Here is a 144,179-nt window from a genome sequence, read left to right on the forward strand (position 1 = left end):
CATAAACCTTGACATGTAGCTTCTCGGTAAACATCTTACCCAGGCCACCAAGATTTCTGTTGTTTGTCACTTAAAGCACATGACTTCCGGCAAGGTTGTTTTTAAACAATATCTCAGTGTCCTTTTAAAGAACTGTCAACAACAAAGTCCAGCTTCTATGAAATCTTTACCCTTCCAATGAATCCATCTCCACAATTTAAATAGAAGTCCTCAAAAACATATTTTTTAAAAATAGAAGCACTCTTGTAACATGCTGCTACTGCCCCTTTATTCCATGGGCTCTAACTTTGCTGACAAGCCTGTTATGTGGCAATGTATCAAATTCCCCTTGGAAGTCCATGTAGACCACATCAATTGCATTGCCCTCACCAACCTTCTGTTACCACATCAAAAATCTCAAACAAGTAGTTAAATACAATTTCCCCTTAACAAATCTGTTCTGGCATTCCTTAATTAAGCCACACTATTTTTTATTCTTTCATGGGATGTGAGCATCGTTGGCAAAGCCAACATTTGTTGTCAATCCCTAATTGTCTTTGAGAAGGTGGTGGTGAACCGCTGCAGTCCATGTGGTACAGGTACATCCACAGTGCTGATAGGAAAGGAGCTCCAAATGTTTTGTCTCTGATCATTTTTAAAAGCTTCCCCATCACTGAAGTTGAACTGGCCTGTAGTTGTTGGGTTTATCCTTATACCCTTTTTTGAACATACGAACATATAAATTAGGAGCAGAAGTAGACCATTCGGCCCCTCTAGCCTGCTCCGCCATTCAATAAGATCATGGCTGATCTATTTGTGTCTCGAATTCCACACTCCCATCTACCCTGATAACCCCTGAACAAGGGTGTAACATTTTCAATTCTCCAGTCCTCTAACACCATCCCTATATCTCAGCATAATCAGAATACTATGGCCAGTGCCTTCACAATTTCCACCCTTACTTCCCTTGGATATATCTGATCCAGTCCTGGTGACTTATCAACTTTAAGTCTAGCCAGCCTATCCAATACCTCCTCTTTATCATTTTTTTTTAGCATATCCAGTGTCTCAACTACCTTCTCTTTCACTGTGACTTGGGCAGCATATTCTTCCTTGGTAGAGACATGTACCTCAGTCATTCCCTTTGCCTCCATGTGTAAATGCTCCTTTTATGTCCCTAAGCGGCCCCACTCCTCCTTTTACCAGTTATCAACCTACAGAAGGCTGCAACCTCCTTTATTAAAATAGCAGAATTGCACCTTGAAGTCTCCTCCTTTACAAACATGGCGGCGCAGGGGCGGCGGGTTCCCCCGGGCAGGAAAGAAAATGCCATTACAAATATGGCGGCTGGCACTGTGCGCATGTGCGCGACTTTCAAGATGGCGGACGCGCTTTGGGGCGAATGCCCCTTTGCTCCGACGGCGCCGACCTTTCACACTGCGCATGTCCTCCTCTACAAAATTGGCGCATGCGCAACAGTCTGAGTTGATGCTAGAGCTCCTTTACTAAGATTGCGCGAGCGCCCATTACAAAGATGGCGCGTGCTATTCGTTTTAAATAGCTGATGCTGTGGCTCCTTTACCAAGATGGCGGCGTCCGTGTTGTGAACCCGCTCGGGTCACTATGGCCGCCCCGGCTGAGCTGCACGTCTGCAGCCGCTTCCCGCCCGAACTCCACCCGCTGCAGGTTCTCATTTCCCGTGCGGCCTTCCCGGCCTTGAGCTCGGGCCCTAGGCCTGCCTGCGTTCTGTGCCTGCGAACTGGTCAAGCCTCGGCCTCGGGTCGCGGGCTCTTCATCTCCGCCACCGTAACAGAGGACGAGCCGCCAGAGCAAGCGGCAGGGCCCAGGCCTGAGCGTCGGGAGCAGGGTGCTGGGGTGACGGGACCCCGGGAGCAGGGTGCTGGGGTGACGGGACCCCGGGAGCAGGGTGCTGGGGTGACGGGACCCCGGGAGCAGGGTGCTGGGGTGACGGGACCCCGGGAGCAGGGTGCTGGGGTGACGGGACCCCGGGAGCAGGGTGCTGGAGTGACGGGACCCCGGGAGCAGGGTGCTGGAGTGACGGGACCCCGGGAGCAGGGTGCTGGGGTGACGGGGCCCCGGGAGCAGGGTGCTGGGGTGACGGGACCCCGGGAGCAGGGTGCTGGGGTGACGGGACCCCGGGAGCAGGGTGCTGGGGTGACGGGACCCCGGGAGCAGGTTGCTGGGGTGACGGGACCCCGGGAGCAGGGTGCTGGGGTGACTGGACCCCGGGAGCAGGGTGCTGGGGTGACGGGACCCCGGGAGCAGGTTGCTGGGGTGACGGGACCCCGGGAGCAGGGTGCTGGGGGCCCCCTCCGGATCTACACTAGCAAACTCTTCCTCAAATACTATGGACTGTGGGCAGAAGAGGAGGAGGTTCCGGGCCTGACCGATGCCCGGTCTGGTGCCCTGGCCTGCCTACGAGTCTCCCTGGTACAGTCGGTGCCCACTCTGACCAAGGTGGTGCTGGGCGCCCGCAGCAGAGCCAGCCTGAGCTGGGCTGGCTCCCAAAACTTTGCAAGTGGGCTTCTGATGCTGACATGCCAGCGCCTGCAGGTCCTGATGCGGCAAGGAGATGCCCCCACAGTGCCTTACCACCCGTTGTTTGGGGAGGACAGAGGCCAGGTCTTCGGTTACCTCATGGAGCTGGTCGTCCTGGAGTGCCAGCCTGTCCTGCAAGGAGTCCTCGCCGTCAACACCAGCCTGGTACTCACCGACTTCAGGGAGCCCAACCAGCTGCACCCCAGTGAGGTTCCATCGCTCAGGCTGCACCAGTCGCTTTGTGTTTCCGATTTCGCCCATTACCCGAGTGGACTTTGGGGGACGGGCTTCGGCCTAGAGCCTGACAAACAGCTCGACTCCGATATCATGACTTTGCTGCAGGCCTTGGAGTGCAGGCTGGAGGTGAGGGTGGCTGACCTGCCCGGTCTGGCTGAGAGCGGGAAACTTAAACCCAGAGTGGTTGGTCCAGACCGTAGCCTGGATGCTGACAACTGGCTGCTCCTGACCCAGCAGGCTGTACAGCGACTGGGGCTCTTCAACCGTGAGTGGGTCATCATCTCCTTGCTGGAGCCAACTGTGGAGAAGGAGTGGGCCGTGCGTGCTGAAACCGAGCCAGCACATCCCAGTCGGCGCGTGGACCCCGGCACCTGCAGCAGCCCCGGGGCGTTGAGAAGCAGCGCCAGTCGATGGCCGGATGGACGGCTCGCATCTGTGATGGTGGCAGAAGTGGCTGGCGGCAGTGCCCAGGTGGAGCTGGCAGAGAACGTGGCGGCAATCTCGCATGCACTGTGGTTCAACATTTCCAATGGGTCCCCGCTGCCAACCTCCAGCAGGACACTGAAAGTCAAGGTATAGAGCTGGAACTCAAAGGGAGGAAGACTGGTCTCGGCTCAATAGGTTTGGAAATTTGGGGACTGGTGACTGAGAAGTGACCCCGAAAGACTTCGGGGCTCACCAGTGTCCTTGAGGGAAGGGAAGTTGCTAGCCCGATCTAGTCCAGCCTACCTGTGACTCCACCCAACACTTACACAGAGAAAGAAGAAGGCCATTCAGCCCCTCGAACCTGTTATACAGGTAAAGAGGAGGCCATTCAGCCCCTCGATCCTGTTACACAGGAACAGGAGGAGGCCATTCAGCCCCTTGATCCTGTTATACAGGGACAGGAGGAGGCCTCGATCCTATAAATATATAAAAAAAGAGAGTAGCTGAAGTAAATGTTGGTCCCTTGGAGGATGAGACTGGGGAGCTAATAACTGGAAACAAGGAAATGGCAGAGCTTTTGAACAAATATTTTGTATCTGTCTTCATGGAAATATCCCAGGAATAGAAGAATATTATGGGTAAAGGGGAGGGTGGAACTTAAAACAGTCACGATCACTAGGGGACAAAATAGTAGGAAAACTAATGGGACTAAAGGCTGACAAACCCCATGGACCTGAAGGCCTGTATCCTGGGGGCTTAAAAGAAATGGCTGCAGAGATAGTGGATGCATTGGTTGTAATCTTCCAAAATTCCCTAGATTCTGAAAAGATCCCAGTTGATTGGAAAACTGCAAATGTAACACCTCTGTTCAAGGAAGGAGGGAGACAGAAAGCAGGAAACTTACAGGCCAGTTTGCCTAACATCTGTCATTGGGAAAATGCTACAGTCCATTATGAAGGAAGGAGTAGCTGGATCTCGAGAAAATTACAATGCAATCAGGCAGAGTCAACATGGTTTTATAAAAGGGAAATCGTGGTTGACAAATTTATTAGAGTTCTTTGAGGATGTAACAAGCAGGGTGGATAAAGGGGAACCAGTAGATGTCGTGTATTTAGATTTCCAAAAGGCATTCGATAAGGTGCCACATAAAAGGTTATTACACAAGATAAGAGCTCATGGTGTTGGGGGTTATATATTAGCATGGATGAGCATTGGCTAACAAACAGGAAACAGTCAGGATAAATGAGGCATTTTCAGGTTGGCAAACTGTAACTAGTGGAATGCCACAGGAATCAGAAAAACAAATTATTATTTAAATGGAGAGAGACTGCAGAATGCTGCGGTACAGAGGGATCTGAGTGTCCTTGTACATGAATCACAAAAAGGTAGCATGCAGGTAGAGCAAGTAATTAGGAAGGCAAATGAAATGTTGGCCTTTATTGCAAAGGATTATTAAAGTAGGGAAGTCTTGTTCCAACTGTACAGGGTGTTGGTGAGACCACACCTAGAGTACTGTGTACAGTTTTAGTCTCCTTATTTAAGGAGGGATGTACTTGAATTGGAAGCAGTTCAGAGAAGGTTCAATGGGCTGATTCCTGGGATGAAGGGTTTGTTTTATGAGGAAAGGTTGAGCAGGTTGGGCCTTTACTCATTGGAGTTTAGAAGAATGAGAGGTGATCTTATTGAAACATATAAGATATGTTCCTTTAATGCACAAAAGCCCCACAAGGAAAGTGTTCAACTGTGGCTAACGAAAGAAATCAAGGATATTATTAGAGCAAAGGAAAGGCGTATAAAGTTGCCAAAAAAAAGCTAAGCCTGAGGATTGGGAGCATTTCAGAATTCTACAAAGGAGGACCAAGAAAAAGGTTAAGAAAGGGAAAATAGACTATGAGAGAAATCTGACGAGAAATATAAAAACAGACTTTTAAATTTTCTATAGGTATGTAAAAAGGAAAAGATTAGCAAAGACAAATGTGGGTCCATTACAGGCAGAGACAGGAGAATTTATAATGAGGAATAAGGAAATGGCAGAGAAACTAAACAAATACTTTGTGTCTGTCTTCACGGAGGAAGATACAAAAAACCTCCCAGAAATAATGGAGAATCAAGGGATTAGTGTAAACAGAGAACTGCAAGATATTAATATTAGTAAAAAAAAATTACAAAAATTAATGGGATTTAAAGTAGATAAATCCCCTGGATCTGATGATCTACACCCCAGACAGTTGAAAGAGGTGGCTGTAGAGATAGTAGATGCATTGGTCATCTTTCAAAATTCTATAGACTCTGGAATGGTTCCTGCAGATTGCAAGACGGCAATTGTATCCCCGCTATTTAAGAAAGGAGAGAGAGAGAAAACAGGGAACTATAGACCTGTTACTCTAACATCAGTCGTAGGGAAAATGCTAGAATCTATTATAAAGGATGTGATAACAGGGCACTTAGAAAATAATAGCTGGATTGGGCAGAGTCAACATGGATTTATTAAAGGGAATTCATGTTTAAGAAAACGGATGGCGTTTTTTGAGGATGTAACTAGCAGAATAGATAAGGGGGAACCAGTGGATGTGGTATATTTAGATTTTCAGAAAGCTTTTGATAAGGTCCCACACAAAATTAGAGCACATGGGATTGGGGGGAATATACTGGCTAGGACTGAGAACTGGTTAATGGACAGAAAACAGAGAGTAGGAATAAACGGGTCATTCTCACGTTGGCAGGCTGTGAATAGTGGGGTACCGCAAGAATCAGTGCTTGGGCCCCAGCTGTTCACAATCTATATCAATGATTTGGATGTGGGGACCAAATGTAATATTTCCAAATTTGCTGATGACACAAAACTAGGTGGGAATGTGAGTAGTGAGGAAGATGTATGGAGGCTTCAAGGGGATTTGGAGAGGCTAAGTGAATGGGCAAATGGAATACAATGCGGAGAAATGTGAGGTTATCCACTTTGGTAGGAAAAACAGAAATACAGAGTATTTCTTAAATGGTGAGAGGTTGAGAAGTGTTGAACTTCAAAGGGACCTGGGTGTCCTTGTTCATGAATCACTGAAAGCTAACATGCAGGTACAACAAGCAATTAAGAAGACAAATGGTATGTTGGCCTTTATTAAAAGAAGATTTGAGTGTAGAAGTAAAGATGTCTTGCTGCAATTATATAGAGCCTTGGTGAGACTGCATTGGAGTATTGTGTACAGTTTTGGTCTCTTTACCTAATATCCTTGCCATAGAGGGAATACAATGATGGTTCACCAGACTAATTCCTGGGATGGGGGGGATTGTCCTATGAGGAAAGATTAAATAGACTGGGCCTTTATTTGTTGGAGTTTAGAAGATTGCGAGGCGACACTGGAGCAGGAGGAGGCCATTCAGCCGCTTCTTCCTGTTGCACCATTCAATCAGATCATGGCTGTTCTGCACCTCCAAATCTTTTACCTGCCTTTTTCCCATATCCCTTTAGCCCAACGTGCCAGATACCGCCAGCCCTGGCCCCGCCCCCGCAGCCCTGGCCCCGTCCAACTCAGGATTCGGAGTAAGCTTATTCACGGACTCTCTGTTGCCTGTCCTCGCCCACCCTCAATCCCTCCTCGCCCACCCTCAAACTCTTGTCACCTAGAGTGGATTGCCCCCTCCCCCCAGCTCAGCGCTGCCCCCTCCCCTGCCACCAGGTCAATGCTGCCCCCTCTTTCTCCCCCCCCCCCCCCCCCCCCCCAAAATCAGTGCTGGAGTGAATGGACCCTGAGGTTGTTTTGTCCTATTGCAGCGTTTTTACCAGCCCTGCCGCCTGAGGAAGCAGGCGAAGGATAGCCGTTCAGCTCTATCTGTCCCTCCATTGGCTAAGGAGCTGCATGTGGAAGTGATCGTCTCTCCAACATACAATGCCAGGGCTGTTTATGATGCTGTGCTGTTCGAGCATTTTAAAACCCAGAGGTTAGTGCTCAGTGTGCAAGAGTGTGCACATGGATGTGTGTGAGTGGTGGCCACTATTCCTGAGATTACACAGAACCTGGTATTACAGTAGTTGCAGGGGGTCCCAGAATTCCTGCTGTTAACAGGGCGAGCTGCCGGTATTCCCGCGGTGAAACAGGGTTACAGGAATTATTCCCGCAGTTACTTGGGTTCGCTGTGCCGGTATTCCCGCGGTTAAACAGGGTTACAGGAATTATTCCCGCAGTTACACAGGGCCACAGGAATTATTCCCTTGGTAATATGGGGTCACGGTGCCAGTATTCCCGCGGTTTCATGGGGTAGTGGTGCCGGTATTCCTGCAGTTACAGGGGGTCAAGGTGCCGGTATTCCCGTGGTTACGTGGGGTCATTGGAATTATTCCTGCGGTTACATGGGGTCCTGGCATTCCTGTGGTTATACACGGCCCCGGTATTTCCATGGCGACACAGGGTCCTGGGCTCTGTGCATCTGCTTAAATGCTGTGCTTTGTGCTCATGGTGCAGGCTTGTCCATTTGGGAGACGTGTTGTGTGTTCGGACCCGGGGCAAGGCAGCGTTTGTTGCGAACTATACTGAGAGATCTGTGAGGTGAGTGATGTAGGAGAAGCACCGAGGGAGTGTGTGTCTCACTCTGCGTGAGGGTGTGCATTTGCCTATTGTACGCGCTCTTTTTTAAAATCGGATGCTGTATCTGGGTGTGTCTCTCTCACTGCCTCTTTGTGTAAGCCTGTAACCTTGAGGTCATCCCAAACTCTGCTGCCTTTGTCCTAATTCGCACTAAGTCCCGTTCCCCTATCTCCCCTGTGCTCGCTGCCCCACATTAACACACACCAAGTCCCATTCCCCTATCACCCCTGTACTCACTGCCCCACATTAACACACACCAAGTCCCGTTCCCCTATCACCCCTGTGCTCGCTGACCTACATTAACACACACCAAGTCCCGTTCCCCTATCACCCCTGTACTCACTGACCTACATTAACACACACCAAGTCCCGTTCCCCTATCACCCCTGTACTCACTGACCTACATTAACACACACCAAGTCCCGTTCCCCTATCACCCCTGTACTCACTGACCTACATTAACACACACCAAGTCCCGTTCCCCCATCACCCCTGTACTCACTGACCTACATTAACACACACCAAGTCCCATTCCCCTATCACCCCTGTGCTCGCTGACCTACATTAACACACACCAAGTCCCGTTCCCCTATCACCCCTGTACTCACTGACCTACATTAACACACACCAAGTCCCGTTCCCCCATCACCCCTGTACTCACTGACCTACATTAACACACACCAAGTCCCGTTCCCCCATCACCCCTGTACTCACTGCCCCACATTAACACACTAAGTCCCGTTCCCCTATCACCCCTGTACTCACTGCCCCACATTAACACACACCAAGTCCCGTTCCCCTATCACCCCTGTACTCACTGACCGACATACATTAACACACACCAAGTCCCGTTCCCCTATCTCCCCTGTGCTCGCTGCCCCACATTAACACACACCAAGTCCCGTTCCCCTATCACCCCTGTACTCACTGCCCCACATTAACACACTAAGTCCCGTTCCCCTATCACCCCTGTGCTCGCTGACCTACATTAACACACACCAAGTCCCGTTCCCCTATCTCCCCTGTGCTCGCTGCCCCACATTAACACACACCAAGTCCCGTTCCCCTATCACCCCTGTGCTCGCTGACCTACATTAACACACACCAAGTCCCGTTCCCCTATCACCCCTGTACTCACTGCCCCACATTAACACACACCAAGTCCCGTTCCCCCATCACCCCTGTACTCACTGACCTACATTAACACACACCAAGTCCCGTTCCCCCATCACCCCTGTACTCACTGACCTACATTAACACACACCAAGTCCCGTTCCCCCATCACCCCTGTACTCACTGACCTACATTAACACACACCAAGTCCCATTCCCCTATCTCCCCTGTGCTCGCTGCCCCACATTAACACACACCAAGTCCCGTTCCCCTATCACCCCTGTACTCACTGCCCCACATTAACACACCAAGTCCCATTCCCCTATCACCCCTGTACTCACTGACCTACATTAGCTCCTGGTTAAGCAACGTCTTGATTTTAAAATTCTCATCCATGGCCCCGCCCCTCCCTATCTCTGTATTCTCCTCCAGCCCCACAACCCTCAGATATCTGCACTCCTCTAATTTTGGCCTCTTGCCCAATTTTAATCGCTCCACCATTGGCTGCCCGGGCGCTAAGCTCTGGAATTTCCTCCCTAAACCTCTCCGCCTCTCTACCTTTTGGGACATTACATAAAACCTACCTCTTTTACATAAGAATAGAGGACCTCTATTCAAGAAAGGAGGGAGACAGAAAGTAGGAAATTATAGGCCAGTTAGCCTAATATCTGTTATAGGGAAAATGCTAGAATCCATTATCAAGGAAGAAATGGCAGGACATCTAGAAAATCATAATACAATCAGGCAGAGTCCACATGGTTTTGTGAAAGGGAAATCGTGTTTGACTAATTTATTAGAGTTCTTTGAGGAAGTAGCAAGCAACGTGGATAAATACATTGAATGCTTTGATTGAGCCTGCCTCCACCACCTTCTTAGGCAGTGCATTCCTGATCCTACTTGGATCTGCAAAAGGCAGTTGATAAGGTGCCACATCTAAGGTTACTACACAAAATAAGAGTTCATGGTGTACAGGCTATCATATTGGCATGGGTAGAGAATTGGTTAGCTAACAAGCAGCAGAGAGTAGGGATAAAGTTATCATCTTCAGGTTGGCAAGCTGTAACTAGTAGAGTGCCACAGGGATCAGTGCTGGGGCCTCAACTATTTACAGTTTATATTAATGACTTGGATGAAGGGACTGAATGTATGGTAGCTAAATTTTCTGATGACAGAAATATAGGGAGGAAAGTGAGTTGTCAAGAGGACATAAAGAGCCTGCAATGGGATATAGATAGGATAAGTGAGTGGGCAAAAATTTGGCAGGTAGAGTACAATGTGGGAGAGTGTGAACTTGTCCACTTTGGCTGGAAGAAGAGAAAAGCAGATTATTATTTAAATGGCGAGAGATTGCAGAACTCTACTGTACAGAGGGATCTGGCTGTCCTGGTACAGGAATCGCAAAAAGTTAGTATGCAAGTACAGCAAGTGAATAGGAAGGCAAATGGAATATTGGCATTCATTGCAAGGGGAACCGAATATAAACGTATAGAGGTTTTGCTACAGCTGTACAGAGCATTGGTGAGACCACATCTGAAGTATTGTGTACAGGTTTGGTCTCCTTCGTTAAGGAGGGATATACTTGCATTGGAAGCAGTTCAGAGAAGGTTCACTGGGCTGATTTCTGGGATGAAAGGGTTTGTTTTATGAGGAAAGGTTGAGCAGGTTGGGCCTTTACTCATTGGAGTTTAGAAGAATGAGAGGTGATCTTATTGAAACATGTAAGATGCTGAGCGGGCTTGACAGGGTAAATACTGGAAGGATGTTTTCACTTATGGGTGAGACTAGAACTGAGGTAACACTGTTTAAAAATAAGGGGTCTCCCATTTAAGATGGAGATGGGGAGAATTTTTTTTCTTTGAGTCGTTAGTCTGTGGAATTTGCTTTCTCAGAGAGCAGTAGAGGCTGGGTCATTGAATAGATTCAAGGCTGAGTTAGATCACAAAAACACAAGTAATAGGAGCAGGAGTAGACCATATGACCCTTCGAGCCTGCTCTGCCGTTCAATACGATCATGGATGATCTTTGGTTTCAACTCCACTTTCCCGCCCCCATAAGGTTAAGTCACTTGAGGTGAGAGTGACTGCCCTTGACATCAAGGCAGCATTTGACCGAGTATGGCATCAAGGAGCCCTAACAAAACTGAGGTCAATGGGAATCAGGGGGAAAACTCACCGCTGGTTGGAGTCAGACCTAGCACAAAGGAAGATGGTTGTGGTTGTTGGAGATCAATCGTCTGAGCTCCAGGAAATCACTGCAGGAGTTCCTCAGGGTAGTGTCCTCGGCCCAACCATCTTCAGCTACTTCATCAATGACCTTCCTTCAATCATAAGGTCAGAAGTGGGGATGTTCGCTGATGATTGCACTATGTTCAGCACCATTCGTGACTCCTCAGATACTGAAGCAGTCCGTGTAGAAATGCAGCAAGACCTGGACAATATCCAGGCTTGGGCTGATAAGTGGCAAGTAACATTCGCACCACACAAGTGCCAGGCAATGGCCATCTCCAACAAGAGAGAATCTAACCATCTCCCCTTGACATTCAGTGGCATTACCATCGCTGAATCCCCCACTATCAACATCCTGGGGGCTACCATTGACCAGAAACTGAACTGGAGTAGTCATATAAACACCATGGCTACAAGAGCCAGTTAAAGGCTGGGGATCCTGAGGCGCGTAACTCACCACCTGACTCCCCAAAGTCTGTCCACCATCTACAAGGCACAAGTCAGGAGTGTGATGGAATACTCTCCACTTGCCTGGATGGGTGCAACTCCAACAACACAAAAGAAGCTCGACACCATCCAGGACAAAGCAGCCCAGTTGATTGTCACCCCATCCACAAACATTCCTCCCTCCACCACCGACGCACAGTGGCAGCAGTGTGTACCATCTACAATGATCGGCCCCTTATCCTGAGACTGTGTCCCCGTGTTCTAGATTCCCTGACCAGTGGGAACAATCTCTCAGCTTCTACCCTATCAAGCCCTTTCACAATCTTCTATGTCTCAATTAGATCACCTCTCATTCTTCTAAACCCCAGAGAATATAGACCCAATTTACTCAGCCTCTCATCATAGGACAACCCCCTCATCCCAGGTAAATCTTCACTGCACCATCTCCAGTGCAAGTATATTCTTTCTTAAATGTAGAGACCAAAACTACACACAGTATTCCAGGTGCGGTCTCACCAAAGCCCTGTACAATTTTAGTGAAACTTCTTTATTCCTGTACTCCAATCCCCTTGCAATAAAGGCCAACATGTCATTTACTTTCCGAATTGCTTGCTGTACCTGCATGTTAACTTTGTGTTCTTTGTATGAATACCCCCAAGACTCTCTGAACATCAACATTTGCAAGTTTCACACCTTTAAAAAATATTCTGCTTTTCTATCCTTACGACCAAAGTGAATAATTTCACACTTCCCTACATTAGACTCCATTTGCCACCTTGTTGCCCACTCACTTAACCTGTCTATATCTCTTTGCAGCCTCTCTACGTCCTCCCTGCAGATTACATTCCCACCAAGCTTTGTATCATCAGCAAAATTAGATACATTACTCTCTGTCTCGTCATCCAAGTCATTAATATAGAGTGTAAATAGCTGAGGCCCCAGCACTGATCCTTGCGGAACCCCACTATCCACTGCCTGCCAACTTGAAAATGCCCCATTTATGCCCACTCTCTGCTTCCTGTCTGTTAACTAATCCTCTATCCACGCTAATATATTACCCCCAACACCATGAGCCCTTATCTTGCCTATTAATCTTTTATGTGGCACCTTATTGAATGCCTTTTGAAAATCCAGGTATACTACATCTACTGGTTCCCCTTTATCCACCCTACTAGTTACATCCTCAAAAAAACTCTCTGCTTTTTGAACTGCATTAAGACTTCCTTAATAATAGATTCCAGCACATTCCCAACATCTGATGTCAGGTTACATGGCCTGTAGTTCCCTGTTTTCTCCCTCCCTGCTTTCTTGAATAGCAGTGTTACATTTGCTATCTTCCAGTCTGCTGGGACTATTCTAGAATCTAGGGAATTTTAGAAAATCATAGCCAGCACATTCACTGTGTCTGCAGCTACCTCTTTTACAATTCGAGGGTGTAGGCCATCTGGTCCTGGGGATTTGTCGGACTTTGGTCCCTGAAGTTACTCCAATACTTTTTCTCTACTGATATTAATAACCTTAAGTTCCTCACTCTTATTAGCCCCTTGGTTACCCTCTATTTCTGGTTTGTAACTCGTGTCTTCTACTGTGAAGACTGACACAATATATTTGTTCAAAGCCTCTACCATTTCCTCATTCCCCATGATCATTTCTCCTATCTCTGCTTCTACAGGACCAATGTTTACTTTAGCTACTCTTTCCTTTTTACATACTTATAAAAGCTCTTACATTGTTTTTATATTCATAGGAACAGGAGTAGGCCATTCAGCCCATCGAGCCTGCCCCGCCATTCAGTATGATCATGGCTGATCATCCACTTCAATGCCTTTTTCCCACACTATCCACATATCCCCTTCATGTCATTTGTATTTAGAAATCTGTCAATCTCTGCTTTAAACATACTCAATGACTGAGCTTCCACAGCCCTCTGGGGTAGAGAATTCCAAAGATTCACAACCCTCTGAGTAAAGACATTTCTACTCATCTCTGTCCTCAGTGACTTCCCCCTTAGCTGGCTAGTTTACTCTCATATTCATTTTCTTCCCCTTTTTATCAACATTTTGTTTTACCCTTTGCTGGATACGATGTTAAAGACACTATATAGAAATACATGTTGCTGTTTCTGTCATTGTTTAATCTAGGATGGCAGGTACTGGTGCAAGGATTTGTTCCCATTCTCGCTACCGAGGTCTCTCCTGATCTTCTGCCTTTGCCGATTCTTGTTCTGTCAGACTGTGTACTCCTCTAAACTGTTCTTCCTTGTAGGTGGCCTGTGCTGTACCTGAAAGTGAAGTCTGTGTCTGGGGAGGCGGATTCAGACATGGTTCCTGGGTTCCTGGCTGACACTGAGCACACGTCTCTCTACATGGTAAGTAGCCTGGTTGGACCACACTTGGAGCACTGTGCACTGTTCCAATCTCTATATCCCTGGGTTAGACCACACTTGGAGCACTGTGCACTGTTCCAATCTCTATATCCCGTGGTTAGACCACACTTGGAGCACTGTGCACAGTTCCAATTTCCATATCCCTGGGTTAGACCACACTTGAAGCACTGTGCACAGTTCCAATCTCTATATCCCTGGGTTAGACCACACTTGGAACACTGTGCACAGTTCCAATCTCTATATCCCTGGGTTAGACCACACTTGGAACACTGTGCACAGTTCCAATTTCCATATCCCTGGGTTAGACCACACTTGGAGCACTGTGCACAGTTCCAATCTCTATATCCCTGGGTTAGACCACACTTGGAGCACTGTGCACAGTTCCAATCTCTATATCCCTGGGTTAGACCACACTTGGAACACTGTGCACAGTTCCAATTTCCATATCCCCTGGTTAGACCACACTTGGAACACTGTGCACCGTTGCAATCTCCATATCCTGTGGTTAGACCACACTTGGAACACTGTGCACAGTTCCAATTTCCATATCCCTGGGTTAGACCACACTTGGAGCACTGTGCACCGTTCCAATCTCCATATCCCGTGGTTAGACCACACTTGGAGCACTGTGCACAGTTCCAATCTCCATATCCTGTGGTTAGACCACACTTGGAGCACTGTGCACAGTTCCAATCTCCATATCCTGTGGTTAGACCACACTTGGAGCACTGTGCACAGTTCCAATCTCTATATCCCTGGGTTAGACCACACTTGGAGCACTGTGCACAGTTCCAATTTCCATATCCCTGGGTTAGACCACACTTGGAGCACTGTGCACAGTTCCAATCTCCATATCCTGTGGTTAGACCACACTTGGAGCACTGTGCACAGTTCCAATCTCCATATCCTGTGGTGAGACCACACTTGGAGCACTGTGCACCGTTCCAATCTCCATATCCTGTGGTTAGACCACACTTGGAGCACTGTGCACAGTTCCAATCTCCATATCCCGTGGTTAGACCACAATTGGAGCACTGTGTACAGTTCCAATCTCTATATCCCGTGGTTAGACCACACTTGGAGCACTGTGTACAGTTCCAATCTCCATATCCCGTGGTTAGACCACACTTGGAGCACTGTACACAGTTCCAATCTTCATATCCCGTGGTTAGACCACACTTGGAGCACTGTGCACAGTTCCAATCTCCATATCCCTGGGTTAGACCACACTTGGAGCACTGTACACAGTTCCATTCTCCATATCCCTGGGTTAGACCACACTTGGAGCACTGTGCACCGTTCCAATCTCCATATCCTGTGGTTAGACCACACTTGGAACACTGTACACAGTTCCAATCTCCATATCCCGTGGTTAGACCACACTTGGAGCACTGTGCACAGTTCCAATCTCTATATCCCGTGGTTAGACCACACTTGGAGCACTGTGCACAGTTCCAATCTCTATATCCCGTGGTTAGACCACACTTGGAACACTGTGCACAGTTCCAATCTCTATATCCCTGGGTTAGACCACACTTGGAACACTGTGCACAGTTCCAATCTCTATATCCCTGGGTTAGACCACACGTGGAACACTGTGCACAGTTCCAATTTCCATATCCCTGGGTTAGACCACACTTGGAACACTGTGCACCGTTCCAATCTCTATATCCCGTGGTTAGACCACACTTGGAGCACTGTGCACAGTTCCAATTTCCATATCCCTGGGTTAGACCACACTTGGAGCACTGTGCACCGTTCCAATCTCCATATCCTGTGGTTAGACCACACTTGGAGCACTGTGCACAGTTCCAATTTCCATATCCCTGGGTTAGACCACACTTGGAGCACTGTGCACAGTTCCAATCTCCATATCCCGTGGTTAGACCACAATTGGAGCACTGTGCACAGTTCCAATCTCCATATCCCTGGGTTAGACCACACTTGGAGCACTGTACACAGTTCCAATCTCCATATCCCTGGGTTAGACCACACTTGGAGCACTGTACACAGTTCCAATCTTCATATCCCGTGGTTAGACCACACTTGGAGCACTGTGCACAGTTCCAATCTCCATATCCCTGGGTTAGACCACACTTGGAGCACTGTACACAGTTCCATTCTCCATATCCCTGGGTTAGACCACACTTGGAGCACTGTACACAGTTCCATTCTCCATATCCCTGGGTTAGACCACACTTGGAGCACTGTACACAGTTCCAATCTCTATATCCCTGGGTTAGACCACACTTGGAGCACTGTACACAGTTCCATTCTCCATATCCCTGGGTTAGACCACACTTGGAGCACTGTACACAGTTCCAATCTCCATATCCCTGGGTTAGACCACACTTGGAGCACTGTACACAGTTCCAATCTCCATATCCCTGGGTTAGACCACACTTGGAGCACTGTGCACAGTTCCAATCTCCATATCCCGTGGTTAGACCACACTTGAAGCACTGTACACAGTTCCAATCTCCATATCCCCTGGTTAGACCACACTTGGAGCACTGTGCAGTTCTAATCTCCATATCCCTGGGTTAGACCACACTTGGAGCACTGTGCACAGTTCCAATCTCCATATCCCGTGGTTAGACCACACTTGGAGCACTGTGCACTGTTCCAATCTCCATATCCCGTGGTTAGACCACACTTGGAGCACTGTGCACAGTTCCAATCTCCATATCCCTGGGTTAGACCACACTTGGAGCACTGTGCACAGTTCCAATCTCCATATCCCGTGGTTAGACCACACTTGAAGCACTGTACACAGTTCCAATCTCCATATCCCCTGGTTAGACCACACTTGGAGCACTGTGCAGTTCTAATCTCCATATCCCTGGGTTAGACCACACTTGGAGCACTGTGCACAGTTCCAATCTCCATATCCCGTGGTTAGACCACACTTGGAGCACTGTGCACTGTTCCAATCTCCATATCCCGTGGTTAGACCACACTTGGAGCACTGTGCACAGTTCCAATCTCCATATCCCTGGGTTAGACCACACTTGGAGCACTGTGCACAGTTCCATTCTCCATATCCCTGGGTTAGACCACACTTGGAGCACTGTACACAGTTCCATTCTCCATATCCCTGGGTTAGACCACACTTGGAGCACTGTACACAGTTCCATTCTCCATATCCCTGGGTTAGACCACACTTGGAGCACTGTGCACAGTTCCAATCTCCATATCCCGTGGTTAGACCGCACTTGGAGCACTGTACACAGTTCCATTCTCCATATCCCTGTGTTCGACCACACTTGGAGCACTGTGCACAGTTCCAATCTCCATATCCCCTGGTTAGACCACACTTGGAGCACTGTACACAGTTCCAATCTCCATATCCCCTGGTTAGACCACACTTGGAGCACAGTACACAGTTCCAATCTCCATATCCCCTGGTTAGACCACACTTGGAGCACAGTACACAGTTCCAATCTCCATATCCCTGGGTTAGACCACACTTGGAGCACAGTACACAGTTCCAATCTCCATATCCCCTGGTTAGACCACACTTGGAGCACTGTGCACAGTTCCAATCTCCATATCCCCTGGTTAGACCACACTTGGAGCACAGTACACAGTTCCAATCGCCATATCCCCTGGTTAGACCACACTTGGAGCACTGTGCACAGTTCCAATCTCCATATCCCCTGGTTAGACCACACTTGGAGCACTGTACACAGTTCCAATCTCCATATCCCCTGGTTAGACCACACTTGGAGCACAGTACACAGTTCCAATCTCCATATCCCCTGGTTAGACCACACTTGGAGCACTGTGCACAGTTCCAATCTTCATATCCCGTGGTTAGACCACACTTGGAGCACAGTACACAGTTCCAATCTCCATATCCCTGGGTTAGACCACACTTGGAGCACTGTACACAGTTCCAATCTCCATATCCCTGGGTTAGACCACACTTGGAGCACTGTACACAGTTCCAATCTCCATATCCCTGGGTTAGACCACACTTGGAGCACTGTACACAGTTCCAATCTTCATATCCCGTGGTTAGACCACACTTGGAGCACTGTACACAGTTCCAATCTCCATATCCCTGGGTTAGACCACACTTGGAACACTGTACACAGTTCCAATCTCCATATCCCTGGGTTAGACCACACTTGGAGCACTGTGCACAGTTCCAATCTCCATATCCCGTGGTTAGACCACACTTGGAGCACTGTGCACAGTTCCAATCTCCATATCCCGTGGTTAGACCACACTTGGAGCACTGTGCACAGTTCCAATCTCCATATCCCTGGGTTAGACCGCACTTGGAGCACTGTACACAGTTCCATTCTCCATATCCCTGGGTTAGACCACACTTGGAGCACTGTACACAGTTCCATTCTCCATATCCCTGGGTTAGACCACACTTGGAGCACTGTGCACAGTTCCAATCTCTATATCCCGTGGTTAGACCACACTTGGAGCACTGTGCACAGTTCCAATCTCTATATCCCGTGGTTAGACCACACTTGGAACACTGTGCACAGTTCCAATCTCTATATCCCTGGGTTAGACCACACTTGGAACACTGTGCACAGTTCCAATCTCTATATCCCTGGGTTAGACCACACGTGGAACACTGTGCACAGTTCCAATTTCCATATCCCTGGGTTAGACCACACTTGGAACACTGTGCACCGTTCCAATCTCTATATCCCGTGGTTAGACCACACTTGGAGCACTGTGCACAGTTCCAATTTCCATATCCCTGGGTTAGACCACACTTGGAGCACTGTGCACCGTTCCAATCTCCATATCCTGTGGTTAGACCACACTTGGAGCACTGTGCACAGTTCCAATTTCCATATCCCTGGGTTAGACCACACTTGGAGCACTGTGCACAGTTCCAATCTCCATATCCCGTGGTTAGACCACAATTGGAGCACTGTGCACAGTTCCAATCTCCATATCCCTGGGTTAGACCACACTTGGAGCACTGTACACAGTTCCAATCTCCATATCCCTGGGTTAGACCACACTTGGAGCACTGTACACAGTTCCAATCTTCATATCCCGTGGTTAGACCACACTTGGAGCACTGTGCACAGTTCCAATCTCCATATCCCTGGGTTAGACCACACTTGGAGCACTGTACACAGTTCCATTCTCCATATCCCTGGGTTAGACCACACTTGGAGCACTGTACACAGTTCCATTCTCCATATCCCTGGGTTAGACCACACTTGGAGCACTGTACACAGTTCCAATCTCTATATCCCTGGGTTAGACCACACTTGGAGCACTGTACACAGTTCCATTCTCCATATCCCTGGGTTAGACCACACTTGGAGCACTGTACACAGTTCCAATCTCCATATCCCTGGGTTAGACCACACTTGGAGCACTGTACACAGTTCCAATCTCCATATCCCTGGGTTAGACCACACTTGGAGCACTGTGCACAGTTCCAATCTCCATATCCCGTGGTTAGACCACACTTGAAGCACTGTACACAGTTCCAATCTCCATATCCCCTGGTTAGACCACACTTGGAGCACTGTGCAGTTCTAATCTCCATATCCCTGGGTTAGACCACACTTGGAGCACTGTGCACAGTTCCAATCTCCATATCCCGTGGTTAGACCACACTTGGAGCACTGTGCACTGTTCCAATCTTCATATCCCGTGGTTAGACCACACTTGGAGCACTGTGCACAGTTCCAATCTCCATATCCCCTGGTTAGACCACACTTGGAGCACTGTGCACTGTTCCAATCTCCATATCCCGTGGTTAGACCACACTTGGAGCACTGTGCACAGTTCCAATCTCCATATCCCTGGGTTAGACCACACTTGGAGCACTGTGCACAGTTCCATTCTCCATATCCCTGGGTTAGACCACACTTGGAGCACTGTACACAGTTCCATTCTCCATATCCCTGGGTTAGACCACACTTGGAGCACTGTACACAGTTCCATTCTCCATATCCCTGGGTTAGACCACACTTGGAGCACTGTGCACAGTTCCAATCTCCATATCCCGTGGTTAGACCGCACTTGGAGCACTGTACACAGTTCCATTCTCCATATCCCTGTGTTCGACCACACTTGGAGCACTGTGCACAGTTCCAATCTCCATATCCCCTGGTTAGACCACACTTGGAGCACTGTACACAGTTCCAATCTCCATATCCCCTGGTTAGACCACACTTGGAGCACAGTACACAGTTCCAATCTCCATATCCCCTGGTTAGACCACACTTGGAGCACAGTACACAGTTCCAATCTCCATATCCCTGGGTTAGACCACACTTGGAGCACAGTACACAGTTCCAATCTCCATATCCCCTGGTTAGACCACACTTGGAGCACTGTGCACAGTTCCAATCTCCATATCCCCTGGTTAGACCACACTTGGAGCACAGTACACAGTTCCAATCGCCATATCCCCTGGTTAGACCACACTTGGAGCACTGTGCACAGTTCCAATCTCCATATCCCCTGGTTAGACCACACTTGGAGCACTGTACACAGTTCCAATCTCCATATCCCCTGGTTAGACCACACTTGGAGCACAGTACACAGTTCCAATCTCCATATCCCCTGGTTAGACCACACTTGGAGCACTGTGCACAGTTCCAATCTTCATATCCCGTGGTTAGACCACACTTGGAGCACAGTACACAGTTCCAATCTCCATATCCCTGGGTTAGACCACACTTGGAGCACTGTACACAGTTCCAATCTCCATATCCCTGGGTTAGACCACACTTGGAGCACTGTACACAGTTCCAATCTCCATATCCCTGGGTTAGACCACACTTGGAGCACTGTACACAGTTCCAATCTTCATATCCCGTGGTTAGACCACACTTGGAGCACTGTACACAGTTCCAATCTCCATATCCCTGGGTTAGACCACACTTGGAACACTGTACACAGTTCCAATCTCCATATCCCTGGGTTAGACCACACTTGGAGCACTGTGCACAGTTCCAATCTCCATATCCCGTGGTTAGACCACACTTGGAGCACTGTGCACAGTTCCAATCTCCATATCCCGTGGTTAGACCACACTTGGAGCACTGTGCACAGTTCCAATCTCCATATCCCTGGGTTAGACCGCACTTGGAGCACTGTACACAGTTCCATTCTCCATATCCCTGGGTTAGACCACACTTGGAGCACTGTACACAGTTCCATTCTCCATATCCCTGGGTTAGACCACACTTGGAGCACTGTGCACAGTTCCAATCTCCATATCCCGTGGTTAGACCACACTTGGAGCACTGTACACAGTTCCATTCTCCATATCCCTGGGTTAGACCACACTTGGAGCACTGTACACAGTTCCAATCTCCATATCCCTGGGTTAGACCACACTTGGAGCACTGTGCACAGTTCCAATCTCCATATCCCTGGGTTAGACCACACTTGGAGCACTGTGCACAGTTCCAATCTCCATATCCCGTGGTTAGACCACACTTGAAGCACTGTACACAGTTCCAATCTCCATATCCCCTGGTTAGACCACACTTGGAGCACTGTGCAGTTCTAATCTCCATATCCCCTGGTTAGACCACACTTGGAGCACTGTGCACTGTTCCAATCTCTATATCCCGTGGTTAGACCACACTTGGAGCACTGCACAGTTCCAATTTCCATATCCCTGGGTTAGACCACACTTGGAACACTGTGCACAGTTCCAATTTCCGTATCCCTGGGTTAGACCACACTTGGAGCACTGTACACAGTTCCAATCTCCATATCCCCTGGTTAGACCACACTTGGAGCACTGTGCAGTTCTAATCTCCATATCCCCTGGTTAGACCACACTTGGAGCACTGTGCACTGTTCCAATCTCTATATCCCGTGGTTAGACCACACTTGGAGCACTGCACAGTTCCAATTTCCATATCCCTGGGTTAGACCACACTTGGAACACTGTGCACAGTTCCAATTTCCGTATCCCTGGGTTAGACCACACTTGGAGCACTGTACACAGTTCCAATCTCCATATCCTGTGGTTAGACCACACTTGGAACACTGTACACAGTTCCAATCTCCATATCCCGTGGTTAGACCACACTTGGAGCACTGTACACAGTTCCAATCTCCATATCCCCTGGTTAGACCACACTTGGAGCACTGTGCACAGTTCCAATCTCTATATCCCGTGGTTAGACCACACTTGGAGCACTGTGCACAGTTCCAATCTCTATATCCCGTGGTTAGACCACACTTGGAACACTGTGCACAGTTCCAATCTCTATATCCCTGGGTTAGACCACACTTGGAACACTGTGCACAGTTCCAATCTCTATATCCCTGGGTTAGACCACACGTGGAACACTGTGCACAGTTCCAATTTCCATAACCCTGGGTTAGACCACACTTGGAACACTGTGCACCGTTCCAATCTCTATATCCCGTGGTTAGACCACACTTGGAGCACTGTGCACAGTTCCAATTTCCATATCCCTGGGTTAGACCACACTTGGCGCACTGTGCACCGTTCCAATCTCCATATCCTGTGGTTAGACCACACTTGGAGCACTGTGCACAGTTCCAATCTCCATATCCCTGGGTTAGACCACACTTGGAGCACTGTACACAGTTCCATTCTCCATATCCCTGGGTTAGACCACACTTGGAGCACTGTACACAGTTCCATTCTCCATATCCCTGGGTTAGACCACACTTGGAGCACTGTACACAGTTCCAATCTCCATATCCCTGGGTTAGACCACACTTGGAGCACTGTACACAGTTCCAATCTTCATATCCCGTGGTTAGACCACACTTGGAGCACTGTGCACAGTTCCAATCTCCATATCCCTGGGTTAGACCACACTTGGAGCACTGTACACAGTTCCATTCTCCATATCCCTGGGTTAGACCACACTTGGAGCACTGTACACAGTTCCATTCTCCATATCCCTGGGTTAGACCACACTTGGAGCACTGTACACAGTTCCAATCTCTATATCCCTGGGTTAGACCACACTTGGAGCACTGTACACAGTTCCATTCTCCATATCCCTGGGTTAGACCACACTTGGAGCACTGTACACAGTTCCAATCTCCATATCCCTGGGTTAGACCACACTTGGAGCACTGTACACAGTTCCAATCTCCATATCCCTGGGTTAGACCACACTTGGAGCACTGTGCACAGTTCCAATCTCCATATCCCGTGGTTAGACCACACTTGAAGCACTGTACACAGTTCCAATCTCCATATCCCCTGGTTAGACCACACTTGGAGCACTGTGCAGTTCTAATCTCCATATCCCTGGGTTAGACCACACTTGGAGCACTGTGCACAGTTCCAATCTCCATATCCCGTGGTTAGACCACACTTGGAGCACTGTGCACTGTTCCAATCTCCATATCCCGTGGTTAGACCACACTTGGAGCACTGTGCACAGTTCCAATCTCCATATCCCTGGGTTAGACCACACTTGGAGCACTGTGCACAGTTCCATTCTCCATATCCCTGGGTTAGACCACACTTGGAGCACTGTACACAGTTCCATTCTCCATATCCCTGGGTTAGACCACACTTGGAGCACTGTACACAGTTCCATTCTCCATATCCCTGGGTTAGACCACACTTGGAGCACTGTGCACAGTTCCAATCTCCATATCCCGTGGTTAGACCGCACTTGGAGCACTGTACACAGTTCCATTCTCCATATCCCTGTGTTCGACCACACTTGGAGCACTGTGCACAGTTCCAATCTCCATATCCCCTGGTTAGACCACACTTGGAGCACTGTGCACAGTTCCAATCTCCATATCCCCTGGTTAGACCACACTTGGAGCACAGTACACAGTTCCAATCTCCATATCCCCTGGTTAGACCACATTTGGAGCACAGTACACAGTTCCAATCTCCATATCCCCTGGTTAGACCACACTTGGAGCACTGTACACAGTTCCAATCTCCATATCCCTGGGTTAGACCACACTTGGAGCACTGTACACAGTTCCAATCTTCATATCCCGTGGTTAGACCACACTTGGAGCACTGTACACAGTTCCAATCTCCATATCCCTGGGTTAGACCACACTTGGAGCACTGTACACAGTTCCAATCTCCATATCCCTGGGTTAGACCACACTTGGAGCACTGTGCACAGTTCCAATCTCCATATCCCTGGGTTAGACCACACTTGGAGCACTGTGCACAGTTCCAATCTTCATATCCCTGGGTTAGAGCACACTTGGAGCACTGTGCACAGTTCCAATCTCCATATCCCTGTGTTAGACCACACTTGGAGCACTGTACACAGTTCCATTCTCCATATCCCTGTGTTAGACCACACTTGGAGCACTGTACACAGTTCCAATCTCCATATCCCTGGGTTAGACCACACTTGGAGCACTGTGCACAGTTCCAATCTCCATATCCCTGGGTTAGACCACACTTGGAGCACTGTACACAGTTCCATTCTCCATATCCCTGTGTTAGACCACACTTGGAGCACTGTACACAGTTCCAATCTCCATATCCCCTGGTTAGACCACACTTGGAGCACTGTGCACAGTTCCAATCTCCATATCCCTGGGTTAGACCACACTTGGAGCACTGTACACAGTTCCATTCTCCATATCCCTGGGTTAGACCACACTTGGAGCACTGTACACAGTTCCAATCTCCATATCCCCTGGTTAGACCACACTTGGAGCACTGTACACAGTTCCAATCTCCATATCCCCTGGTTAGACCACACTTGGAGCACTGTACACAGTTCCAATCTCCATATCCCTGGGTTAGACCACACTTGGAGCACTGTACACAGTTCCAATCTCCATATCCCCTGGTTAGACCACACTTGGAGCACTGTACACAGTTCCAATCTCCATATCCCGTGGTTAGACCACACTTGGAGCACTGTACACAGTTCCAATCTCCATATCCCTGGGTTAGACCACACTTGGAGCACTGTACACAGTTCCAATCTCCATATCCCGTGGTTAGACCACACTTGGAGCACTGTACACAGTTCCAATCTCCATATCCCTGGGTTAGACCACACTTGGAGCACTGTACACAGTTCCAATCTCCATATCCCTGGGTTAGACCACACTTGGAGCACTGTACACAGTTCCAATCTCCATATCCCTGGGTTAGACCACACTTGGAGCACTGTACACAGTTCCAATCTCCATATCCCTGGGTTAGACCACACTTGGAGCACTGTACACAGTTCCATTCTCCATATCCCTGGGTTAGACCACACTTGGAGCACAGTACACAGTTCCAATCTCCATATCCCCTGGTTAGACCACACTTGGAGCACTGTACACAGTTCCAATCTCCATATCCCCTGGTTAGACCACACTTGGAGCACTGTACACAGTTCCAATCTCCATATCCCCTGGTTAGACCACACTTGGAGCACTGTACACAGTTCCAATCTCCATATCCCTGGGTTAGACCACACTTGGAGCACTGTACACAGTTCCAATCTCCATATCCCCTGGTTAGACCACACTTGGAGCACTGTACACAGTTCCAATCTCCATATCCCTCGGTTAGATCACACTTGGAGCACTGTACACAGTTCCAATCTCCATATCCCGTGGTTAGACCACACTTGGAGCACTGTACACAGTTCCAATCTCCATATCCCTGGGTTAGACCACACTTGGAGCACTGTACACAGTTCCAATCTCCATATCCCTGGGTTAGACCACACTTGGAGCACTGTACACAGTTCCAATCTCCATATCCCCTGGTTAGACCACACTTGGAGCACTGTACACAGTTCCAATCTCCATATCCCTGGGTTAGACCACACTTGGAGCACTGTACACAGTTCCAATCTCCATATCCCTGGGTTAGACCACACTTGGAGCACTGTACACAGTTCCAATCTCCATATCCCTGGGTTAGACCACACTTGGAGCACTGTACACAGTTCCAATCTCCATATCCCTGGGTTAGACCACACTTGGAGCACTGTACACAGTTCCAATCTCCATATCCCTGGGTTAGACCACACTTGGAGCACTGTACACAGTTCCAATCTCCATATCCCTGGGTTAGACCACACTTGGAGCACTGTACACAGTTCCAATCTCCATATCCCCTGGTTAGACCACACTTGGAGCACTGTACACAGTTCCAATCTCCATATCCCTGGGTTAGACCACACTTGGAGCACTGTACACAGTTCCAATCTTCATATCCCGTGGTTAGACCACACTTGGAGCACTGTACACAGTTCCAATCTCCATATCCCCTGGTTAGACCACACTTGGAGCACTGTACACAGTTCCAATCTTCATATCCCGTGGTTAGACCACACTTGGAGCACTGGACACAGTTCCAATCTCCATATCCCTGGGTTAGACCACACTTGGAGCACTGTGCACAGTTCCAATCTCCATATCCCCTGGTTAGACCACACTTGGAGCACTGTACACAGTTCCAATCTCCATATCCCTGGGTTAGACCACACTTGGAGCACTGTGCACAGTTCCAATCTCCATATCCCCTGGTTAGACCACACTTGGAGCACTGTACACAGTTCCAATCTCCATATCCCTGGGTTAGACCACACTTGGAGCACTGTACACAGTTCCAATCTCCATATCCCCTGGTTAGACCACACTTGGAGCACTGTGCACAGTTCCAATCTCCATATCCCTGGGTTAGACCACACTTGGAGCACTGTACACAGTTGTGGTCCCGATGTTATGAAAGGATATAGAGGCTTTGGAGAAGGTGCAAAAAAGATTGACTAAGATGGTACTAGAATTGAGAGTTGAGAGATGTGAGAAAAGTCTGCCCAGACTGGGTCTTTTTATGTGGAAAAGAGAAGGCTGAGCTCTGATCTGATATAGATCTTTAAAATTCTAAAGGGTTTTGATCGGATACATGTCGGGAAAATGTTTCTACTTGGGAAAGTAGTGCCCATTGCCAAAACTATGGGCCATTGATATAAAATAGTCACGAATAAATCCAATAGACAATTCAGGAGAAATTTCTTAACCGAGCACAAAGGAAGATGGTTGTGGTTGTTGGAGGTCAATCATAAGGTCAGAAGATCATAAGAAGAACTAGGAGCAGGAGTAGGCCGTCCGGCCCCTCAAGCCTGCTCCGCCATTCAATAAGATCGTGGCTGATCTTTTCGTGGACTCAGCTCCACTTACCCGCGCTCCCACCGTATCCCTTACTTCTTTTATTGTTCAAAAAGATATCTACCTTAGCTTTCAAGACGTTTACTGAAGAAGCGTCAACTACTTCACTGGGCAAGGAATTCCATAGATTAACAACCCTCTGGGTGAAGAAGTTCCTTCTTAATTCAGTCCTAAATCTGCTCCCTCTAATCTTGAGGCTATGCCCTCTTGTCCTAGCTTCACCTGCCAGTGGAAACATCCTCTCTACTTGTATCTTATCTATTCCCTACATGATTTTATATGTTTCTATAAGATCCCCCCTCATTCTTCTGAATTCCAATGAATATAATCCCAATCTACTCAGTCTCTCCTCATAAGCCAACCCTCTCAACTCCGGAATCAACCTAGTGAACCTCCTCTGCACCCTCTCCAGTGCCAGTATATCCTTTCTCAAGTAAAGAGACCAAAACTGCACACACTACTCCAGGTGCGGCCTCACCAGTACCTTATACAGCTGCAACATAACCTCTCTGCTTTTAAACTCAATCCCTTTAGCAATGAAGGACAAAATTCCATTTGCCTTCCTAATTACTTGCTGTACCTGCAGACCAACCTTCTGCGATTCATGCACAAGGACACCCAGGTCCCTCTGCATAGCAGCATGCTGCAACTTTTTACCATTCAAGTAATAATCCTTTTTACTGTTACTCCTACCGAAATGAATGACTTCACATTTATTAACATTGTATTCCATCTGCCAGACCTTTGCCCACTCACTCAATGTATCTATGTTCCTCTGCAAAGTTTCACAGTCATCTGCACACTTTGCTCTGCCACTCATCTTAGTGTCATCTGCAAACTTTGACACCCTACACGTGGTCCCCAACTCCAAATCATCTATATAAATTGTAAATAGTTGCGGTCCCAACACCGATCCCTGAGGCACACCACTAGTGACTGACTGCCAACCAGAATAGCACTCATTTATCCCCACTCTCTGCTTCCTGTTAGTCAACCAATCCTCTATCCATGCTAATACTTTACCCCTGACGCCATGCATCCTTATCTTATGCAGCAGCCTCTTGTGCGGCACCTTGTCGAAGGCCTTTTGGAAATCTAGGTACACCACATCCACTGGGTCCCCATTGTCCACCTTGCTCGTAATGTCATCATAGAATTCCAAAAGATTTGTCAAGCATGACCTGCCCTTCATGAACCCATGCTGCGTCTGCCCAACGGGACAATTTCTATCGAAATGCCCTGCTATTTCTTCCTTGATGATAGACTCAAGCATCTTCCCCACTACAGAGGTTAAGCTAACCGGTCTATAATTCCCCATCTTTTGTCTACCTCCCTTTTTAAACAGTGGCGTCACATCTGCTGTTTTCCAATCTGCTGGGACTACCCCAGAGTCCAGCGAATTTTGGAAAATTACCGTCAGTGCACCTGCTATTTCTCCCGCCACCTCTTTTAGTACCCTGGGATGCATTCCATCAGGGCCAGGAGACTTATCAATCCTTAGCTCCGTTAGCTTGTCCAACACTACCTCTTCCGTAATAATGATTGTTTCCAGGTCCTCACCTACGTTCGTCTCTTTGTCAATTACTGGCATGTTATTAATGTCCTCCACTGTGAAGACCGAGACAAAATACCTGTTCAATGCCTCGGCCATTTCATCATATCCCATAACTAAATTCCCCTTCTCATCCTCTAAAGGACCAACGTTTACTTTAGCCACTCTTTTTCGTTTTATGTATTTATAGAAACTTTTGCTATCTGTCTTTATATTCTGTGCTAGTTTTTTCTCATGTTCCATCTTACTTTTCTTTATAGCTCTTTTTGTAGCTTTCTGTTGACCTTTAAAGTTTTCCCAATCTTCTAGTTTCATGCTGTTTTTGGCCACTTTGTATGCCTTCTTTTTCAATTTGATAGCCTCCCTTATTTCCTTAGACACCCATGGCAGATTACCCCTTTTCTTCCAGTCCTTCCTTTTCACTGGAATATACTTTTGCTGAACACTTTGAAAAATTGCTTTGAAAGTCCTCCACTGCTCGTCAACTGTCCCACCGTAAAATCTTTGTTTCCAGTCTACTTTAGCCAAGTCCCCCCTCATTCTATTGTAGTCCCCCTTGTTCAAGCACAGGACCCTGGTATTGGATTTTATCTTCACACACTCCATCTGTATTCTAAATTCAACCATACTGTGATCACTCCTTCCAAGAGGATCCCGAACCGTGAGGTCATTAATTATTCCTGTCTCATTACACAGTACTAGATCTAGGATAGCTTGCTCCCTTGTCGGTTCCATTACATACTGTTCAAGAAAACTATCACGGATGCACTCAACGAATTCCTCCTCAAGGCTACCCTGACTGAGCTGGTTCGACCAATCTACATGTAGATTAAAATCCCCCATGATAATTGCCGTACCATTTTTACAGGCATTAGTTATTTCTTTGTTTGTTGGGGATGTTCGCTGATGATTGCACAATGTTCAGCATCATTCACGACTCCTCAGATACTGAAGCAGTCCGTGTAGAAATGCAGCAAGACCTGGACAATATCCAGGCTTGGGCTGATAAGTGGCAAGTAACATTCACGCCACACAAGTGCCAGGCAATGACCATCTCCAACAAGAGAGAATCTAACCATCTCCCCTTGACATTCAGTGGCATTACCATCGCTGAATCCCCCACTATCAACATCCTGGGGGTTACCATTGACCAGAAACTGAACTGGAGTAGCCATATAAATACCATGGCTACAAGAGCAGGTCAGAGGCTGCGAATTCTGTGGTGGGTAACCCAACTCCTGTCTTCCCAAAGCCTGTCCACCATCTACAAGGCACAAGTCAGGAGTGTGATGGAATACTCTCCACTTGTCTGGATGGGTGCAGCTCCAACAACATTCAAGAAGCTCGACACCATCCAGGACAAAGCAGCCCGCTTGATTGGCACCCCATCCACAAACATTCACTCCCTCCACCACCGACACACAGTGACAGCAGTGTGTACCATCTACAAGATGCACTGCAGCAATACACCAAGGCTCCTTCGACAGCAAGTGCTGCTTGATGGCATTGTCGACGACCCCTTCCATGACTTTGCTGATGGTTGAAAGTGGACTGATGCAGTAATCGGCCGCGTTAGGAGCCCTGCCGTGTGTGTGTGCTAATATTTTTGGTCTCTCTTTCAGGACGGTTGTGGTAACAGCTTCATTCCCTGTGCTGTTACATCTGATGGTCATCAGTTCTGGGGCAGCACATCCCCACCTGGACTGACCAGCACTGTGGACACACTCAGCAGCATCATCCAACCCTATCTGAACACTGGGTTAGTATCTGGAAAGCAATGTACATAGAGCTCTCTGTATCTAACCCTGTTTTTTTTTTTTTTCTTTTTTTTTCTTTTAAGGTGGCCTTTATACCCCAGGCCCCTTTTATATTTTTCACATCGAGGGGGCCTTTATCCCTCAGGCCCCCTTTATGTACATATTTACAGTTTTAAAATAACTTTATTAAAACAGATAAATAAACAAAAAACTCAAATTAAAATGCCATTCTCGGCGTCGACGATGCACTCCAGTCCCTGCGGTGCCCACCGGTCGCGGAAGGCCTCAAGCGTACCGGCTGACACCGCATGCTCCTTTTCCAGGGACACCCGGGCGCGAACGTAACCGCGGAAGAGGGGCAGGCAATCGGGGAGGACGGACCCCCCGACGGCCCGCAACCTGGACCTGTGAATTGCCACCTTGGCCAGGCCCAGGAGCAGACCGACGAGGAGATCCTCCTCCCGGCCCGAGCCCCTCCGCACCGGGTGCCCAAAGATCAGGAGCGTGGGACTGAAGTGCAGCCAGAATTTGAGGAGCAGCCCCTTCAGATACTCAAATAGTGGCTGCAACCTCGCACACTCCATATAAATGTGGAACACGGACTCGTCCAGGCCGCAGAAAGTACAGGTGGCCTGGGAGTCCGTGAACCTACTTAAAAGCCTATTGCACGGGACTGCTCTGTGCAGCACCCTCCACCCCAGGTCCCCGATGTAAAGGGGGAAGACTCCCGCGTAGAGAGACCTCCATCGGGGTTTCCCCTCGCCGCCAGATGGCAACGCGGACCGCCAGGGCGTGTCCGGCCGGCTGACGAGGGCGAGGAAGTGGAGAGTGTGCAGGAACAGCCCGTACAGGAAACCCCTCCGCGCCGATTGGAATGGCACGGAGGGCATTTCCGAGAGGCGGCTCGGGTTGTGCGGGACCGGCTCCCGAGGAGGGTTTCGGGGCCTGGGTCCGATGAGCAGTTCCGGCCGAGCGGGGGTCGGCTCGGCCGGGATCGCTCCGCACTCCCGAGCCCCCTCGCCACCCGCAGTGAGGGGCGTCCCGGGGGTTTCGGCTACTCCTCCGCCCGCCGGACCGTCCCCGGAGTCGGCCGCCCGGACAGCCGAGGCGCTCTCCTCCGCCGGCGGGGGAGCGCCCTGACTGGAGGCGACCATGTTCCAGACTCGGAAAAGATCCCGGTAAAAGACAGGCAACTCCCTCAGAGAGGCGCGGCTAACGGACTCCACCGGGAGCTGCGTGTCGTCTTGAAGGCAGTGACACTGGCGGAAAAAATACGTCGCCAGCGCACACCATCTGGGAGGACGCTCGACGTACAGGTATCTCTGCAGGGTCCGAAGGCGGAGAGTCGCAGCCTGGGTGCGGACGCACACCAGCGACTGACCGCCCTCCTCGATCGGGAGACTCAGGACCGCGGCAGAGACCCAGTGTTTCCTCTTGCCCCAGAAGAAATCGACGAGTTTCTTCTGGATCTTGGTGGCAAATACAGGGGGCGGGGCCGGGGCCAAAGTGACCAACCGGTACCACAGCATGGAGGCCACCAGTTGGTTTATGACCAACGCTCGGCCCCTGTAGGAAAGCACTCGGAGCAGTCCTGTCCAGCGCCCCAGCCGAGCGGTGACTTTCGCCTCCAACTCCTGCCAGTTTGCCGGCCAGGCTTCCTCAGCGGGGCTAAGGTGGACTCCCAGATAGAGGAGGTGCGTGGTGCTCCACGCAAAAGGTGTCATCTCCTCCGGCAGGGAGTCCACCCGCCACTGACCAACCAGGAGTCCGGAACATTTCTCCCAATTGATCCTCGCGGAGGACGCGGCAGAAAAGGTCTGCTGGCAGTCGCGCATCCTCCGCAAGTCAACGGGATCTGTGATTGCGAGGAGCACGTCGTCGGCGTAAGCCGAGAGGACGACCCGCATGGCCGGCTCGCGCAGAGCCAATCCCGTCAACCTCCTGCGAAGCAGGCACAGGAAGGGCTCCACGCAGATGGTATACAATTGGCCGGACATGGGGCACCCCTGACGCACTCCTCTCCCAAATCGAAGGGGCGCCGTCAAGGACCCGTTAACTTTGACTAGACACTCTGCGGCGGCGTATAAAAGTCGGACCCGGGCCACAAAATGCGGCCCGAGTCCGAAAGCGCGCAGAGTCCCGAAAAGGTAATCGTGATCCACCCTGTCGAACGCCTTCTCCTGATCGAGGGAGAGAAAGGCGACCGACTGACCAGTCCTCTGGGAAAGATGGATCAGGTCCCGGACCAGGTGGATGTTGTCCTGGATGGACCGGCCCGGGACCGTGTAGGACTGGTCGGGGTGGATCATGTGGGCCAGCACGGAGCCCAGGCGGGTAGACATAGCCCGGGCAAAGATCTTATAATCCGTGCTGAGGAGGGAGACCGGACGCCAGTTTTTAAGCAGGCGGAGATCGCCCCTCTTCGGCAGCAGGACGATGACCGCCCTGCGCCACGAGAGGGGCATCTCCCCGGTCGCCAGGCTTTCCCCCAGGACCCGCGCGTAATCGTCCCCCAGGACGTCCCAGAACGCCCTGAGGAACTCCACGGTCAACCCATCCAGCCCTGGGGATTTGCCCCTCGAGAGCTGGTGGAGGGCGCCAGTCAGCTCCGCCAACGTGAGCGGAGCCTCCAATCCTTCGGCGCCCTCCGGGCTGACCTGCGGCAGGTCCTCCCACAAAACTCTGCGCGCATCCTCGCTGGACGGATCCGGAGAGAACAACGCACTGTAATACGTCCGGACCAGGAGGCCCATTCCCTCCGGATCCGTGATGGAGGATCCGTCGTCGGCCAGCAGCTCGACGAGCTGCTTACGGACCCCCCGCCATTTTTCCAGCGAGTAGAAGAAGGGTGAGGCGCGGTCCAAATCTTCCAGGATCTGGATCCGCGACCTCACGTACGCGCCTCGGGACCCTATGAGCTGCAGGTTCCTCAGCGCGCCCTTCTTCTCTTTGTACGCCTGCCACAGGGCCGGGTCCGCGACGGCATGACCGAGGCGGGATTCCAAGTCGAGCACCTCCCTCTCAAGGCGCCCGATCTCGGCTTCCCGCCTCTTGGTCGACCCCTTCGCGTACTCCTGACAGAAGACGCGGATGTGAGTCTTGCCCACATCCCACCATAGCCTCAAGGAGGGGAAGCCCCCCTGCTTCCTTCTCCAGTCGGCCCAGAATCGACAGAACGAGTCCCGAAATCGCACGTCCTCCAGCAGCCGGTTGTTAAAGTGCCAGTACGCGGACCCCGCCCGCGTGCGGAGCGGAGTGAACTCCGCCCACACCAGGCGGTGGTCCGAGCACGGCACCAGCCGCATGGAGGCCGCCGAAACGCGGGAGACGTACGCCTGCGAAATGTAGAGGCGGTCGATTCGCGACCCCCCTCCTCCAGACCTCCATGTGAAGGCGCTGGAGTCGGGATGGAGATTCCGCCAGACGTCCACCAAGTTAAGGGAGCTGATCAGTCCCCTCAACTTCTCCACCGACGCTTGGCCGCGCTGGGGACCGGAGCGATCCCCCACCTCGAGGGTGCAGTTAAAATCCCCCCCGAGGATGATGCACTCGCCGCTATCGATGGAGCTCAAGAGAGCGGACACTTCTTCAAAGAAGCGCGCTTGCAAAGCGCCGGGCCTGGGCGCGTACACGTTCACAAAGTGGAGCGGCACGCTACCCAGGCGAACGGCGAGGTGGAGCAAGCGGCCCGGCACTAGCTCCTTGACCCCCAAGATCTCCGGCTGAAAAGTCGGGGCCAACAAGATAGCCACCCCACTAGAAATAGGGGTGAGGTGACTCATGTAGACCCCACCCTGCCACTCCAGGAGCCAGGTGGCTTCGTCTCCCGGAACGGTGTGGGTTTCCTGCAGAAAGCTCACCGCGTATCTCCCTTCCCTAAGGACTGAGAGATTGTGAAATCTGCGGTGAGCCCCTCTGCTGCCGTTGATGTTGAGGCTGGCTATGGTTATCTTCATGTCAAAGGTACTTAAAACCCGTCACCAACAGCTGACTGTGAGGAGGGAGTGGAAGTGCACCTGGCCCTCCACTCCCCCAGCAACCCATTGAGGAACACATTAAAACGGCGCCTCTCAACCAGTTTCACGTCCGCGCGCTTGCCCGCTATCTTAAGGGCGGCACGGACGGACTGGATGATCAGCGCCAGATTCGACCAACGGTCGAGGGCCAGCTGAACTTTATTGCGGCAACCCCTGCAAGCCGCGAGGAAATCCCGGAGTTCCGCCGTGGGGATGAGGGGAGATTCGGTGGGAGGCACGAGGGACTCCACCACCTCACTGGCGATGGAATCAAGATCATCCTCCGTGCCCCGCACCGAATCCCCATCCTCCTCCGGGTCGTCACCGCCAGCGGCCGACACATCCACCACACACTGTGGGGCGGACGTCCCGGCCGCGCCAGCTGGTCCCGCCTCCGTCACGATCCCACCCCCAGGATCGATGGCGGAGGAGTCCTCTCTGGGTTCTATTGTGAAACTGGAGCCTGTAGGCACCAGCGGTTCAGGACCCCCCTCCACCTCCATCCCCAGGCCAATGACTGGTCCAGGGGAGACAGAAGTTCCGGACTCCGGGAAACCAGCCGGAGCCGAGACTGGAGGCGGCGAGAGGAGGCCATCTCCCGCTCCGCCAGCACCCACAGGCCCAGCAGATGGGGCAGCATTCTCAGTTATAACTGGGTCGGGTGTCTCCTGGTTGGTGGTGGACTCCGGCTGGGAGGCCCGACCCTCTGGGGCCTCGCCCTCCCCTTCATTCAGGACACCCGACCCAGTCGCAGTGGCGGAATGGGCGGTTTCCCCAGGCTCCCCCACCACAAGCAGGGCCCCACTTACTCCTTCAGGAGGGGCCTCACGTACCGGGGCCATCCCCTCCCCTCCATCCTGAGGAATAGGGAGCACCTGCCCGGACTTTGCAGCCTTGGTGGTGGCGGTAGGGGGCACCTGAGGACCAGAAACAGGAGGCAGCTCCCCTCCAACAGATGGGCCCTGCACCTCAGGGCCCTGTGTTATTTCTGTGGAGGGGTGCCTTCTCCTCTTTTTCGCACTTGGGCGCGGAGACTCAGAGACCTCCATGTCATCAGAGGCCTCCGCCTCCGCACCCTTTTTTCCTTTTTTAGTCACCCTGGGCCTGAGCCCAGCCCTGGGACAGGTGGATTCCATGGGAATGGGCTTTGGGCTGAGCTCAGGCTCGGGTTGAGTCAAAGTGTCCAGGGGACGCGCCTCACGATGTTTCTTTTTTCCCCGCGTCTTCCTTCCGCTCGGACGGACGCTCCCCTCCCCGCCAGAGGCTGTGAAAACCACAGCCTCCGGAACCGACTGAGCGGTGTCTGTTGGATGTGCGGGGGGAGTGGGAGGAGGTGCTGTGGAACCACTCTGGGCCGCCGAGGTGAAGCTGGCGGCCGGGAGGTTGGGGCAGTTCTTCCGAACATGCCCCACCCCCTTGCAGACGTGGCACCGCGCCCCGTCCGAGGTCCAAAAGACGCGGTAGGCCGTCCCCTGGAACTCCACATTAAATTGGCCCTCCGTGTCCTCCTCCCGCGCCAGCTGCATAAATAACTGGCGGCGGAAGGAGTAGACATGTTGGAGGCTGTGCTCCCGAAGACCAAGCCGGACTGGGGTGATCCCCGACCTCACCTCCCCCAGATGGTGCAGGTGGGGGAGGAGGAGCTCACTGGGAATGAAGGGTGGGACGTTGGACAACATTATCCGATGCGCAGTGGCCCCCAGAGGGTCCACTGGCAGGAAGGTCCCCCCCACAGTGAGCCCTTTACTCAGGGCCAGGGACACCGCCCGCTCGGTCTTCAAAAAGAACACAGCCTTCCCATACATCTTTGAGGCCGCAACAATGGCCGAGGGGCCGACAACCACGGCCATTGCCTTAACGCAGGCCTCAATAGACATGTTGGGGTGGGGATAGCTCTTCACCCCATGGCTGCATGTCAATAATTTAAAGGGTGACGGGGCCACGTGGGCAGCCACAGAAGCTGCAGCTGCGTAGGTAGTAGAGGGCCCCGCCACCGGTGATGAAGGGCTTGCCATGGGTCCAAGAGCTAAACCCACCCCAAATTGTGGACTTGCACACTAAATAACAGATTCACAGAAAAATTTGAAAAGACAAACAAACAAACAACAGGTTAGTGGAGAGGCTGAGGTAAGAGAGGAGAGGTAAAGACAGGCTGGAAGGGATGACTTGCTTTCTGGAGGTGGTGCTCACAGTACACTTAAAACAGTCTTTGAAGTTGGTCTTCCGGTCTTCTGGTTGGGGGAGTCGTCTTCACCTGGGTCAGCTGAAGCTGCCCAGGCACTATCTATCCCCTTCCGTCTGTTTAGCTGGGCAGCTTCAGCTGACCCAGGCTTGGCAATTGGGGTGGGGAGGGAGCTTTCCTGTGTGCTTTTGCAGCAGCACAGATTCCTGTTGAATTGGCAGCCCCACCCCTTGTTGTTCCAGCCACTTGTTCCTCCCCCAACAGTCCAAAGTAAATTACTGGTGTTCAGCACCCACCTCCAGACAAAGCCTTGTTTCCACAAAATGTCCCTTTCTTCTCTTTAATGGAGACTGTTGTTGGAGTTTTCCACTGCTTGTTGGTAGCTGCTCTCCCTTGCTCAGTGCAGCTCCTCTCTCCACCTCTGCAACCTCCAACTGCCACCAGCACTCTCAGCTGCACCTCGTTGAGGCTCTCAACACTCAGGCTCCCAAATCAGAGAGCAGCCAATCCCAGTGCTGTACCTGTCCTGGGAGTGTTTGATGGGGACAGTGCAAAGGAACCTTTACTCTGTATCTAACCCCTTACTGAACCTGTCCTGGGAGTGTTTGATGGGGACAGTGTAGAGGGAGCTTTACTCTGTATCTAACCCCTTACTGTACCTGTCCTGGGAGTGTTTGATGGGGACAGTGTAGAGGGAGCTTTACTCTGTATCTAACCCCTTACTGTACCTGTCCTGGGAGTGTTTGATGGGGACAGTGTAGAGGGAGCTTTACTCTGTATCTAACCCCTTACTGTACCTGTCCTGGGAGTGTTTGATGGGGACAGTGTAGAGGGAGCTTTACTCTGTATCTAACCCCTTACTGTACCTGTCCTGGGAGTGTTTGATGGGGACAGTGTAGAGGGAGCTTTACTCTGTATCTAACCCCATTTTTTTTTTTTTATTCCTCAGGCCCCCTTTATATACACACTTATATTTTTAAAATAACTTTATTAAAACCAGATAAATAAACAAAAACTCAAATTAAAATGCCATTCTCGGCGTTGACAATGCACTCCAGTCCCTGCGGTGCCCACCGGTCGCGGAAGGCCTCAAGCGTACCGGCGGACACCGCATGCTCCTTTTCCAGGGACACCCGGGCGCGAACGTAACCGCGGAAGAGGGGCAGGCAATCGGGGAGGACAGACCCCCCGACGGCCCGCAACCTGGATCTTTGAATTGCCACCTTGGCCAGGCCCAGGAGCAGACCGACGAGGAGATCCTCCTCCCGGCCCAAGCCCCTCCGCACCGGGTGCCCAAAGATCAGGAGCGTGGGACTGAAGTGCAGCCAGAATTTGAGGAGCAGCCCCTTCAGATACTCAAATAGGGGCTGCAACCTCGCACACTCCGTATAAATGTGGAACACGGACTCGTCCAGGCCGCAGAAAGTACAGGTGGCCTGGGAGTCCGTGAACCTACTTAAAAGCCTATTGCACGGGACTGCCCTGTGCAACACCCTCCACCCCAGGTCCCCGATGTAAAGGGGGAAGGCTCCCGCGTAGAGAGACCTCCATCGGGGTTTCCCCTCGCCGCCAGATGGCAACGCGGACCGCCAGGGCGTGTCCGGCCGGCTGACGAGGGCGAGGAAGTGGAGAGTGTGCAGGAGCAGCCCGTACAGGAAACCCCTCCGCGCCGATTGGAATGGCACGGAGGGCATTTCCGAGAGGCGGCTCGGGTTGTGCGGGACCGGCTCCCGAGGAGGGGTTCGGGGCCTGGGTCCGATGAGCAGTTCCGGCCGAGCGGGGGTCAGCTCGGCCGGGATCGCTCCGCACTCCCGAGCCCCCTCGCCACCCGCAGTGAGGGGCGTCCCGGGGGTTTCGGCTACTCCTCCGCCCGCCGGACCGTCCCCGGAGTCGGCCACCCGGACAGCCGAAGCGCTCTCCTCCGCCGGCGGGGGAGCGCCCTGACTGGAGGCGACCATGTTCCAGACTCGGAAAAGATCCCGGTAAAAGACAGGCAACTCCCTCAGAGAGGCGCGGCTAACGGACTCCACCGGGAGCTGCGTGTCGTCTTGAAGGCAGTGACACTGGCGGAAAAAATACGTCGCCAGCGCACACCATCTGGGAGGACGCTCGACGTACAGGTATCTCTGCAGGGTCCGAAGGCGGAGAGTCACAGCCTGGGCGCGGACGCAGACCAGCGACTGACCGCCCTCCTCGATCGGGAGACTCAGGACCGCGGCAGAGACCCAGTGTTTCCTCTTGCCCCAGAAGAAATCGACGAGTTTCTTCTGGATCTTGGTGGCAAATACAGGGGGCGGGGCCGGGGCCAAAGTGACCAACCGGTACCACAGCATGGAGGCCACCAGTTGGTTTATGACCAACGCTCAGCCCCTGTAGGAAAGCACTCGGAGCAGTCCTGTCCAGCGCCCCAGCCGAGCGGTGACTTTCGCCTCCAACTCCTGCCAGTTTGCCGGCCAGGCTTCCTCAGCGGGGCTAAGGTGGACTCCCAGATAGAGGAGGTGCGTGGTGCTCCACGCAAAAGGTGTCATCTCCTCCGGCAGGGAGTCCACCCGCCACTGACCAACCAGGAGTCCGGAACATTTCTCCCAATTGATCCTCGTGGAGGACGCGGCAGAAAAGGTCTGCTGGCAGTCGCGCATCCTCCGCAAGTCAACGGGATCTGTGATTGCGAGGAGCACGTCGTCGGCGTAAGCCGAGAGGACGACCCGCATGGCCGGCTCATGCAGAGCCAATCCCGTCAACCTCCTGCGAAGCAGGCACAGGAAGGGCTCCACGCAGATGGTATACAATTGGCCGGACATGGGGCACCCCTGACACACTCCTCTCCCAAAGCGAAGGGGCGCCGTCAAGGACCCGTTAACTTTGACTAGACACTCTGCGGCGGCGTATAAAAGTCGGACCCGGGCCACAAAATGCGGCCCGAGTCCGAAAGCGCGCAGGGTCCCGAAAAGGTAATCGTGATCCACCCTGTCGAATGCCTTCTCCTGATCGAGGGAGAGAAAGGCGACCGACTGACCAGTCCTCTGGGAAAGATGGATCAGGTCCCGGACCAGGTGGATGTTGTCCTGGATGGACCGGCCCGGGACTGGTCGGGGTGGATCATGTGGGCCAGCATGGAGCACAGGCGGGTAGACATAGCCCGGGCAAAGATCTTATAATCCGTGCTGAGGAGGGAGACCGGACGCCAGTTTTTAAGCAGGCGGAGATCGCCCCTCTTCGGCAGCAGGACGATGACCGCCCTGCGCCACGAGAGGGGCATCTCCCCGGTCGCCAGACTTTCCCCCAGGACCCGCGTGTAATCGTCCCCCAGGACGTCCCAGAACGCCCTGAGGAACTCCACGGTCAACCCATCCAGTCCTGGGGATTTGCCCCTCGAGAGCTGGTGGAGGGCGCCAGTCAGCTCCGCCAACGTGAGCGGAGCCTCTAATCCTTCGGCGCCCTCCGGGCTGACCTGCGGCAGGTCCTCCCACAAAACTCTGCGCGCATCCTCGCTGGACGGATCCGGAGAGAACAACGCACTGTAATAAGTCCGGACCAGGAGGCCCATTCCCTCCGGATCCGTGATGGAGGATCCGTCGTCGGCCAACAGCTCGACGAGCTGCTTACGGACCCCCCGCCATTTTCCAGCGAGTAGAAGAAGGGAGAGGCGCGGTCCAAATCTTCCAGGATCTGGATCCGCGACCTCACGTACGCGCCTCGGGACCCTATGAGCTGCAGGTCCCTCAGCGCGCCCTTCTTCTCTTTGTACGCCTGCCACAGGGCCGGGTCCAGGACGGCATGACCGAGGCGGGACTCCAAGTCGAGCACCTCCCTCTCAAGGCGCCCGATCTCGGCTTCCCGCCTCTTGGTCGACCCCTTCGCGTACTCCTGACAGAAGACGCGGATGTGAGTCTTGCCCACATCCCACCATAGCCTCAAGGAGGGGAAGCCCCCCTGCTTCCTTCTCCAGTCGGCCCAGAATCGACAGAACGAGTCCCGAAATCGCACGTCCTCCAGCAGCCGGTTGTTAAAGTGCCAGTACGCGGACCCCGCCCGCGTGCGGAGCGGAGTAAACTCCGCCCACACCAGGCGGTGGTCCGAGCACGGCACCAGCCGCATGGAGGCCGCCGAAACGCGGGAGACGTACGCCTGCGAAATGTAGAAGCGGTCGATTCGCGACCCCCCTCCTCCAGACCTCCACGTGAAGGCGCTGGAGTCGGGATGGAGATTCTGCCAGACGTCCACCAAGTTAAGGGAGCTGATCAGTCCCCTCAACTTCTCCACCGACGCTTGGCCGCGTTGGGGACCGGAGTGATCCCCCACCTCGAGGGTGCAGTTAAAATCCCCCCCCGAGGATGATGCACTCGCCGCTATCGATGGAGCTCAAGAGAGCGGACACTTCTTCAAAGAAGCGCGCTTGCAACGCGCCGGGCCTGGGCGCGTACACGTTCACAAAGTGGAGCGGCACGCTACCCAGGCGAACGGCGAGGTGGAGCAAGCGGCCCGGCACTAGCTCCTTGACCCCCAAGATCTCCGGCTGAAAAGTCGGGGCCAACAAGATAGCCACCCCACTAGAAATAGGGGTGAGGTGACTCATGTAGACCCCACCCTGCCACTCCAGGAGCCAGGTGGCTTCGTCTCCCGGAACGGTGTAGGTTTCCTGCAGAAAGCTCACCGCGTATCTCCCTTCCCTGAGGACTGAGAGATTGTGAAATCTGCGGTGAGCCCCTCTGCTGCCGTTGATGTTGAGGCTGGCTATGGTTATCTTCATGTCAAAGGTACTTAAAACCCGTCACAAACACCTCACTGTGAGGAGGGAGTGGAAGTGCACCTGGCCCTCCACTCCCCCAGCAACCCATTGAGGAACACATTAAAACGGCGCCTCTCAACCAGTTTCACGTCCGCGCGCTTGCCCGCTATCTTAAGGGCGGCACGGACGGACTGTATGATCAGCGCCAGATTCGACCAACGGTCGGGGGCCAGCTGAACTTTATTGCGGCAACCCCTGCAAGCCGCGAGGAAATCCTGGAGTTCCGCCGTGGGGATGAGAGGAGATTCGGTGGGAGGCACGAGGGACTCCACCACCTCACTGGCGATGGAATCAAGATCATCCTCCGTGCCCCGCACCGAATCCCCATCCTCCTCCGGGTCGTCACCGCCAGCGGCCGACACATCTACCACACACTGTGGGGCGGACGTCCCGGCCGCGCCAGCTGGTCCCGCCTCCGTCACGATCCCACCCCCAGGATCGAAGGCGGAGGAGTCCTCTCTGGGTTCTATTGTGAAACTGGAGCCTGTAGGCACCAGCGGTTCAGGACCCCCCTCCACCTCCGTCCCCAGGCCAATGAGTGGTCCAGGGGAGATAGAAGTTCCGGACTCCGGGAAACCAGCCGGAGCCGAGACTGGAGGCGGCGAGAGGAGGCCATCTCCCGCTCCGCCAGCACCCACAGGCCCAGCAGATGGGGCAGAATGGGCGGCGTCCCCAGGCTCCCCCACCACAAGCAGGGCCCCACTTACTCCTTCAGGAGGGGCCTCAAGTACCGGGGCCTTCCCCTCCCCTCCATCCTGAGGAATAGAGTGCTCCTGCCCGGACTTTGCAGCCTTGGTGGTGGCGGTAGGGGAAACCTGGGGACCCGAAACAGGAGACAGCTCCCCTCCAACAGATGGGCCCTGCGCCTCAGGGCCCCTTGTTACGTCTGTGGAGGGGTGCCTTCTCCTCTTTTTCCCAGTTGTGTGTGGAGGCTCAGAGACCTCCATATCATCAGAGGCCTCCACCTCCACACTCTCCTTTTTTTTTTATTCACCCTGGGCCTGAGCCCAGCCCTGGGGCAAGTTGACTTCCCGAGATCGGGCCTTGGGCTGAGCTCAGGCTCGGGTAGTGTCACGGTGTCCAGGGGACGCGCCTCTCGATATTTATTTCTCCTCCGCGCCTTCCTTCCACTTGGACGGTCACCCCCCTCCCTGCCGGAGGCCGTGAAAACCACAGCCTCCGGTACCGACTGAATGGTATCTGGTGGTGGTGTAGGGGGGGTGGGAGGAGGTGCAGCGTCGCCACCCTGGGCCGCCGAGTTGGAATTGTCAGCCGGGAGGTTGGGGCAGTTCTTACGAACATGCTCCACCCCCTTACAGACATGGCACCGCACCCCGTCCAAGGTCCAGAAGACGCGGTAGGCCGTCCCCTGGAATTCTACATAAAAGTGGCCGTCTGTCACCTCCTCCCGCGCCAGCTGCATGAATAACTGGCGGCGGAAGGAGTAGACGTGTCGGAGGCTGTTCTCCCGAAGACCGAGCGGGACTGGGGTGAGCCCCGTCTTTACCTCCCCCAGATGGTGCAGGTGGGGAAGGAGGAGCTCACCAGGAATGAAGGGCGGGACATTGGATAGAATGAGCCTTTGCGCAGTGGCCTCCAGGGGGTCCACTGGCAGAAAGGTCCCACCCACGGTGAGCCCCTTGCTCAGAGCCAGGGACACCGCCCGCTCGGTCTTCAGGAAAAACACTGCCTTCCCGTACATTTTAGAGGCTGCAACAATGGCCAAAGGGCCGACAACCTCAGCCATTGCTTTCACGCATGCCTCGATAGTCATGTTTGGGTGGACGTAGCTCTTGACCCTATGCTTCGATGTTAATAAAGCAAACGGTGACGGGGCAACAGGTGCAGCAGCCGCAGCAGTATATGAACGGGAAGGCCCCGCCACCGGCGAAGGAGGGCTTGCCATGGGGTCGCAGAGCTACGCCCACCCCCAAGAAACAAAGCACATGACAGTTTTCTTTAACACAAGCAAGATGATGGGGGAGGGGGAGATGGGAATAGAGGAGGATAGGGCTGAAAAGGACAAGGAGAGGAGAGGACAGGTGGCCGAGTGATGGAAGAGAGAGAACAGCTGCAAGGATATTACATTCCAATTGGTGGTTGGAGCACCTTCCTGCAGAGTCGACAGTCCACTCTTCCAGTTAGGGGAGGGTTCTTCGCCCGGGTCGATTAGAGCCGCCCGGTTCTCTCCCTTTTCTGTTGTTGTATAAGGATTTTCTTCAGCCGGGCAGCTCCAGCCGTCCCGAGCCACACAGTTGGGGGTGGGGAGGGAGCCCCTTTTGTGCAGGATGGCAGATAAACACAAGAGCTAGTACAGGGGCTCCCTATAGAATTTGGCAGCCCCACCCCTGGATCTTCCGGTGCTTTCTCTCTCCCCCAACAGTCCAAACAACCAACAGTTCTCTGGTGCTCCAACACCCACCTCTCCAAAATGACTTGCAGGTCTTCTCAATCGTTGAAAAAGTGCAACAGTTCCTCAGCAAATGCAGCTGTCTCCACTCTATAGTCACCTCTTTGCAGTTAGTTATTCCACTCTCCTCTCTGCAATTGCTGCAACACAGGTGCAGCTGCTCCCCCTGATTGCTGGCAGGAAGTGCTCCAAATTGCCCAGCCAATCCCAGTGCTGCACCTGCCCTGGGAGTGTTTGATGGGACAGTGTGGAGGGAGCTTTACTCTGTATCTAACCCCGTGCTGCACCTGTTCTGGGTGTGTTTGATGGGACAGCTATTACAAGGTACTCTCACTGTTCTCCCCTTGTCCACCCAGGCCTCCAGTCCTCGATGGTCCATGCAGTGTCCTGTTGTGGGGTCCGAATGGCAGCGGTAAGACCACAGTGCTCCGAGCCACCTGCTCCAGACTCAACCTGCATCTGGTAAAGGTCAGTGAAAGGAGCCAGGTGAAGTGAGTGAAAGCTGTGTGTGCAAAAGGTGTGGTGTAAATGTGTGTAATGGAGTGTGTCTCTATACTAACACTGGATTTCCCTGAGGACTGTGTGTGTCTCTATACTAACACTGGATTTCCCTGAGGACTGTGTGTCTCTATATACTAACACTGGATTTCCCTGAGGACTGTGTGTGTCTCTATACCAACACTGGATTTCCCTCCAGGTGGACTGTGTGTGTCTCTATACTAACACTGGATTTCCCAGAGGACTGTGTGTGTCTCTATACCAACACTGGATTTCCCTCCAGGTGGACTGTGTGTGTCTCTATACTAACACTGGATTTCCCTGAGGACTGTGTGTGTCTCTATACTAACACTGGATTTCCCTGAGAACTGTGTGTGTCTCTATACTAACACTGGATTTCCCTGAGAACTGTGTGTGTCTCTATACTAACACTGGATTTCCCTGAGAACTGTGTGTGTCTCTATACTAACACTGGATTTCCCTGAGAACTGTGTGTGTCTCTATACTAACACTGGATTTCCCTGAGGACTGTGTGTGTCTCTATACTAACACTGGATTTCCCTGAGAACTGTGTGTCTCTCTATACTAACACTGGATTTCCCTCCAGGTGGACTGTGTCTCTCTGTACTAACACTGTGTTTCTCTCCAGGTGGACTGTGTGTCTCTCTGTACTGACTCTGGATTTCCCTCCAGGTGGACTGTGTCTCTCTGTACTGACTCTGAATTTCCCTCCAGGTGGACTGTCTGTCTCTCTGTACTGACTCTGGATTTCCCTCCAGGTGGACTGTGTCTCTCTGTACTGACTCTGGATTTCCCTCCAGGTGGACTGTGTCTCTCTCTGTACTGACTCTGGATTTCCCTCCAGGTGGACTGTCTGTCTCTCTGTACTGACTCTGAATTTCCCTCCAGGTGGACTGTGTGTCTCTCTCTGTACTGACTCTGGATTTCCCTCCAGGTGGACTGTGTCTCTCTCTGTACTGACTCTGGATTTCCCTCCAGGTGGACTGTGTGTCTCTGTACTGACTCTGGATTTCCCTCCAGGTGGACTGTGTCTCTCTGTACTGACTCTGGATTTCCCTCCAGGTGGACTGTGTGTCTCTCTGTACTGACTCTGGATTTCCCTCCAGGTGGACTGTGTCTCTCTCTGTACTGACTCTGGATTTCCCTCTAGGTGGACTGTGTGTCTCTGTACTGACTCTGGATTTCCCTCCAGGTGGACTGTGTCTCTCTGTACTGACTCTGGATTTCCCTCCAGGTGGACTGTGTGTCTCTCTGTACTGACTCTGGATTTCCCTCCAGGTGGACTGTGTGTCTCTCTCTACTGACTCTGGATTTCCCTCCAGGTGGACTGTGTCTCTCTGTACTGACTCTGGATTTCCCTCCAGGTGGACTGTGTGTCTCTCTGTACTGACTCTGGATTTCCCTCCAGGTGGACTGTGTGTCTCTCTGTACTGACTCTGGATTTCCCTCCAGGTGGACTGTGTGTCTCTCTGTACTGATTCTGGATTTCCCTCCAGGTGGACTGTGTCTCTCTCTGCTGACTCTGGATTTCCCTCCAGGTGGACTGTGTCTCTCTGTACTGACTCTGGATTTCCCTCCAGGTGGACTGTGTCTCTCTGTACTGACTCTGAATTTCCCTCCAGGTGGACTGTGTGTCTCTCTCTGCTGACTCTGGATTTCCCTCCAGGTGGACTGTGTGTCTCTCTGTACTGACTCTGGATTTCCCTCCAGGTGGACTGTGTCTCTCTGTACTGACTCTGGATTTCCCTCCAGGTGGACTGTCTGTCTCTCTCTGCTGACTCTGGATTTCCCTCCAGGTGGACTGTGTCTCTCTGTACTGATTCTGGATTTCCCTCCAGGTGGACTGTGTCTCTCTCTGTACTGATTCTGGATTTCCCTCCAGGTGGACTGTGTCTCTCTCTGTACTGACTCTGGATTTCCCTCCAGGTGGACTGTGTGTCTCTCTGTACTGACTCTGGATTTCCCTCCAGGTGGACTGTGTCTCTCTCTGTACTGACTCTGGATTTCCCTCCAGGTGGACTGTGTCTCTCTGTACTGACTCTGGATTTCCCTCCAGGTGGACTGTGTGTCTCTCTGTACTGACTCTGAATTTCCCTCCAGGTGGACTGTCTGTCTCTCTGTACTGACTCTGGATTTCCCTCCAGGTGGACTGTGTGTCTCTCTGTACTGACTCTGGATTTCCCTCCAGGTGGACTGTGTCTCTCTCTGTACTGACTCTGGATTTCCCTCCAGGTGGACTGTGTCTCTCTGTACTGACTCTGGATTTCCCTCCAGGTGGACTGTGTCTCTCTGTACTGACTCTGAATTTCCCTCCAGGTGGACTGTCTGTCTCTCTGTACTGACTCTGGATTTCCCTCCAGGTGGACTGTGTCTCTCTGTACTGACTCTGGATTTCCCTCCAGGTGGACTGTGTGTCTCTCTGTACTGATTCTGGATTTCCCTCCAGGTGGACTGTGTCTCTCTCTGTACTGACTCTGGATTTCCCTCCAGGTGGACTGTGTCTCTCTCTGTACTGACTCTGGATTTCCCTCCAGGTGGACTGTCTGTCTCTCTGTACTGACTCTGGATTTCCCTCCAGGTGGACTGTGTCTCTCTGTACTGACTCTGGATTTCCCTCCAGGTGGACTGTGTGTCTCTCTGTACTGACTCTGGATTTCCCTCCAGGTGGACTGTGTCTCTCTGTACTGACTCTGAATTTCCCTCCAGGTGGACTGTCTGTCTCTCTGTACTGACTCTGGATTTCCCTCCAGGTGGACTGTGTCTCTCTCTGTACTGACTCTGGATTTCCCTCCAGGTGGACTGTGTCTCTCTGTACTGACTCTGGATTTCCCTCCAGGTGGACTGTGTGTCTCTCTGTACTGATTCTGGATTTCCCTCCAGGTGGACTGTCTGTCTCTCTGTACTGACTCTGGATTTCCCTCCAGGTGGACTGTGTCTCTCTCTGTACTGATTCTGGATTTCCCTCCAGGTGGACTGTGTCTCTCTCTGTACTGACTCTGGATTTCCCTCCAGGTGGACTGTGTCTCTCTCTGTACTGATTCTGGATTTCCCTCCAGGTGGACTGTGTGTCTCTCTCTGTACTGACTCTGGATTTCCCTCCAGGTGGACTGTGTGTCTCTCTCTACTGACTCTGGATTTCCCTCCAGGTGGACTGTGTGTCTCTCTGTACTGACTCTGGATTTCCCTCCAGGTGGACTGTGTCTCTCTGTACTGATTCTGGATTTCCCTCCAGGTGGACTGTGTCTCTCTGTACTGACTCTGGATTTCCCTCCAGGTGGACTGTGTCTCTCTCTGTACTGATTCTGGATTTCCCTCCAGGTGGACTGTGTGTCTCTCTCTGTACTGACTCTGGATTTCCCTCCAGGTGGACTGTGTGTCTCTCTCTACTGACTCTGGATTTCCCTCCAGGTGGACTGTGTGTCTCTCTGTACTGACTCTGGATTTCCCTCCAGGTGGACTGTGTGTCTCTCTGTACTGACTCTGGATTTCCCTCCAGGTGGACTGTGTCTCTCTGTACTGATTCTGGATTTCCCTCCAGGTGGACTGTGTCTCTCTGTACTGACTCTGGATTTCCCTCCAGGTGGACTGTGTCTCTCTGTACTGACTCTGGTTTTCTCTCCAGGTGGACTGTGTCTCTCTGTACTGACTCTGGATTTCCCTCCAGGTGGACTGTGTCTCTCTGTACTGACTCTGGATTTCCCTCCAGGTGGACTGTGTGTCTCTCTGTACTGATTCTGGATTTCCCTCCAGGTGGACTGTGTGTCTCTCTGTACTGACTCTGGATTTCCCTCCAGGTGGACTGTGTCTCTCTCTGTACTGACTCTGGATTTCCCTCCAGGTGGACTGTGTGTCTCTCTGTACTGACTCTGGATTTCCCTCCAGGTGGACTGTGTGTCTCTCTGTACTGATTCTGGATTTCCCTCCAGGTGGACTGTGTGTCTCTCTGTACTGACTCTGAATTTCCCTCCAGGTGGACTGTGTGTCTCTCTGTACTGACTCTGGATTTCCCTCCAGGTGGACTGTGTGTCTCTCTGTACTGACTCTGGATTTCCCTCCAGGTGGACTGTGTCTCTCTCTGTACTGACTCTGGATTTCCCTCCAGGTGGACTGTGTCTCTCTGTACTGACTCTGGATTTCCCTCCAGGTGGACTGTGTGTCTCTCTGTACTGATTCTGGATTTCCCTCCAGGTGGACTGTGTGTCTCTCTGTACTGACTCTGGATTTCCCTCCAGGTGGACTGTGTCTCTCTCTGTACTGACTCTGGATTTCCCTCCAGGTGGACTGTGTCTCTCTGTACTGACTCTGGATTTCCCTCCAGGTGGACTGTGTGTCTCTCTGTACTGATTCTGGATTTCCCTCCAGGTGGACTGTGTGTCTCTCTGTACTGACTCTGGATTTCCCTCCAGGTGGACTGTGTGTCTCTCTGTACTGACTCTGGATTTCCCTCCAGGTGGACTGTGTGTCTCTCTCTGTACTGACTCTGGATTTCCCTCCAGGTGGACTGTGTGTCTCTCTCTGCTGACTCTGGATTTCCCTCCAGGTGGACTGTGTGTCTCTCTGTACTGATTCTGGATTTCCCTCCAGGTGGACTGTGTCTCTCTGTACTGACTCTGGATTTCCCTCCAGGTGGACTGTGTCTCTCTCTGTACTGACTCTGGATTTCCCTCCAGGTGGACTGTGTCTCTCTCTGTACTGACTCTGGATTTCCCTCCAGGTGGACTGTGTGCCTCTCTGTACTGATTCTGGATTTCCCTCCAGGTGGACTGTGTGTCTCTCTGTACTGACTCTGGATTTCCCTCCAGGTGGACTGTGTGTCTCTCTGTACTGACTCTGGATTTCCCTCCAGGTGGACTGTGTCTCTCTCTGTACTGACTCTGGATTTCCCTCCAGGTGGACTGTGTCTCTCTCTGTACTGACTCTGGATTTCCCTCCAGGTGGACTGTCTGTCTCTCTGTACTGACTCTGGATTTCCCTCCAGGTGGACTGTGTGTCTCTCTGTACTGACTCTGGATTTCCCTCCAGGTGGACTGTCTGTCTCTCTGTACTGACTCTGGATTTCTCTCCAGGTGGACTGTGTGTCTCTCTGTACTGACTCTGGATTTCCCTCCAGGTGGACTGTGTGTCTCTCTGTACTGACTCTGGATTTCCCTCCAGGTGGACTGTGTCTCTCTCTGTACTGACTCTGGATTTCCCTCCAGGTGGACTGTGTCTCTCTCTGTACTGATTCTGGATTTCCCTCCAGGTGGACTGTGTGTCTCTCTGTACTGACTCTGGATTTCCCTCCAGGTGGACTGTGTGTCTCTCTGTACTGATTCTGGATTTCCCTCCAGGTGGACTGTCTGTCTCTCTGTACTGACTCTGGATTTCCCTCCAGGTGGACTGTGTGTCTCTCTGTACTGACTCTGGATTTCCCTCCAGGTGGACTGTGTGTCTCTCTGTACTGACTCTGGATTTCCCTCCAGGTGGACTGTGTGTCTCTCTGTACTGACTCTGGTTTTCCCTCCAGGTGGACTGTGTGTCTCTCTGTACTGACTCTGGTTTTCCCTCCAGGTGGACTGTGTGTCTCTCTGTACTGACTCTGGATTTCCCTCCAGGTGGACTGTGTGTCTCTCTGTACTGATTCTGGATTTCCCTCCAGGTGGACTGTGTGTCTCTCTGTACTGACTCTGGATTTCCCTCCAGGTGGACTGTGTGTCTCTCTGTACTGACTCTGGATTTCCCTCCAGGTGGACTGTGTCTCTCTCTGTACTGACTCTGGATTTCCCTCCAGGTGGACTGTGTGTCTCTCTGTACTGACTCTGGATTTCCCTCCAGGTGGACTGTGTGTCTCTCTGTACTGACTCTGGATTTCCCTCCAGGTGGACTGTGTGTCTCTCTGTACTGACTCTGGATTTCCCTCCAGGTGGACTGTCTGTCTCTCTGTACTGACTCTGGATTTCCCTCCAGGTGGACTGTGTGTCTCTCTGTACTGACTCTGGATTTCCCTCCAGGTGGACTGTGTGTCTCTCTGTACTGACTCTGGATTTCCCTCCAGGTGGACTGTGTCTCTCTCTGTACTGACTCTGGATTTCCCTCCAGGTGGACTGTGTGTCTCTCTGTACTGATTCTGGATTTCCCTCCAGGTGGACTGTGTCTCTCTCTGTGCGGACTCCACAGGTGCCTCTGAAGCGAAGCTCCAAGCTGCTTTTTCTGAAGCCGGCTTTTACCGTCCGTGTGTTTTCCTGCTGCGCGATATTGCGATGATTGGAAGGGAACGTGATGGAGTCGGCGAGGATTCACGCCTGGTTTCTGCACTGCACCGATTCATGAAGGATCTCACAGTGACACCTCAGTACGGCCTTAAAATTCATTCATTGTGTGTTTGTGCATTTCACCAGTGTCTGATTGCCCCCTCTGATTTGTTTTCCCCAGTGTCAGAGCTCTCCCTGCTCTGTATCTGATTGGTCGACCCCAGTGTCAGAGCTCTCCCTGATCGGAAATGCACTGCCTGAGTGTGTGGTTGAAGCAGGTTCATCGAGGCTTTCAAAAGGAAATTAGATAGTTCTGCTGAAAAGGCAGAATGTGCAGGGTTATGGGAAGAAGGCAGGGGAATGGCATTGTGAATTGCTCATTCAGAGAGCCAGTGCACACACGATGGGCTGAATGGCCTCTTTCTGTGCTGTAACAATTCTGTAATTCTGGTAAAAAGCAGGACATATTCAACCCAGTCAATTGCTTTAAATTTCCACCCTTCTCTCTCCTTTACATGGTCCATCTCCGACACTTCCCTTCCTTTCCTCGACTTCTCTGTCTCCATCTCTGGGGATAGGTTGTCTACCAATATCCATTATAAGCCCACCGACTCCCACAGCTACCTCGACTACACTTCTTCACACCCTGCCTCCTGTAAGGACTCCATTCCATTGTCCCAGTTTCTCCGTCTCCGACACATCTGCTCTGATGATGCAATCTTCCATGACGGTGCTTCTGATATGTCTTCCTTTTTTCTCAACCGAGGATTCCCCCCCTCTGTGGTTGACAGGGCCCTCAACTGTGTCCGACCCATTCCTCGCACCTCTACCCTCACCCCTTCCCCTCCCTCCCAGAACCGTGACAGGGTTCTCCTTGTCCTCACTTTCTACCTCACCAGCCTCCATATCCAAAGGATCATCCTCCGCCATTTCCGCCATCTCCAGCGTGATGCCACTACCAGTCGCATCTTCCCCTGTCAGCATTCCGAAGGGATCGTTCCCTCTGCGACACTCTGGTCCACTCCTCCATTACCCCCACCACCTCGTCCCCTTCCCATGGCACCTTCCCCTGCAATCGCAGGAGGTGTAATACCTGCCTATTTACCTCCTCTCTCCTCACTATCCCAGGCCCCAAACACTCCTTTCAGGTGAAGCAGCGATTTACTTGTACTTCTTTCAATGTAGTATACTGTATTCGCTGCTCACAGTGTGGTCTCCTCTACATTGGGGAGACCAAGCGCAGACTGGGTGACCGCTTTGCTGAACACCTCCGCTCAGTCCGCAAGCAGGACCCCGAGCTTCCGGTTGCTTGCCATTTCAACACTCCCCCCTGCTCTCATGCTCATATCTCTGTCCTGGGATTGCTGCAATGTTCCAGTGAACATCAACGCAAGCTCGAGGAACAGCATCTTATTTACCGATTAGGCACACTACAGCCTGCCGGACTGAACATTGAGTTCAATAATTTCAGAGCATGACGGGCCCCCCATTTTACTTTTATTTTTAGTTATTTTTTACATTTTTTACAAATTTTTTTTTAAAGTTTATTTCATTTCATCGTTGTTTGTTCAGTTTGCTTACCCACTGTTTTTTTCATGTTTGTACTTGCTGCTGTTCAATCTTCAGTCCGTTAACACCCTATCTGTACTAATGCTTTGTCTTTCAACACACCATTAACACATTGTTTGCCTTTGCTCCATGACCTTTTGGTCAGCTATGTGGCCTTGTCCAATCTACACCTTCTCCTTTGTTATCTCTTGCCCCACCCCCGGCTCACTTGCTTGTAGCCTGTGACGTTTCTAATATTTGTCAGTTCCGAAGAAGGGTCACTGACCCGAAACGTTAACTCTGCTTCTCTTTCCACAGATGCTGCCAGACCTGCTGAGTGAATCCAGCATTTCTTGTTTTTACCTAAGTTTGAAACTAGAGTGCTGAACTTAACTACAGCCAGTTACATAGGTATGAGGGATGAGTTAGCTGAGGGAGTTTTGAGAAATAAAAAACGCCATGAGAAAAGTGATTCATCCATGGCTGACTAAAGAGATTAAGCATAGTATTAGATTAATAGAAAAAGTTCATAATGTTGCCAAGAAGGGTAGTAAGTCTCATGATTGAGAGATTTAAAAACCAGCAAAGGATGACCCAAAAAATGATAGAGGGAAAAACTGTAATATGAGGTAGTAAACTGACCAGGAGTATAAAAACAGATTGTAAAAGCTTCTACAAGTATATAAAAAAGAGGAAAGTAGCTAAAGTAAACATGGGTTCTTTAGGAGCAGAGACAGAGGAAATTATAATGGGAATAAGGAAATGGCAGAGACATGAAACAGATATATTGCATCAGTCTTCACAGATATTAGTTAAACGAGTAAAACCCATCTGGTTCACTAATGTCCTTTTAGGGAAGGAAATCTGCTGTCCTTACTGGGTCTGGCCTACATGTGACTCCAGACCCACAGCAATGTGGTTGACTCTAAACTGTCCTCTGAAATGGCCGAGCAAGACATTCCATTGTTAAAGGGCAATTAGGGATGGGCGACAAATGCTGGCCTTGCCAGTGATGTCCACATCCCATAAAAAAGAATTAAAAAACAAGTAGAAGACGCAATAAACATTCTGGACGTAATGGGGAATATAGGGTCTCCTGAGAGGAACGCAAAGTAATTAATATTAGTAAACAAAAAGTACTGACAAAATTAGTGAGACTAAAAGGCAACAAATTCCCAGGTCCTGATGGTCTACATCCTCGGGTTTGAACAGAAGAAGCAGCAGATATAGTGGATGCACTTGTTGAAATCTTCCAAAATTCCCTGGATTCTGGAATGATCCCAGTGGATCAGTGGAAAGATAGAAAATGTAACACTGTTATTCAAGAAAGGCGGGAGAGAGAAAGTCATGGGGAAAATGCTGGAATCTATTAAGAGGGAAGTTGTAACAGGTCACTACGACAGGAAGAATAGAAAACCAGAAAATGTACACTATCTGGAGTTTAAAAGAATGAGAGGTGATCTTATTGGAAAATATTCAATAGTTAAGGGGCTTCCCAGGGTAGATGCTGGGAGGATGTCTCCCCTGTCTAGAGAGTCAGGTCAAAGTCTAAGAATGAGGGCCTGATCATACAGACCCTTAGAAAATAGGCGACAGGTTTAGATAGAGGATTTGGATCAGCGTAGGCTTGGAGGGCCGAAGGGCCTGTTCCTGTGCTGTAATTTTCTTTGTTCTCTTTGTTCTTTGACTGAGATGAGGAGAAATTTCTTCACTCAAAGGCTTGTGAAATTTTGGAATTCTCTACCCCAGAGGGTTGTGGATGTTCCATTGTTAAATAGATTTAAGGCTGAGATAGACAGATTCTTGGTGTCTCAGCGAATCGAGGGATATGGGGAGTGAACGGAGTTGAGGTTGAAGACGAGCCATGATTGTATTGAAGGGTAGAAAAGGCTTGAGGGGCCGAATGGCCTACTCCTGCAGCTATTTGTTATGTTCTTCTGATTGGCCGATGTATTGTCTGAGCAACCCTCCTCCACCAATCCCCTGCCTGCTCAGATCTGATTGGACTGCGCAGTGTCTAAGCCCCCCTCTGATTGGTTTCAGTGATTACCCTGTCATGGTGGTTGGGACAGTGAGACGGCTGCAGGACCTGTTTGCTGATGTACAGACAGTGTTTCTCCATGAGGTAGCAATGGAGAGCCTCTCGGAAGAACAGAGAAAACTCATGGTGGCAGCACTCAGCACCGAGCACCCCCTGGGCAAAGATGTCAACCTGGCAAAGATTGCCAAGCTAACGGCGGTGAGTATCCAGAAGCTAATCACCACCAGTCATGTCAAGCACAGCTACTGAGAGTGTGATCGGTACAGGGGGAGGGAGGGTCAGCGAATCGGTACAGGGGGAGGGAGGGTCAGCGAATCGGTACAGGGGGGAGGGAGGGTCAGTGAATGGGAACAGATATTTTTAGTCTAAACCTGTCATAATCTTATACACTTCTGTTAAATCTCCCCTCAATCTCCTTTTATTCCACAGAGATTACCCTCACCTTGTTACTGAAGTCCCCCATCCCTGGAACCATTCTGATAAATCTCCTCTGCATCCTCTCAATGACCCTCACATCCTTCCTGAAGTGTGGTGACCAGAACTGGACACAGCACTCCAGTTGGGGCCTAACCAGAGCTTTAGAAATGTTCAGCATAACCTCCCTGCTTTTGTACTCAATGCTTCTGTTTATGAAGCCCAAGATCCCATTTGCTTTACTATCCACTCTCTCAATATGTCCTGCCACCTTCAAAGATCGATGCACATGACCCCCCACCCCCAGGTCCCTCGGTTCCTGCACACTCTTTAGAACTGTGCCATTAAGTCTATATTGTCTCACATTATTGGCAGAAGGGATAGGGTATCACATCACACTTGTCAGTATTAAACACCATCTGCCACCTCTCTGCCCATTCTGCTAGCCTATCTATGTCCCTGTTGCAGGCAGTTTATATCATGCTCACTGTTTGCCACTCCTCCAAGTTTGGTATCATCAGCAAATTTTGAAATTTCACTCTGTATTCCAATATCCCGGTCATTTATATACATCGACAAAGCACATAGCCTTGGGGAACACCACTGTCTACCATCCTCCAGTCTGAAAAACAACCATTTACTGCAACTTGCTGTTTTCTGTCCTTAAGCCAATGTTTTATCCAAGCTGACACTGATCTTCTTATTCCAGCCTTTTATGTTGGATGGCGTTAAACACTTTTTCTTAATTTCCATACAGACAACATGCACCGCATTCCCTTCATCAACCTTCTTTGTAACTTCATCAAAAAATTCAGTTAGTTTAGTCAAGCAAGATCTGCCTTTTACAAATCTATGCAGTCTCTCCTAGTTCATGAAAGGGCTCTGTGCGGGTGCACCAGTGCAATGGGTGTTAATACCCCAAGACCCTTGTGTATTGGGGCCCTGGTGTTGGTGTTTGTGATGACGGTGTCCCTGACCTCTCTTCCCAGGGTTATCTGCTGAGTGATCTGTGTGCTTTGTTAAGTCGTGCGAGCCGAGCAGCCTGCAGTCGAGTACGAAGGAGCTGGTGAGTGTCCTCAGTCTTTACAGGGAAAGGCAGTAAATATACTGAACACTCGAGAACTGGCACAAGGGAGAGTCAGCACCTTCAGGGGAGGGGGAGAGAGAGTCAGCACCTTCAGGGGAGGGGGGGGAGAGAGTCAGCACCTTCAGGGGAGGGGGGGGAGAGAGTCAGCACCTTCAGGGGAGGGGGGGGAGAGAGTCAGCACCTTCAGGGGAGGGGGAGAGAGAGTCAGCACCTTCAGGGGAGGGGGAGAGAGAGTCAGCACCTTCAGGGGAGGGGGAGAGAGAGTCAGCACCTTCAGGGGAGGGGGAGAGAGAGTCAGCACCTTCAGGGGAGGGGGAGAGAGAGTCAGCACCTTCAGGGGAGGGGGAGAGAGAGTCAGCACCTTCAGGGGAGGGGGAGAGAGAGTCAGCACCTTCAGGGGAGGGGGAGAGAGAGTCAGCACCTTCAGGGGAGGGGGAGAGAGAGTCAGCACCTTCAGGGGAGGGGGAGAGAGAGTCAGCACCTTCAGGGGAGGGGGAGGGAGAGTCAGCACCTTCAGGGGAGGGGGAGGGAGAGTCAGCACCTTCAGGGGAGGGAGAGTCAGCACCTTCAGGGGAGGGGGAGGGGGAGTCAGCACCTTCAGGGGAGGGGGAGTGAGTCAGCACCTTCAGGGGAGGGGGAGGGGGAGTGAGTCAGCACCTTCGGGGGAGGGGGAGTGAGTCAGCACCTTCAGGGGAGGGGGAGGGGGAGTGAGTCAGCACCTTCAGGGGAGGGGGAGTGAGTCAGCACCTTCAGGGGAGGGGGAGGGGGAGTGAGTCAGCACCTTCAGGGGAGGGGGAGGGGGAGTGAGTCAGTACTTTCAGGGGAGGGGGAGAGAGTCAGTACTTTCAGGGGAGGGGGAGAGAGAGAGAGAGAGAGAGAGAGGCAGCACCTTCAGTCGGGGGGAGAGAGTCAGTACTTTCAGGGGAGGGGTGGGGGGGGAGTCTCGCTACTTCCCCCTATTTTCCCACTCTCCCTCGCACTCTGTCTGTCTTACTCCTCCCTCTCGCATCGATATAATTCTCCACTCTTGATGGAAGTGGCTCAGTTGGAGTTTTAACATTTTGTGTGGAGATCGAGCAGGTCAATTAGAATCAAAAATTGTCAGGGAATATTGTAGTGGAACAATAAGCTTCCTTTCCATCTGAAATAGGAACAGGAGTAGGCCGTCAGCCCTCGAACCTGCCTCGCAATTGATAAGGCCGTCTGATTATGGCCTCCGCTCCACTTTCCTGCCTGACCCCTCAACCTTGACACCCTTGTCAATCAAGAATCTATCTAACTCAGCATGAATATATTCAATGACCCAGCCTTCACTACTTTCTGAGGAAGCAAATTCCACAGACTAATGATCCTCTGAGAGAAATCATTTCTCCTCATCTCTGTCTTAAATGGGAGACCCCTTATTTTTAAACAGTGACCCCTGGTTGTAGATTTCCCCACGAGGGAAAACATCCTCCCAGTATCCACTCTGTCAAGTCCCCTCAGGATCTTATTTGTTTCAATAAGATCACCTCTCATTCTTCTCAACTCCAATGAGTAAAGGCCCAACCTGCTCAACCCTTCCTCATAAGACAAACCCTTCATCCCAGGAATCAGCCCAGTGAACCTTCTCTGAACTACTTCTAATGCAGTTATATCCTTTCTTGAGTAAGGAGCTCAAAACTGTACACAGTACTCCAGATGTGGTCTCGCCAAGGCCCTGTACAACTGTAGCAACACTTCCCTACTTTTATATTCTATTTCCCCTGCAATAAAGGCCAACATTCCATTTGTCTTCCTAATTACTTGCTATACCTGCATATCAACTTTTTGTGATTCATGTGCAAGGACACCCAGATCCCTCTGTAGCACAGAATTCTGCAATCTCTATCTAAATAATATTCTGCTTTTCTATTCTTCCTGCCAAAGTGGACAAGTTCACATTTTCCCAAATTATTCACCATCTGCCAAATTTTTGCCCACTCACTTATCCTATCTCTATCCTGGTGCAGAGTCTTTATGTCCTCTTGACAACTCCCCTTCCTCCCTATCTGTGTCATCAGGAAATTTAGCTACCATACATTCAGTCCCTTCATCCAAGTCATTGATATAAACTGTAAATAGTTGAGGCCCCAGCACTGATTCCTGTGGCACTCCACTAGTTACAGCTTGCCAACCTGAAAATGACACATTTATCCCTACTCTCTGCTTTGTGTTAACTAACTAATCCTCTATCCATGCTAACATGTTATCCCGTACATATACGGACAAAATGAGCTGTTATTTTGTGTAGTGTTACGATGGAGGTGGGAGGAGTGCACTGTCTTCTAGTTTAGTTTTAGAGATACAGCACTGAAACAGGCCCTTCGGCCCACCGAGTCTGTGCCAACCATCAACCACCCATTTATACTAATCCTACATTAATCCCATATTCCCTACCACATCCCCACCATTCTCCTACCACCTACACTAGGGGCAATTTACAATGACCAATTTACCTATCAACCTGCAAGTCTTTGGCTGTGGGAGGAAACCGGAGCACCCGGCGGAAACCCACATGGACACAGGACTCTCCCCCTCCCCCTCCCCTGCAAACTCCACACAGGCAGTACCCAGAACTGAACCCGGGTCACTGGAGCTGTGAGGCTGCGGTGCTAACCACTGCGCCACTGTGCTGCCCTCCACATGTCACAACATATATTTAAATGTTTACCCAGTCAATCATATACTCTTTAGCCCAGAATAAAATACACCAACCAGATTTCTTTAATAAACAACAAAATTATCAGTTTATTATGAAAACAAGACTTATCCAGTAATGAAGCAAAGCATTAACACACAGATTGAAATATGAAAGTTCCCTTTTTAAATACCCAACACGCACACATTCACACACAACTGGAAAAAAATAAAGAAATTCTCTCTGCAGAGGCCTTTTACAAAAAAAGACAAAAAATACTTTGGCCAAATACTTGTTAATTCTTGAAGAAAGAAAAAAAATGTGGAAGGATGTCAGTTGTCCCTTTTGGTCTGGTGCCTGCGTATACGGAGACAGGTCACTGGGATCTTTTCTGGAGCAAAATGTTCTGGAGATGTCGAGAATTAATCTAATTGGCTTTCCAGCAGGAATGTGGCATCAGGGGTTTCAGTTATCACAATATGGATTCACAGGGTTTTTTCAAAGAGGTAGAGAAAGAGGAGCTGACACACTGGATTTCTCAGGATCTGTTAGGGAGGTGCAGGAAAGATGAGCTGGGGGTTTCTTTTCAGCAGGCTACAAAACCAACTGCTTTTCAACACTGTCCACACCCCAACTGAACCAAAACAATATCTCAGTGAAAACAACTCCTGACCCTCGTAAATTGTGACATGTCAATTCTCTGTAAACATCTCCCCCAAGTCACTAAGGTTTCTGTTGTTTATTGAGCTTAAGGAATGTACAATCCAGTAAAGGTTTTTTTTTCAAACAAGACCTCTGTGACCCTTCTTAAAAAAAAAAATCGATGGAGTCTTTTCATTTTTCCCAAATAAACCAATGTCCATAATTCTAAAATACGAATCCTCAAAAAAAAATTAAAGGAAAATAGAAGCACTTTCATAACAGTAGTAGCCTTTGATGTGACACCTTATCAAATGCCTTTTGGAAATCCAAGCACACCACATCTACTGGTTCCCCTTAATCCACATTGCTTCTTACTACCTCAAAGAACTCTAATAAATTAGTCAAACTTGATTTCCCTTTCGCAAAACCATATGAACTCTGCCTGATCCCATTATGATTTCTAAATGTCCTGACATAACTTACTTTCCCTATGACAGACTGGCCTATAGTTTCCTGCTTTCTGTCTCCCTCCTTTTCTGAATAGAGGTTTTACATTTGCTATTTTCAAATCCACTGGGACCTTTCCAGAATCTAGGTAATTTTGGAAGATCATAACGAATGCATCTACTGTCTCTGCAGCCACTTCTTTTAAAACTTTAGGATGCAGGACAGCAGGTTCTGGTGACTTGTCAGCCTTTACCTCCGATAGTTTTCTCAATACCTTTTCCCGGCTGATTGCGGTTGTTTTAAATTCTTCCCTCCCTTTTACCCTCTTGTTTTTCAAGTATCTTTGGAATTTTTTTTGTGTCTTCTATGGTGAAGACTGACCCAAAATACCTGTTCAACGCTTCTGCCATTTCCTTGTTAACTATTATTAATTCCCCAGACTCACTCAATTAAGCAACTAACAGGAGGAGGTGGCTCCATAAATATCCCCATCCTCAACAATGGGGGAGCCCAGCACATCAGTGTAAAAGACGAGGCTGAAGCATTTGCATCCATCTTCAGCCAGAAATGCCGAGTGGATGATCCACCGCGCCCTCCTCCTGAAGTCCCCAGCATCATAGATGCCAGTCTTCAGCCAATCCAATTCACTCCACGTGATGTCACGATACGTCTGAAGGCACTGGATACTGCAAAGGCGATGGGTCCTGACAATATTCCGGCAGTAGTACTGAAGACCTGTGCTCCAGAACTAGTCACACCCATAGCCAAGCTGTTCCAGTACAGCATCAACCTGACGATGTGGAAAATTGCCCAGGTATGTCCTGTCCACAAAAAGCAGGACAAATCCAGTGACAGTAGTGTATACCATCTACAAGATGCACTGCAGCAACTCACCAAGGTTCCTTCGACAGCACCTTCCACACAGAATCACAGAATAATACAGTGCAGAAGAGGCCCTTCGGCCCATCGAGTCTGCACCGATGCATTAAAACACCTGACCTGTCTACCTAATCCCATTTGCCAACACTTGGCCCATAGCCTTGAATGTTATGACGTGCCAAGTGCTCATCCAGGTACTTTTTAAAGGATGTGAGGCAACCTGCCTCTACCACCCTCCCAGGCAGGGCATTCCAGACCGTCACCACCCTCTGGGTATAAAAGTTCTTCCTCAAGTCCCCCTTAAACCTCCTGCCCCTCACCTTAAACTTGTGACCCCTCGTAACTGACCCTTCAACTAAGGGGAACAGCTGCTCCCTATCCACCCTCTCCATGCCTCTCATAATCTTGTACACCTCGATCAGGTCACCCCTCAGTCTTCTCTGCTCCAGTGAAAACAACCCAAGCCTATCCAACCTCTCTTCATAGCTTAAATGTTCCATCCCAGGCAACATCCTGGTGAATCGCCTCTGCACCCCCTCCAGTGCAATCACATCCTTCCTATAATGTGGTGACCAGAATTGCACACAGTACTCCAGCTGTGGCCTTACCAAAGTTCTATACAACTCCAACATGACCTTCCTGCTTTTGTAATCTATGCCTCGATTGATAAAGGCAAGTGTCCCATATGCCTTTTTTACCACCCTATTAACCTGCCCTTCTGCCTTCAGAGATCTATTTACAAACACACCAAGGTCCCCTTGTTCCTCGGAACTTCCCAGTGTCAGGCCATTCATTGAATACTTCCATGTCACATTACTCCTTCCAAAGTGCATCACCTCACGCATTTCAGCGTTAAATTCCATCTGCCGCTTTTCTGCCCATTTGACCATCCCTGTCTATATCTTCCTGTAACCTAAGACACTCCACCTCACTGTTAACCACTCGTCCAATCTTTGTGTCATCCGCGAACTTACTGATCCTACCCCCCACATAGTCATCTATGTCGTTTATATAAATGACAAACAATGGGGGACCCAGCACAGATCCCTGTGGTACACCACTGGACACTGGCTTCCAGTCACTAAAACAGCCGTCTGTCATCACTCTCTGTCTCCTACAGCTAAGCCAATTTTGAATCCACCTGATCAAGTTACCCTGTATCCCATGTGCATTTGCTTTCTTGATAAGTCTCCCATGTGGGACCTTGTCAAAGGCTTTGCTGAAATCCATGTAAACTACATCAACTGCACTACCCTCATCTACACACCTGGTCACATGCTCAATAAATTCAATCAAATTTGTTAGGCATGACCTCCCTCTGACAAAGCCATACTGACTATTCCTAATCAAATTTTGCCTCTCCAAGTGGAGATAGATTCTCTCCTTCAGAATTTTCTCCAATAGTTTCCCTACCACTGACGTGAGACTCACTGGTCTATAGTTCCCTGGCTTATCTCTACAACCTTTCTTAAATAGTGGGACCAAATTAGCTGTTCTCCAGTCCTCTGGCACCTCCCCCGTGGCCAGAGAGGAATTAAAAATTAGGGTCAGAGCCCCTGCAATCTCCACCCTCGCCTCCTGGGACACAAATCGTCCGGACATGGAGATTTGTCCACTTTTAAGCCTTCCAAAACCTCCAATACCTTGTCACTCCCTATGACAATTTGCTCAAGAACCTCACAGTCTCTCTCTCTAAGTTCCAGATCTACAACCTCTCTCTTGGGTGAAGACAGATGTGAAATATTCATTCAACACCCTACCAATGTCCTCTGGCTCCACCCACAGATTTCCCCCTTGGTCCCTAATGGGTCCTACTCTTTCCCTGGTTATCCTCTTCCCATTGATATACTTATAGAATATCTTGGGATTTTCCCCACTTTTACCAGCCAGAGCTTTCTCATGTCCCCTCTTTGCTCTCCTAATTGCTTTCTTAAGCTCCATCCTACACTTTCTGTACTCCACTAATGCTTCCATTGATTTGCTCTCCTTGTATTTGCTAAAAGCCTCTCTTTTCCTTCTCATTGTACCCTGAATGTTTCTGGTTATCCATGGTTCTCTGGGCGTGTTGCTCCTACCTATTACCCTATATGGAACATGTTGGGCCTGTACCCTCCCCATTTCCTTTTTGAATGCCCCCCACTGCTCTTCTGTAGATTTCCCGACAAGTAGCTCTTTCCAGTCTACCTTGGCCAGATCCTGCCTTATTTTACTAAAATTCGCTCTCCCCCAATCCAAAACCTTTTTTTGCAACTTGTCTATTTATTTCTCCATAACAAGCTTAAATTGTACCATGTTATGGTCACTATCACCAAAATGCTCCCCCACCAACACATCAACCACCTGTCCGGCTTCATTCCCCAGAATTAGGTCCAGCACTGCACCCTCCCTTGTTGGATCCTCTACATATTGAGCGAGAAAGTTCTCCTGTCTACATTTTAAGAACTCCACTCCATCTAAGCCCTTAACACGATGACTATCCCAATTAATGTTGGGAAAGTTGAAATCACCAAATATAATTACCCTATTATTATTTTTACACACCTCTGCAAATTGCACACATATTTGCTCCTCAATTTCCCGCTGACTATCTGGGGGTCTATAATAAACACCTAGCAATGTGGCTGTCCCTTTTTTATTCCTAAACTCTACCCATAAAGCTTCATTTGATGCCCCCTCCAAGATATCATCTCTCCTTACTGCAGTAACTGACCCCTTAACTAATATTGCAATGCCCCCTCCTCTTTTACCCCCTCCTCTGTCTCGCCTGAAGATTCTATATCCCGGGATATTGAGCTGCCAATCCTGCCCATCCCTCAATCATGTCTCCGTGATGGCTACTATATCACAATTCCATGTGTCAATCCTTGCCCTTAGCTCATCCGTTTTACCTGTAATACTCCTGGCATTAAAGTAGAGGTCTTCCATCCTGGTCTTAATCCCTTGAAACTTACTTCTGCTGTATTCCCTCTGACTTGTTCGCTTTCCTGTGTTTAGCTGTGTCCCTATTCTGCTAGGAGTCTGCATCCCCTCCCCCTGCCAAATTAGTTTAAACTCCTCCCAACAGCACTAGCAAACACGCCAGCAAGGATGTTAGTGCCCCTCTGGTTCAGATGTAGACCGTCCCGCTTGTACAGGTCCCACCTTCCCCAGAAATGGTCCCAGTGGTCCAGGAATCTAAAACCCTCCCTCCTGCACCAACTCTTAAGCCAACGTGGCACTGGGAGTAATCCAGAGATTACAACCCGAGAGGTCCTGCTTTTTAGTCTACTGCCAAACTCTCTGAATGCTTGATACAAGACCTCATCCCTCTTTCTGCCTATGTCATTGGTACCAACATGTACCATGACCTCTGCCTTATCACCCTTCCCCTTCAGGATGCCCTGTAGCCGTTCAGTGACATCCCAGACCCTGGCACCAGGGAGGCAACACACCATCCTGGAGTCACGTTGACAGCCACAGTAGCGCCTATCTGTTTCCCTGACTATAGAATCCCCTATTACTATTGCTCTTCCTCTCTTTCCCCCTTCCTGTGCAGACAAGCTGTTTGCGGTGCCAGAAGCTTGGCTCTGTCCGCACTCCCTGGAGGAACCAGCCTCATCAGCCTCCAAATGGAATACCGATTTGCAAGCGGGACCCCACGGGACTCCTGAACTACCTGCCTGTTTCTCTTGGACTGCCTGGTGGTCACCCATTCCCTTCCTTCCTCAAGTCCCTTCAGCTGCGGTGTGACCACCTCTCTATACGTGCTATCCACAATGCTCTCAGACTCGCAGATGCTCCACAGTGTTTCCAGCCGCCGTTCCAGCTCTGAAACCTGAGCTTCCAGGAGCTTCAGCTGGACACACTTCCTGCACACATGCTGGTCCCGGGGATTGGAAATGTTCCCAGATTCCCACATGCAGCAAGAGGAGCAAACCACAGCTTCAAGCTCTCCTGCTATGACTAAACCCTTCAAATTTAAAACTTTAGAAGATTATAATTTAAAAAAGCAACTAAGTCTTGCTAAAACAATGACTTACAATTCAATCCACTTTGAAAAATGCCCACCAGGACTTACTCACCAGTTAGCTGTGTTCTTTGGTTACTCACCAGTCAACCCGTGACCTCTACCACCTAGAAGGACAAGGGCAGCAAATACATGGGAACACCACCACCTGCAAGTTCCCCTCCAAGTCACACACCATCCTGACTTGGAACTATATCGTCGTTCCTTCACTGTCGCTGGGTCAAAATCCTGGAACTTCCCTCCTAACAGCACTGTGGGTGTACCTACCCCACATGGACTGCAGCGGTTCAAGAAGGCAGCTCACCAGCACTTTCTCAAGGACAATAAATGCTGGCCTGGCCAGCAATGCCCACATCCCATAAATGAATTTAAAAAAAACTCTAGAGAGGACCAACGCTCACTTTCGAGAGGAGATGGTTTGGGTATATTTGAGATACATTTTCACGATGGAGAAAGGGAGAGGAAACAAAGCTAGAGCTCCCTGGGTGATGAAAGAGATAGAGAGTAAGGTGAAACAGAAGAAGGGTGCAGATGACGGATGTCAGGTCAATAATACAATTGAGAACCGGGCTGAATATAGGAGGTTTAGAGGGGAAGTGAAAAAAACAAAGAGAAGCAAAGAGAGAGAGTGAGAAGAGACTGGCGGCTAACATAGCAGGGAATCCAAAAGTCATCCATAGGCATATAAATAGTAAAAGGAGGAGTGGAGCTGATTAGGGACCTAAAAGGGACACTGTCGGCAGGGGGCATGGCTGAGGTACTAAATGAATACTTTCCATCTGTCTTTACCAAGGCAAGAAGATGCTGCCCAAGTCATAGTGAAAGAGGCCATAGAGTCATACAGCACTGAAACAGGCCCTTCAGCCCAGCGTGTCTGTGCCAGCCATCAAGCACCTACCTATTTGAATCCCATTTTCCAGCACTTGGCCCGTAGCCTTGTATGCTATGGCATTTCAAGTGCTCATCTAAATATTTCTTAAATGTTGTGAGGGTTCCTGCCTCTACCACCTCTTCAGGCAGTGCGTTCCAGATTCCAACTACCCTCTGGGTGAAAAAGATTTTGCTCAAATCCTCTCTAAACCGCCTGCCCCTTACTTTAAATCTGTGCCCCTGGTTATTGACCCCTCCGCTAAGGGAAAAAGTTTCTTCCTATCTAATCTATCAATAGGTTAGATAGTTGAGACACTGGATGAGCTAAAAATTGATAAAGAGGCAGTATTAGATTGGCTGTCTGTACTTAAAAGTTGGTAAGTTACCAGGATTGGATGAGATACATCCGAGGATACTGAGGGAAGTGAAGGTGGAAATTCCAGAGGCCCTGACCATAATCTTCCAATCCTTAGATACAGGGGTGGTGCCAGAGGACTGGAGAATTGCAAATGTTACACCGTTGTTCAAAAAGGATGTACAGATAAACCCAGCAACTACAGTCCATTCAGTTAGTTTAACCTCAGTGGTGGGAAAGCTTTTAGAAACGATAATCTGGGACAGAATTAACAGTCATTTGGACAAATGTGGATTAATTAAGGAAAGGAGCATGGATTTGTTAAAGGCAAATGGTGTTTAATGTTGTGTTGTTTGATGAGGTAACGGAGAGGGTTGATAAGGGTGATGTAGTTGATGTGGTTTACATAGACTTCCAAAAGGTGTTTGATAAAGTGCCACATAATAGGCTTGTTAGCAAAGTTGAAGGTCATGGAATAAAAAGGACAGTAACAGCCTGGATGCAAAGTAGATTGAGTGACAGGAAACACAGAGTAGTGGTGAACGGTTGTTTTTCAGACTGGAGGAAGGTAAATAGTGGGGGTCCCCAGGGTTTTGTGTTGGGACCCCCACTTTTCTTGATATATATTAATATATTAATGACCTAGACCTGGGTGTACAGGGCACAATTTCAACATTTGCAGATGACACAAAACTTGGAAGTATTGTGAACTGTGAGGAGGATAGTGATAGACATCAAGAGGACATAGACAGACTGGTGGAACGGGCAGACATGTGACAGATGAAATTTAATGCAGAGAAGTGTGAAGTGATTCATTTTGGTCGGAAGAATGAGGAAAGACAATATAAAATAAAAGATAGAATTCCAAATGGGTTGCAGGAGCAGAGGGACCTGGGGGTATATGTGCACAGACCATTGAAGGTGGCAGGGCAGGTTGAGAAAGGGGTTAATAAAGATTATGGGATCCTGAGATTTATAAATAGAGACATAGAGTTCAAAAGCAAAGAAGTTATGATAAACCTTTATAAAAGACTGGTTTGGCCTCAGCTGGAGTATTGTGTCCAGTTCTGGCACCACGCGATGGGAAGGATGTGAAAGCTTTCGAGCGAATGCAGAAAATATTCATAAGAATGGATCCGGGGGTGAGGAACGTGGATGGATCGGATAAACTGGGACTGTTCTCCTTGGAGAAGAGAAGATTGAGAGGAAATTTGATAGAGATGTTCAAAATCATGAGGGTCTGGACAGAGTAGATAGAGAGAAACAGTTCCCATTGGCAGAAGGATCCAGAACCAGAGGGCAACGATTTAGGGTGACTGGCCAAAGAAGCAATGGCAACATGAGAAAGAACTGTTTTACGTGGTTAGGATCTGGAATGCACTGTCTGAGAGTGTGGTGGAGGCAGGTTCAGTGAGTGTTTAGGATCTGGAATGCACTGTCTGAGAGTGTGGTGGAGGCAGGTTCAGTGAGTGTTTAGGATCTGGAATGCACTGTCTGAGAGTGTGGTGGAGGCAGGTTCAGTGAGTGTTTAGGATCTGGAATGCACTGTCTGAGAGTGTGGTGGAGGCAGGTTCAGTGAGTGTTTAGGATCTGGAATGCACTGTCTGAGAGTGTGGTGGAGGCAGGTTCAGTGAGTGTTTAGGATCTGGAATGCACTGTCTGAGAGTGTGGTGGAGGCAGGTTCAGTGAGTGTTTAGGATCTGGAATGCACTGTCTGAGAGTGTGGTGGAGGCAGGTTCAGTGAGTGTTTAGGATCTGGAATACACTGTCTGAGAGTGTGGTGGAGGCTTTTGAAAGAGAATTGGATAATTATCTAAAAAGAAAAAAATTTGCAGGCGTACAGGGAAAAGGTGGGGGAATGGGACTGTGTGAGGTGGTCTTGTCGCGAGTTGGCACGACACGACGGGCCGAATGGGCTCCTGTGCTGTAACCATTCTATAATGATATGTCAATGAGGGTTGTTTCATGTATTCTGGTATTGGGCGATAGTGAGACTGTACTGGAATAGAGAGTTGTGGTGTCAGTGATCAGCCCTGCTCAATCCTCCTACACTCAGCTTCTGTGTCCGTGTCATGTTCCCAGTTTTCCAGGTACTAATCCGAGTGTGCAGGAGGAGTTGGATTTATGTTCTGCTGGAGTGACAATCCTGTGGGAGGATTTTCAGACTGCGTTGGATCAGCTACAGACAGCTCTCTCACAGGCCGTCGGAGCCCCAAAGGTTTGTCTGGAATCCAGGGTGAACTGTGGGCTTGGACAGGGTTCTCCTGGGCTAGCGTACACGGCCTTGATGTCAGATTCCACACGTACACCGACTACACACAGCTCGACCTCACCACCAGCTCTGTCAGCCCCTCCACTCTCTCTGATTTCTCAGACTGCTTATCCGACATCCCATCTGAGGTGAGCATTAAATAATGGGCAGGCTGAAGATATTGTCTTTAGGCCCTGCCACAAAGTCTGTTCCTTCACCACCATCTCCATCCCTTAGCAACTGCCTGTGGCTGAAGCAGATTGGTCGTAATCTTGGTGTCATATTGATGAGCTTTTGACCATATATCCATGCCATCACCTCCATCCAGCTCCATAACATAACCCAACTCCACCCCACCTCAACTCAGTTTCTACTGCAACGCTCAGCCATGCTTTTGTTACCTCCAGACTTGACAATTCTAACACACTCCGAACCAGCCTCCCATATTCCACCCTCCATAACCTTGAGCTCATCTAAAACTGCTGCCTGTGTCCTAACTCTCACCAAGTCCGATTCATCTATCGTCCCTGTGCTCGCTGGCCTACGCTAGCTTCCAGTTAAACAACGCCTGGATTTTAAAATTCTCATCCTCATTTTCAACTCCCTCCACGGCCTCACCCCTCCTGATCTCTGTAACCTCCAGCCCTACAGCTGTCTGTGTTCCTCCAATTCTGTCCTCCCTAATTTTAATCGTTTCATATGAACATATGAATTAGGAGCAGGAGGAGGCCACTCGGCCCCTCGAGCCTGCTCCACCATTCAATAAGATCATGACTGATCTGATTGTAACCTCAACTCCACATTCCCACCTACCCCTGATAACCTTTCACCCCCCTTGCTTATCAAGAATCTGTCTACCTCTGCCTTAAAAATATTCAAAGACTCTGCTTCCACCACCTTTTGAGGAAGAGAATTCCAAAGACTCACAACCCTCTGAAAGAAAACAATTTCTCCTCGTCTCTGTCTTAAATGGGCAACTCCTTATTTTAAACAGTGACCCCTAGTTCTCGAGTCTCCCACAAGAGGAAACATCCTTTCCACATCCACCCTGCCAAGACCCCTCAGGATTTTATATCTTTCAATCAAGTCACCTCTTACTCTTCTAAACTCCAGCAGATACAAGCCTAGCCTGTCCAATCTTTCCTCGTAAGACAACCCACCCATTCCACATATCAGTCTAGTAAACCTTCTCTGAACTGCCTCCAATGCATTAACATTCTTCCTTAAATAAGGAGACCAGTACTGTTTCTCACCCCGACATGACTGACCCATGCAGTCGAGTTGAATCCACCAGGCAATCACCATTGTCATAGTCGACCAGCACAGAAACAGGCCCTTCGGCCCACCACGTCCATGCCGACCATAATGCCGATCTATACTAATCCCATCTGCCTGCATTAATTCCATATCCCTCTATGCCTTGTTCATTCAAGTACCTGTCCAGATGCCTCTTAAATGTCGCTACTGTTCCTGCCTCCACCACCTCCTCAGGCAGCTCATTCCAGATACCCACTATTCTTGTGTGAAAAATTTACCCCTTTGATCCCCTTTAAACCTCCTCCCTCTCATCTTAAATCTGTGCCCTCTAGTTTTAGTCACCCCTACCATGGGAAACAGACTCTGGTTATCTACCCTATCTATGCCTCTCGTAATTTTATATGCCTCTATCATGTCCCCTCTCAGCCTCCTTCACTCCAGGGAAAACAGACCCAGCCTATCCAATCTCTCTTTATTACTCAAGCCCTCCAAACCAGGCAACATCCTTGTGAATCTTTTCTGCACCCTCTCTCGCTTAATCACATCTTTCCTGTAGTGCGGCGACCAGAACTGCACACAGTACTCCAAATGCAGCCTAATCAACGTTATGTACAACTGTAACATGACGTCCTGACTCTTGTACTCAATGCATCGGACAATGAAGGCAAGCATGCCATACACCTTCTTCACCACCCTGTCTATCTGTGTTGCCACTTTCAGGAAACTATGTACTTGCACCCCAAGGTCTCTCTGCTCAACAACACTCCCCAGGGCCCTGCCATTCACTGTATATGTCCTGCCCTGGTTTAACTTCCCAAAATGCATCACTTCACACTTGTCTGCGTTAAATTCCATTTGCCAATCCCTTGCCCACTTTCCCGGTTGATCTGTATCCTGTTGTAACCTTAGAACATTGGTGGCCGTGTATTCTGAGAGCAGAGGTTTTCCCTCTCTCTCTTCTGAAGATTCTCCTACTGGTCTGGGTGTCTTCCGGTCTTCCTTTCAGGCTCCAGACTTCTGAAAGCCTGTTGAATTTATCCAGAATAAAAAGTCAATAGATGTTTACCTTTTTCAATATGCAGAGTCCACAAATATGGCCACAGCAGAACCACCCAGGCCTTCCTTTGTTTCCAGGTGTTAAAGTATTGCACCCTGCTTTCAAAAAAGGTCTTTGATCTGGGTTCCTTGTTCCCATGGTACACTGTCTGAGAGTGTGGTGGAGGCAGGTTCAGTGTGTGTTTAAGACAGGTTGATAAAGTGGTTAAGAAGGCATATGGAATCCTTTCCTTTATTAGCCGAGGTATAGAATATAAGAGCAGGGAGGTTATGCTGGAACTGTATAACTCATTGGTTTGGCCACAACATGAGTACTGTGTGCAGTTCTGGTCACCTCATTACAGAAAAGATGTAATTGCACTAGAGAGAGTACAGAGGAGATTTACGAGGATGTTGGCAGGACTGGAAAAATGCAGCTATGAGGAAGGATTGGACAGGCTGGGGTTGTTCTCCTTGGAACAGAGGAAGCTGAGGGGAGATCTGATTGAAATGTACAAAATTGTGAGGGGCCTGGATAGAGTGGAGGTGAAGGGTCTATTCACCTTAGTAGAGAGGTCAGTGACGAGGGGGCATAGATTTAAAGTGATTGGTAGAAAAATTAGAGGGAGATGAGGAAAAATCTTTTCACCCAGAGGGTGGTGGGAGTCTGGAACTCCGTTTGAAAGGGTAGTTGAGGCAGAAACCCTCAACTCATTTAAAAGGAGTCTGGATATGAACCTCAAGTGCTGTAATCTGCAGGGCTACGGACCACATGCTGGAAGGTGGGATTAGAATAGGTGGATTGTTTTTCGGCTGGCACAGACACGATGGGCCAAGTGGCCTCTTTCTGTGCCTTAAACTTTCTATGATTCTATGATTTAGGGACCTATAAGGGACACTGGAGGCAGACGGCATGACTGAGGTACTAAATGAATACTTTGCATCTGTCTTTACTGAGGAAGAAGATACTGCCCAAGTCATAGTGAAAGAGAAGGTAGTTCAGACACTGGATATGCTAAAAATTGATAAAGAGGCTGTATTAACTAGGCTGTCTGTACTTAAAGTCAGTAAGTTACCAGGATCGGATCAGATGCATCTGATACTGAGGGAAGTTCCAGAGGCCCTGACCATAATCATCCAATCCTTAGATACAGGGGTGGTGCCAGAGGACTGGAGAATTTCAGATGTTACACCGTTGTTCAAAAAGGGAGTAAAGATAAACCCAGCAACTACAGTCCAGTCAGTTTAACCTCGGTGGTGAGAAAGCTTTTAGAAATGATAATTTGGGACAAAATTAACACTCACTTGGACAAATGCAGATTAATTAAGGAAAGCTGGCATGGATTTGGTAAGGGAAAATCGCGTTTAACTAACTTGCTTAAGGTTTTTGATGAGGTAACAGAGAGAGTTGATGTGGTGTATATGAACTTTCGATAAAGTGTCACAAAATAGACTTTTCCAGAAAATTAAAGCCCATGGAATAAAAGGGACAGTCACAGCATGGATACAACGTTGGCTGAGTGACAGGAAAAAGTAGTTGTGAACGGTTGTATTTCAGACTGAAGGAAGGAATATATTGGGATTCCCCAGGGATCGGTATTAGTACAACTGCTTTTCTTGATCTTAATTATTCGTCCATGGGATGTGGGTGTCACTGGCCAGGCCAGCATTTATTGCCCATCCCTAATTACCCTTGAGAAGGTGGTGGTGAGCTGCTGCCTTGAACCGCTGCAGTCCATGTGGGGTGGGTATACCTACAGTGCTGTTCGGAAGGGAGTTCCAGGATTTTGACCCAGTGACAGTGAAGGAACGGTGATATAGTTCCAAGTCAGGATGGTGTGTGACTTGGAGGGGAACTTGCAGGTGGTGGTGTTCCCATGTATTTGCTGCCCTTGTCCTTCTAGTTGGTAGAGGTCACGGGTTTGGAAGGTGCTGTCAAAGGAGCCTTGGTGCATTTCTGCAGTGCATCTTGTAGATGGTACACACTGCTGTCACTGTGCGTCGGTGGTGGAGGGAGTGAATGTTTGTAGATGGGGTGCCAATCAAGCGGGCTGCTTTGTCCTGGATGGTGTTGAGCTTGTTGAGTGTTGTTGGAGCTGCACCCATCCAGGCAAGTGGAGAGTATCCATCACACTCCTGACTTGTGTCTTGTCGATGGTGAACAGGCTTTGGGGAGTCAGGAGGTGAGTTACTCGCCTCAGGATTCCTAGCCTCTGACCTGCTCTTGTAGCCACAGTATTTATATGACTACTCCAGTTCAGTTTCTGGTCAATGGTAACCCCTAGGATGTTGATAGTGGGGGATTCAGCGATGGTAATGCCATTGAATGTCAAGGGGAATTGGTTAGATTCTCTCTTGTTTGAGATGGTCATTGCCTGGCACTTGTGTGTCGCGAATGTTACTATTGAATCTGCTTCCACTGCCCTTTCAGGCAGCACATTCCAGATCACAGTAACTTGGTGTGTAAAACAAAAATTGTTTCCCCCTTGTCCCATGTGGTTTTTTAGCCAATTATCTTAAACTTGTGTCCTCTGGTTTTTGACCCTCAGGTCATTGGGAACAGTTTGCAGTTGAGTTGTGTGAAAAGACATAAATTACAAATGAATATTTTGCCTGCGGGGACCCCTGGTACATTCTATGCTGGGCTAGAAGAGTAGAGAGGGGCCAAACAGCCTGTCTTCTGGTGCCCGACATCTGCTATTCCTCATTAGGTGCTGTCTTACTTGCCTGCAGATTCCTGTGGTGAGGTGGCAGGATGTGGGAGGACTACAGGACATAAAGCGAGAGATCCTGGACACTGTGCAGCTCCCACTGGACCATCCCGAGCTGCTGACCCTTGGTCTGCGCAGGACTGGCCTGCTCCTGTACGGACCGCCGGGCACTGGCAAGACCCTGCTGGCTAAAGCCATCGCCACCGAGTGCACCATGACCTTCCTCAGGTGAGCCAATCAGAATCCAGGGTGAAGGGAACGAGCAGAGACAAGATGGCAGCTTGGCCAAATCAATCAAAGCCCATCCCAGACACTGGAGCCAAAGTCTAGGCTGACATTCCCAATGCAGTACTGAGGGAGCACTGAAACCCCGAAGGGGCAGTACTGAGGGAGCACTGAAACCCAGAGGGGGCTGTACAAAGAACAAAGAAAATTACAGCACAGGAACAGGCCCTCCAAGCCTGCGCCGATCCAGATCCTCTATCTAAACATGTCGCCTATTTTCTAAGGGTCTGTATCTCTTTGCTTCCTGCCCATTCATGTATCTGTCTAGATACATCTTAAAAGACGCTATCGTGCCCGCATCTACCACCTCCGCTGGCAACGCGTTCCAGGCACCCACCACCCTCTGCGTAAAGAACTTTCCACGCGTATCCCCCCCCTAAACTTTTCCCCTCTCACTTTGAACTCGTGACCCCTAGTAATTGAATCCCCCACTCTGGGGGAAAAAGCTTCTTGCTATCCACCCTGTCTATACCCCTCATGATTTTGTACACCTCAATCAGGTCCCCCCTCAACCTCCGTCTTTCTAATGAAAATAATCCTAATCTGCTCAACCTCTCTTCATAGCTAGCGCCCTCCATACCAGGCAACATCCTGGTGAACCTCCTCTGCACCCTCTCCAAAGCATCCACATCCTTTTGGTAATGTGGCGACCAGAACTGCACGCAGTATTCCAAATGTGGCCGAACCAAAGTCCTATACAACTGTAACATGACCTGCCAACCCTTGTACTCAATACCCCGTCCGATGAAGGAAAGCATGCCATATGCCTTCTTGACCACTCTATTGACCTGCGTTGCCATCTTCAGGGAACAATGGACCTGAACACCCAAATCTCTCTGGACATCAATTTTCCCCAGGACTTTTCCATTTACTGTATAGTTCACTCTTGAATTGGATCTTCCAAAATGCATCACCTCGCATTTGCCCTGATTGAACTCCATCTGCCATTTCTCTGCCCAACTCTCCAATCTATTTATATTCTGCTGTATTCTCTGACAGTCCCCTTCACTATCTGCTACTCCACCACTCTTAGTGTCGTCTGCAAACTTGCTAATCAGACCACCTATACTTTCCTCCAAATCATTTATGTATATCACAAACAACAGTGGTCCCAGCACGGATCCCTGTGGAACACCACTGGTCACACGTCTCCATTTTGAGAAACTCCCTTCCACTGCTACTCTCTGAGTACTGAGGGAGCACTGAAACCCCGAGGGGGCAGTACTGAGGGAGCACTGAAACCCCGAGGGGGCGATACTGAGGGAGCGCCCTGCTGTCGGAGGGTCAGTACTGAGGGAGCGCCACGCTGTCGGAGGGTCAGTACTGAGGGTGCGCCGCGCTGTCGGAGGGTCAGTACTGAGGGAGTGCTGCGCTGTCAGAGGTGCTGTCTTCTGGGTGAGGCCCTGTCTGGCCCCTCAAGTTGATGTAATCTATCCCATGACATGATTTGAAATCACTTTTATTTCCTGGCCACTGTTTACCCTGAACCAACAGTATCAGAAGAGTTAGCTGGTTATTTTCGAAACACTCTTTGTGGAATCTTGCTGTGCACAAATTGGCTGTTGCTTTTCCCACATTCGAGCGGTGACTGGAGCATCATTCCTAAAGCAGTTTGTGTGTATGCTGAGTGTGGAAGAGGCAACACAAATATAAGACATTCTTTTCGCACTCTCCCTCTCTCCCCTCCCCCGCCTCCTCTCTCCCCTCCCCCGCCTCCTCTCTCCCCTCCCCCGCCTCCCCTCTCCCCTCCCCCGCCTCCTCTCTCCCCTCCCCCTCCCTCCCTTCATTGCCCTGACCCATCCTCATCACCTCCTTCCCCTCCTCTCTTTTCCTGCAGTGTTAAAGGCCCGGAGCTGATCAACATGTACGTTGGACAGAGCGAAGAGAATGTGCGAGAAGGTAATGAACAGCCCAGGGTCAGACGGTGTCTGCTGGGTGTGGAGTGGGTCAGACGGTGTCTGCTGGGTGTGGAGTGGGTCAGACGGTGTCTGCTGGGTGTGGAGTGGGTTGAGGGTTTCTGCCTCAACTACCCTTTCAGGCAGTGAGTTCCAGACCATCACCACCCTCTGGGTGAAAAGGTTTTTCCTCAACTCCCTGCTAATCTTTCTACCAATCACTTTAAATCTATGCTCCCTCATCACTGACCTCTCTGTTAAGGTGAATTGACCCTTCACCTCCACTCTATCCAGGCCCCTCAAAATTTTGTACATTTCAATCAGATCTCCCCTCAGCCTTCTCTGTTCCAAGGAGAACAACCCCAGCCTATCCAATCTTTCCTCATAGCTGCACTTTTCCAGTCCTGGCAACATCCTCGTAAATCTCCTCTGTACCCTCTCTGGTGTAATTACATCCTTTCTGTAATGAGGTGACCAGAACTGCACACAGTACTCATGTTGTGGACTAACCAATAAGTTATACAGTTCCAGCATAACCTCCCTGCTTTTTATATTCTATACCTCGGTTAATAAAGGAAAGGAGTTCCGAAGAAGGGTCACTGACCCGAAACGTTAACTCTGCTTCTCTCTCCACAGATGCTGCCAGACCTGCTGAGTGGTTCCAGCATTTCTTGTTTTTATTTCAGATTTCCAACATCTACTGTATTTTGCTTTTATTATAAAGGGTTCCATATTGCCTTCTTAACCACCTTAGCGTCCTCTCCTGCTAACTACAGGGATCTGTGGACATTCACTCCAAGGTCCCTCACTTCCTCTACACTTCTCAGTATTTTCCCATTAATCATGCATTCCTTTGCCTTGTTTGACCTCCCCAAATGCATCACCTCACACTTCTCCAGGTTGAATTCCATTTGCCACTTTTCTGCTCATCTGACCAGACCATCAATATCTTCCTGCAGCCTACAGCTATCCTCCTCACTATCTACCACACGGCCAATCTTTGTGTCGTCTGCAAACTTCTTGATCATTCCCCCTACATTTACATCCAAATTGTTAATATATACCACAAAAAACAGGGGACCCAGCCCTCCAGTCGCTAAAACACCCGTCAACAATTAACCTTTGTTTCCTACCACTGAGCCAATTTTGTATCCACCTTGCTGCATTTCCCTGGATCCCATGGGATTTTATTTTTTTAACCAGTCTGCCATGTGGGACCTTGTCAAAAGCCTTGCTAAAATCCATGTAGACCACATCAACTGCACTACCCTCATCTATCTTCCTTGTTACTTCAAAAAATTTGATCAAGTTGGTCAAACAAGATCTTCCCTTAACAAATCCATGCTGACTATCCTTGATTAACCTGTGCCTTTCGAAGTGACAGTTTATCCTGTCTCTCAGAATAGATTCCAATAATTTGCCCACTACTGAGGTTAGACTGACTGGCCTGTAATTATTCGGTCTATCCCTCGCTCCCTTTTTAAACAGAGGTACAACGTTAGCAATTCTCCAATCCTCCGGCATCACACCTGTATCCAGTGAGGACTGGAAAATGATGGTCAGACCTTCTGCTATTTCCTCTCTTTCTTCTTTTAACAGCCTGGGGTACATTTCATTCAGCCCTGGTGATTTATCAACTTTCTCTCCCTATGTTTATCACATCCAATACTTCACGCCCCTCTTCCTTAAATACCGTATCTGCATCGTCCCCCTCTTGCGGAGAAGTGTGAGGTGATTCACTTTGGAAGGAGTAACAGCAATGCAGAGTACTGGGCGAATGGGAAGATTCTTGGTAGTGTAGATGAGCAGAGAGATCTTGGTATCCAGGTACATAAATCCCTGAAAGTTGCTACCCAGGTTAATAGGGCTGTTAAGAAGGCATATGGTGTGTTAGCCTTTATTAGTAGGGGGATCGAGTTTCAGAGCCACGGGGTCATGATGCAGCTGTACAAAACTCTGGTGAGGCCGCACCTGGAGTATTGCGTGCAGTTCTGGTCACCGCATTATAGGAAGGATGTGGAAGCTTTGGAAAGGGTGCAGAGGAGATTTACTAGGATGTTGCCTGGTATGGAAGGAAGGTCTTACGAGGAAAGGCTGAGGGACTTGAGGTTGTTTTCGTTAGAGAGAAGGAGGAGGAGAGGTGACTTAATAGAGACATACAAGATAATCAGAGGGTTAGATAGGGTGGATAGTGAGAGTCTTTTTCCTCGGATGGTGATGGCAAATACGAGGGGACATAGCTTTAAGTTGAGGGGTGAAAGATATAGGACAGATGTCAGAGGTAGTTTCTTTACGCAGAGAGTAGTAGGGGCGTGGAACACCCTGCCTGCAACAGTAGTAGACTCGCCAACTTTAAGGGCATTTAAGTGGTCATTGGATAGACATATGGATGTAAATGGAATAGTGTAGGTCAGATGATCGGCGCAACATCGAGGGCCGAAGGGCCTGTACTGCGCTGTAATATTCTAATTCTAATTCTAATTCTTTTGTGAAGACAGACGCAAAGTATTCATTAAGATCCACACCAATATCTTCCGCTCCTACACATAGGTTACCTTTTTGATCTTTTATGGGCCCTACTCTCTCCTTAGTTATCCTCTTACTCTTAATGTATTGATAAAACATCTTTGGGTTCACCTTGATTTTGATTGCCAATATTCTTTCATGCCCTCTCTTTGTTTTCCTAATTTCCTTTTTGATTTCACCCCTCCACTTTCTATACTCCTCTCGGCTTTCTGTAGTATTGAGTTCTCGGTGTCGGACATAAGCTTTCCTTTTCTGCCTTATCTAACCCTGTAGGCTCCTTGACATCCATGGGGCTCTAGATTTGGCCGCCTCACCCTTTTTCTTTGTGGGAACATGTTTACTCTGAACCCATTGAATCTCCCCTTTGAATGCCTCCCACTGTTCTGACTGATTTACCTTCAAGTCACTGTTTCCCGTCCACTTTCACTAAATCACTCTTCAGTTTAGTAAAATTGGCCTTGCCCCAATTGAGAACTCTAACTCCTGTTCTATCTCTGTCCTTTTCTAGAATTATGATCACTATCACCAAAATGCTCTCCCACTGCCACTCCTTCCACCTGCCCATCTTCATTTCCTAAAACTAAGTCTAAAACTGCACCCTCTCTTGTTGGACTTGCTACATACTGGGGAAAAAAGTTCTCCTGAATGCACCTCAAAAATTCTGTTCCCTCAATTCCTTTCACACTAAAATTATCCCAGTTAATATTGGGGTAGTTAAAATCCCCGACTATTACTAGAGTCCCACTGGTCTCATAAAGTCATAGAGTTATACAGCACAGAAACAGGCCCTTCGGCCCATCGTGTCTGTGCCGGCCATCAAGCACCTAACTATTCTCATCCCATTTTCCAATTGGCCAATAGCCTTGTATGCTATGGCGTTTCAAGTGCTCATCTAAATATTTCTTAAATGTTGTGAGGATTCCTGCCTCTACCACCTCTTCAGGCAGTGTGTTCCAGATTCCAACCTTCCTCTGAGTGAAAATTATTTTTCCTGAAATCCCCTCTAAACCTCCTGCACCTTACCTTAAATCTATGTCCCCTGGTTATTGACCCCTCCGCGAAGGGAAAAAGTTTCTTCCTATCTAACCTATCAATGCCCCTCATAATTTTGTATACCTCAATCAGGTCCCCCCTCAGCCTTCTCTGCTCTAAGGAAAACAGCCCCAACCTTTTCAGTCTCTCTTCATAGCTGAAATGCTCCAGCCCAGGTAACATCCTGGTGAATCTCCTCTGCACCCTCTCCAGTACAATCACATCCCTCCTATAGTGTGTGGCGACCAGAACTGTACACAGTACTCCAGCTGTGGCCTAACTAGCGTTTTATACAGCTCCATCATAACCTCCCAGCTCTTATATTCTATGCCTCGGCTAATAAAGACAAGTATCCCATATGCCTTCCTAACCACCTTATCTACCTGTGCTGCTGCCTTCAGTGATCTATGGACAAGTACACCAAGGTCCCTCTGACCCTCTGTACTTCCTAGTGTCCTACCATCCATTGTATATTCCCTTGCATTGTTAGTCCTCCCAAAATGCAACACCTCACATTAATCTCAGGATTAAATTCCATTTGCCACAGCTCTGCCCATCTTACCAGCCCATCTATATAGTCCTGTAATCTAAGGCTTTCCTCCTCACTATTAACAACACCACCAATTTTTGTGTCGTCTGTGAACTTACTGATCATACCTCCTGTATTCTAAATTGAGCAGAGAGACCTTGGGGTGCAAGTGGCAACACAGGTAGACAGGGTGGTGAAGAAGCCGTATGGCATGCTTGCCTTCATTGGCCAAGGCATTGAGTACAAGAGTTGGGACGTCGTGTTACAGTTGTACAGAACGTTGGTTAGGCCGCATTTGGAGTACTGTGTGCAGTTCTGGTCACCGCACTACAGGAAAGATGTGATTAAGCTAGAGAGTGTGCAGAAAAGATTCACAAGGATGTTGCCTGGTTTGGAGGGCTTGAGTTATAAAGAGAGATTGGAAAGGCTGGGTCTGTTTTCCCTGGAGTGAAGGAGGCTGAGAGGGGACATGATAGAGGTATATAAAATTATGAGAGGCAAAGATCGGGTAGATAGCCAGAGTCTGTTTCCCATGGTAGGGGTGACTAAAACTAGAGGGCATAGATTTAAGTTGAGAGGGAGGAGATTTAAAGGGGATCAAAGGGGTAAATTTTTCACACAAAGAATAGTGGGTATCTGGAATGAACTGCCCGAGGAGGTGGTGGAGGCAGGAACAGTAGCGACATTTAAGAGGCATCTGGACAGGTACTTGAATGAGCAAGGCATAGAGGGATATGGAATTAATGCAGGCAGGTGGGATTAGTATAGATAGGCATTATGGTCGGCATGGACGCGGTGGGCCGAAGGGACTGTTTCTATGCAGTACAACTCTATAACTCTAAATCATTAATGTACACTACAAACAGCAAGGCTCCCAGCACCAATCCCTGCGGTACAGCAGTGGTCACAGGCTTCCACTCGCAAAAACCCACTGTATATCGTCCCGCTGGTCTCGCTTACTCGCGCTCTCCTGTCTGTCTGAGTAACGGTGCCCCTGTCCTGTCTGTGGGAGTAACGGTGCCCCTGTCCTGTCTGTGGGAGTAACGGTGCCCCTGTCCTGTCTGTGGGAGTAACGGTGCCCCTGTCCTGTCTGTGGGAGTAACGGTGCCCCTGTCCTGTCTGTGGGAGTAACGGTGCCCCTGTCCTGTCTGTGGGAGTAACGGTGCCCCTGTCCTGTCTGTGGGAGTAACGGTGCCCCTGTCCTGTCTGTGGGAGTAACGGTGCCCCTGTCCTGTCTGTGGGAGTAACGGTGCCCCTGTCCTGTCTGTGGGAGTAACGGTGCCCCTGTCCTGTCTGTGGGAGTAACGGTGCCCCTGTCCTGTCTGTGGGAGTAACGGTGCCCCTGTCCTGTCTGTGGGAGTAACGGTGCCCCTGTCCTGTCTGTGGGAGTAACGGTGCCCCTGTCCTGTCTGTGGGAGTAACGGTGCCCCTGTCCTGTCTGTGGGAGTAACGGTGCCCCTGTCCTGTCTGTGTGAGTAACGGTGCCCCTGTCCTGACTGTGTGAGTAACGGTGCCCCTGTCCTGACTGTGTGAGTAACGGTGCCCCTGTCCTGTCTGTGTGAGTAACGGTGCCCCTGTCCTGTCTGTGTGAGTAACGGTGCCCCTGTCCCGGCTCTGTAATGATCTGTTATGTGTCTATTTTTTCCCAGTGTTCACTCGGGCCAGAGCTGCCGCTCCCTGTGTTCTGTTCTTTGATGAGTTGGACTCGCTGGCGCCCAATCGAGGTCGGAGTGGAGATTCTGGGGGTGTCATGGACAGGTACTCGGTGCCCTTTGACCCCATGCCCGCGCACTGCCCTCTGCCTTGCCCCCTTGACCAGTGATCCCTCTGAGCTGCACCCTTGGGTGCTGCGCTGCATTTGTGAATGATGGTGACCAGACCATCCCCAAACTCCCCCCTTTTAACATGCTGCACAAAAACATTTAAAGGTATCGCACTGAGCAAAACTGTAAAGATTGAGGAAAACTTACAGGACCCTCCCTGGACCCCGCCTGGCCCAGCCCCCTCTCCCCCCAAATCCCCCTCCCTGAACCCCGCCTGGCCCAGCCCCCTCTCCCCCCCCCCCCCCCCCCAAACCCCCCTCCCTGGACCTTGCCTGGCCCAGCCCCCTCTTCTCTCCCCCCCCCCCCCCCCCCCCCCCAAACCCCCCTCCCTGGACCATACCTGGCCCAGCCCCCTCTCCCCCCAAACCCCCCTCCCTGTACCCCGCCTGGCCCAGCCCCTGCTTCCCTCAACATCCCCCCCCCCCCCTCCCTGTACCCCACCTGGCCCAGTGCCCTCTTCCCTTCAACCCCCAGACCCTCTCGTCCCCACTTGGCACCCTCTTCTCCAGCCCCCTCTCCCCCTGGCCTGTCCCCCCCTCTCCCCCTGGCCTGTCCCCCTCTCACTGCCTCTGTACTTTTCCTGTTCTCAGGGTGGTGTCTCAACTTCTTGCTGAACTGGATGGTCTTCATTCGACCGCAGATGTGTTTGTGATCGGAGCTACAAACAGACCTGATCTCCTGGACCGAGCCCTTCTCCGCCCAGGCAGGTATGAGTGACCGACCAAGCCCAGCTGTTGTCTGGACAGTTTCTATTGAGTGGTAGCTGGTGTTCTGTGTTCGAGCTGGATGTTCCTGCTCACTGTTGTACCAGGACTGGGTCTGAGTCTCTGAGTGAACTAATCAGTGACTGATTGTCTTTGTCTTTGTCTTTGGAACAGATTTGATAAGCTGTTGTATGTGGGAGTGAGTGAAGACAGAGAGACACATCTCCGCATACTACAGGCAATAACACGCAAGTGAGTAATGCTACAGGAGGTGCGGTGCAGGGAGCCCAGGCAGGTCCGGTCAGGGGGAGCCCGGTCAGGGGGAGCCCGGGGAGGCCCGGTCAGGGGGAGCCCGGGGAGGCCCGGTCAGGGGGAGCCCGGGGAGGCCCGGTCAGGGGGAGCCCGGGGGGAAGCAGGGAAACAGAAATATTTACAGCTTGGAAGGAGGCCGTTCGGCCCATTGCATCCTTGCCGTCTGACAAAAAGCCATCCAGCCTAATCCCACTTTCCGACTCTTGGTCCAGAGACTCGTGGGTTACAGCACCTCAACATGCATCTCTAAGTAGTTTTTAAATGTTGGATGATCTCTGCCTCTATCACCCAATCAGGCAGTGAGTTCCAGACCCCCACCACCATCTGGGTCAAAAAACTGCTCCTCAAGCCCCCTCTTATTCCTCTACCAATTACATTAAGTCCATGCCCCCTGGTTATGGACCCCTCATCCAAGGGGACTAGAGCCTTCCTATCCAGACCCCTTATACACCTCAATCAAATCTCCCCTCAGCCTCCTCTATTCCAAGGTAAATAACCCAGCCTATCCAATCTTTCCTCATAACTCAAATCCCCAGTCCTGGAAACCCCCTCCTGAATCTCTTCTTTCGTGCAATCACATCTTTCCTTTTGTGCCGGTGACCAGACCTGCACACCATACTCCAAGTATTTCCTACCACTGGGAACAGGCTGACTGGCCTGGAACTACTCGGTCTATCCCTCCCTCCCTTTTTAAACCACAGTATTACATTAGCTATTATAAATAAAGACCAGAAACACTGGAAATACTCAGCAGGTCTGGCAGCATCTGTGGAGAGAGAAGCAGAGTTAACCCTTCTTCAAAACAGTATTACATTAGCACTACACCTGTAACCAGAGAGGATTGGAAAATGATGGTCAGACTCTCCACTATCTCTTCTCCTGCTTCACTTAGCAGCATGGAATATATTTCATCCAGGCCTGGTGATTTATCCACTTCACAACCTAATATTTCCTCCCATGTATCTGCTGCCCTTGTCCTCCTAGTTGGTAGAGGTCACAGGTTTGGAAGGTGCTGTCGAAGGAGCCTTGGTGAGTTGCTATAGAGCATCTTGTAGACGGTACACACGGCTGTCACTGTGTGCCGTCCTGACTTGGAACTATATCACCGTTCCTTCACTGTCGCTGGGTCAAAATCCTGGAACTCCCTTCCTAACAGCACTGTGGGTGTACCTACCCCACATGGACTGCAGTGGTTCAAGAAGGCAGCTCACCACCACCTTCTCAAGGGCAATTAGGAATGGGCAATAAATGCTGGCCTGGCCAGTGACACCCACATCCCATGGACAAATAATTTTTAAAAAAATTTCAACCTTCACGATGTCTATCCCATCTAATATTTAACACTCCTCCTCAAGTACAATGTTTACATTGTCCCCCATCTTTTGTGAAAACTGACTCAAGATATTCATTAAGAACTGTGCCAACGCCTTACACCTCCACACAAGTTACCTTTTCAGTCTCGATTCGTCCCGGGCGGCAGGGTCACGGGGCCCCGTCCCGGGCGGCAGGGTCACGGGGCCCCGTCCCGGGCGGCAGGGTCACGGGGCCCCGTCCCGGGCGGCAGGGTCACGGGTGAGGAAGGGGGTGGGCTGATAGTGATGGGGAAGAGGGTGGGCTGATAGTGATGAGGAAGAGGGTGGGTCTGTCAGGGTAGGCTGCGGTGAGGTAGGATGGGGTGGGTAATGAGCAGTGTGTCAGGGAGTGGAGGATCTTTACTCTGTTTATCTCACCTTGCTCTCTCCCTTCGGCAGGTTCACGTTGGATCCCACTGTTAGTCTGAGCCACATTGTTGAGCAGTGCCCTCGATATGTGAGTGGGGCAGACCTGTACTCTCTCTGCTCAGACACAATGATGTCTGCTCTGAAACGCAAGATCAGCCGCATTGAGGAAGGTTCGTTACTCATTCATTCTCCATATCCTCACACCATCTTATCAACTCATCTGTACCCGAGGAAACAGGAGGAGGTCATTCAGCCCCTCGATCCTGTTACACAGGAACAGGAGGAGGCCATTCAGCCCCTCGATCCTGTTACACAGGAACAGAAGGATCCCATTCAGCCCCTCGAACCTTTTTTACCTTCATTGCTGGTAAGGCCAGTATTTGTTTTGAGCCATTTGAGAGGGTGGCTCAGAGTCAATCACATTGCTGTGGGTCACAGGTAGGTCAGACTGAGTCAGGACAGCAGATAGGATTTTATAACAATCCAATAGTATCATGATCATTATCAGACTAGCACCTTATTCCAGATTGATAAATTCTTGATTGATATTCCCTGCCAGCAGCCGTGCTGGGAGATGAACATAGGTTTCTGGATCATGAGTCCAGGCCTCTGGATTACCAGGCCAGTAACATTAGCATGATGCTACCATCCCCACACACAGGAACACGCTGAGCCGTTCAGGATAAGGGTACAAGAGTGGGGCTCCTGCTGATGTCAGTGGCAGCTTGGCTCGGTCAGGAACACACCCCCCTCTGACTCAGAAACTTGTATCCTCAGATCCCATCCAGAGACCATGAGCACGAGCTCCGGGCTAATACTCCCGGCATTTCAGTGAGAGCACACTGCACTGTCAGAGGGTCAGTACTGAGGGAGTGCTGCAGTGTCACAGGGTCAGTACTGAGGGAGTGCTGCAGTGTCGGAGAGTCAGTACTGAGGGAGTGCTGCACTGTCACAGGGTCAGTACTGAGGGAGTGCTGCAGTGTCACAGGGTCAGTACTGAGGGAGTGCTGCAGTGTCGGAGGGTCAGTACTGAGGGAGTGCTGCACTGTCGGAGGGTCAGTACTGAGGGAGTGCTGCACTGTCGGAGGGTCAGGACTGAGGGAGTGCTGCACTGTCGGAGGGTCAGGACTGAGGGAGTGCTGCACTGTCGGAGGGTCAGGACTGAGGGAGTGCTGCACTGTCGGAGGGTCAGGACTGAGGGAGTGCTGCACTGTCGGAGGGTCAGGACTGAGGGAGTGCTGCACTGTCGGAGGGTCAGGACTGAGGGAGTGCTGCACTGTCGGAGGGTCAGTACTGAGGGAGTGCTGCACTGTCGGAGGGTCAGTACTGAGGGAGCGCTGCACTGTCGGAGGGTCAGTACTGAGGGAGCGCTGCACTGTCGGAGGGTCAGTACTGAGGGAGCGCTGCACTGTCGGAGGGTCAGTACTGAGGGAGCGCTGCACTGTCGGAGGGTCAGTACTGAGGGAGCGCTGCACTGTCGGAGGGTCAGTACTGAGGGAGCGCTGCACTGTCGGAGGGTCAGTACTGAGGGAGCGCTGCACTGTCGGAGGGTCAGTACTGAGGGAGCGCTGCACTGTCGGAGGGTCAGTACTGAGGGAGCGCTGCACTGTCGGAGGGTCAGTACTGAGGGAGCGCTGCACTGTCGGTGGGTCAGTACTGAGGGAGCGCTGCACTGTCGGAGGGTCAGTACTGAGGGAGAGCTGCACTGTCGGAGGGTCAGTACCTAAGGAGTGCTGCACTGTCGGAGGGTCAGTACCTAAGGAGTGCTGCACTGTCGGAGGGTCAGTACCGAGGGAGTGCTGCACTGTCGGAGGGTCAGTACCGAGGGAGTGCTGCACTGTCGGAGGGTCAGTACCGAGGGAGTGCTGCACTGTCGGAGGGTCAGTACCGAGGGAGTGCTGCACTGTCGGAGGGTCAGGACCGAGGGAGTGCTGCACTGTCGGAGGGTCAGTACCGAGGGAGTGCTGCACTGTCGGAGGGTCAGGACCGAGGGAGTGCTGCACTGTCGGAGGGTCAGGACCGAGGGAGTGCTGCACTGTCGGAGGGTCAGGACCGAGGGAGTGCTGCACTGTCGGAGGGTCAGGACCGAGGGAGTGCTGCACTGTCGGAGGGTCAGGACCGAGGGAGTGCTGCACTGTCGGAGGGTCAGGACCGAGGGAGTGCTGCACTGTCGGAGGGTCAGGACCGAGGGAGTGCTGCACTGTCGGAGGGTCAGGACCGAGGGAGTGCTGCACTGTCGGAGGGTCAGGACCGAGGGAGTGCTGCACTGTCAGCTGCTGCCTTCGAAGCGAGTCCTCTGCAGTCTTAACCAACACTGCTTATGAAGCAGGTTATCTGCTGGTTCTTTGATTGAGTTTGTGGGATCTTGCTGAACACCTGTTGAGTGCCGTGTTTACCTGACTACACTTTGGATGGTACTTGTAGTGGGTGAAACCCATTGAGAGACACCTTGAGGTGATCGAAAGCACTGAGACCAGTTGTGAATAAAGATTTATATTGCTGTACTGTGTTGTGGTTGGCTTGATATCTCAGTTTACTACTTTCCCTGTGTTTCCACAGGTCTGGACTCCGAGCAGTCTGAGCTGATTCTGATGCCCGAGGATTTTGAGCAAGCCCTCAGCACGCTCCAGCCCTCTGTGTCCCAGCAGGACCTCCTCACCTACACACTGATACAACAGAGACTCTCAGCCAAATGAGAGGCTGCAGGGAACATCTGGGCAGGAACAGGAGGGGCACAAATCTGGGAACATCTGGACACGGACAGGGGAGGCACAAATCTTGGAACGTCTGGATGGGAATAGGAGGGGCACAAATCTGGGAACATCTGGACAGGGGAGGCACGAATCTGGGAACGTCTGGATGGGAATAGGAGGGGCACAAATCTGGGAACATCTGGACACGGACAGGAGAGGCACAAATCTGGGAACGTCTGGACGGGGACAGGAGGGGCACAAATCTGGGAACGTCTGGACGGGGACAGGAGGGGCACAAATCTGGGAACATCTGATGGGAACTGGGCGTGGGAAACTTCTGTATAGGGACTTTTTAGGGATGGGCACAGGAGAGGCTTTGTGTGAGGAACATCTGGATTGGAACAGGAGGGTCTCTATGTGTGGAACATCCAGATGGCTCTGGAAACATCTGGATAGGAATAGGAAGGGTTATCTGTGGGAACCGGAGCAGAGCTATGCACAGTTTCTGTGTATGAGGGACATCTGGATGGGAACAAGAGTGGCTGTGTGGAGGGAACATCTGGGTGGGTAGGCGTGAGGTTCCATGTATGGGGAACATCTGGGTGGGCGCAAGAGGGGCACATTTCAGGCACCGTCTGGATGAAAACAGTGCACTGGGAACAACTGGATGAGGACAAAGACACATTGTGGGGAACGTTTGCATGGGAACAGGGACACCAGGTGTGGGGAACATCTGGAAGGGCCAGGGATGCCGTGTGAAGGGAACAGCCGGATGTGGGGTATATCCAGATGGGAGCAGTGCACTGGGTATGATGAACATCTGGATAGGAGCAGATGCATCTCTATGAGGGACGCATCTGTATGGGAACAGTGTTTTTTTTTGGGGGGGGGGTGATCTTAATGGAAAAGAGGTACAGGTTGTAAAACATCTGGATGAAAATAGTACTGTGTGAGGGGAACATATGGGTGGTTGTGGGCCCTGCAACTGCAACATCTGGATGGGACAGGAGTCATTTTCTGTGGAAAATGGGAATTTTGCCTGTTTCATGTCCCTGGATACTCGACTCCCTTCACCACCGACACACAGTGGCAGCAGTGTGTACCATCTACAAGATGCACTGCAGCAACGCACCAAAGCTCCTTCGACAGCACCTTCCAAACCCGTGACCTCTACCAACTAGAAGGACAAGGGCAGCAAATACATGGGAACATCACCACCTGCAAGTTCCCCTCCAAGTCACACACCATCCTGACTTGGAACTATATTGCCATTCCTTCACTGTCACTGGGTCAAAATCCTGGAACTCTCTTCCTAACAGCACTGTGGGTGTACCTACCCCACATGGACTGCAGTGGTTCAAGAAGGCAGCTCACCACCACCTTCTCAAGGGCAATTAGGGATGGGCAATAAATGCTGGCCTGGCCAGTGCCACCCACATCCCGTGAATGAATATTTTAAAAACTTTTGAGGACACTGAAATCTGCTATATTCTGGATAACTGTTGAATTTAAAACCTTGAATGAAGTGCTGTGTGTGTTAGCCTCTGTCTTTGTATTTGAGCGATTAATCAGTCATGGAGAAATCAAAGGGACACTCTGATTAAACGAATGGACCAAACTGTGGCAGGTAGCCTTCAATGTGGAGAAGTGTGAGGTCATCTACTTTGGAACAAAGAAAGGCAAACTGGAATATTTCCTTAATGATAAGAGACCAGGAACAGTGGAGGAGCGAGGAGATTTCGGGAATTCTGTTCACAATTCACTAAAATCCAGTGGAGGTACAAAAAGGTACTCAAAAAGGCTGATGGAATGTGGGGATGGGAGGGATGTTTCACCTGTATAGGACTGGTCAGACCCCCATCTGGAGGAACTGTCTTCAGTTCCAGACCCTGCACCTCGGAGAATGTACTGGCCTCAGGGAGTGGGGGAGCGCTGCAGATTCACTAGAGTGATCCCGGGGTGTAATAAAAGGCTGAGACTATGAGGACAGGTTGTATAGACTAGGCTTGTACTCTCTCGGGTTTAGAAGATTAAGGAGTGATTCCAATTGAGATGGGTAAGATGATGAAAGGAGTCGATAGAAACTTTCCCCAAGTGGGGGAGCCCAGTACAAGGGGCAGAATCTACAAATCAGAGTCAGGCGATATCAGGAAACACTTCTTCACACAAAGGGGAGTGGAAATCTGGAACACTCTCGCCCAAAAAAGCTGTAGATACTGAGGCTCAATTAGAAATGTCAAAATGGAGATGGACAGATTTCTGTTGGGGAAGGGAAGCGAGGGATGTGGAGCAAACACAGGTAAATGAAATACTGATCAGCTATGAGCTGACTGAATGGTATAGCAGGCTCGAGGGGCTGAATGGCCTCCTGTTACACAGGAACTGGGGGGGAACGTCAATGTGGAAACACTGGGAGGAACGTCAACGTGGAAACATTGGGGGGTGACGTCCACATGGAAACACTGGGGGGAACATCAATGTGGAAACACTGGGGGGGAACGTCAACGTGGAAACACTGGGGGGTGACGTTAACGTGGAAACACGGGGGAACGTCAACGTGGAAACACTGGGGAACGTCAACGTGGAAACACTGGGGGGTGACGTTAACGTGGAAACACGGGGGAACGTCAACGTGGAAACACTGGGGAACGTCAACGTGGAAACACTGGGAGGAACGTCAACGTGGAAACATTGGGGAACGTCAACGTGGAAACACTGGGAGGAACGTTAACGTGGAAACACTGGGGAACGTCAACGTGGAAACACTGGGAGGAACGTCAACGTGGAAACATTGGGGAACGTCAACATGGAAACACTGGGGGGTGACGTTAACGTGGAAACACTGGGGAACGTTAACGTGGAAACACTGGGAGGAACGTTAACGTGGAAACACTGGGGAACGTCAACGTGGAAACACTGGGAGGGACGTTAACGTGGAAACACGGGGGTGACGTTAACGTGGAAACACTGGGGGGAACGTCAACGTGGAAACACTGGGGGGAACGTCAACGTGGAGACACGGGGGGAACGTCAACGTGGAAACACTGGGGGGAACGTCAACGTGGAAACACTGGGGGGAACGTCAACGTGGAAACACTGGGGGGAACGTCAACGTGGAAACACGGGAACGTCAACGTGGAAACACTGGGGGGGTGACGTTAACGTGGAAACACTGGGGGGAACGTCAACGTGGAAACATTGGGGGGAACATCAACATGGAAACACTGGGGGGTGACGTTAACGTGGAAACACGGGGGTGATGTCAACGTGGAAACACTGGGGGGAACATCAACGTGGAAACACTGGGGGGAACGTCAACGTGGAAACACTGGGGGGAACGTCAACGTGGAAACACTGGGGGGTGACGTCATCGTGGAAACACTGGGGGGAACGTCAACGTGGAAACACTGGGGGGAACGTCAACGTGGAAACACTGGGGGGTGATGTCATCGTGGAAACACTGGGGGGAACGTCAACGTGGAAACACTGGGGGGTGACGTTAACGTGGAAACACTGGGGGGAACGTCAACGTGGAAACACTGGGGGGTGACGTTAACGTGGAAACACTAGGGAACGTTAACGTGGAAACACGGGGGGGAATGTCAACGTGAAAACACTGGGGGGAACGTCAACGTGGAAACACTGGGGGGAACGTCAACGTGGAGACACGGGGGACGAACGTCAACGTGGAAACACTGGGGGGGAACGTCAACGTGGAAACACGGGGGGGAACGTCAACGTGGAAACACTGGGGAACGTCAACGTGGAAACACTGGGGGGAACGTTAACGTGGAAACACTGGGGGGAACGTCAACGTGGAAACACTGGGGGGAACGTCAACGTGGAAACACGGGAATGTCAACGTGGAAACACTGGGGGGGTGACGTTAACGTGGAAACACTGGGGGGAACGTCAACGTGGAAACACTGGGGGGTGAGGTCATCGTGGAAACACTGGGGGGAACGTCAACGTGGAAACACTGGGGGGAATGTCAACGTGGAAACACTGGGGGGTGACGTTAACGTGGAAACACTGGGGGGAACGTCAACGTGGAAACACTGGGGGGTGACGTTAACGTGGAAACACTGGGGGGAACGTCAACGTGGAAACACTGGGGGGTGACGTCAACGTGGAAACACGGGGGTGACGTTAACGTGGAAACACTGGGGAACATCAACGTGGAAACACTGGGAGGAACATCAACGTGGAAACACTGGGGAACGTCAACGTGGAAACACTGGGAGGAACGTCTACGTGGAAACACTGGGGAACGTCAACGTGGAAACACTGGGAGGAACGTCAACGTGGAAACACTGGGAGGAACGTCAACGTGGAAACACTGGGGGGTGACGTCAACGTGGAAACACTGGGGGGAACGTCAACGTGGAAACACTGGGGGGTGACGTTAACGTGGAAACACTGGGAGGAACGTCAACGTGGAAACACTGGGGGGAACATCAACGTGGAAACACTGGGGGGTGACGTCAACGTGGAAACACTGGGGAACGTCAACGTGGAAACACTGGGGGGTGACGTTAACGTGGAAACACTGGGGAACGTCAACGTGGAAACACTGGGGGGAACGTCAACGTGGAAACACTGGGGGGTGACGTTAACGTGGAAACGCTGGGGAACGTCAACGTGGAAACACTGGGAGGAACGTCAACGTGGAAACACTGGGGGGTGACGTTAACGTGGAAACACTGGGGGGTGACGTTAACGTGGAAACACTGGGAGGAATGTCAACGTGGAAACACTGGGGAACGTCAACGTGGAAACACTGGGGGGAACGTCAACGTGGAGACACGGGGGGGAACGTCAACGTGGAAACACTGGGGGGGAACGTCAACGGGGGAACGTCAACGTGGAAACACTGGGGAACGTCAACGTGGAAACACTGGGGGGAACGTTAACGTGGAAACACTGGGGGGAACGTCAACGTGGAAACACTGGGGGGAACGTCAACGTGGAAACACGGGAACGTCAACGTGGAAACACTGGGGGGGTGACGTTAACGTGGAAACACTGGGGGGAACGTCAACGTGGAAACATTGGGGTGAACATCAACATGGAAACACTGGGGGGTGGCGTTAACGTGGAAACACGGGGGTGATGTCAACGTGGAAACACTGGGGGGAACATCAACGTGGAAACACTGGGGGGAACGTCAACGTGGAAACACTGGGGGGAACGTCAACGTGGAAACACTGAGGGGTGACGTCATCGTGGAAACACTGGGGGGAACGTCAACGTGGAAACACTGGGGGGTGACGTTAACGTGGAAACACTGGGGGGAACGTCAACGTGGAAACACTGGGGGGTGACGTTAACGTGGAAACACTGGGGGGATCGTCAACGTGGAAACACTGGGGGGTGACGTCAACGTGGAAACACGGGGGTGACGTTAACGTGGAAACACTGGGGAACATCAACGTGGAAACACTGGGGAACGTCAACGTGGAAACACTGGGGGGTGACGTCAACGTGGAAACACTGGGAGGAACGTCAACGTGGAAACACTGGGAGGAACGTCAACGTGGAAACACTGGGGGGTGACGTCAACGTGGAAACACTGGGGGGAACGTCAACGTGGAAACACTGGGGGGTGACGTTAACGTGGAAACACTGGGGAACGTCAACGTGGAAACACTGGGAGGAACGTCAACGTGGAAACACTGGGGAGTGACGTCAACGTGGAAACACTGGGGGGAACATCAACGTGGAAACACTGGCGGGTGACGTCAATGTGGAAACACTGGGGAACGTCAACGTGGAAACACTGGGGGGGTGACGTTAACGTGGAAACACTGGGGAACGTCAACGTGGAAACACTGGGAGGAACGTCAACGTGGAAACACTGGGAGGAACGTCAACGTGGAAACACTGGGGGGTGACGTTAACGTGGAAACACTGGGGGTGACGTTAACGTGGAAACACTGGGAGGAACGTCAACGTGGAAACACTGGGGAACGTCAACGTGGAAACACTGGGAGGGACGTCAACGTGGAAACACTGGGAGGAACGTCAACGTGGAAACACTGGGAGGGACGTCAACGTGGAAACACTGGGGAACGTCAACGTGGAAACACTGGGAGGAACGTCAATGTGGAAACACTGGGGGGTGACGTCAACGTGGAAACACTGGGGGGAACATCAACGTGGAAACACTGGGGGGTGACGTCAACGTGGAAACACTGGGGAACGTCAACGTGGAAACACTGGGAGGAACGTCAACGTGGAAACACTGGGAGGAACGTCAACGTGGAAACACTGGGGGGTGACGTTAACGTGGAAACACTGGGGAACGTCAACGTGGAAACACTGGGAGGAACGTCAACGTGGAAACACTGGGAGGAACGTCAACGTGGAAACACTGGGGGGAACGTCAACGTGGAAACACTGGGGGGGGAACATCAACGTGGAAACACGGGGGGAACGTCAACGTGGAAACATGGGGGGGTGACGTTAACGTGGAAACACTGGGGAACGTCAACTTGGAAACACTGGGAGGAACGTCAACGTGGAAACACTGGGAGGAACGTCAACGTGGAAACACGGGGGTGACGTTAACGTGGAAACACTGGGGGGTGACGTCAACGTGGAAACACGGGGGGAACGTCAACGTGGAAATACTGGGGGGAGCGCCAACGTGGAAACACAGGGGGAACGTCAACGTGGAAACACTGGGGAACGTCAACGTGGAAACACTGGGGGGGACGTCAACGTGGAAACACTGGGAGGGACGTCAACGTGGAAACACTGGGAGGAACGTCAACGTGGAAACACGGGGGGGGGGTGTCGTTAACGTGGAAACACTGGGGGGAACGTCAACGTGGAAACACAGGGGAACGTCAACGTGGAAACACTGGGGGGTGACGTTAACGTGGAAACACTGGGGGGAACATCAACGTGGAACCACAGTTCCACCAGTCACTGTTCCGGAGAAGGGTCACTGACCTGAAACGTTAACTCTGCTTCTCTTTCCACAGATGCTGCCAGACCTGCTGAGTGAATCCAGCATTTCTTGTTTTTGTTTCAGATTTCCAGCATCCGCAGTATTTTGCTTTTATTTTACTGTTCCGGATCAGCTTCCTCACAGTTCCACCAGTCACTGTTCTGGATCAGCTTCCTCACAGTTCCACCAGTCAGTGTTCCGGATCAGCTTCCTCACAGTTCCACCAGTCACTGTTCCAGATCAGATTCCTCACAGTTCCACCAGTCACTGTTCTGGATCAGCTTCCTCACAGTTCCACCAGTCACTGTTCCCGATCAGCTTCCTCACAGTTCCACCAGTCACTGTTCCCGATCAGCTTCCTCACAGTTCCACCAGTCACTGTTCCGGATCAGCTTCCTCACAGTTCCACCAGTCACTGTTCCGGATCAGCTTCCTCACAGTTCCACCAGTCAGTGTTCCGGATCAGCTTCCTCACAGTTCCACCAGTCACTGTTCCGGATCAGCTTTCTCACAGTTCCACCAGTCACTGTTCCCGATCAGCTTCCTCACAGTTCCACCAGTCACTGTTCCGGATCAGCTTCCTCACAGTTCCACCAGTCACTGTTCCGGATCAGCTTCCTCACAGTTCCACCAGTCACTGTTCCCGATCAGCTTCCTCACAGTTCCACCAGTCACTGTTCCCGATCAGCTTCCTCACAGTTCCACCAGTCACTGTTCCGGATCAGCTTCCTCACAGTTCCACCAGTCACTGTTCTGGATCAGCTTCCTCACAGTTCCACCAGTCAGTGTTCCGGATCAGCTTCCTCACAGTTCCACCAGTCACTGTTCCGGATCAGCTTCCTCACAGTTCCACCAGTCACTGTTCCGGATCAGCTTCCTCACAGTTCCACCAGTCACTGTTCCCGATCAGCTTCCTCACAGTTCCACCAGTCACTGTTCCCGATCAGCTTCCTCACAGTTCCACCAGTCACTGTTCCGGATCAGCTTCCTCACAGTTCCACCAGTCACTGTTCCGGATCAGCTTCCTCACAGTTCCACCAGTCACTGTTCCGGATCAGCTTCCTCACAGTTCCACCAGTCACTGTTCCCGATCAGCTTCCTCACAGTTCCACCAGTCAGTGTTCCGGATCAGCTTCCTCACAGTTCCACCAGTCACTGTTCCGGATCAGCTTCCTCACAGTTTCACCAGTCACTGTTCCGGATCAGCTTCCTCACAGTTCCACCAGTCACTGTTCCGGATCAGCTTCCTCACAGTTCCACCAGTCACTGTTCCCGATCAGCTTCCTCACTTTTCCACCAGTCACTGTTCTGGATCAGCTTCCTCACAGTTCCACCAGTCACTGTTCCGGATCAGCTTCCTCACAGTTCCACCAGTCACTGTTCCGGATCAGCTTCCTCACTTTTCCACCAGTCACTGTTCTGGATCAGCTTCCTCACAGTTCCACCAGTCACTGTTCCGGATCAGCTTCCTCACAGTTCCACCAGTCACTGTTCCGGATCAGCTTCCTCACAGTTCCACCAGTCACTGTTCCGGATCAGCTTCCTCGCTTTTCCACCAGTCACTGTTCCGGATCAGCTTCCTCACAGTTCCACCAGTCACTGTTCCAGATCAGCTTCCTCACAGTTCCACCAGTCACTGTTCCCGATCAGCTTCCTCACAGTTCCACCAGTCACTGTTCCCGATCAGCTTCCTCACAGTTCCACCAGTCACTGTTCCGGATCAGCTTCCTCACAGTTCCACCAGTCACTGTTCCGGATCAGCTTCCTCACAGTTCCACCAGTCACTGTTCCAGATCAGCTTCCTCACAGTTCCACCAGTCAGTGTTCCGGATCAGCTTCCTCACAGTTCCACCAGTCACTGTTCCGGATCAGCTTCCTCACAGTTCCACCAGTCACTGTTCCGGATCAGCTTCCTCACAGTTCCACCAGTCACTGTTCCGGATCAGCTTCCTCACAGTTCCACCAGTCACTGTTCCGGATCAGCTTCCTCACAGTTCCACCAGTCACTGTTCCGGATCAGCTTCCTCACAGTTCCACCAGTCACTGTTCCGGATCAGCTTCCTCGCTTTTCCACCAGTCACTGTTCCCGATCAGCTTCCTCACAGTTCCACCAGTCACTGTTCCGGATCAGCTTCCTCACAGTTCCACCAGTCACTGTTCCGGATCAGCTTCCTCACTTTTCCACCAGTCACTGTTCCGGATCAGCTTCCTCACAGTTCCACCAGTCACTGTTCCGGATCAGCTTCCTCACAGTTCCACCAGTCACTGTTCCGGATCAGCTTCCTCACTTTTCCACCAGTCACTGTTCCGGATCAGCTTCCTCGCTTTTCCACCAGTCACTGTTCCGGATCAGCTTCCTCACAGTTCCACCAGTCACTGTTCCGGATCAGCTTCCTCACAGTTCCACCAGTCACTGTTCCGGATCAGCTTCCTCACAGTTCCACCAGTCACTGTTCCGGATCAGCTTACTCGCTTTTCCACCAGTCACTGTTCCGGATCAGCTTCCTCGCTTTTCCACCAGTCACTGTTCCGGATCAGCTTCCTCACAGTTCCACCAGTCACTGGTCCCGATCAGCTTCCTCACAGTTCCACCAGTCACTGTTCCGGATCAGCTTCCTCACAGTTCCACCAGTCACTGTTCCGGATCAGCTTCCTCACAGTTCCACCAGTCACTGTTCCGGATCAGCTTCCTCACAGTTCCACCAGTCACTGTTCCGGATCAGCTTCCTCGCTTTTCCACCAGTCACTGTTCCCGATCAGCTTCCTCACAGTTCCACCAGTCACTGTTCCGGATCAGCTTTCTCACAGTTCCACCAGTCACTGTTCCGGATCAGCTTTCTCACAGTTCCACCAGTCACTGTTCCGGATCAGCTTTCTCACAGTTCCACCAGTCACTGTTCCCGATCAGCTTCCTCACAGTTCCACCAGTCACTGTTCCGGATCAGCTTCCTCACAGTTCCACCAGTCACTGTTCCGGATCAGCTTCCTCACAGTTCCACCAGTCACTGTTCCCGATCAGCTTCCTCACAGTTCCACCAGTCACTGTTCCCGATCAGCTTCCTCACAGTTCCACCAGTCACTGTTCCGGATCAGCTTCCTCACAGTTCCACCAGTCACTGTTCTGGATCAGCTTCCTCACAGTTCCACCAGTCAGTGTTCCGGATCAGCTTCCTCACAGTTCCACCAGTCACTGTTCCGGATCAGCTTCCTCACAGTTCCACCAGTCACTGTTCCGGATCAGCTTCCTCACAGTTCCACCAGTCACTGTTCCCGATCAGCTTCCTCACAGTTCCACCAGTCACTGTTCCCGATCAGCTTCCTCACAGTTCCACCAGTCACTGTTCCGGATCAGCTTCCTCACAGTTCCACCAGTCACTGTTCCCGATCAGCTTCCTCACAGTTCCACCAGTCACTGTTCCGGATCAGCTTCCTCACAGTTCCACCAGTCACTGTTCCCGATCAGCTTCCTCACAGTTCCACCAGTCAGTGTTCCGGATCAGCTTCCTCACAGTTCCACCAGTCACTGTTCCGGATCAGCTTCCTCACAGTTTCACCAGTCACTGTTCCGGATCAGCTTCCTCACAGTTCCACCAGTCACTGTTCCGGATCAGCTTCCTCACAGTTCCACCAGTCACTGTTCCGGATCAGCTTCCTCACTTTTCCACCAGTCACTGTTCTGGATCAGCTTCCTCACAGTTCCACCAGTCACTGTTCCGGATCAGCTTCCTCACAGTTCCACCAGTCACTGTTCCGGATCAGCTTCCTCACTTTTCCACCAGTCACTGTTCTGGATCAGCTTCCTCACAGTTCCACCAGTCACTGTTCCGGATCAGCTTCCTCACAGTTCCACCAGTCACTGTTCCGGATCAGCTTCCTCACAGTTCCACCAGTCACTGTTCCGGATCAGCTTCCTCGCTTTTCCACCAGTCACTGTTCCGGATCAGCTTCCTCACAGTTCCACCAGTCAGTGTTCCGGATCAGCTTCCTCACAGTTCCACCAGTCAGTGTTCCGGATCAGCTTCCTCACAGTTCCACCAGTCACTGTTCCCGATCAGCTTCCTCACAGTTCCACCAGTCACTGTTCCGGATCAGCTTCCTCACAGTTCCACCAGTCACTGTTCCGGATCAGCTTCCTCACAGTTCCACCAGTCACTGTTCCAGATCAGCTTCCTCACAGTTCCACCAGTCAGTGTTCCGGATCAGCTTCCTCACAGTTCCACCAGTCACTGTTCCGGATCAGCTTCCTCACAGTTCCACCAGTCACTGTTCCGGATCAGCTTCCTCACAGTTCCACCAGTCACTGTTCCGGATCAGCTTCCTCACAGTTCCACCAGTCACTGTTCCGGATCAGCTTCCTCACAGTTCCACCAGTCACTGTTCCCGATCAGCTTCCTCACAGTTCCACCAGTCACTGTTCCGGATCAGCTTCCTCGCTTTTCCACCAGTCACTGTTCCCGATCAGCTTCCTCACAGTTCCACCAGTCACTGTTCCGGATCAGCTTCCTCACAGTTCCACCAGTCACTGTTCCGGATCAGCTTCCTCACTTTTCCACCAGTCACTGTTCCGGATCAGCTTCCTCACAGTTCCACCAGTCACTGTTCCGGATCAGCTTCCTCACAGTTCCACCAGTCACTGTTCCGGATCAGCTTCCTCACTTTTCCACCAGTCACTGTTCCGGATCAGCTTCCTCGCTTTTCCACCAGTCACTGTTCCGGATCAGCTTCCTCACAGTTCCACCAGTCACTGTTCCGGATCAGCTTCCTCACAGTTCCACCAGTCACTGTTCCGGATCAGCTTCCTCACAGTTCCACCAGTCACTGTTCCGGATCAGCTTCCTCGCTTTTCCACCAGTCACTGTTCCGGATCAGCTTCCTCGCTTTTCCACCAGTCACTGTTCCGGATCAGCTTCCTCACAGTTCCACCAGTCACTGTTCCCGATCAGCTTCCTCACAGTTCCACCAGTCACTGTTCCGGATCAGCTTCCTCACAGTTCCACCAGTCACTGTTCCGGATCAGCTTCCTCACAGTTCCACCAGTCACTGTTCCGGATCAGCTTCCTCACAGTTCCACCAGTCACTGTTCCGGATCAGCTTCCTCACAGTTCCACCAGTCACTGTTCTGGATCAGCTTCCTCACAGTTCCACCAGTCACTGTTCCAGATCAGCTTCCTCACAGTTCCACCAGTCACTGTTCCGGATCAGCTTCCTCGCAGTTCCACCAGTCACTGTTCTGGATCAGCTTCCTCACAGTTCCACCAGTCAGTGTTCTGGATCAGCTTCCTCACAGTTCCACCAGTCACTGTTCCCGATCAGCTTCCTCACAGTTCCACCAGTCAGTGTTCTGGATCAGCTTCCTCACAGTTCCACCAGTCACTGTTCCCGATCAGCTTCCTCACAGTTCCACCAGTCACTGTTCCGGATCAGCTTCCTCACAGTTCCACCAGTCACTGTTCCGGATCAGCTTCCTCACAGTTCCACCAGTCACTGTTCCGGATCAGCTTCCTCACAGTTCCACCAGTCACTGTTCCGGATCAGCTTCCTCACTTTTCCACCAGTCACTGTTCCGGATCAGCTTCCTCACAGTTCCACCAGTCACTGTTCCGGATCAGCTTCCTCACAGTTCCACCAGTCACTGTTCCGGATCAGCTTCCTCGCTTTTCCACCAGTCACTGTTCCGGATCAGCTTCCTCACAGTTCCACCAGTCACTGTTCCGGATCAGCTTCCTCACAGTTCCACCAGTCACTGTTCCGGATCAGCTTCCTCACAGTTCCACCAGTCACTGTTCCGGATCAGCTTCCTCACAGTTCCACCAGTCACTGTTCCGGATCAGCTTCCTCGCTTTTCCACCAGTCACTGTTCCGGATCAGCTTCCTCGCAGTTCCACCAGTCACTGTTCTGGATCAGCTTCCTCACAGTTCCACCAGTCAGTGTTCTGGATCAGCTTCCTCACAGTTCCACCAGTCACTGTTCCCGATCAGCTTCCTCACAGTTCCACCAGTCAGTGTTCTGGATCAGCTTCCTCACAGTTCCACCAGTCACTGTTCCGGATCAGCTTCCTCACAGTTCCACCAGTCACTGTTCCCGATCAGCTTCCTCACAGTTCCACCAGTCACTGTTCCGGATCAGCTTCCTCACAGTTCCACCAGTCACTGTTCCCGATCAGCTTCCTCACTTTTCCACCAGTCACTGTTCCGGATCAGCTTCCTCACAGTTCCACCAGTCACTGTTCCCGATCAGCTTCCTCACAGTTCCACCAGTCACTGTTCCGGATCAGCTTCCTCACAGTTCCACCAGTCACTGTTCCCGATCAGCTTCCTCACAGTTCCACCAGTCACTGTTCCGGATCAGCTTGCTCACAGTTCCACCAGTCACTGTTCCGGATCAGCTTACTCGCAGTTCCACCAGTCACTGTTCCGGATCAGCTTCCTCACAGTTCCACCAGTCACTGTTCCGGATCAGCTTCCTCACAGTTCCACCAGTCACTGTTCCCGATAAGCTTCCTCACAGTTCCACCAGTCAGTGTTCCCGATCAGCTTCCTCACAGTTCCACCAGTCACTGTTCCGGATCAGCTTCCTCACAGTTCCACCAGTCACTGTTCCGGATCAGCTTCCTCACTTTTCCACCAGTCACTGTTCCGGATCAGATTCCTCACAGTTCCACCAGTCACTGTTCTGGATCAGCTTCCTCACAGTTCCACCAGTCACTGTTCCGGATCAGCTTCCTCACAGTTCCACCAGTCACTGTTCCCGTTCAGCTTCCTCACAGTTCCACCAGTCACTGTTCCGGATCAGCTTCCTCACAGTTCCACCAGTCACTGTTCCCGTTCAGCTTCCTCACAGTTCCACCAGTCAGTGTTCCGGATCAGCTTCCTCACAGTTCCACCAGTCACTGTTCTGGATCAGCTTCCTCACAGTTCCACCAGTCACTGTTCCGGATCAGCTTGCTCACAGTTCCACCAGTCACTGTTCTGGATCAGCTTCCTCACAGTTCCACCAGTCACTGTTCCGGATCAGCTTCCTCACAGTTCCACCAGTCACTGTTCTGGATCAGCTTCCTCACAGTTCCACCAGTCACTGTTCCGGATCAGCTTCCTCACAGTTCCACCAGTCACTGTTCCGGATCAGCTTCCTCACAGTTCCACCAGTCACTGTTCCCGATCAGCTTCCTCACAGTTCCACCAGTCACTGTTCCGGATCAGCTTCCTCACAGTTCCACCAGTCACTGTTCCCGATCAGCTTCCTCACAGTTCCACCAGTCACTGTTCCGGATCAGCTTCCTCACTTTTCCACCAGTCACTGTTCCGGATCAGCTTCCTCACAGTTCCACCAGTCACTGTTCCGGATCAGCTTCCTCACAGTTCCACCAGTCACTGTTCCGGATCAGCTTCCTCACAGTTCCACCAGTCACTGTTCCGGATCAGCTTCCTCACAGTTCCACCAGTCACTGTTCCCGATCAGCTTCCTCACAGTTCCACCAGTCACTGTTCCGGATCAGCTTCCTCACAGTTCCACCAGTCACTGTTCCCGATCAGCTTCCTCACAGTTCCACCAGTCACTGTTCCGGATCAGCTTCCTCGCAGTTCCACCAGTCACTGTTCCGGATCAGCTTCCTCACAGTTCCACCAGTCACTGTTCCGGATCAGCTTACTCGCAGTTCCACCAGTCACTGTTCCGGATCAGCTTCCTCACAGTTCCACCAGTCACTGTTCCCGATCAGCTTCCTCACAGTTCCACCAGTCACTGTTCCGGATCAGCTTCCTCACAGTTCCACCAGTCACTGTTCCGGATCAGCTTCCTCACAGTTCCACCAGTCACTGTTCTGGATCAGCTTCCTCACAGTTCCACCAGTCACTGTTCTGGATCAGCTTCCTCACAGTTCCACCAGTCACTGTTCCGGATCAGCTACCTCACAGTTCCACCAGTCACTGTTCCCGATCAGCTTCCTCACAGTTCCACCAGTCACTGTTCCGGATCAGCTTCCTCACAGTTCCACCAGTCACTGTTCCGGATCAGCTTCCTCACAGTTCCACCAGTCACTGTTCCCGATCAGCTTCCTCACAGTTCCACCAGTCACTGTTCCGGATCAGCTTCCTCACAGTTCCACCAGTCACTGTTCCCGATCAGCTTCCTCACAGTTCCACCAGTCACTGTTCCGGATCAGCTTCCTCACAGTTCCACCAGTCACTGTTCCGGATCAGCTTCCTCACAGTTCCACCAGTCACTGTTCTGGATCAGCTTCCTCACAGTTCCACCAGTCACTGTTCCGGATCAGCTTCCTCACAGTTCCACCAGTCACTGTTCTGGATCAGCTTCCTCACAGTTCCACCAGTCACTGTTCCGGATCAGCTTCCTCACAGTTCCACCAGTCACTGTTCCGGATCAGCTTCCTCACAGTTCCACCAGTCAGTGTTCCGGATCAGCTTCCTCACAGTTCCACCAGTCACTGTTCCGGATCAGCTTCCTCACAGTTCCACCAGTCACTGTTCCGGATCAGCTTCCTCACAGTTCCACCAGTCACTGTTCCGGATCAGCTTCCTCACTTTTCCACCAGTCACTGTTCCGGATCAGCTTCCTCACAGTTCCACCAGTCACTGTTCCGGATCAGCTTCCTCACAGTTCCACCAGTCACTGTTCCGGATCAGCTTCCTCACAGTTCCACCAGTCACTGTTCCGGATCAGCTTCCTCACAGTTCCACCAGTCACTGTTCCGGATCAGCTTCCTCACAGTTCCACCAGTCACTGTTCCGAATCAGCTTCCTCACAGTTCCACCAGTCACTGTTCCCGATCAGCTTCCTCACAGTTCCACCAGTCACTGTTCCCGATCAGCTTCCTCACAGTTCCACCAGTCACTGTTCCGGATCAGCTTCCTCACAGTTCCACCAGTCACTGTTCCGGATCAGCTTCCTCACAGTTCCACCAGTCACTGTTCCGGATCAGCTTCCTCGCAGTTCCACCAGTCACTGTTCCCGATCAGCTTCCTCACAGTTCCACCAGTCACTGTTCCGGATCAGCTTCCTCACAGTTCCACCAGTCACTGTTCCGGATCAGCTTCCTCACAGTTCCACCAGTCACTGTTCCGGATCAGCTTCCTCACAGTTCCACCAGTCACTGTTCCCGATCAGCTTCCTCACAGTTCCACCAGTCACTGTTCCGGATCAGCTTCCTCATAGTTCCACCAGTCACTGTTCCGGATCAGCTTCCTCACAGTTCCACCAGTCACTGTTCCGGATCAGCTTCCTCACAGTTCCACCAGTCACTGTTCCGGATCAGCTTCCTCACAGTTCCACCAGTCACTGTTCCGGATCAGCTTCCTCACAGTTCCACCAGTCACTGTTCCGGATCAGCTTCCTCACAGTTCCACCAGTCACTGTTCCGGATCAGCTTCCTCACAGTTCCACCAGTCACTGTTCCGGATCAGCTTCCTCACAGTTCCACCAGTCACTGTTCCGGATCAGCTTCCTCACAGTTCCACCAGTCACTGTTCCGGATCAGCTTCCTCACAGTTCCACCAGTCACTGTTCCGGATCAGCTTCCTCACAGTTCCACCAGTCACTGTTCTGGATCAGCTTCCTCACAGTTCCACCAGTCACTGTTCCGGATCAGCTTCCTCACTTTTCCACAAGTCACTGTTCCGGATCAGCTTCCTCACAGTTCCACCAGTCACTGTTCCGGATCAGCTTCCTCGCAGTTCCACCAGTCACTGTTCCGGATCAGCTTCCTCACAGTTCCACCAGTCACTGTTCTGGATCAGCTTCCTCGCAGTTCCACCAGTCACTGTTCCCGATCAGCTTCCTCACAGTTCCACCAGTCACTGTTCCGGATCAGCTTCCTCACAGTTCCACCAGTCACTGTTCCCGATCAGCTTCCTCACAGTTCCACCAGTCACTGTTCCGGATCAGCTTCCTCACAGTTCCACCAGTCACTGTTCCGGATCAGCTTCCTCACAGTTCCACCAGTCACTGTTCCGGATCAGCTTCCTCACAGTTCCACCAGTCACTGTTCCGAATCAGCTTCCTCACAGTTCCACCAGTCACTGTTCCGGATCAGCTTCCTCAGAGTTCCACCAGTCACTGTTCCGGATCAGCTTCCTCACAGTTCCACCAGTCACTGTTCCGGATCAGCTTCCTCACAGTTCCACCAGTCACTGTTCCGGATCAGTTTCCTCACAGTTCCACCAGTCACTGTTCCGGATCAGTTTCCTCACAGTTCCACCAGTCACTGTTCCGAATCAGCTTCCTCACAGTTCCACCAGTCACTGTTCCGGATCAGCTTCCTCACAGTTCCACCAGTCACTGTTCCGGATCAGCTTCCTCACTTTTCCACCAGTCACTGTTCCCGATCAGCTTCCTCACAGTTCCACCAGTCACTGTTCCGGATCAGTTTCCTCACAGTTCCACCAGTCACTGTTCCGGATCAGCTTCCTCACAGTTCCACCAGTCAGTGTTCCGAATCAGCTTCCTCACAGTTCCACCAGTCACTGTTCCGGATCAGCTTCCTCACAGTTCCACCAGTCACTGTTCCCGATCAGCTTCCTCACAGTTCCACCAGTCACTGTTCCCGATCAGCTTCCTCACAGTTCCACCAGTCACTGTTCCCGATCAGCTTCCTCACAGTTCCACCAGTCACTGTTCTGGATCAGCTTCCTCACAGTTCCACCAGTCACTGTTCCGGATCAGCTTCCTCACATTTCCACCAGTCACTGTTCCGGATCAGCTTCCTCACAGTTCCACCAGTCACTGTTCCCGATCAGCTTCCTCACAGTTCCACCAGTCAGTGTTCCGGATCAGCTTCCTCACAGTTCCACCAGTCACTGTTCCGGATCAGCTTCCTCACAGTTCCACCAGTCACTGTTCCGGATCAGCTTCCTCACTTTTCCACAAGTCACTGTTCCGGATCAGCTTCCTCACAGTTCCACCAGTCACTGTTCCGGATCAGCTTCCTCACAGTTCCACCAGTCACTGTTCCCGATCAGCTTCCTCACAGTTCCACCAGTCACTGTTCCGGATCAGCTTCCTCACTTTTCCACAAGTCACTGTTCCGGATCAGCTTCCTCACAGTTCCACCTGTCACTGTTCTGGATCAGCTTCCTCACAGTTCCACCAGTCACTGTTCCCGATCAGCTTCCTCACAGTTCCACCAGTCACTGTTCCGGATCAGCTTCCTCACAGTTCCACCAGTCACTGTTCCGGATCAGCTTCCTCACAGTTCCACCAGTCACTGTTCCGGATCAGCTTCCTCACAGTTCCACCAGTCACTGTTCCGGATCAGCTTCCTCACAGTTCCACCAGTCACTGTTCCCGATCAGCTTCCTCACAGTTCCACCAGTCACTGTTCCGGATCAGCTTCCTCACAGTTCCACCAGTCACTGTTCCCGATCAGCTTCCTCACAGTTCCACCAGTCACTGTTCCGGATCAGCTTCATCACAGTTCCACCAGTCAGTGTTCTGGATCAGCTTCCTCACAGTTCCACCAGTCACTGTTCCGGATCAGCTTCCTCACAGTTCCACCAGTCACTGTTCTGGATCAGCTTCCTCACTTTTCCACCAGTCACTGTTCCGGATCAGCTTCCTCACAGTTCCACCAGTCACTGTTCCGGATCAGCTTCCTCACAGTTCCACCAGTCACTGTTCCCGATCAGCTTCCTCACAGTTCCACCAGTCACTGTTCCGGATCAGCTTCCTCACAGTTCCACCAGTCACTGTTCCGGATCAGCTTCCTCACAGTTCCACCAGTCACTGTTCCGGATCAGCTTCCTCACAGTTCCACCAGTCACTGTTCCCGATCAGCTTCCTCACAGTTCCACCAGTCACTGTTCCGGATCAGCTTCCTCACAGTTCCACCAGTCACTGTTCCCGATCAGCTTCCTCACAGTTCCACCAGTCACTGTTCCCGATCAGCTTCCTCACAGTTCCACCAGTCACTGTTCCAGATCAGCTTCCTCACAGTTCCACCAGTCACTGTTCCGGATCAGCTTCCTCACAGTTCCACCAGTCACTGTTCCAGATCAGCTTCCTCACAGTTCCACCAGTCACTGTTCCGGATCAGCTTCCTCACAGTTCCACCAGTCACTGTTCCCGATCAGCTTCCTCACAGTTCCACCAGTCACTGTTCCGGATCAGCTTCCTCACAGTTCCACCAGTCACTGTTCCCGATCAGCTTCCTCACAGTTCCACCAGTCACTGTTCCGGATCAGCTTCCTCACAGTTCCACCAGTCACTGTTCCCGATCAGCTTCCTCACAGTTCCACCAGTCACTGTTCCGGATCAGCTTCCTCACAGTTCCACCAGTCACTGTTCTGGATCAGCTTCCTCACTTTTCCACCAGTCACTGTTCCGGATCAGCTTCCTCACAGTTCCACCAGTCACTGTTCCGGATCAGCTTCCTCACAGTTCCACCAGTCACTGTTCTGGATCAGCTTCCTCACAGTTCCACCAGTCACTGTTCCGGATCAGCTTCCTCATTTTTCCACCATTCACTGTTCCGGATCAGCTTCCTCACAGTTCCACCAGTCACTGTTCCGGATCAGCTTCCTCACAGTTCCACCAGTCACTGTTCCGGATCAGCTTCCTCACTTTTCCACCAGTCACTGTTCCGGATCAGCTTCCTCACAGTTCCACCAGTCACTGTTCCGGATCAGCTTCCTCACAGTTCCACCAGTCACTGTTCCGGATCAGCTTCCTCACAGTTCCACCAGTCACTGTTCCCGATCAGCTTCCTCACAGTTCCACCAGTCACTGTTCCCGATCAGCTTCCTCACAGTTCCACCAGTCACTGTTCCAGATCAGCTTCCTCACAGTTCCACCAGTCACTGTTCCGGATCAGCTTCCTCACAGTTCCACCAGTCACTGTTCCGGATCAGCTTCCTCACAGTTCCACCAGTCACTGTTCCGGATCAGCTTCCTCACAGTTCCACCATTCACTGTTCCGGATCAGCTTCCTCACAGTTCCACCAGTCACTGCTCTGGATCAGCTTCCTCACAGTTCCACCAGTCACTGTTCCGGATCAGCTTCCTCACATTTCCACCAGTCACTGTTCCGGATCAGCTTCCTCACTTTTCCACCAGTCAGTGTTCCGGATCAGCTTCCTCATAGTTCCACCAGTCACTGTTCCGGATCAGCTTACTCGCAGTTCCACCAGTCACTGTTCCGGATCAGCTTCCTCACAGTTCCACCAGTCAGTGTTCCGGATCAGCTTCCTCACTTTTCCACCAGCCAATGTTCCGGATCAGCTTCCTCGCTTTTCCACCAGTCACTGTTCTGGATCAGCTTCCTCACAGTTCCACCAGTCACTGTTCCGGATCAGCTTCCTCACTTTTCCACCAGCCAATGTTCCCGATCAGCTTCCTCGCTTTTCCACCAGTCACTGTTCTGGATCAGCTTCCTCACAGTTCCACCAGTCACTTTTCCGGATCAGCTTCCTCACAGTTCCACCAGTCACTGTTCCGGATCAGCTTCCTCACAGTTCCACCAGTCAGTGTTCCGGATCAGCTTCCTCACTTTTCCACCAGCCAATGTTCCGGATCAGCTTCCTCACAGTTCCACCAGTCACTGTTCCGGATCAGCTTCCTCACAGTTCCACCAGTCACTGTTCCGGATCAGCTTCCTCACTTTTCCACCAGCCAATGTTCCGGATCAGCTTCCTCACAGTTCCACCAGTCACTGTTCCGGATCAGCTTACTCGCAGTTCCACCAGTCACTGTTCCGGATCAGCTTCCTCACAGTTCCACCAGTCACTGTTCCGGATCAGCTTCCTCACAGTTCCACCAGTCACTGTTCCGGATCAGCTTCCTCACAGTTCCACCAGTCACTGTTCCGGTTCAGCTTCCTCACTTTTCCACCAGTCACTGTTCCGGATCAGCTTCCTCACAGTTCCACCAGTCACTGTTCCGGTTCAGCTTCCTCACTTTTCCACCAGTCACTGTTCTGGATCAGCTTCCTCACAGTTCCACCAGTCACTGTTCCCGATCAGCTTCCTCACAGTTCCACCAGTCACTGTTCCGGATCAGCTTCCTCACAGTTCCACCAGTCACTGTTCCGGATCAGCTTCCTCTCATTTCCACCAGTCACTGTTCTGGATCAGCTTCCTCACAGTTCCACCAGTCACTGTTCCGGATCAGCTTCCTCACAGTTCCACCAGTCACTGTTCCGGATCAGCTTCCTCACAGTTCCACCAGTCACTGTTCCGGATCAGCTTCCTCACAGTTCCACCAGTCACTGTTCCGGATCAGCTTCCTCACAGTTCCACAAGTCACTGTTCCGGATCAGCTTCCTCACAGTTCCACCAGTCACTGTTCCGGATCAGCTTCCTCACAGTTCCACCAGTCACTGTTCCGGATCAGCTTCCTCACAGTTCCACCAGTCACTGTTCCGGATCAGCTTCCTCACAGTTCCACCAGTCACTGTTCCGGATCAGCTTCCTCACAGTTCCACCAGTCACTGTTCCAGATCAGCTTCCTCACAGTTCCACTCGTCACTGTTCCGGATCAGCTTCCTCACAGTTCCACCAGTCACTGTTCCAGATCAGCTTCCTCACAGTTCCACCAGTCACTGTTCCGGATCAGCTTCCTCACAGTTCCACCAGTCACTGTTCCGGATCAGCTTCCTCACAGTTCCACCAGTCACTGTTCCGGATCAGCTTCCTCACAGTTCCACCAGTCACTGTTCCGGATCAGCTTCCTCACAGTTCCACCAGTCACTGTTCCGGATCAGCTTCCTCACAGTTCCACCAGTCACTGTTCCCGATCAGCTTCCTCACAGTTCCACCAGTCACTGTTCCGGATCAGCTTCCTCACAGTTCCACCAGTCACTGTTCCGGATCAGCTTCCTCACAGTTCCACCAGTCACTGTTCCGGATCAGCTTCCTCACAGTTCCACCAGTCACTGTTCCGGATCAGCTTCCTCACAGTTCCACCAGTCACTGTTCCCGATCAGCTTCCTCACAGTTCCACCAGTCACTGTTCCGGATCAGCTTCCTCACAGTTCCACCAGTCACTGTTCCGGATCAGCTTCCTCACAGTTCCACCAGTCACTGTTCCGGATCAGCTTCCTCACAGTTCCACCAGTCACTGTTCCGAATCAGCTTCCTCACAGTTCCACCAGTCACTGTTCCGGATCAGCTTCCTCACAGTTCCACCAGTCACTGTTCCGGATCAGCTTCCTCACAGTTCCACTCGTCACTGTTCCGGATCAGCTTCCTCACAGTTCCACCAGTCACTGTTCCGGATCAGCTTCCTCACAGTTCCACCAGTCACTGTTCCGGATCAGCTTCCTCACTTTTCCACCAGTCACTGTTCCGGATCAGCTTCCTCACAGTTCCACCAGTCACTGTTCCCGATCAGCTTCCTCACAGTTCCACCAGTCACTGTTCCGGATCAGCTTCCTCACAGTTCCACCAGTCACTGTTCCCGATCAGCTTCCTCACAGTTCCACCAGTCACTGTTCCGGATCAGCTTCCTCACAGTTCCACCAGTCACTGTTCCCGATCAGCTTCCTCACAGTTCCACCAGTCACTGTTCCGGATCAGCTTCCTCACAGTTCCACCAGTCACTGTTCCCGATCAGCTTCCTCACAGTTCCACCAGTCACTGTTCCGGATCAGCTTCCTCACAGTTCCACCAGTCACTGTTCCAGATCAGCTTCCTCACAGTTCCACTCGTCACTGTTCCGGATCAGCTTCCTCACAGTTCCACCAGTCACTGCTCCGGATCAGCTTCCTCACAGTTCCACCAGTCACTGTTCCCGATCAGCTTCCTCACAGTTCCACCAGTCACTGTTCCGGATCAGCTTCCTCACAGTTCCACCAGTCACTGTTCCCGATCAGCTTCCTCACAGTTCCACCAGTCACTGTTCCGGATCAGCTTCCTCACAGTTCCACCAGTCACTGTTCCGGATCAGCTTCCTCACAGTTCCACCAGTCACTGTTCCCGATCAGCTTCCTCACAGTTCCACCAGTCAGTGTTCCGGATCAGCTTCCTCACAGTTCCACCAGTCACTGTTCCGGATCAGCTTCCTCACAGTTCCACCAGTCAGTGTTCCGGATCAGCTTCCTCACAGTTCCACCAGTCACTGTTCCCGATCAGCTTCCTCACAGTTCCACCAGTCACTGTTCCGGATCAGCTTCCTCACAGTTCCACCAGTCACTGTTCCGGATCAGCTTCCTCACAGTTCCACCAGTCACTGTTCCCGATCAGCTTCCTCACTTTTCCACCAGTCACTGTTCCGGATCAGCTTCCTCACAGTTCCACTCGTCACTGTTCCGGATCAGCTTCCTCACAGTTCCACCAGTCACTGTTCCGGATCAGCTTCCTCACAGTTCCACCAGTCACTGTTCCGGATCAGCTTCCTCACAGTTCCACTCGTCACTGTTCCAGATCAGCTTCCTCACAGTTCCACCAGTCACTGTTCCCGATCAGCTTCCTCACTTTTCCACCAGTCACTGTTCCCGATCAGCTTCCTCACAGTTCCACCAGTCAGTGTTCCGGATCAGCTTCCTCACAGTTCCACCAGTCACTGTTCCGGATCAGCTTCCTCACAGTTCCACCAGTCACTGTTCCGGATCAGCTTCCTCACAGTTCCACCAGTCACTGTTCCGGATCAGCTTCCTCACAGTTCCACCAGTCACTGTTCCGGATCAGCTTCCTCACAGTTCCACCAGTCACTGTTCCCGATCAGCTTACTCGCAGTTCCACCAGTCACTGTTCCGGATCAGCTTCCTCACAGTTCCACCAGTCACTGTTCCGGATCAGCTTCCTCACAGTTCCACTAGTCACTGTTCCGGATCAGCTTCCTCACAGTTCCACCAGTCACTGTTCCCGATCAGCTTCCTCACTTTTCCACCAGTCACTGTTCCGGATCAGCTTCCTCACAGTTCCACCAGTCACTGTTCCGGATCAGCTTCCTCACAGTTCCACCAGTCAGTGTTCCCGATCAGCTTCCTCACAGTTCCACCAGTCAATGTTCCGGATCAGCTTCCTCACTTTTCCACCAGTCACTGTTCCCGATCAGCTTCCTCACAGTTCCACCAGTCACTGTTCCGGATCAGCTTCCTCACAGTTCCACCAGTCACTGTTCCGGATCAGCTTCCTCACAGTTCCACCAGTCACTGTTCCGGATCAGCTTCCTCACAGTTCCACCAGTCACTGTTCCGGATCAGCTTCCTCACAGTTCCACCAGCCACTGTTCTGGATCAGCTTCCTCACAGTTCCACCAGTCACTGTTCCGGATCAGCTTCCTCACAGTTCCACCAGTCACTGTTCCGGATCAGCTTCCTCACAGTTCCACCAGTCACTGTTCCGGATCAGCTTCCTCACAGTTCCACCAGTCACTGTTCCGGATCAGCTTCCTCACAGTTCCACCAGTCACTGTTCCCGATCAGCTTCCTCACAGTTCCACCAGTCACTGTTCCCGATCAGCTTCCTCACAGTTCCACCAGTCACTGTTCCGGATCAGCTTCCTCACAGTTCCACCAGTCACTGTTCCGGATCAGCTTCCTCACAGTTCCACAAGTCACTGTTCCGGATCAGCTTCCTCACAGTTCCACCAGTCACTGTTCCGGATCAGCTTCCTCACAGTTCCACCAGTCACTGTTCCGGATCAGCTTCCTCACAGTTCCACCAGTCACTGTTCCCGATCAGCTTCCTCACAGTTCCACCAGTCACTGTTCCCGATCAGCTTCCTCACAGTTCCACCAGTCACTGTTCCGGATCAGCTTCCTCACAGTTCCACCAGTCACTGTTCCGGATCAGCTTCCTCACAGTTCCACCAGTCACTGTTCCCGATCAGCTTCCTCACAGTTCCACCAGTCACTGTTCCCGATCAGCTTCCTCACTTTTCCACCAGTCACTGTTCCGGATCAGCTTCCTCACAGTTCCACCAGTCACTGTTCCGGATCAGCTTCCTCACAGTTCCACCAGTCACTGTTCCCGATCAGCTTCCTCACTTTTCCACCAGTCACTGTTCCGGATCAGCTTCCTCGCAGTTCCACCAGTCACTGTTCCGGATCAGCTTCCTCACAGTTCCACCAGTCACTGTTCCAGATCAGCTTCCTCACAGTTCCACCAGTCACTGTTCCGGATCAGCTTCCTCACAGTTCCACCAGTCACTGTTCCCGATCAGCTTCCTCACAGTTCCACCAGTCACTGTTCCAGATCAGCTTCCTCACAGTTCCACCAGTCACTGTTCCAGATCAGCTTCCTCACAGTTCCACCAGTCACTGTTCCCGATCAGCTTCCTCACAGTTCCACCAGTCACTGTTCCGGATCAGCTTCCTCACAGTTCCACCAGTCACTTTTCCCGATCAGCTTCCTCACAGTTCCACCAGTCACTGTTCCGGATCAGCTTCCTCACAGTTCCACCAGTCACTGTTCTGGATCAGCTTCCTCACAGTTCCACCAGTCACTGTTCCCGATCAGCTTCCTCACAGTTCCACCAGTCACTGTTCTGGATCAGCTTCCTCACTTTTCCACCAGTCACTGTTCCGGATCAGCTTCCTCACAGTTCCACCAGTCACTGTTCCGGATCAGCTTCCTCACAGTTCCACCAGTCACTGTTCCGGATCAGCTTCCTCACTTTTCCACCAGTCACTGTTCCGGATCAGCTTCCTCACAGTTCCACCAGTCACTGTTCTGGATCAGCTTCCTCACAGTTCCACCAGTCACTGTTCTGGATCAGCTTCCTCATAGTTCCACCAGTCACTGTTCCGGATCAGCTTCCTCACAGTTCCACCAGTCACTGTTCTGGATCAGCTTCCTCACAGTTCCACCAGTCAGTGTTCCGGATCAGCTTCCTCGCAGTTCCACCAGTCACTGTTCCGGATCAGCTTCCTCACAGTTCCACCAGTCAGTGTTCCGGATCAGCTTCCTCACTTTTCCACCAGCCAATGTTCCGGATCAGCTTCCTCGCTTTTCCACCAGTCACTGTTCTGGATCAGCTTCCTCACAGTTCCACCAGTCACTGTTCCGGATCAGCTTCCTCACAGTTCCACCAGTCACTGTTCCCGATCAGCTTCCTCACAGTTCCACCAGTCACTGTTCCGGATCAGCTTCCTCACAGTTCCACCAGTCACTGTTCCGGATCAGCTTCCTCACAGTTCCACCAGTCACTGTTCCGGATCAGCTTCCTCACAGTTCCACCAGTCACTGTTCCCGATCAGCTTCCTCACAGTTCCACCAGTCACTGTTCCGGATCAGCTTCCTCACAGTTCCACCAGTCACTGTTCCCGATCAGCTTCCTCACAGTTCCACCAGTCACTGTTCCGGATCAGCTTCCTCACAGTTCCACCAGTCACTGTTCCCGATCAGCTTCCTCACAGTTCCACCAGTCAGTGTTCCAGATCAGCTTCCTCACAGTTCCACCAGTCACTGTTCCGGATCAGCTTCCTCACAGTTCCACCAGTCACTGTTCCCGATCAGCTTCCTCACAGTTCCACCAGTCACTGTTCCGGATCAGCTTCCTCACAGTTCCACCAGTCACTGTTCCCGATCAGCTTCCTCACAGTTCCACCAGTCACTGTTCCGGATCAGCTTCCTCACAGTTCCACCAGTCACTGTTCCGGATCAGCTTCCTCACAGTTCCACCAGTCACTGTTCCGGATCAGCTTCCTCACAGTTCCACCAGTCACTGTTCCGGATCAGCTTCCTCACAGTTCCACCAGTCACTGTTCCGGATCAGCTTCCTCACAGTTCCACCAGTCACTGTTCCGGATCAGCTTCCTCACAGTTCCACCAGTCACTGTTCCCGATCAGCTTCCTCTCATTTCCACCAGTCACTGTTCCGGATCAGCTTCCTCACAGTTCCACCAGTCACTGTTCCGGATCAGCTTCCTCACAGTTCCACCAGTCACTGTTCCGGATCAGCTTCCTCACAGTTCCACCAGTCACTGTTCCGGATCAGCTTCCTCACAGTTCCACCAGTCACTGCTCTGGATCAGCTTCCTCACAGTTCCACCAGTCACTGTTCCGGATCAGCTTCCTCACAGTTCCACCAGTCACTGTTCCGGATCAGCTTCCTCACATTTCCACCAGTCACTGTTCCCGATCAGCTTCCTCACAGTTCCACCAGTCACTGTTCTGGATCAGCTTCCTCACAGTTCCACCAGTCACTGTTCTGGATCAGCTTCCTCACAGTTCCACCAGTCACTGTTCTGGATCAGCTTCCTCACAGTTCCACCAGTCACTGTTCCCGATCAGCTTCCTCACAGTTCCACCAGTCACTGTTCTGGATCAGCTTCCTCACAGTTCCACCAGTCACTGTTCCCGATCAGCTTCCTCACAGTTCCACCAGTCACTGTTCCAGATCAGCTTCCTCACAGTTCCACCAGTCACTGTTAAGGATCAGCTTCCTCACAGTTCCACCAGTCACTGTTCTGGATCAGCTTCCTCACAGTTCCACCAGTCACTGTTCCCGATCAGCTTCCTCACAGTTCCACCAGTCACTGTTCCCGATCAGCTTCCTCACAGTTCCACCAGTCACTGTTCCCGATCAGCTTCCTCACAGTTCCACCAGTCACTGTTCCAGATCAGCTTCCTCACAGTTCCACCAGTCACTGTTCTGGATCAGCTTCCTCACAGTTCCACCAGTCACTGTTCTGGATCAGCTTCCTCACTTTTCCACCAGTCACTGTTCCGGATCAGCTTCCTCACAGTTCCACCAGTCACTGTTCTGGATCAGCTTCCTCACAGTTCCACCAGTCACTGTTCTGGATCAGCTTCCTCACAGTTCCACCAGTCACTGTTCTGGATCAGCTTCCTCACAGTTCCACCAGTCACTGTTCCGGATCAGCTTCCTCACAGTTCCACCAGTCACTGTTCCCGATCAGCTTCCTCACAGTTCCACCAGTCACTGTTCCCGATCAGCTTCCTCACAGTTCCACCAGTCACTGTTCCGGATCAGCTTCCTCACAGTTCCACCAGTCACTATTCCGGATCAGCTTCCTCACAGTTCCACCAGTCACTGTTCCCGATCAGCTTCCTCACAGTTCCACCAGTCACTGTTCCGGATCAGCTTCCTCACAGTTCCACCAGTCACTGTTCCGGATCAGCTTCCTCACAGTTCCACCAGTCACTGTTCCGGATCAGCTTCCTCACAGTTCCACCAGTCACTGTTCCGGATCAGCTTCCTCACAGTTCCACCAGTCACTGTTCCGGATCAGCTTCCTCACAGTTCCACCAGTCACTGTTCCGGATCAGCTTCCTCACAGTTCCACCAGTCACTGTTCCGGATCAGCTTCCTCACAGTTCCACCAGTCACTGTTCCCGATCAGCTTCCACACAGTTCCACCAGTCACTGTTCCGGATCAGCTTGCTCACAGTTCCACCAGTCACTGTTCCGGATCAGCTTCCTCACAGTTCCACCAGTCACTGTTCCGGATCAGCTTCCTCACAGTTCCACCAGTCACTGTTCCGGATCAGCTTCCTCACAGTTCCACCAGTCACTGTTCCGGATCAGCTTCCTCACAGTTCCACCAGTCACTGTTCCGGATCAGCTTCCTCACAGTTCCACCAGTCACTGTTCCGGATCAGCTTCCTCACAGTTCCACCAGTCACTGTTCCAGATCAGCTTCCTCACAGTTCCACCAGTCACTGTTCCGGATCAGCTTCCTCACAGTTCCACCAGTCACTGTTCCGGATCAGCTTCCTCACAGTTCCACCAGTCACTGTTCCGGATCAGCTTCCTCACAGTTCCACCAGTCACTGTTCTGGATCAGCTTCCTCACAGTTCCACCAGTCAGTGTTCCGGATCAGCTTCCTCACTTTTCCACCAGCCAATGTTCCGGATCAGCTTCCTCGCTTTTCCACAAGTCACTGTTCTGGATCAGCTTCCTCACAGTTCCACCAGTCACTGTTCCGGATCAGCTTCCTCACAGTTCCACCAGTCACTGTTCCCGATCAGCCTCCTCACAGTTCCACCAGTCACTGTTCCGGATCAGCTTCCTCACAGTTCCACCAGTCACTGTTCCGGATCAGCTTCCTCACAGTTCCACCAGTCACTGTTCCGGATCAGCTTCCTCACAGTTCCACCAGTCACTGTTCCCGATCAGCTTCCTCACAGTTCCACCAGTCACTGTTCCGGATCAGCTTCCTCACAGTTCCACCAGTCACTGTTCCGGATCAGCTTCCTCACAGTTCCACCAGTCACTGTTCCGGATCAGCTTCCTCACAGTTCCACCAGTCACTGTTCCGGATCAGCTTCCTCACAGTTCCACCAGTCACTGTTCCGGATCAGCTTCCTCACAGTTCCACCAGTCACTGTTCCCGATCAGCTTCCTCACTTTTCCACCAGTCACTGTTCCCGATCAGCTTCCTCACAGTTCCACCAGTCACTGTTCCGGATCAGCTTCCTCACAGTTCCACCAGTCACTGTTCCGGATCAGCTTCCTCACAGTTCCACCAGTCACTGTTCCCGATCAGCTTCCTCACTTTTCCACCAGTCACTGTTCCCGATCAGCTTCCTCACAGTTCCACCAGTCACTGTTCCGGATCAGCTTCCTCACAGTTCCACCAGTCACTGTTCCGGATCAGCTTCCTCACAGTTCCACCAGTCACTGTTCCGGATCAGCTTCCTCACAGTTCCACCAGTCACTGTTCCGGATCAGCTTCCTCACAGTTCCACCAGTCACTGTTCCGGATCAGCTTCCTCACAGTTCCACCAGTCGCTGTTCCGGATCAGCTTCCTCACAGTTCCACCAGTCACTGTTCTGGTTCAGCTTCCTCACAGTTCCACCAGTCACTGTTCCGGATCAGCTTCCTCACAGTTCCACCAGTCACTGTTCCGGATCAGCTTCCTCACAGTTCCACCAGTCACTGTTCCGGATCAGCTTCCTCACAGTTCCACCAGTCACTGTTCCAGATCAGCTTCCTCACAGTTCCACCAGTCACTGTTCCCGATCAGCTTCCTCACAGTTCCACCAGTCACTGTTCCCGATCAGCTTCCTCACAGTTCCACCAGTCACTGTTCCGGATCAGCTTCCTCACAGTTCCACCAGTCACTGTTCCGGATCAGCTTCCTCACAGTTCCACCAGTCAGTGTTCCGGATCAGCTTCCTCGCAGTTCCACCAGTCACTGTTCCGGATCAGCTTCCTCACAGTTCCACCAGTCAGTGTTCCGGATCAGCTTCCTCACTTTTCCACCAGCCAATGTTCCGGATCAGCTTCCTCGCTTTTCCACCAGTCACTGTTCTGGATCAGCTTCCTCACAGTTCCACCAGTCACTATTCCGGATCAGCTTCCTCACAGTTCCACCAGTCACTGTTCCCGATCAGCTTCCTCACAGTTCCACCAGTCACTGTTCCGGATCAGCTTCCTCACAGTTCCACCAGTCACTGTTCCAGATCAGCTTCCTCACAGTTCCACCAGTCACTGTTCCGGATCAGCTTCCTCACAGTTCCACCAGTCACTGTTCCGGATCAGCTTCCTCACAGTTCCACCAGTCACTGTTCCCGATCAGCTTCCTCACAGTTCCACCAGTCACTGTTCCGGATCAGCTTCCTCACAGTTCCACCAGTCACTGTTCCGGATCAGCTTCCTCACAGTTCCACCAGTCACTGTTCCAGATCAGCTTCCTCACAGTTCCACCAGTCACTGTTCCGGATCAGCTTCCTCACAGTTCCACCAGTCACTGTTCCCGATCAGCTTCCTCACAGTTCCACCAGTCACTGTTCCGGATCAGCTTCCTCACAGTTCCACCAGTCACTGTTCTGGATCAGCTTCCTCACAGTTCCACCAGTCACTGTTCCCGATCAGCTTCCTCACAGTTCCACCAGTCACTGTTCTGGATCAGCTTCCTCACTTTTCCACCAGTCACTGTTCCCGATCAGCTTCCTCACAGTTCCACCAGTCACTGTTCCGGATCAGCTTCCTCACAGTTCCACCAGTCACTGTTCTGGATCAGCTTCCTCACAGTTCCACCAGTCACTGTTCCCGATCAGCTTCCTCACAGTTCCACCAGTCACTGTTCTGGATCAGCTTCCTCACAGTTCCACCAGTCACTGTTCCGGATCAGCTTCCTCACAGTTCCACCAGTCACTGTTCTGGATCAGCTTCCTCACTTTTCCACCAGTCACTGTTCCGGATCAGCTTCCTCACAGTTCCACCAGTCACTGTTCTGGATCAGCTTCCTCACAGTTCCACCAGTCACTGTTCCGGATCAGCTTCCTCACAGTTCCACCAGTCACTGTTCCGGATCAGCTTCCTCACAGTTCCACCAGTCACTGTTCCGGATCAGCTTCCTCACAGTTCCACCAGTCACTGTTCCCGATCAGATTCCTCACAGTTCCACCAGTCACTGTTCCGGATCAGCTTCCTCATAGTTCCACCAGTCACTGTTCCGGATCAGCTTCCTCACAGTTCCACCAGTCACTGTTCTGGATCAGCTTCCTCACAGTTCCACCAGTCACTGTTCTGGATCAGCTTCCTCACAGTTCCACCAGTCACTGGTTCCCGATCAGCTTCCTCACAGTTCCACCAGTCACTGTTCCGGATCAGCTTCCTCACAGTTCCACCAGTCACTGTTCCCGATCAGCTTCCTCACAGTTCCACCAGTCACTGTTCTGGATCAGCTTCCTCACAGTTCCACCAGTCACTGTTCCGGATCAGCTTCCTCACAGTTCCACCAGTCACTGTTCCCGATCAGCTTCCTCACAGTTCCACCAGTCACTGTTCTGGATCAGCTTCCTCACAGTTCCACCAGTCACTTGTTCCGGATCAGCTTCCTCACAGTTCCACCAGTCACTGTTCCGGATCAGCTTCCTCACAGTTCCACCAGTCACTGTTCCGGATCAGCTTCCTCACAGTTCCACCAGTCACTGTTCCGGATCAGCTTCCTCACAGTTCCACCAGTCACTGTTCCGGATCAGCTTCCTCACAGTTCCACCAGTCACTGTTCCCGGATCAGCTTCCTCACAGTTCCACCAGTCACTGTTCCGGATCAGCTTCCTCACAGTTCCACCAGTCACTGTTCCGATCAGCTTCCTCACAGTTCCACCAGTCACTGTTCCGGATCAGCTTCCTCACAGTTCCACCAGTCACTGTTCCGGATCAGCTTCCTCACAGTTCCACCAGTCACTGTTCCGGATCAGCTTCCTCACAGTTCCACCAGTCACTGTTCCGGATCAGCTTCCTCACAGTTCCACCAGTCACTGTTCCGATCAGCTTCCTCACAGTTCCACCAGTCACTGTTCCGGATCAGCTTCCTCACAGTTCCACCAGTCACTGTTCCGGATCAGCTTCCTCACAGTTCCACCAGTCACTGTTCCGGATCAGCTTCCTCACAGTTCCACCAGTCACTGTTCTGGATCAGCTTCCTCACAGTTCCACCAGTCACTGTTCCGGATCAGCTTCCTCACAGTTCCACCAGTCACTGTTCTGGATCAGCTTCCTCACAGTTCCACCAGTCACTGTTCCCGATCAGCTTCCTCACAGTTCCACCAGTCACTGTTCTGGATCAGCTTCCTCACAGTTCCACCAGTCACTGTTCCGGATCAGCTTCCTCACAGTTCCACCAGTCACTGTTCTGGATCAGCTTCCTCACTTTTCCACCAGTCACTGTTCCGGATCAGCTTCCTCACAGTTCCACCAGTCACTGTTCTGGATCAGCTTCCTCACAGTTCCACCAGTCACTGTTCCGGATCAGCTTCCTCACAGTTCCACCAGTCACTGTTCCGGATCAGCTTCCTCACAGTTCCACCAGTCACTGTTCCGGATCAGCTTCCTCACAGTTCCACCAGTCACTGTTCCGATCAGATTCCTCACAGTTCCACCAGTCACTGTTCCGGATCAGCTTCCTCATAGTTCCACCAGTCACTGTTCCGGATCAGCTTCCTCACAGTTCCACCAGTCACTGTTCCCGATCAGCTTCCTCACAGTTCCACCAGTCACTGTTCTGGATCAGCTTCCTCACAGTTCCACCAGTCACTGTTCTGGATCAGCTTCCTCACTTTTCCACCAGCCAATGTTCCGGATCAGCTTCCTCGCTTTTCCACCAGTCACTATTCCGGATCAGCTTCCTCACAGTTCCACCAGTCACTGTTCCCGATCAGCTTCCTCACAGTTCCACCAGTCACTATTCCGGATCAGCTTCCTCACAGTTCCACCAGTCACTGTTCCGGATCAGCTTCCTCACAGTTCCACCAGTCAGTGTTCCGGATCAGCTTCCTCACAGTTCCACCAGTCAGTGTTCCGGATCAGCTTCCTCACTTTTCCACCAGCCAATGTTCCGGATCAGCTTCCTCGCTTTTCCACCAGTCACTATTCCGGATCAGCTTCCTCACAGTTCCACCAGTCACTGTTCCCGATCAGCTTCCTCACAGTTCCACCAGTCACTGTTCCGGATCAGCTTCCTCACAGTTCCACCAGTCACTGTTCTGGATCAGCTTCCTCACAGTTCCACCAGTCACTGTTCCGGATCAGCTTCCTCACTTTTCCACCAGTCAATGTTCCGGATCAGCTTCCTCGCTTTTCCACAAGTCACTGTTCTGGATCAGCTTCCTCACAGTTCCACCAGTCACTGTTCCGATCAGCTTCCTCACAGTTCCACCAGTCACTGTTCCGGATCAGCTTCCTCACAGTTCCACCAGTCACTGTTCCGGATCAGCTTCCTCACAGTTCCACCAGTCACTGTTCCCGATCAGCTTCCTCACAGTTCCACCAGTCACTGTTCCGGATCAGCTTCCTCACAGTTCCACCAGTCACTGTTCCAGATCAGCTTCCTCACAGTTCCACCAGTCACTGTTCTGGATCAGCTTCCTCACAGTTCCACCAGTCACTGTTCCGATCAGCTTCCTCACAGTTCCACCAGTCACTGTTCCGGATCAGCTTCCTCACAGTTCCACCAGTCACTGTTCCAGATCAGCTTCCTCACAGTTCCACCAGTCACTGTTCCGGATCAGCTTCCTCACAGTTCCACCAGTCACTGTTCCCGATCAGCTTCCTCACATTTCCACCAGTCACTGTTCCGGATCAGCTTCCTCACAGTTCCACCAGTCACTGTTCCGGATCAGCTTCCTCACAGTTCCACCAGTCACTGTTCCGGATCAGCTTCCTCACAGTTCCACCAGTCACTGTTCCGGATCAGCTTCCTCACAGTTCCACCAGTCACTGTTCCGGATCAGCTTCCTCACAGTTCCACCAGTCACTGTTCCGGATCAGCTTCCTCACAGTTCCACCAGTCACTGTTCCGGATCAGCTTCCTCACAGTTCCACCAGTCACTGTTCCGGATCAGCTTCCTCACAGTTCCACCAGTCACTGCTCCGGATCAGCTTCCTCACAGTTCCACCAGTCACTGTTCTGGATCAGCTTCCTCACAGTTCCACCAGTCACTGTTCCCGATCAGCTTCCTCACAGTTCCACCAGCCACTGTTCCGGATCAGCTTCCTCACAGTTCCACCAGTCACTGTTCCCGATCAGCTTCCTCGCAGTTCCACCAGTCACTGTTCCGGATCAGCTTCCTCACAGTTCCACCAGTCACTGTTCCCGATCAGCTTCCTCACAGTTCCACCAGTCACTGTTCCGGATCAGCTTCCTCACAGTTCCACCAGTCACTGTTCCGGATCAGCTTCCTCACAGTTCCACCAGTCACTGTTCCGGATCAGCTTCCTCACAGTTCCACCAGTCACTGTTCCCGATCAGCTTCCTCACAGTTCCACCAGTCACTGTTCCCGATCAGCTTCCTCACAGTTCCACCAGTCACTGTTCCCGATCAGCTTCCTCACAGTTCCACCAGTCACTGTTCCGGATCAGCTTCCTCACAGTTCCACCAGTCACTGTTCCGGATCAGCTTCCTCACAGTTCCACCAGTCACTGTTCCCGATCAGCTTCCTCACAGTTCCACCAGTCACTGTTCCGGATCAGCTTCCTCACAGTTCCACCAGTCACTGTTCCGGATCAGCTTCCTCACAGTTCCACCAGTCACTGTTCCGGATCAGCTTCCTCACAGTTCCACCAGTCACTGTTCCGGATCAGCTTCCTCACAGTTCCACCAGTCACTGTTCCGGATCAGCTTCCTCACAGTTCCACCAGTCGCTGTTCCGGATCAGCTTCCTCACAGTTCCACCAGTCACTGTTCCGGATCAGCTTCCTCACAGTTCCACCAGTCACTGTTCCGGATCAGCTTCCTCACAGTTCCACCAGTCACTGTTCCGGATCAGCTTCCTCGCTTTTCCACCAGTCACTGTTCCCGATCAGCTTCCTCACAGTTCCACCAGTCACTGTTCCAGATCAGCTTCCTCACAGTTCCACCAGTCACTGTTCCCGATCAGCTTCCTCACAGTTCCACCAGTCACTGTTCCCGATCAGCTTCCTCACAGTTCCACCAGTCACTGTTCCGGATCAGCTTCCTCACAGTTCCACCAGTCACTGTTCCGGATCAGCTTCCTCACAGTTCCACCAGTCACTGTTCCGGATCAGCTTCCTCACAGTTCCACCAGTCACTGTTCCGGATCAGCTTCCTCGCAGTTCCACCAGTCACTGTTCCAGATCAGCTTCCTCACTTTTCCACCAGTCACTGTTCCGGATCAGCTTCCTCACAGTTCCACCAGTCACTGTTCCAGATCAGCTTCCTCACTTTTCCACCAGTCACTGTTCCGGATCAGCTTCCTCACAGTTCCACCAGTCACTGTTCCCGATCAGCTTCCTCACAGTTCCACCAGTCACTGTTCCAGATCAGCTTCCTCACTTTTCCACCAGTCACTGTTCCGGATCAGCTTCCTCACAGTTCCACCAGTCACTGTTCCGGATCAGCTTCCTCACAGTTCCACCAGTCACTGTTCCAGATCAGCTTCCTCACTTTTCCACCAGTCACTGTTCCGGATCAGCTTCCTCACTTTTCCACCAGTCACTGTTCCGGATCAGCTTCCTCACAGTTCCACCAGTCACTGTTCCGGATCAGCTTCCTCACAGTTCCACCAGTCACTGTTCCGGATCAGCTTCCTCACTTTTCCACCAGTCACTGTTCCCGATCAGCTTCCTCACAGTTCCACCAGTCACTGTTCCGGATCAGCTTCCTCACAGTTCCACCAGTCACTGTTCCGGATCAGCTTCCTCACAGTTCCACCAGTCACTGTTCCGGATCAGCTTCCTCACAGTTCCACCAGTCACTGTTCCGGATCAGCTTCCTCACTTTTCCACCAGTCACTGTTCCGGATCAGCTTCCTCACTTTTACACCAGTCACTGTTCCCGATCAGCTTCAATGAACAAGGAAAATAACAAAGAACAGTACAGCACAGGAACAGGCCATTCGGCCCTCCAAGCCTGCACCGATCTTGATGCCTGCCTAAACTAACACCTTCTGCACATCTGGAGCCCATATTCCTCTATTCCCTTCCTATTCATGTATTTGTCAAGATGTCTCTTAAACATCGCTATCGTATCTGCTTCCACCACCTCCCCCGGCAACAAGTTCCAGGCACTCACCACCCTCTGTCTAAAGAACTTGCCTCGCACATCCCCTCTAAACTTTGCCCCTCTCACCTTAAACCTATGTCCCCTCGTAACTGACTCTTCCAGCCTGGGAAAAAGCTTCTGACTATCCACTCTGTCCATGCCGCTCATAACTTTGTAAACCTCTATCATGTCGCCCCTCCACCTCCGTCGTTCCAGTGAAAACAATCCGAGTTTATCCAACCTCTCCTCATAGCTAATGCCCTCCAGACCAGGCAACATCCTGGTAAACCTCTTCTGTACCCTCTCCAAAGCCTCCACGTCCTTCTGGTAGTGTGGTGACCAGAATTGCACACAATATTCAAAGTGTGACCTCACTAAGGTTCTGTACAGCTGCAGCATGACTTGCCAATTTTTATACTCTATGCCCCGACCGATGAAGGCAAGCATGCCGTATGCCTTCTTGACTACCTTATCCACCTGCGTTGCCACTTTCAGTGACCTGTGGACCTGTACGCCTAGATCTCTCTGCCTGTCAATACTCCTAAGGGTTCTGCCATTTGCTGTATACTTCCCACCTGCATTAGATCTTCCTAAATGCATTACCTCACATTTGTCCGGATTAAACTCCATCTTCCTCGCAGTTCTGCCAGCTCCCGCTCCGGATCAGCTTCCTTGCAGTTCCGCCAGTTGCCGCTCTGCTCCCAGGGAAGTCTAATTTCAGTTTGAGAAGTGTGAGGTGATGCATTTGGGGAGGTCAAACAAGGCAAAGGAATACACGATTCATGGGAAAATACTGAGAAGTGTAGAGGAAGTGAGGGACCTTGGAGTGAATGTCCACAGATCCCTGAAGGTAGCAGGACAGGTCGATAAGATGGTTAAGAAGGCATATGGAATCCTTTATTAGCTGAAGTGTAGAATATAAGAGCAAGGAGGTTTTGCTGGAACTGTATAACTTATTGGTTAGTCCACAACATGAGTACTGTGTGCAGTTCTGGTCACCTCATTACAGAAAGGATGTAATTGCACGAGAGAGGGTACAGAGGAGATTTACAAAGATGTTGCCAGGACTGGAAAAATGCAGCTATGAGGAAAGATTGGATAGGCTGGGGTTGTTCTCCTTGGAACAGAGAAGGCTGAGGGGAGATCTGATTGAAATGTACAAAATTGTGAGGGGCCTGGATAGAGTGGAGGTGAAGGGTCTATTCACCTTAGCAGAGAGGTCAGTGACAAGGGGGCATAGATTTAAAGTGATTGGTAGAAAAATTAGAGGGAGATGAGGAAAAATCTTTTCACCCAGAGGGCAGTGATGGTCTGGAACTCACTGCCTGAAAGGGTAGTTGAGGCAGAAACCCTCAACTCATTTAAAAGGAGTCTGGATATGAACCTCAAGTGCTGTAATCTGCAGGCCTACGGACCAAATTTTGGAAGGTGGGATTAGAATAGGTGGATTGTTTTTCGGCCGCACAGACACGATGGGCCAAGTGGCCTCTTTCTGTGCCTTAAACTTTCTCGGATTCTATGATTTTTACAGCCAATGAAGTATTTTTGAAGTGTATTCACTGCTGTAATGTAGGAAATGCAGCAGTCAATTTACACACAGCAAGATCCCACAGACAGCAATGTGATAATGAGCAGATCATCTGTTTCAGTGATGTTTAATTGAGGAATAAATATTGGCCAAGGATAACAATCCTTCAAAATAGTTTCATGGGAACTCAATTTAATGACTCATCTAGCAGACAGCACCTCCAGCAGTGTAGCACTCCCTCAGTACTGCACTGGAGTGTCAACAGAGATTTTTATGCTCAAGCCTCAGATTGGGACTTGAACCCAGAATCTTGTGACTTAGAGGCAAGGCTGCTACTAACTGATCTCTCACTGATACTCCACAAAAAAAAATCACAGTCAAGAGATAATGTGGTTTAAGGAGGGAATTCCAGAGCTCAGGGCCCAGGCTGCTGAAGGCACGGCCACCAATGGTGGAGTAATTAAAATCGGGGAAGTTCAAGAGGCCAGAATTAGAGGAACGCAGATATCTCAGAGGGTCGTGGGGCTGGAGAACTGACAGAGATAGGGAGGGGTGAGGCCATGGAGGGATTTGAACACTGACTATCTCTTGTGAACCTGGGCTGGCTTCACCCCCACACTGAGCATACCATTGTCGATTGTTGTAAAAACCCATCCAATTCACTAATGTCCTTTAGGGAAGGAAATCTTCCGTCCTTACCTGGTCTGGCCTACATGTGACTGCAGACCCCCAGCAATGTGGTTGACTCTTACATGCCCTCTGAAATGGCCTTGCAAACCACTCAGTTCAATGACAATTAGAGATGGGCAATAAATGCTGGCCTTGCCAATGAGGCCCACATCCCACAAAAAAAACTGTTCCGGATCAGCTTCCTCACAGTTCCACCAGTCACTGTTCCGGATCAGCTTCCTCACAGTTCCACCAGTCACTGTTCCAGATCAGCTTCCTCACAGTTCCACCAGTCACTGTTCCGGATCAGCTTCCTCACAGTTCCACCAGTCACTGTTCCCGATCAGCTTCCTCACAGTTCCACCAGTCACTGTTCCGGATCAGCTTCCTCACAGTTCCACCAGTCACTGTTCCAGATCAGCTTCCTCACAGTTCCACCAGTCACTGTTCCGGATCAGCTTCCTCACAGTTCCACCAGTCACTGTTCCCGATCAGCTTCCTCACATTTCCACCAGTCACTGTTCCGGATCAGCTTCCTCACAGTTCCACCAGTCACTGTTCCGGATCAGCTTCCTCACAGTTCCACCAGTCACTGTTCCGGATCAGCTTCCTCACAGTTCCACCAGTCACTGTTCCGGATCAGCTTCCTCACAGTTCCACCAGTCACTGTTCCGGATCAGCTTCCTCACAGTTCCACCAGTCACTGTTCCGGATCAGCTTCCTCACAGTTCCACCAGTCACTGTTCCGGATCAGCTTCCTCACAGTTCCACCAGTCACTGTTCCGGATCAGCTTCCTCACAGTTCCACCAGTCACTGCTCCGGATCAGCTTCCTCACAGTTCCACCAGTCACTGTTCTGGATCAGCTTCCTCACAGTTCCACCAGTCACTGTTCCCGATCAGCTTCCTCACAGTTCCACCAGCCACTGTTCCGGATCAGCTTCCTCACAGTTCCACCAGTCACTGTTCCCGATCAGCTTCCTCGCAGTTCCACCAGTCACTGTTCCGGATCAGCTTCCTCACAGTTCCACCAGTCACTGTTCCCGATCAGCTTCCTCACAGTTCCACCAGTCACTGTTCCGGATCAGCTTCCTCACAGTTCCACCAGTCACTGTTCCCGATCAGCTTCCTCACAGTTCCACCAGTCACTGTTCCGGATCAGCTTCCTCACAGTTCCACCAGTCACTGTTCCGGATCAGCTTCCTCACAGTTCCACCAGTCACTGTTCCGGATCAGCTTCCTCACAGTTCCACCAGTCACTGTTCCCGATCAGCTTCCTCACAGTTCCACCAGTCACTGTTCCCGATCAGCTTCCTCACAGTTCCACCAGTCACTGTTCCCGATCAGCTTCCTCACAGTTCCACCAGTCACTGTTCCGGATCAGCTTCCTCACAGTTCCACCAGTCACTGTTCCGGATCAGCTTCCTCGCTTTTCCACCAGTCACTGTTCCCGATCAGCTTCCTCACAGTTCCACCAGTCACTGTTCCAGATCAGCTTCCTCACAGTTCCACCAGTCACTGTTCCCGATCAGCTTCCTCACAGTTCCACCAGTCACTGTTCCCGATCAGCTTCCTCACAGTTCCACCAGTCACTGTTCCGGATCAGCTTCCTCACAGTTCCACCAGTCACTGTTCCGGATCAGCTTCCTCACAGTTCCACCAGTCACTGTTCCGGATCAGCTTCCTCACAGTTCCACCAGTCACTGTTCCGGATCAGCTTCCTCGCAGTTCCACCAGTCACTGTTCCAGATCAGCTTCCTCACTTTTCCACCAGTCACTGTTCCGGATCAGCTTCCTCACAGTTCCACCAGTCACTGTTCCAGATCAGCTTCCTCACTTTTCCACCAGTCACTGTTCCGGATCAGCTTCCTCACAGTTCCACCAGTCACTGTTCCCGATCAGCTTCCTCACATTTCCACCAGTCACTGTTCCAGATCAGCTTCCTCACTTTTCCACCAGTCACTGTTCCGGATCAGCTTCCTCACAGTTCCACCAGTCACTGTTCCGGATCAGCTTCCTCACAGTTCCACCAGTCACTGTTCCAGATCAGCTTCCTCACTTTTCCACCAGTCACTGTTCCGGATCAGCTTCCTCACTTTTCCACCAGTCACTGTTCCGGATCAGCTTCCTCACAGTTCCACCAGTCACTGTTCCGGATCAGCTTCCTCACAGTTCCACCAGTCACTGTTCCGGATCAGCTTCCTCACTTTTCCACCAGTCACTGTTCCCGATCAGCTTCCTCACAGTTCCACCAGTCACTGTTCCGGATCAGCTTCCTCACAGTTCCACCAGTCACTGTTCCGGATCAGCTTCCTCACAGTTCCACCAGTCACTGTTCCGGATCAGCTTCCTCACAGTTCCACCAGTCACTGTTCCGGATCAGCTTCCTCACTTTTCCACCAGTCACTGTTCCGGATCAGCTTCCTCACTTTTACACCAGTCACTGTTCCCGATCAGCTTCAATGAACAAGGAAAATAACAAAGAACAGTACAGCACAGGAACAGGCCATTCGGCCCTCCAAGCCTGCACCGATCTTGATGCCTGCCTAAACTAACACCTTCTGCACATCTGGAGCCCATATTCCTCTATTCCCTTCCTATTCATGTATTTGTCAAGATGTCTCTTAAACATCGCTATCGTATCTGCTTCCACCACCTCCCCCGGCAACAAGTTCCAGGCACTCACCACCCTCTGTCTAAAGAACTTGCCTCGCACATCCCCTCTAAACTTTGCCCCTCTCACCTTAAACCTATGTCCCCTCGTAACTGACTCTTCCAGCCTGGGAAAAAGCTTCTGACTATCCACTCTGTCCATGCCGCTCATAACTTTGTAAACCTCTATCATGTCGCCCCTCCACCTCCGTCGTTCCAGTGAAAACAATCCGAGTTTATCCAACCTCTCCTCATAGCTAATGCCCTCCAGACCAGGCAACATCCTGGTAAACCTCTTCTGTACCCTCTCCAAAGCCTCCACGTCCTTCTGGTAGTGTGGTGACCAGAATTGCACACAATATTCAAAGTGTGACCTCACTAAGGTTCTGTACAGCTGCAGCATGACTTGCCAATTTTTATACTCTATGCCCCGACCGATGAAGGCAAGCATGCCGTATGCCTTCTTGACTACCTTATCCACCTGCGTTGCCACTTTCAGTGACCTGTGGACCTGTACGCCTAGATCTCTCTGCCTGTCAATACTCCTAAGGGTTCTGCCATTTGCTGTATACTTCCCACCTGCATTAGATCTTCCTAAATGCATTACCTCACATTTGTCCGGATTAAACTCCATCTTCCTCGCAGTTCTGCCAGCTCCCGCTCCGGATCAGCTTCCTTGCAGTTCCGCCAGTTGCCGCTCTGCTCCCAGGGAAGTCTAATTTCAGTTTGAGAAGTGTGAGGTGATGCATTTGGGGAGGTCAAACAAGGCAAAGGAATACACGATTCATGGGAAAATACTGAGAAGTGTAGAGGAAGTGAGGGACCTTGGAGTGAATGTCCACAGATCCCTGAAGGTAGCAGGACAGGTCGATAAGATGGTTAAGAAGGCATATGGAATCCTTTATTAGCTGAAGTGTAGAATATAAGAGCAAGGAGGTTTTGCTGGAACTGTATAACTTATTGGTTAGTCCACAACATGAGTACTGTGTGCAGTTCTGGTCACCTCATTACAGAAAGGATGTAATTGCACGAGAGAGGGTACAGAGGAGATTTACAAAGATGTTGCCAGGACTGGAAAAATGCAGCTATGAGGAAAGATTGGATAGGCTGGGGTTGTTCTCCTTGGAACAGAGAAGGCTGAGGGGAGATCTGATTGAAATGTACAAAATTGTGAGGGGCCTGGATAGAGTGGAGGTGAAGGGTCTATTCACCTTAGCAGAGAGGTCAGTGACAAGGGGGCATAGATTTAAAGTGATTGGTAGAAAAATTAGAGGGAGATGAGGAAAAATCTTTTCACCCAGAGGGCAGTGATGGTCTGGAACTCACTGCCTGAAAGGGTAGTTGAGGCAGAAACCCTCAACTCATTTAAAAGGAGTCTGGATATGAACCTCAAGTGCTGTAATCTGCAGGCCTACGGACCAAATTTTGGAAGGTGGGATTAGAATAGGTGGATTGTTTTTCGGCCGCACAGACACGATGGGCCAAGTGGCCTCTTTCTGTGCCTTAAACTTTCTCGGATTCTATGATTTTTACAGCCAATGAAGTATTTTTGAAGTGTATTCACTGCTGTAATGTAGGAAATGCAGCAGTCAATTTACACACAGCAAGATCCCACAGACAGCAATGTGATAATGAGCAGATCATCTGTTTCAGTGATGTTTAATTGAGGAATAAATATTGGCCAAGGATAACAATCCTTCAAAATAGTTTCATGGGAACTCAATTTAATGACTCATCTAGCAGACAGCACCTCCAGCAGTGTAGCACTCCCTCAGTACTGCACTGGAGTGTCAACAGAGATTTTTATGCTCAAGCCTCAGATTGGGACTTGAACCCAGAATCTTGTGACTTAGAGGCAAGGCTGCTACTAACTGATCTCTCACTGATACTCCACAAAAAAAAATCACAGTCAAGAGATAATGTGGTTTAAGGAGGGAATTCCAGAGCTCAGGGCCCAGGCTGCTGAAGGCACGGCCACCAATGGTGGAGTAATTAAAATCGGGGAAGTTCAAGAGGCCAGAATTAGAGGAACGCAGATATCTCAGAGGGTCGTGGGGCTGGAGAACTGACAGAGATAGGGAGGGGTGAGGCCATGGAGGGATTTGAACACTGACTATCTCTTGTGAACCTGGGCTGGCTTCACCCCCACACTGAGCATACCATTGTCGATTGTTGTAAAAACCCATCCAATTCACTAATGTCCTTTAGGGAAGGAAATCTTCCGTCCTTACCTGGTCTGGCCTACATGTGACTGCAGACCCCCAGCAATGTGGTTGACTCTTACATGCCCTCTGAAATGGCCTTGCAAACCACTCAGTTCAATGACAATTAGAGATGGGCAATAAATGCTGGCCTTGCCAATGAGGCCCACATCCCACAAAAAAAACTGTTCCGGATCAGCTTCCTCACAGTTCCACCAGTCACTGTTCCGGATCAGCTTCCTCACAGTTCCACCAGTCACTGTTCCAGATCAGCTTCCTCACAGTTCCACCAGTCACTGTTCCGGATCAGCTTCCTCACAGTTCCACCAGTCACTGTTCCCGATCAGCTTCCTCACAGTTCCACCAGTCACTGTTCCGGATCAGCTTCCTCACAGTTCCACCAGTCACTGTTCCAGATCAGCTTCCTCACAGTTCCACCAGTCACTGTTCCGGATCAGCTTCCTCACAGTTCCACCAGTCACTGTTCCCGATCAGCTTCCTCACATTTCCACCAGTCACTGTTCCGGATCAGCTTCCTCACAGTTCCACCAGTCACTGTTCCGGATCAGCTTCCTCACAGTTCCACCAGTCACTGTTCCGGATCAGCTTCCTCACAGTTCCACCAGTCACTGTTCCGGATCAGCTTCCTCACAGTTCCACCAGTCACTGTTCCGGATCAGCTTCCTCACAGTTCCACCAGTCACTGTTCCGGATCAGCTTCCTCACAGTTCCACCAGTCACTGTTCCGGATCAGCTTCCTCACAGTTCCACCAGTCACTGTTCCGGATCAGCTTCCTCACAGTTCCACCAGTCACTGCTCCGGATCAGCTTCCTCACAGTTCCACCAGTCACTGTTCTGGATCAGCTTCCTCACAGTTCCACCAGTCACTGTTCCCGATCAGCTTCCTCACAGTTCCACCAGCCACTGTTCCGGATCAGCTTCCTCACAGTTCCACCAGTCACTGTTCCCGATCAGCTTCCTCGCAGTTCCACCAGTCACTGTTCCGGATCAGCTTCCTCACAGTTCCACCAGTCACTGTTCCCGATCAGCTTCCTCACAGTTCCACCAGTCACTGTTCCGGATCAGCTTCCTCACAGTTCCACCAGTCACTGTTCCGGATCAGCTTCCTCACAGTTCCACCAGTCACTGTTCCGGATCAGCTTCCTCACAGTTCCACCAGTCACTGTTCCCGATCAGCTTCCTCACAGTTCCACCAGTCACTGTTCCCGATCAGCTTCCTCACAGTTCCACCAGTCACTGTTCCCGATCAGCTTCCTCACAGTTCCACCAGTCACTGTTCCGGATCAGCTTCCTCACAGTTCCACCAGTCACTGTTCCGGATCAGCTTCCTCGCTTTTCCACCAGTCACTGTTCCCGATCAGCTTCCTCACAGTTCCACCAGTCACTGTTCCAGATCAGCTTCCTCACAGTTCCACCAGTCACTGTTCCCGATCAGCTTCCTCACAGTTCCACCAGTCACTGTTCCCGATCAGCTTCCTCACAGTTCCACCAGTCACTGTTCCGGATCAGCTTCCTCACAGTTCCACCAGTCACTGTTCCGGATCAGCTTCCTCACAGTTCCACCAGTCACTGTTCCGGATCAGCTTCCTCACAGTTCCACCAGTCACTGTTCCGGATCAGCTTCCTCGCAGTTCCACCAGTCACTGTTCCAGATCAGCTTCCTCACTTTTCCACCAGTCACTGTTCCGGATCAGCTTCCTCACAGTTCCACCAGTCACTGTTCCAGATCAGCTTCCTCACTTTTCCACCAGTCACTGTTCCGGATCAGCTTCCTCACAGTTCCACCAGTCACTGTTCCCGATCAGCTTCCTCACAGTTCCACCAGTCACTGTTCCAGATCAGCTTCCTCACTTTTCCACCAGTCACTGTTCCGGATCAGCTTCCTCACAGTTCCACCAGTCACTGTTCCGGATCAGCTTCCTCACAGTTCCACCAGTCACTGTTCCAGATCAGCTTCCTCACTTTTCCACCAGTCACTGTTCCGGATCAGCTTCCTCACTTTTCCACCAGTCACTGTTCCGGATCAGCTTCCTCACAGTTCCACCAGTCACTGTTCCGGATCAGCTTCCTCACAGTTCCACCAGTCACTGTTCCGGATCAGCTTCCTCACTTTTCCACCAGTCACTGTTCCCGATCAGCTTCCTCACAGTTCCACCAGTCACTGTTCCGGATCAGCTTCCTCACAGTTCCACCAGTCACTGTTCCGGATCAGCTTCCTCACAGTTCCACCAGTCACTGTTCCGGATCAGCTTCCTCACAGTTCCACCAGTCACTGTTCCGGATCAGCTTCCTCACTTTTCCACCAGTCACTGTTCCGGATCAGCTTCCTCACTTTTACACCAGTCACTGTTCCCGATCAGCTTCAATGAACAAGGAAAATAACAAAGAACAGTACAGCACAGGAACAGGCCATTCGGCCCTCCAAGCCTGCACCGATCTTGATGCCTGCCTAAACTAACACCTTCTGCACATCTGGAGCCCATATTCCTCTATTCCCTTCCTATTCATGTATTTGTCAAGATGTCTCTTAAACATCGCTATTGTATCTGCTTCCACCACCTCCCCCGGCAACAAGTTCCAGGCACTCACCACCCTCTGTCTAAAGAACTTGCCTCGCACATCCCCTCTAAACTTTGCCCCTCTCACCTTAAACCTATGTCCCCTCGTAACTGACTCTTCCAGCCTGGGAAAAAGCTTCTGACTATCCACTCTGTCCATGCCGCTCATAACTTTGTAAACCTCTATCATGTCGCCCCTCCACCTCCGTCGTTCCAGTGAAAACAATCCGAGTTTATCCAACCTCTCCTCATAGCTAATGCCCTCCAGACCAGGCAACATCCTGGTAAACCTCTTCTGTACCCTCTCCAAAGCCTCCACGTCCTTCTGGTAGTGTGGTGACCAGAATTGCACACAATATTCAAAGTGTGACCTCACTAAGGTTCTGTACAGCTGCAGCATGACTTGCCAATTTTTATACTCTATGCCCCGACCGATGAAGGCAAGCATGCCGTATGCCTTCTTGACTACCTTATCCACCTGCGTTGCCACTTTCAGTGACCTGTGGACCTGTACGCCTAGATCTCTCTGCCTGTCAATACTCCTAAGGGTTCTGCCATTTGCTGTATACTTCCCACCTGCATTAGATCTTCCTAAATGCATTACCTCACATTTGTCCGGATTAAACTCCATCTTCCTCGCAGTTCTGCCAGCTCCCGCTCCGGATCAGCTTCCTTGCAGTTCCGCCAGTTGCCGCTCTGCTCCCAGGGAAGTCTAATTTCAGTTTGAGAAGTGTGAGGTGATGCATTTGGGGAGGTCAAACAAGGCAAAGGAATACACGATTCATGGGAAAATACTGAGAAGTGTAGAGGAAGTGAGGGACCTTGGAGTGAATGTCCACAGATCCCTGAAGGTAGCAGGACAGGTCGATAAGATGGTTAAGAAGGCATATGGAATCCTTTATTAGCTGAAGTGTAGAATATAAGAGCAAGGAGGTTTTGCTGGAACTGTATAACTTATTGGTTAGTCCACAACATGAGTACTGTGTGCAGTTCTGGTCACCTCATTACAGAAAGGATGTAATTGCACGAGAGAGGGTACAGAGGAGATTTACAAAGATGTTGCCAGGACTGGAAAAATGCAGCTATGAGGAAAGATTGGATAGGCTGGGGTTGTTCTCCTTGGAACAGAGAAGGCTGAGGGGAGATCTGATTGAAATGTACAAAATTGTGAGGGGCCTGGATAGAGTGGAGGTGAAGGGTCTATTCACCTTAGCAGAGAGGTCAGTGACAAGGGGGCATAGATTTAAAGTGATTGGTAGAAAAATTAGAGGGAGATGAGGAAAAATCTTTTCACCCAGAGGGCAGTGATGGTCTGGAACTCACTGCCTGAAAGGGTAGTTGAGGCAGAAACCCTCAACTCATTTAAAAGGAGTCTGGATATGAACCTCAAGTGCTGTAATCTGCAGGCCTACGGACCAAATTTTGGAAGGTGGGATTAGAATAGGTGGATTGTTTTTCGGCCGCACAGACACGATGGGCCAAGTGGCCTCTTTCTGTGCCTTAAACTTTCTCGGATTCTATGATTTTTACAGCCAATGAAGTATTTTTGAAGTGTATTCACTGCTGTAATGTAGGAAATGCAGCAGTCAATTTACACACAGCAAGATCCCACAGACAGCAATGTGATAATGAGCAGATCATCTGTTTCAGTGATGTTTAATTGAGGAATAAATATTGGCCAAGGATAACAATCCTTCAAAATAGTTTCATGGGAACTCAATTTAATGACTCATCTAGCAGACAGCACCTCCAGCAGTGTAGCACTCCCTCAGTACTGCACTGGAGTGTCAACAGAGATTTTTATGCTCAAGCCTCAGATTGGGACTTGAACCCAGAATCTTGTGACTTAGAGGCAAGGCTGCTACTAACTGATCTCTCACTGATACTCCACAAAAAAAAATCACAGTCAAGAGATAATGTGGTTTAAGGAGGGAATTCCAGAGCTCAGGGCCCAGGCTGCTGAAGGCACGGCCACCAATGGTGGAGTAATTAAAATCGGGGAAGTTCAAGAGGCCAGAATTAGAGGAACGCAGATATCTCAGAGGGTCGTGGGGCTGGAGAACTGACAGAGATAGGGAGGGGTGAGGCCATGGAGGGATTTGAACACTGACTATCTCTTGTGAACCTGGGCTGGCTTCACCCCCACACTGAGCATACCATTGTCGATTGTTGTAAAAACCCATCCAATTCACTAATGTCCTTTAGGGAAGGAAATCTTCCGTCCTTACCTGGTCTGGCCTACATGTGACTGCAGACCCCCAGCAATGTGGTTGACTCTTACATGCCCTCTGAAATGGCCTTGCAAACCACTCAGTTCAATGACAATTAGAGATGGGCAATAAATGCTGGCCTTGCCAATGAGGCCCACATCCCACAAAAAAAACTGATTAAAAAAAAAACACATGACCACATCCCAAAGTGTTTTCTAGCCAATGAAGTACATTCAAAATGGAGGCATTGCTGTAGCACAAAACCCAGCCATCGTGATCACATGGGTAGGAGAGGTGGCAGGTTCCTGTGCACTGAACCCAGATGAGACCCAGTGTGCAGTGGTCCATCCATGAGGTGGGAGGAGTACACTGTCTTTTCTCGTTCCACTTCTGCACAGATCACAACATATATTTCAATGTTTACCCAGTTACCGATACTGTCAATCATAGACTTTTTATCCCAGAATAAAATACACCAACCAGGTTTCTTTAATAAACAATAAAATTATCAGTTTATTATGAAACAAGACTTAACCAGTAACAAAGCGAAACATTAAACACACAGATTGAAATATGAAAGTTCCCTTTTTACCTTCGCCCCTCACACACACACCGGTTAACTGAGAAATAGAGATTTTCTCTTTAGAGCTCTGTTACAAAAAAAAGACAAAAAAGAATACTTTAGCCAAATACTTGCTAATTCTTGAAGGAAAAAAGAGACGAAATGGAAAGATGTCAGTTGTCCCTTTTTGGTTTGGCGCCCAAATACGCGTAAACGGCTGTCACTGGGATCTTTCTAGAACAGCTCTTTTCAGGCAACATTGAGGATCAGGTTGGCAGACTTTCCAGGAGAAATGCAGTAACAGGGGTTTCTGGCAGGTTTTTTCAGGAGAAATGCAGCATCAGTTTCTCTAATTCTTGCACCTGATACTCAGCAAGTTCTCAGAGAGGTGGAAAAGGGGGCTGATGGTGACTGCTGTCTTGGCTGGTTTTCTCCAACTGTCTTCAAAACAGTCCACACCCCAACGCATTGTCCAAACCAAAACCAAAAACATATCTCACGTGTCAAGCCTCCTGACCCCGATAAATCTTGACCTGTCATTTCTCTGTACACATCTCCCCCAAAGCAAAAAGCCCCTGCTGGGTATTTATCCAAAGACAAATGACTTCCAGTATATGATTTAGATTTTTAGATTTAGAGATACAGCACTGAAACAGGCACTTCGGCCCACCGAGTCTGTGCCGACCATTAACCACCCATTTATACTAATCCTACCACATCCTCACCTGTCCCTATATTCCCCTACCACCTACCTATACTAGGGGCAATTTATAATGGCCAATTTACCTACCAACCTGCAAGTCTTTTGGCTGTGGGAGGAAACCGGAGCACCCGGAGGAAACCCACGCAGACGCAGGGAGAACTTGCAAACTCCACACAGGCAGTAGCCAGAATTGAACCCGGGTCGCTGGAGCTGTGAGGCTGCGGTGCTAACTGTGCCGCCCTTGTTTTCAAACAAGACCTCTCAGTGTCCTTTCAATGACCCCAGTGAAACACTTTTCCCAAATAAAACAATCAGCAGTTGGGAAACTATTGGAAAAAATTCTGAGGGACCGGATTAATCTCCACTTGGAGAGGCAGGGATTAATCAGGGATAGTCAGCATGGCTTTGTCAGGGGGAGATCGTGTCTAACTAACTTGACTGAATTTTTTGAGGAGGTGACTAGATGTGTAGATGAGGGTAACGCAGTTGATGTAGTCTACATGGATTTCAGTAAGGCTTTTGATAAGGTCCCGCATGGGAGATTGGTTAAGAAGGTAAGAGCCCATGGAATCCAGGGCAATTTGGCAAAGTGGATCCAAAATTGGTTTAGTGGCAGGAGGCAGAGGGTGATGGTCGAGGGTTGTTTTTGCGAGTGGAAGCCTGTGACCAGTGGTGTACCACAGGGATCGGTGCTGGGAACCTTGCTGTTTGTAGTGTATATTAATGATTTAGACATGAATATAGGAGGTATGATCAGTAAGTTCGCAGATGACACGAACATTGGTGGTGTTGTAAATAGTGAGGAGGAAAGCCTTAGATTACAGGACTATATAGATGGGCTGGTAAGATGGGCAGAGCAGTGGCAAATGGAATATAATCCTGAGAAGTGTGAGGTGATGCATTTTGGGAGGACTAACAAGATAAGGGAATATACAATGGATGGTAGGACCCTAGGAAGTACAGAGGGTCAGAGGGAACTTGGTGTACTTGTCCATAGATCACTGAAGGCAGCAGCACAGGTAGATAAGATAGTTAGGAAGGCATATGGGATACTTGCCTTTATTAGCCGAGGTATAGAATATAAGAGCAGGGAGGTTATGATGGAGCTGTATAAAACACTAGTTAGGCCACAGCTGGAGTACTGTGTACAGTTCTGGTCACCACACTATAGGAAGGATGTGATTGCACTGGAGAGGGTGCAGAGGAGATTCACCAGGATGTTGCCTGGGCTGGAGCATTTCAGCTATGAAGAGGGACTGAAAAGGCTGGGGTTGTTTTCCTTAGAGCAGAGAAGGCTGAGGAGGGACATGATTGAGATATACAAAATTATGAGGGGCATTGATAGGTTAGATAGGAAGAAACTTTTTCCTTTAGTGGAGGGGTCAATAACCAGGGGGCATAGATTCCGAAGAAGGGTCACTGACCCAAAACGTTAACTCTGCTTCTCTTTCCACAGATGCTGCCAGACCTGCTGAGTGATTCCAGCATTTCTTGTTTTTATTTCAGATTTCCAGCATCCGCAGTATTTTGCTTTTATTATATTGGCATAGATTTAAGGTAAGGGGTAGGAGGTTTAGAAGGGATTTGAGGAAACAATTTTTCACCCAGAGGGTGGTTGGAATCTGGAACTCACTGCCTGAAGATGTGGTAGAGGCAGGAACCCTCACAACATTTAAGAAATATTTAGATGATCACTTGAAACACCATAGCATACAAGGCTACGGGCCAAGTGCAGGAAAATGGGATTAAAATAGTTCGGTGCTGTATGGCCGGAACAGACAAGATGGGCCGAAGGGCCTGTTTCTCTGCTGAATAACTAGATGACTCTATGAATTCCATTTGCCACTTTTCTGCTCATCTGACCAGACCATCAATATCTTCCTGCAGCCTACAGCTATCCTCCTCGCTATCTACCACACGGCCAATCTTTGTGTCGTCTGCAAACTTCTTGATCATTCCCCCTACATTTACTTTCACATCGTTAATATATATCACAAAAAGCAGGGGACCCAGTACTGAGCCCTGTGGAACACCACTGGAAACAGCCCTCCAGTCGCTAAAACACCCGTCAACAATTAACCTTTGTTTCCTGCCACTGAGCCAATTTTGTATCCACCTTGCTGCATTTCCCTGGATCCCATGGGATTTTAATTTTTTAACCAGTCTGCCATGTGGGACCTTGTCAAAAGCTTTGCTAAGATCCATGTAGACCACATCAACTGCACTACCCTCATCTATCTTCCTTGTTACTTCAAAAACATTGATCAAGTTGGTCAAACAAGATCTTCCCTTAACAAATCCATGCTGACTATCCTTGATTAATCTGTGCCTTTCTAAGTGACAGTTTATCCTGTCTCTCAGAATAGATTCCAATAATTTGCCCACTACTGAGGTTAGACTGACTGGCCTGTAATTATTCGGTCTATCCTTCGCTCGCTTTTTAAACAGAGGTACAACGTTAGCAATTCTCCAATCCTCTGACACCACACCTGTATCCAGTGAGGACTGGAAAATGATGGTCAGACAAAGAACAAAGAACAGTACAGCACAGGAACAGGCCATTCGGCCCTCCAAGCCTGCGCCGATCTTGATGCCTGCCGAAACTAACACCTTCTGCACTTCCGGGGTCCGTATCCCTCTATTCCCTTCCTATTCATATATTTGTCAAGATGCCTCTTAAACGTCGCTATCGTACCTGCTTCCACCACCTCCCCCAGCAATAAGTTCCAGGCACTCACCACCCTCTGTGTAAAGAACTTGCCTCACACATCCCCTCTAAACTTTGCCCCTCGCACCTTAAACATATGTCCCCTAGTAACTGACTCTTCCACCCTGGGAAAAAACTTCTGACTATCCACTCTGTCCATGCCGCTCATAACTTTGTAAACCTCTATCATGTCGCCCCTCCACCTCCATCGTTCCAGTGAAAACAATCCGGGTTTTTCCAACCTCTCCTCATAGCTAATGCCCTCCAGACCAGGCAACATCCTGGTAAACCTCCTCTGTACCCTCTCCAAAGCCTCCACGTCCTTCTGGTAGTGTGGCGACCAGAATTGCACACAATATTCTACGTATGGCCTAACTAAGGTTCTGTACAGCTGCAACATGACTTGCCAATTTTTATACTCTATGCCCCGACCGATGAAGGCAAGCATGCCGTATGCCTTCTTGACTACCTTATCCACCTGTGTTGCCACTTTCAGTGACCTGTGGACCTGTACGCCCAGATCTCTCTGCCTGTCAATACTCCTAAGGGTTCTGCCATTTACTGTATACCTCCCACCTGCATTATACCTTCCAAAATGCATTACCTCACATTTGTCCGGATTAAACTCCATTTGCCATTTCTCTGCCCAAGTCTCCAACCGATCTATATCCTGCTGTATCCTGACAATCCTCATCATTATCCGCAACTCCACCAACCTTTGTGTCGTCCGCAAACTTACTAATCAGACCAGCTACATTTTCCTCCAAATCATTTATCTATACTACAAACAGCAAAGGTCCCAGCACTGATCCCTGCGGAACACCACTAGTCACATCCCTCCATTCAGAAAAACACTCATCCACTGCTACCCTCTGTCTTCTGTGACCGAGCCAGTTCTGTATCCATCTTGCCAGCTCACCTCTGATCCCATGTGACTTCACCTTTTGTATCAGTCTGCCATGAGGGACCTTGTCAAAGGCTTTACTAAAGTCCATATAGATAACATCCACCGCCCTTCCTTCATCAATCATCTTTGTCATTTCCTCCAAAAACTCAATCAAATTAGTGAGACACGACCTCCCCTTCACAAAACCATGCTGCCTCTCGCTAATAAGTTTGTTTGTTTCCAAATGGGAGTAAATCCTGTCCCGAAGAATCCTCTCTAATAATTTCCCTACCACTGACGTAAGGCTCACCGGCCTATAATTTCCTGGATTATCCTTGCTACCCTTCTTAAACAAAGGAACAACATTGGCTATTCTCCAGTCCTCTGGGACCTCACCTGTAGTCAATGAGGATGCAAAGATTTCTGTCAAGGCCCCAGCAATTTCTTCCCTTGCCTCCCTCAGTATTCTAGGGTACATCCCATCAGGCCCTGGGGACTTATCTACACTAATGCTTTGCAAGACACCAAAACACCTCCTCCTTTTTGATAATGAGATGACTGAGACTATCTACACTCCCTTCCCTAGGCTCATCATCCACCAAGTCCTTCTCTTTGGTGAATACTGATGCAAAGTACTCATTTAGCACCTCGCCCATTTCCTCTGGCTCCACACATAGATTCCCATCTCTGTCCTTGAGTGGGCCAACCCTTTCCCTGGTTACCCTCTTGCTCTTTATATATGTATAAAAAGTCTTGGGATTTTCCTTAATCCTGTTTGCCCTCTGCTATTTCCTCTCTTGCTTCTTTTAACAGCCTAGGATACATTTCATCCGGCCCTGGTAATTTATCAACTTTCAAGGATGCTAATCCCATTAATAATTCCTCTCTCCCTATGTTTATCACATCCAATACTTCACAACTCTCTTTTCCTTAACTGCAATATCTGCATCGTCCCCCTCTTTTGTGAAGACAGACGCAAAGTATTCATTAAGAACCATACCAATATCTTCCACTCCTACACATAGGTTACCTTTTTGGTCTTTTATGGGCCCTACTCTCTCCTTAGTTATCCTCTTACTCTTAATGTATTGATTAAACATCTTTGGGTTCACCTTGATTTTGCTTGCCAATATTCTTTCATGCCCTCTCTTTGTTTTCCTAAATTCTTTTTTGATTTCACCTCTCCACTTTCTAAACTCCTCTTAGTTTCTGTAGAGCACTTTAAGACCTCCTCAGGTCATGAAAGACACGATATAAATCGGATCATAGGAAATAGGGGCAGGAGTGTGCTATTCGGCCAGTCGAGCTTGCTCCGCCATTCAAACAGATCATGACTGATCATCTACTGCTACGCCATTTTCCCCAATATCCCCCGTTCCCTTGACGTCGTTAGTATTCAGAAATCTATCGATTTCTGTCTTGAACATACTCAATGACTGAGCTTCCACAGCCCTCTGGGGTAGAGAATTCCAAAGATTCACAACCCTCTGAGTAAAGACATTTCTCCTCATCTCTGTCTTAAATGACTTGCCTTTTATTCTGAGACTCTGTCCCCTTGCTCTAGACCCACCAGCCAGAGGAAACATCCTCTCCACATCCACCCTGTCACACCCTGGAGGAATTTTGTAAGTTTCAATTAGATCACCTTTCATTTTTTGAAACTCTTAGAGAATACAGGCCCAGTTTCCTCAATCTCTCTTCATAAAACAATCCTGCCATCTCAGGGATTAGTCTGGTGAATCTCCATTGCACTCCCTCTATGGCAAGTATATCCTTCCTTAGATAAGGAGACCAAAACTGTACACAATACTCCAGGTGCGGTCTCACCAAGGCTTTATACAATTACAGTAAGACATCATTACTGCTATAGTCAAATCCCCTTGTAATGAAGGCCAACATATCATTTACCTTCCCAATTGCTTGCTGCACCTGCATCTTAGCTTTTAGTGACTCATGAACAAGGACACCCAGATCTCTTTGGACATCAACACTTCCCAACCTCTCACCATTTAAGAAATACTCTGCATTTCTGTTTTTCTACCAAAGTCGAACACTTTACATTTATTCACATTATATTCCAATTGCTATGTTCTTGCCCATTCACTGAGTCTGTCTAAATCCCTTTGAAGCCTCCTTGCATCCTCCTCACAACTTGCATCCTCCTCACAACTTGCATTCCCACCGAGATTTGTGTCATCTTCAAATTTGGAAATATTACATTTGGTCCCCACATCCAAATCATTTATATAGATTATGAACAGCTGTGGTCTAAGCACTGATCCTTGCCATGCACCACTAGTAACACAGAAACATAACATAGAAAATAGGAGCCGGAGTAGGCCATTCGGCCCTTTGAGCCTGCTCCGCCATTCATTATGATCATGGCTGATCATCCAACTCAGTAACCTGTTCCCGCTTTCCCCCCATATCCTTTGATCCCTTTAGACCCAAGAGCTATATCTAACTCCTTCTTGAAAACATACAATGTTTTGGCCTCAACTGCTTTCTGTGGTAACGAATTCCACAGGTTCACTACTCTCTGGGTGAAGAAATTTCTCCTCCTCTCAGTCCTGAAAGGTTTATCCTGTATCCTTAGACCATGACCCCTGGTTCTGGACTCCCCCACCATCGGGAACATCCTTCCTGCATCTACCCTGTCAAGTCCTGTTAGAATTTTATAAGTTTCTATGAGATCCCCCCTCACTCTTCTGAACTCCAGCGAATATAATCCTAACCGACTCAATCTCTCCTCATACGTCAGTCCCGCCATCCCAGGAATCAGTCTGGTAAACCTTCACTGCACTCCCTCTATAGCAAGAACATCCTTCCTCAGATAAGGAGACCGAAACTGCACACAATATTCCAGGTGTGGCCTCACCAAGGCCCTGCTTAATTGCAGCAAGACATCCCTGCTCCTGTACTCGAATCCTCTCGCTATGAAGGCCAACATACCATTTGCCTTTTTTACCGCCTGTTGCACCTGCATACTTACCTTCAGCGACTGGTGTACGAGAACACCCAGGTCTCGTTACATATTCTCCTCTCTCAGTTTATAGCCATTCAGATAATAATCTGCCTTCCTGTTTTTGCTGCCAAAGTGGATAACCTCACATTTATCCACATTATACTGCATCTGCCATGCATTAGCCCACTCACTCAACTTGTCCAAATCACCCTGAAGCCTCTCTGCATCCTCCTCACAACTCACCCTCCCACCCAGTTTTGTGTCATCTGCAAATCTGGAGATATTACATTTAGTTCCCTCATCTAAATCATTAATATATATATTTTTTTAGAACATTACAGCGCAGTACAGGCCCTTCGGCCCTCGATGTTGCGCCGACCTGTGAAACCATCTGACCTACACTATTCCATTTTCATCCATATGTCTATCCAATTACCACTTAAATGCCCTTAAAGTTGGCGAGTCTACTACTGTTGCAGGCAGGGCGTTCCACGCCCCTACTACTCGCTGAGTAAAGAAACTACCTCTGACATCTGTCCTATATCTATCACCCCTCAACTTAAAGCTATGTCCCCTCGTGTTTGCCATCACCATCTGAGGAAAAAGACTCTCACTATCCACCCTATCTAACCCTCTGATTATCTTATATGTCTCTATTAAGTCACCTCTCCTCCTCCTTCTCTCCAACGAAAACAACCTCAAGTCCCTCAGCCTTTCCTCGTAAGACCTTCCCTCCATACCAGGCAACATCCTAGTAAATCTCCTCTGCACCCTTTCCATAGCTTCCACATCCTTCCTATAATGCGGTGACCAGAACTGCACGCAATACTCCAGGTGCGGTCTCACCAGAGTTTTGTACAGCTGCAGCATGACCTCGTGGCTCCGAAAGTCGATCCCCCTACTAATAAAAGCTAACACACCATATGCCTTCTTAACAGCCCTATTAACCTGGGTAGCAACTTTCAGGGATTTATGCACCTGGACACCAAGATCTCTCTGTTCATCTACACTACCAAGAATCTTCCCATTAGCCCAGTACTCTGCATTCCTGTTACTCCTTCCAAAGTGAATCACCTCACACTTTTCCGCATTAAACTCCATTTGCCATCTCTCAGCCCAGCTCTGCAGCCTATCTATGTCCCTCTGTCCCCTACAACATCCTTCGGCACTATCCACAACTCCACCGACCTTCGTGTCATCCGCAAATTTACTAACCCACCCTTCTACACCCTCTTCCGGGTCATTTATAAAAATGACAAACAGCAGTGGCCCCAAAACAGATCCTTGCGGTACACCACTAGAAACTAAACTCCAGGATGAACATTTGCCATCAACCACCACCCTCTGTCTTCTTTCAGCTAGCCAATTTCAGATCCAAAGCTCTAAATCACCTTCAACCCCATACTTCCGTATTTTCTGCAATAGCCTACCGTGGGGAACCTTATCAAACGCCTTACTGAAATCCATATACACCACATCCACGGCTTTACCCTCATCCACATGTTTTGTCACCTTCTCGAAAAACTCAATAAGGTTTGTGAGGCACGACCTACCCTTCACAAAACCGTGCTGACTATCGCTAATGAACTTATTCTTTTCAAGATGATTATAAATCCTGTCTCTTATAACCTTTTCCAACATTTTACCCACAACCGAAGTAAGGCTCACAGGTCTATAATTACCAGGGCTGTCTCGACTCCCCTTCTTGAACAAGGGGACAACATTTGCTATCCTCCAGTCTTCCGGCACTATTCCTGTCGACAATGACGACATAAAGATCAAGGACAAAGGCTCTGCAATCTCCTCCCTGGCTTCCCAGAGAATCCTAGGATAAATCCCATCTGGCCCAGGGGACTTATCTATTTTCACACTTTCCAAAATTGCTAACACCTCCTCCTTGTGAACCTCAATCCCATCGAGTCTAGTAGTCTGAATCTCAGTA

At 50.6% G+C, this 144,179-nt stretch overlaps 1 protein-coding gene across 1 annotated transcript; it reads left to right on the top strand.

Annotated features, from left to right (window-relative positions):
• The first annotated feature begins 1,570 nt into the window (after positions 1-1,570).
• Positions 1,571-87,774, top strand: pex6 (peroxisomal biogenesis factor 6). Its single transcript, XM_068025436.1, has 17 exons — positions 1,571-3,348; positions 6,971-7,137; positions 7,659-7,742; positions 13,832-13,934; positions 30,243-30,379; positions 44,131-44,242; positions 50,416-50,624; positions 54,115-54,310; positions 55,516-55,592; positions 67,554-67,689; positions 72,748-72,953; positions 74,848-74,909; positions 80,642-80,750; positions 81,406-81,522; positions 81,694-81,771; positions 83,583-83,722; positions 86,112-87,774. Exons 1-17 carry the CDS (start codon positions 1,603-1,605, stop codon positions 86,246-86,248), a joined length of 3,816 nt encoding a protein of 1,271 aa, XP_067881537.1. The 5' UTR covers positions 1,571-1,602; the 3' UTR covers positions 86,249-87,774.
• The last annotated feature ends 56,405 nt before the right edge of the window (positions 87,775-144,179 follow it).

The sequence above is a fragment of the Heterodontus francisci genome, unplaced genomic scaffold (assembly GCF_036365525.1).
Source record: "Heterodontus francisci isolate sHetFra1 unplaced genomic scaffold, sHetFra1.hap1 HAP1_SCAFFOLD_461, whole genome shotgun sequence".
Classification (NCBI taxonomy): Eukaryota; Metazoa; Chordata; class Chondrichthyes; order Heterodontiformes; family Heterodontidae; genus Heterodontus; species Heterodontus francisci.

Excerpts from the sequence above, each read along its gene's own strand:
- pex6 (XM_068025436.1), top strand. The coding sequence starts at position 1,603 with ATGGCCGCCCCGGCTGAGCTGCACGTCTGCAGCCGCTTCCCGCCCGAA. Across the intron at positions 44,243-50,415 it reads TCAACCTGCATCTGGTAAAG|GTGGACTGTGTCTCTCTCTG; the intron begins GTCAGTGAAAGG and ends ATTTCCCTCCAG. Across the intron at positions 67,690-72,747 it reads AGGCCGTCGGAGCCCCAAAG|ATTCCTGTGGTGAGGTGGCA; the intron begins GTTTGTCTGGAA and ends ACTTGCCTGCAG.